This window comes from Martes martes, assembly GCF_963455335.1.
Source record: "Martes martes genome assembly, chromosome: 10".
NCBI lineage: Eukaryota > Metazoa > Chordata > Mammalia > Carnivora > Mustelidae > Martes > Martes martes.
Genome location: NC_137898.1, coordinates 5,302,295 through 5,431,449, shown reverse-complemented (window position 1 = coordinate 5,431,449; position 129,155 = coordinate 5,302,295). Strand labels below are relative to the sequence as shown.

The 129,155-nt window shown below is 42.8% G+C and overlaps 1 protein-coding gene across 2 annotated transcripts; it reads left to right on the top strand.

The window, feature by feature from the left end:
• Nucleotides 1-11,027: 11,027 nt before the first annotated feature.
• KDM2A (lysine demethylase 2A) lies at nt 11,028-126,009 on the top strand. Of its 2 annotated transcripts, XM_080815960.1 has the most exons (21): nt 11,028-11,096; nt 12,297-12,419; nt 76,049-76,187; nt 77,008-77,086; nt 77,509-77,555; nt 82,775-82,953; nt 90,513-90,619; nt 91,196-91,289; nt 92,458-92,611; nt 93,627-93,742; nt 100,263-100,389; nt 103,358-103,752; nt 112,905-112,988; nt 114,447-114,716; nt 115,223-115,354; nt 117,749-117,838; nt 119,767-120,479; nt 122,435-122,598; nt 123,158-123,316; nt 123,878-124,093; nt 124,511-126,009. In XM_080815960.1, exons 2-21 carry the CDS (start codon nt 12,378-12,380, stop codon nt 124,690-124,692), a joined length of 3,489 nt encoding a protein of 1,162 aa, XP_080672086.1. In that variant the 5' UTR covers nt 11,028-11,096; nt 12,297-12,377; the 3' UTR covers nt 124,693-126,009. The 2 variants fall into 2 exon arrangements, with proteins under 2 accessions (XP_080672086.1, XP_080672085.1); XM_080815959.1 differs by lacking the exon at nt 11,028-11,096 and having other exon boundaries at nt 11,843-12,419.
• The last annotated feature ends 3,146 nt before the right edge of the window (nt 126,010-129,155 follow it).

Genomic DNA, 129,155 nt, shown 5'->3' with positions numbered 1-129,155 from the left:
AGCAGTAACCGAGCATCTTCAAAGGGCTGGGTACGGTCCTCCTACCTGCTGCCCTATCCCTGCAGCTCTGGCCTCCTGCACTTTCAGCGGGCTATCTCGTGCCTCCCAGGGTCTGGGTGCAGACCGTTCTCCATTCCAGCGCCCCAGCGGAGTCCCAGTCTCATCCCATCCTCTTGGCCCTGCCCCTGCTTCTCCTGGATTCCCTCCTTGGTGGTGGTGGTGGGGGGAGCACAGCAAATATAGCTGAGAGGGCAGCAGCGCAGAGGAGCGGTTCGGCAGTCCCTCCCTCTGCCTCACTTCCCACACAGTCCCGTGTGTGACCAGACCCTGTGGAGGTTGTCCTCTACCTCTCCTCTCGCCTCTCCATACCAGATCTACAGCTGAGGCCATGCCCTCAAATTCTCCCAAAGCCATCCACGGAACACCCGAATTTTCTCTCCAGCATTCTGCTTTTGCATAAGAGTTCTTTCTGAAACATAAACTTGACCTTGTCATCCCCTTGCATCCACAACCACCGTGGGCTGCCCTGGCCCTAAGAGTACACTCCCAGCCTGTGGCAAGCTCTATGTGACCCAGCCTGGCCGCTCTGACTCCATCTCGCACCAGTCTCCACCTCGGCCCCTCTGGTCTGCGGCTTTCCCAGTACACGAACTCCTGCTCCCACTCAAGCAGTTCCCTTTCCCCAGAACGTTCCTTTCTGTTTTACGATCTCAACTCCAATGTCACTACCTCGGAGAAGCCTTCCTATTTTCTTTATACAATTTTGCTAATAATTAATTTGCTGTGGTTCTCCCGACTGTGAGCTCGGTTTTGTTTCACAAACTCGTAGAGCGCTTACTACGTTCCAGGGGACTGTTAACCTGTTTAGATCCTGTGACAGCCACCTTATGAGGACAGACTCGTCCCCATTTTGCAGATGAGGAAACCGAACCCCGAAGAGCTCTGTGGCTTGAGCGATGTGACATATTCACTGCACGATGCACCTGGACTGGGAATATGATCCGCGCATCTCCAGGGTCCCTGCCAGACCACACACCAGCCCCTGCCTATCATGTCCACAGTATTCCCAGGGCCTGCCTGTTACCTAGTGGATCCTCAGGAAATATTAGCTGTCTGGATGACCAAATACCTGCTGGGATCCAAGGGAGACTGGGGGTCACCGTGCCCCCATCTGCTGGCTGAATATGGTGGGAGAGGTCCTCTAGGATAGGAATTCCCTTCCCCCTTTTGTTGGCTGTCCTGCTGCGTCCAGGGCATACCAGAGGTAGGAAATGCTCTTCCCCCATTGTCTTCTTGGTTAACATCACAGCCCCAGTAACTTGCAAGCATCACCTCCTCCAAGAAGCCTTCTGGGACTGAGCACCCCTCCCCCCACAGTAGAATCCACCCCTCCCACCTTTGTGCCCTCACGGTATCCTGTACAGACTGCATATATCCTGCAGAGACCTGATGTCCATGATGGTACTCGTCCTAGTTTATACCTGACGTACATACAGCTATTAGACCATTTCGCTGTTTTTTTTTTTTAAAGATTTTATTTATTTATCCGCGCGCGCGTGAGAGAGAGATCACAAGCAGGGCGAGGGGTAGAGGAAGAAGCAGGCTCCCCACTGAACAAGGAGCCCGATGTGGGACTCGATCCCAAGACCCCGAGATCATGACCTGAGCCAAAGGCAGACCCTTAACTGATTGAGCCACCCAGGTGTCCACTTTCGCCGTTTCAAAGGGTCTCAGTTTAGAGGCTAATTTACATGGTCATTGGACCCCCCCCAGGCCCCCGCCCCCACACAATGTGGGTCTCGTGCACACCCACGTTGCAATCAACCCCAGTGCCAAGCACAGTGTCCTGCATAGGCTGGCGCCCTCTCTGGGGGAGGAACGAATGAATGAATGATGTTGGGTCCCACGATTAAAACTGCCATTTCTTTGAGTAGCAGCAGAAAAAGCAACTATCAGAAGACATGGTTTATAGTTCCAATTTCATTACTAAACTAGCTGCATGACCTTGGCCAAGCTGTTAAACATCTTGGGGTCTCAGATGGCCAGTTTTTAAAATGAGCGGGTGGGATTAGATGACCTCTAAGCTCCATGCCAGCTCTAAGATTTTGTGATTCAATGCTAACGTCCCCTCATAGATGAGGCTCTAACAGAGGGAGAAGTTAGTGCAGCACCAAGTAAATGCACCAGAAGTCCTAGGAAAGAGACAAGAACACGGCTGCAACTCCCGAAGTGTCTAGAAATACTACCCACTTTTCTCTTGCCCAGCCCTCTGTGCTGCTGACAGTTTTGACGTAGTTCATTTCTTCCCCCTTTCTTTTTTTTTTTTTAAAGATTTTTTATTTGTTTATTTGAAAGACAGAGATCGCAAGTAGGCAGAGAGGCAGGCAAAGAGAGAGGAAGGGAAGCAGGCTCCCTGCTGAGCAGAGAGCCCAATGCGGGGCGGGGGGGGGGGGGGGGCTCGATCCCAGGACCCTGGGATCATGACCTAAGCTGAAGGCAGAGGCTTTAACCCACTGAGCCACCCAGGCGCCCCCCCTCCCCTGCCCTTTTCTCTTTAAACTGGAAGCTCCTTGAGGGCAAGGTCCAAGTTTTAGACTTTAAAATCTTGAGGACCCAGCAGGGAGTTAAAAACTGGCCTGTATTTTGTGGTTGCTGACCCTAATGGTCATACAGAGATCCAATCAAATGTGAGACAGTGGGCAGCGGGGTTCATTAGAAGTGCTCTCGAGGGGCGCCTGGGTGGCTCAGTGGGTTAAAGCCTCTGCCTTCAGCTCGAGTCCTGGGATCGAGCCCCACATCGGGCTCTCTGCTCAGCGGGAAGCCTGCTTCCTCCTCTCTCTCTGCCTGCCTCTCTGCCTACTTGTGATCTCTCTCTCTCTGTCAAATAAAATAAAATCTTAAAAAAAAAAAAAAGAAGTGCTCTTGAGAATGAAGAGACGGTATTGGAAATGAGGGCATTGCTCTATCGATAGCGGCCAAATCACATGCCTGTGTATTAAGGAGCAACTTAAAGGCATATAGAAAGAAAGAAATACGGTCCCTTCAAGAGGAATAATGTGGATTCAGAAAAAAGAAGACATTGCAGATTCTATATTTATCTCCCAGCAAGCTGGACTTGAGAATTCTATTTGCCCACTTTTCTGAATTGGTTGACTACAATGCATGAAATATAGGAAATAGTAAATGGGGGCGCCTGGGTGGCTCAGTCAGTTAAGCATCTGCCTTTGGCTCAGGTCATGATCAGGAACCTGACTGAGCCCAGCCTGGGCTCCCTGCTCAGCAGGGAGTCTGCTTCTTCCTCTCCCACAACTCCTCCCCCCTACTCATTCTCTCTGGAGCATGCTCTCTCTCTCTCAAATAAATAAATGAAAAATCCTCTTTTAAAAGATTTTATTTATTTATTTGACAGACAGAGATCACAAGTAGGCAGAGAGGCAGGCGGGGGGTGGGGAGCAGGCTCCCTGCTGAGCAGAGAGCCTGATGCCGGGCTCGATCCCAGGACCCCGAGATCATCACCTGAGCCAAAGGCAGAGGCTTTAACCCACTGAGGCACCCAGGCGCCCCAATAAATGAAAAATCTTAAAAAAGGAAAAAGGAAATAGTAAATGAGTACTGAGGCTATGGAAAATACTAACATTTATGCAAAACATAAGCCTTCGCCATTATAAACATGTTTATTAAAAGCTTGGATATTGGTAAATCTTGCAATCAGTTTCAATAATAAAGACTAAGACATAGACATCTAGTGTCTCCCACTTTCCTCAAACCAATAAATTATACAGGAATAGAAAGTTTCTAAGGACACGCAACTTACCAACGAGACAATAACTAGATCAACGGTAGAAGCAGAACTAGTAATTATGACAAAATCAAAACATGAACCCCAAGCTGGGTGGCAAATCAAGTATAATTGCAAAAAATACAACATGAAAATCTCACCTTAAATGCAGTCAATATTTTCTTGTGGTTCCCCCAGGGAGTGTGAAAATAGATCTAGCCAGAAAGAAAAAGACAAGTGAATACATTTCAGAGTTTAAATATTTAGCAAGCATTTGGGGGGAGAAAAAGAAGATCGTCATTTGAAAATTACACATGTCCAATATTACGAACAAGGTAATTAGAGGCATTCAGGGGGGAAAAAAATTTGACTGGCGATATTAAGCTCATAATATCACATTGAAAGCTGCGCTTCTGATGTGGACTCTGAAGACGGCACCCAGAAACCGGAGGCGGTAGAGATCAGTGGAACAGAAGGACTAGATCACAAGAGAACCTGGAGTAAAGAGAGCGAAGCACTTGCCCTAATATCTGCATCCTTACCTCCTGGTAGGGGTTTTGGGTTCCATCAGCTCTATTCCGGCTGAAGTGACAACTGTAAGAACAGTTCACCTCCAACAAGTGCTGTCCCATCAACCCATTGCTTCCGGAACCTATGTGCCTCTCTGTCCAAACCAAACCTACCTGTGCAGAGGTTCAAAGCCCTCCTGCGTCTCAAAAGCACCAGCCCGCTACATTATTCATGGAGTCAATAAACACGGACAGACTAGTGCCAGCCAAGCCTGGCACTGTTTGAGGCACTGGGGATATATCAATGAACATGAACAAAAATGTGCAACTTTTCCTCTCCCCTGGGGCCCACATCCAAGTGGAATTCTCTCTCCAGTTCCTGCTGTCTACACGATCATCTGATGATTGACTGTAATGATGATTTTTCTCTAAGCATGTCAAGTCTTCCCAGTATGTCCTCCATGATATGGAGTGTCCAAGGGTAAAAGCCAAGCTTTCTAATTTTTCAAATCTACTGTCTCCATCTTAGCGCTCCATTTAGTGTTGGGCACAAGGGTACTCAGTGGCAAAACAAATTCCTCATGTAGGAAAAAAGAGAAATGAGAAAAAATAGGAGAACCAGCAATCCCATCTAAACGTGTTGTCTTCTAGCGTCCATAGGGTGTTCGTGTGCATTTGTCTGTTTGATTCCACAATAATCCCAGCAGGAAACAGGCAGGAGTTGTTATCTCTGTTTTATTAAAGAGAGAACGGGGTTCCTGATAGGTTAAGGGCCTGGGCTAATAACGTATAACTGGTAAGAACCTCTCATAAAGCGGCCGAAGAAGGACTAGACTTAGCCAAAGCTGATAAAAGGCAGTGGATGTTCTTATAGAAGATGGGCAAAGATCAGACCCACTAGGCGGATCCAGGAACAGGCCCAAGTGTTTAGGTAACTAGCCCCTTGGGGATGCGGCTGCAACACTATAAGCTCTCATCAGCTCAGCCAGTGAACAAGCATAAGGTTGCAAACAGACCTGGAAACCCCAGGGTGCCAGAAAGAGCCCCCGACGAACCCCAAGCGTGGTGAGGCACAGGGCTTGGCATCTTTGAAGACCCACACTTGGAAAACGCAGGGAGTCCTCCCTTTTAGAAGTGGAAGTGATGGTGGCCTCGCCCCAAGGGGGAAAGGAAGGCGGCTAAAAAGAGCAGGCAGGTCCCAGATGCTGCTGTAGCTGCCCTCTCAGTGGGAGTCAGCCCCTCACGTCAGGAGAGGCAGGTCCGCACAAAGGCAGGCTATACGCCCAGAAAAAATGGCAGCAAGGAGGCATTGGGCCAGGGAGAGCTGTGGTCCCATAGTCCTGCAGAAGGGATCAACAGCACTCCATGAAACTTACAAGAAACTCATGTGCTATTCATGTTCAATGCTAGGACAATCCTCAGGGCTTTTCTGGCTTCCATTTTTTCCTCCTGATCACTTCAGATTTTACTTCCATCCTCAAAAGAAAGCTTTCTATCCCTTAAAACCCACAATCACCCAGCACTTTTTTTCTTTTTTTTTAACCTCTCCTAAGGTTGACACCGTTAAGTATGTGATACTGGTTTTGGAAGGTTTTTTGACGGATACGAATGTGGCCTGACTCCTGTCTTGAAAGAACTTACAGTCTAGTGGAGGAGGTAGAGGGAGATGTTCAGGAAATGATTAGCAGAAGTACAGAGTATGTGCTTGAGGGCTCCAAATGGATGGGTAAAAGAGACCTCGGGAGGGACGTGATGATGAGAGAGACACAGACAGAATCCATGAAGAGAGGAAAATGGAGATCAGAGACATCAGGGGTGGGGAGGAAAGAAAGGCTAGGAGCTAGAAAGGGAAAGCGAAGCTCTAAGTGACTCCTTGCACTCCATGTCAATTTACCTAAACATTGAAGCATCTTTACTCAAAACTTTCCTTAAAACTAGAAGTCAGAAACATAGTAAAACTAGAAGTCAGAAACATAGTAAATGCTCATAATTGGAGACTATTATGTGCTAGACATTGAGCTTTAAAACATTACTCATTTGAGCGTTAGGCATTTTCCCACTTCATAGATGAAAAATGGAGGCTTTGAGGGGTTCATTAGGATCAAAGAGCTGGTAATTTAGTCTCTGACGTCAAAGCTTTTTAACCACTGGTTATGCTACCACAGGGGCATCTTCAAAATGAACTTCTCTATTTTGGTTTAGACTTCTACTGTTTGGGACATCCCTACTTCCTCCTTAACATTTAAGGGGTGCAGAGAAATTAGAAATAGTTTGATCTGGTTGAAGAGACTATACAGTTCTCCTTCCACCCACTAAAGTCTCCCAAAAGAAGTAGGTGATCTGGATTTTGACTCTTAGCGTTTGTTGGGTGTCAGCTTTGCTCAAAAAGGCAGAAATTTGTTAATATCTTATTAAGGTGCCAGTGTATTCCAGCCAGGGATCCTCTCCTCGGTGTTTCTAGAAGGCGCCTTTCTTTCCTTCTTCCCATCCACCACTCTGCCTCTCCCTGCAGCTACAGTTGAAGCCATACAGTTTCATAGCTCTCGTGCCCTTCTTGGGGAATCACCCAAGCTTTATTCTTTTTTTTTTTTTTAAAGATTTTATTTATTTATTTGACAGAGAGACAGTGAGAGAGAGCACGAGAGAGGAGAAGGTCAGAGGGAGAAGCAGACTCCCCATGGAGCGGGGAACCCGATGTGGGACTCCTTCCCAGGACTTTAGGATCATGACAGGAGCCAAATGCAGCTGCTTAACCAACTGAGCCACCCAGGCACCCCCAAGCTTTATTCTTGAAAATGTCTCCTTTAGGGCAAAGCAGTGAGCCTCAAAACACACCCTTGCCAATTGTGATTTTGGGGGCATCGTTGCTACCTATCTCTTAACTTACCCCGCACATCTGCTTTCAAATATTAATAAAGATTGCCTGTGGAAAACCCATTGTGTATGTATATATATTTTTAAAAGATTTTATTAATTTATTTGAGAGAGATAGCATGAGAGGGGAGAAGGTCAGAGGAAGAAGCAGACTCCCCATGGAGCAGGGACCCCCTATGCGGACTCTGGGATCGTGACCTGAGCCAAAGGCAGTCGCTTAACCAACTGAGCCACCCAGGCGCACGCCCATCGTGTATATCTTTTTAAATGCTATCACCTCCCCCACACTCCCCCCCCCCCATCCAGACTAGTTAACAAACGGCTTTCAACTGGAAAAGAGCTGGTTGCATTCTGACAAAACTTTACTTGCAGTTTTGTTCCAAGTTAAGTATGACGGTCCACTGCTCTTAGAGCTTTCTTAGGTTTCCTCCCAGCATACCTACCTGGGTTAAATCTATAGGAGGCATCGGCTGAAGGTGAGGAACTCACACTCAGTGTTGAGGGTTAACTACTTGAGAGGCTCGGGACCTTAAGGAAAAGGGCAAGACCAAGTTGAGCTACTTTGAGAACCTCCTCTCCTTCTCTTTGCCCCCAAGCATGGGTTATAAGGATAGGTGGGAAGTAAATAAAGCCATTTAGTTTGCAAATAGCAATGAGGCCTAACACTTGCTTAATCTGACAATGGCAAAAGTCTCTCTCTTCTACTTAAAACAAGCTGCTGCCTTTTTCTATACCTGCAGACATCCAGTTGCCTCTGCGGCTTTTAAAATATATTTTACTGTAGTCCGAAAGACTTAAAAAGGCTTTAGACCTGATAAGGTTTTGGTGAAGATTTTCTTCACAACAGCGCTTCTGAAAATCCATGAAGTTTGAACAAAAATGGTATCAGAATAAAGACCATTTCCCAGTGACTGGAAGGCAAGAAGTAAGACCATATCAACAAATCATTTTTTTTTTCAATTTTTTAATCTTAATTCTAGTTAACATACGGTGTAGATTAGTTGCAGGAGTACAGCACAGGGATCCTGGGGTTCCACACATCGCAGGGGGCACATCACCGCAAGTGCACTAACGAACCTGGTTTTGTTGTTGGGAGATGTTTTAGTGGGCTCTCGAAAACCGCTGGACTCCTCTCTGTTCCAGTAATTAGGCAAGCTGTTTAACCTTTCTGTACTTCGGTTGTCTATCTTTAAAATAAGTACAATACTATCAGGCGCATTAGCTTGACTCCCAAGGATGTTGTGAAACAGAGAACGTTTTTAAAACTCCCAACATGTGCATGTAGAAAAACACCCTGTGGTAATAAATACTACCACCTCGGGTGTACATAGTGCCTTTACCCTAGAGTTTAAACCCAGAGTTGTGATAGAAACAGAAGCGATCTTTACTTCAATTGTCTTTCTCCGTCGGTCTTCCTAAAAGAGCGGAAGGTTGTTTAAAGAAGTTACATGATTCACTCCATATTCTTTCCCCTCTCCTGCATTCCTGGCTCCCAGCATCAGAGGTTAAAGAGTAGGAACCCAAGTCAGGGAGAAAAAGATCTGGGTGACACCTCTCAGAAAGACCTTAGCGAAGCCGAGAGTGTCGATCCGGATGCGTAACGCCCAAGCCACGGTCCTTTATGGGATTTATAATTTAAACGGGCCCCAAAGCACGAGATTGGCTGGGGAAATGCCCTGATCGCGGTTGGGCTGCTCGCATGGCGTTGCTCAGATACCTCTGGCCGAGCTCCGTCGACGTCCCCAGCCTGCTAGCCCGTCGGGCAGCTGTCGAGCCGCGGGAGCCCGTTCGTGGGCAGGGCAGGCGCGGCTCGGGCGGCCGCTGCCCCGTCGCTGACCCTCGCGCGAAGCTGCGCGCACCGAGAGGAGACATCTTCCCAGCCGGGCCTCCCGCGCCCGCCGCGGCCCGGGGCGGCGGGGTCGGCCCGGGGACTGGGGGCGACCCGCGCACCCCTCCGTGGGGGGCGCCCCGACTCGCCGGGGGCGGGGTCACGTCCCACCCGGGGCGCCGGGGGCACCGGCGCTGCGGAAACCTGAGCGTGGCCGAGGAGCGGGGGCTTGCAGGGCCACCTCCCCGGGCGCCTCGGGCCCGCAGTGGGCGCGCCGGCCGCCGCCGCCCCCGGGCCGTCGCGGAGACCACTCCCGCGCCTGGTACCTGTGGACGCCCTTGTCAAGCGCCCGGAGCTCCCCCGGGGGAGCCGAGCCCAGGACAGACATGCTACTCCCGTTTCCTGCCCCTTCGGAGCGGCCAGGAGTGGGTGAGGCGGGGCCGAGCCGCTGCACCGAGGAGCCCCCCGAGCCGTGGGCGAACGGGCCCCGCGGCGGGGGGCGCTGGGGCCTGCCCGGGGATGGCGGGCAGGCCGCCCTCGGCCCAGCGGCCGGAGGGCGAGGGGAGGGCAACCAGGGGGAAGGGGCGCCCCCTCGCCCTGGGCAGGCCCGAACACGGCGCCGAGCTCGGACCGGCCCGGCCCAGCAGCCTGACCCCGGGAGACCCGGCTTTCAGGCGGGCAACGGCTGCTCTGGCCCAGGCCACCCGGCCTTCAGGTTGTGTGACTGTGACGGGCCGACTGGGGCAAAGGGCGGTTGAAGGGGAACGGGGCGCTTCTCCCTTCTGCTTGGGGGGGTTGTTGTGCTTTGTGGGGGGTCGGGGGGGGTCACCACCCTCCCGGGAGAGGTGGGGGAGGGCCGCCGGCGCAGCTGGCCGGCGAGGGGCGGGGTCACAGAGGCGAAGTGTGTGTGTGTTCGAGCGAGGGCGTGTGGGAGGGGAGGGCGCGCGGAGGAGGATCCTGGTCTGCGCGCAGGCGCGAGCAGCGGGTCGGGCCCGAGCCCAGGAAGAAGGCCCTGGGGGGAGCGGGGGCGGTGGGCCGGCGGGAGGGCGGGCAGGCTGACGCGAAGGGGGGCGGGGAGCCGCGTCGGCGTCGCCGGGCGCGGGCGATTCGAGGCCGACGCATCCGCGCGTGCGCGCGCCGCGGAGTGTCCGCGTTAGAGGGGAGTGACGCGTGCGCGTTCACGTGCGCCCGGGAGAGCGGTAAGAAACGAAGGGAGGCTTGAAGGGGGGTGGGGGTGGAGGCGAGCCGGAGGAGGGGTGGGGGGGCGGCGCCTGCGCAGTGCGCCGCGGAGAGCTGTGTGTATGTGAGAGTCTGACGGGTTCAAAATGGCGGCGGCTGCTTCAGCGGCTCCTCCTGTGTGAGGGAAACAACACCCCTCCCCGGCGGCAGCGGCGGCGGCGGCGGCGGCTGCGGCTCGCAGAGCACCTTCCCAGCGGCTGGGCCTGTCGCCGCTCCGTCTATCCTGGGCAGGGGGCGCTCCGGGAGGAGGGGCAACGCCAGGGGGCCCATCCCCCGGAATCCCTCCTCTGCGACTGGGGAGTAGCCGGGGGCTCGTCCCGCAGCGCGGAGCCCGGGCTGAGGGGGAGACGCGAGGGGAGTCCGGGCCCCCAGCCCGGCGCACCGCGCCGCTCCCGCCCTCTCCGCCCCCCGGGGCCGGGGCCCGCGTTCCGGGGGGCCGGGGCGGCGCGGGGAGCCTCGGGCCGGCCGGTCTCAGCTGATCGGCCGCCGCTCCTGGGATCCGGAGGCGGCCGGGCGGCTGCTCGCCGAGGGCACAGCGAAGAGGGCGCTCCCCGCGGCCGGGGCTGGCCCGGGGCTCGGGCTCGGGCTGCTGACCGCTGGCCCGGGGGAGGCGGGGGCGCCCCGGGCTCGGCGCCGAGGGGTCGCGCTCCCCTCTCCTGACGCCTCCGACTCCCGGTCTCCGAAGCTTGAAGAGGAGGTTTGATTCAGCAACTGTTTCCTCTTTTTCCGGGTCGCTCTGACCCTCTCTGGATACTGGGTTGATCCACGGGAAAAAAAACGAAGACGACGTTTGGGATTTAATTTTTCTTCTCAGTTTTTGGAATCTTTTACTTCTCACTTGGACAAGAACTCACGAGCAAAATCCCCGGTGAGATTCCCCCTCCTAGGCCTCCCCCCTGGAAGTTTGGTTCACCGTGTTACCTAAAGTCTTAATGTAAAGTTTCTATTTCTTTTTCCGATGGGTGAACGATTGAAACGCCTTTCCTTCGGGGAGCCCAACGAGATTTGCCATTTTTCCTCTCCGGCCCTGGCTGCTTTCAGTCCCCGGCGGTCCTCGCCCAGGGGTGCAAACACGGTTTCTTTTCCTCCCGACTTGGGACAAGGGCTTCCTCTAGGAGGGCTCTGCCACGAACTGCTCTTGCAAACTGTGTCATTGGGTCCTTTGGTCTCGTAGCAGTTTTGAAAGGATGCTATTAACGTGGCTGTAATGTAGTTGCAAAAAGGAAAAAAAATCTGCATTCCCTATGGAAGCCATTATCCTTGAGAATATTTAGAAAAAAAGAAAAAACCTTTCTTGGTATTACGGCTCGACCCTCGCGCAGTTCGGTCGTAATTTTTGGAAAGCTGTATTTTACTTATTTCTGTAGATGGATTCGGTCATTTTATTACTTTATTCAAAAAGATCTAATGTGATTTTTGTCCCTGATTTGCAACTCTCTTGAATTTGTTTCAGAGTTACACACATCTTGTGTTGGGGTGGAGTGTTGGTTTGGGAATGAAAAGATCCAGGGACTCTAGGAAGGAAGGCGACGATTGTGTGAGGCTCTCCTAGAGGGGTATGGGAAATTGTTTTGGAATCTTTCTTTATCCTGATTTTTTGTCCTTTTTAAAATTATAGTCTGCCCTTTTTTCCTTTTAGTTTCTAATTATCCGTGAGAGAGAGCTAATTTGGTTGGGATCTGGATTTGTTCAGTGCCCGCTTCACCTGGTCAGTTCTCTACAGATAAAAGTCCCCCCCCCCCTTTTCTTTTTTTGCCACTGCTGCCATCAAGGGGAGGCTGGCTTATTGTAATCCTGTGGGGAAGAAACAGTGGTGTGTGGCCCATCCACAAGGAACTGAAACCAACATCATCTCCTTTTGCCTAGGCCTCAGACAGTTGTAATGTGATTAACGTTGGTCATGGCAGGGGAACACTTGCCCCAGAGCAGGGGGGTCCCGAACTGACGAAGAGGAACCAGATTTGTCAGAGAGCCTTTAACTTATGCACATCTTAAATCCCCCTCCTGTGAAAAGAAAGCTTGAGTTTGGGGATGAGTTCTCATCTCTGCTCCTATCCTTATCCTTTAGCGTTGTAAACCTGGTTCCTAAGGAAGAGCAAGGCAGCCCTGGAGTGGTTTCTTCACAGTAATTTCAACAGAAGAGTGAGAGATGGAACCCGAAGAAGAAAGGATTCGTTACAGCCAGAGACTGGTTAGTATTTTATTCTCTCTCTCTCTCTTTTTTTTTTCAATTTTGTAGTACAATAACTGTTTTGTCTCCATTTGTGAACCTACTGTGATTAAAACTTTCCAGGTGGCTTTTCTGTATACCAGAGGAGAGATGGTGTATTAATATCTCATTTGGTTTTTAGGCCAAGTAGTTAGAGCCTTAATATTCATCCTGTTTGGAAATGGACTTTTATGTAGCCTTAACTTCTATAGAAACTATTGTAAATCAAAGGATTTTGTGGATTACATGGTGACAGGGATTACTAATTTTGCAGTACTGACACTGTAATAAATCTAAGTTAGATTAGAATGTAAATTTTAGGGACAAAACTGAGAAAGGATTGTTCTGTATCATTTTTATAGATTATGGTATGTCAGGATTTGTGGCTTTGAGCTGGGGGGTAGAACTATGGATTTTATTTTTATTTTTAACACAAGTAACACTGATAGGTTTAGAGGGTTGGTGGGGATTTATTGAGAAAGGGTAGAATACCAGAAGTTCTATATTTTGTATTTTGGGAAGGAAGTATGAGATACATCATGTTGAAAGAAATTTTTACTTAGTAATGGTTTGGAGGGAATTTGCTTGTATGTGCATATGAATATTTGCTTCTTTAAGCTCTACTTTCCTCTCAGTGTTTCCCTGTTGGAGTTTAAAAATTTGATTTTTGTCTCCCCTAGTCAAAGAGAACTTTATTAATATTCTCACCATATATTCATTTCAGAAATTTGCATTTGTGTCTTTAGAGTAAGGTATGGGGAAAGCCAAAGAATTGTATTACATGAAATTTGGTGAACTGAGAGACCTAAAAGATTACTGAAGGAATTTATGGTGGTTTTCTTTGGCTCTGCGTTTTAGACTGAGTTTGGAGGAAAACAGAGTGATTCTTAAATCATTTTCTGATGCTCTCCACTCTTTTTGAGAAAAGGCTACTTTGTTTAAACGTGACTGTTAGAAAGGTGTGGAGTGCAAGTATATCCAGCAGGCATGTATGTTCTGGCAAGCCTTATTCCAGAGATTTGCCTCGTCTCCTAAAGCATGTATTGAGAATATAGTTCTTTAACTTTTAGAAATAAACTCTTACTATTTAACTTTCAGAAATAAACTACGTATGTCAGTAGTGAAATTTTGTGTGCTTGTTTTGTTTTGTTTTGACATTCCTTAAACTTTTTTCTTTGGGACCGTAGGAGAAGAAAGGATGCTGCAGAGTTCTCTTCCCAGGTGGTTATTCCCAGCTATATGGGGAATCATTTTTATCATGTCAGGCTTGCAGAATTGTTGAGCTGTTATGTAAATATTTGAAGGATCTTGGATCTTGGGATCCAGTCTTTCAAAGGAAGAGCCTTTCATTCAGCCAGAAAAAGTTCACTTTTTTTTTTTTAAAGATTTTATTTATTTATTTGACAGACAGAGATTACAAGTAGACAGAGAGGCAGGCAGAGAGAGAGGGAAGCAGACTCCCTGCTGAGCAGAGAGCCCAATGCGGGACTCGATCCCAGGACCCTGAGATCATGACCTGAGCCGAAGGCAGCGGCTTAACCCACTGAGCCACCCAGGCGCCCAAAAGTTCACATTTTTTAACAAAATAGGAAGGTAGTGGTAGAAATCCAGGGAATCTATGATTTTTGTCGTGGTAAAATTTTTTTTTAAATTGTAAAGTGATTGCTACCTGTTGCACACATTAACCCTTTCCATGTCTAGCATATTTTGTTTTTGGTTCATGTGTTGTATGAGAGGGCATCAGATATTTGGGGGGGATCTTGGAATTTTGGGTAATAATTCTGAAGTTTAGGGTGACCGATGTCTGTTTTTCTAAGATTACATGACAAAATTATATCTGAAGTGTAAATTCCTCCTGTAACATAACTTTTTTTTTTTTTTTCAAGATTTCATTCGTTTATTTGGCAGAGATCACAGGTAGGCAGAGAGGCAGGCAGAGGGAGAGGGAGAAGCAGGCTCCCCTCCCCGCTGAGCAGAGAGCCCAATGTGGGGCTCCATCCCAGGACCCTGAGACCATGACCTGAGCTGAAGGCAGAGGCCCAATCCACTGAACCACCCAGGTGCCCCAGTAGCGTAACTTTTTTGATTTGAGAGCATAGTGGCAGTTTATTTGAGTGACAAGTTTGCCTACCAGACTTTTAGTGTTTGTCTCTGTGGTGAGTCCTCATGTTACATTGGTTAAGTTAGATCTCATTTGAGGAATTTTAAGACTACCATAATGGCTAATTTTTATAGTAGTTAGCTATTTGTTTATACACTGTGTTTGTCTGTAAAGTAGGTCAAAGTATAGACCTTACTTTGTTTTGTAGGTATTGGCCATAAAACATAAAGTTTGAAAGAGAGACAAACGACAGGTTTACTTACTTAGCTTAGTGATTAAAATTTGTGTGGCCTCATACAATATATATTTGTCAAATTGAAATGAGTTACTTGGTACATTGATTTTAGTGTTACTAAATGTTACTTCCATGCTGTTTTAAGGGACAAAACCTAAATGGTCATCCCTTGTGATACGCCTCTAAAATAGCCTCTCGAGAGAGAAAGTAGTATCAGTATTACAAGTCCTAGTCCAGGGGTGCCTCTGTGGCTCGGTGGGTTAAGCCTCTGCCTTGGGCTCAGGTCATGGTCTCAGGGTCCTGGGATCCAGCCCCACAGCATCCAGCATCGGGCTCTCTGCTCAGTGGGGAGCCTGCTTCCCCCTCCCTCTCTGCCTGCCTCTCTGCCTACTTGTGATCTCTCTCTCTGTCAAATAAATAAATAAAATCTAAAAAAAAAGAAGTCTGAGTCCAGACTCATTTCGGAATGATTTTATTGTATTTGGGACCTTTTACCTATCTTTAAGAAAAAGAAAAAGTTGTATTCTTACTAGTAAGAATACTATTAAAAATTGAGTAAGTCATTTTAATGCTTTTTACTGAGATAGCTATTTCAGGTGCACAGGCTGAAGTTGGTAAATTTTGATATGTTTATATCAATTTTGTGACAAGTCATTTCTTAAAGTCAGAAATAGCTAGTTTAAAAAAATGGCTTGCCTCTTGCTAAACTTTACTATTACATATAGAAGAGAATTGTACCTTTGAAGATGGTGTATATGTATAGATTTGGGGCATAAGCTCTACTTTCTGGAACTAGAATGCTTGTTTTGCAATGTGGGAAATGAATGATGTTTGACTCTTCTTAAGCAAGACATAGTTTTGTTCTTTAATGAAAAGATGAGTCATTTTGTGTATGGATTCCTAGAACAAAGCCAGACAGATCTCTAAGGCATGTTGATGTACCTGGAAAGGGTATTCAAGTGAGAGGGGTAGAAGCTTCAGCTTTGGTGATGGGTGGATGTTTGATTGTCCTGAGGTGAAGATTGTTTATTTCTGTATTTCTAGTAGATTTAGATGGAGGACTTTATTGAGAAATATTGACTAGTACTAAAGATGGAACTTCTTTTTTTCTTCATTTGATTTCAGCAGCCAAAGTGTTGGAGTAGTTTTAGTTGTTTTTTTCTGACCGTGTATATTAAGTATTGATTTGTAGGGAATATTCAGCATAATATCTTAGTTACTTTATCTAAAATGTTAGTTAGATCCTTAGCAATTATAATTGATGATCTTTTAGGTTTTTGAAATCATACCAATTCTGAGTAATCCTTAAGTGCATAGAAAATCAAGGGCAAAATAGCATGCATCTAAATACTATTTATATGCTACGTAGTATCATTTCAACTTGGGACTTTTTTCATTTTTATTGGAAAAGATGACCTTTGTTATTTATTTATTTATTTTTTAAAAGATTTTATTTATTTAACAGACAGAGATCACAAGTAGGCAGAGAGGCAGGGAGAGGGGGAAGCAGGCTCCCTTCTGAGCAGAGAGCCCGATGTGGGGCTCGATCCCAGGACCCTGAGATCATGACCCGAGCCGAAGGCAGAGGCTTAACCCACTGAGCCACCCAGGCGCCTTGTTATTTATTTTAATACACTGGACTATGTGTCCTCAACTTGTAAAATATATTATACATATCATTACATTTAGTATGGAAAAAATTCATTGGCTCCTGCCAAAGGCAATTGTAGAAACAAACGGACACCTGAATCAATGTAAAAGAAAGTGAAGACAATATACTTGAGGGTGAGAGAAGTTAAGGAACCTTATATGAAGGAGGAGATGTTGATTTTCTTGAGAATTCCTGATTGTCAATGTTGATGAGATTAAGAGATTTTCTAAAGGATGTTATTATGCTGTTAGATGTTCAGTGCTGTTTATTTCTTACATATGTTTTTCTTTGAAATAGCTAAATCATTTATCTTTTTTAAGAAACTGGGGGCATTGAAGCCCTAATGATATTCTCACCATTCTTTGGATTACCCTTAAAAATTGTCTTCCCAGATTCAGCAGCAGTTACCAGACTATCCCTTTTATAAACAGTCCCACTTTGAATGACCTCACTCTGAGTAAGGTCTTTCTGACCAGGAATGGACTTGGCAAAATAAAATCCTCCTTTTAAGCCATATTTTCCCTATCGTGAAAGTGTCATCTTATTAATAACTGGGAAAAAGTTATAGATGGTCTAAATTGTTGAATTTGCTTATTTATAATTATTTAATTAGACTTAACCTTCAGTCTGTGATGGTGCAGGAGTACATTGTTCTGAGTGTTGCAGCCTCCTTCCTGGAGATGTAGGAAAAACTTGTTGCCCGTTTTTGGGTGATTCAAAATGCAGATAATGAGGGAGCTAATTCTTTATTCTTATGCATCAGTCTTCCATAGTTAGCTGCATTTTGGGGACCCATAATGAGGACTGTATTTAAGCCCTATCACTTTCTCTTGTTTTATTTTGCTGAGCACTAGTCATTATCATACTTGTTTGTTTTGTTTGTGCATCTCTCTCCATTGGAGTGTAAGCTCCTTGAGAGTTGGGAGTTTGTTTTGTTTATGGTATATACTGGATGCTTCAAATAGTGCCTGACACATAGAAAGTGCTCAATAAGTAGCCTCAAAAAAAGAGAAAGTACTCCATCTACAACACAGAAAGTGCTTGATAAGTATCTGTTGATTTTGTTGAAAGTCCTGATAAATACTTTCCTTTGCTACCAGTTTTCTTGAGGCCCAGCGATAAGTCACTGGAATGAAGGAGAGTTTGGTGTGTAGGGATGAGCAGAATATCTGGATATTAGGGCTTGCAGTGTGCATAGAACCAGAAGCTTTAAGCTGTGACAGAAAAAATTGATACTTAGCACACATGCCAGATGAACACATTTATAGTATTTGCGCCATTAGAACAAATGAAAAAAAATGTCCAGTTAACTTTAAAAGCTCAGTCTGAATTTTAAGTTCTTCCCTTAATCCTGTAAAAATCTTCTGTTTCAAGGTTTTTGACCATCTTAAAGTTGTGAGATTGCAAGTGATTATATTTGTATTATTCTCAAGTCCTAGTTTTGGCCATTAAAAAAGTCAAAGAATTGATATGTTTATTCCATACAGAGATACATGCCATTATTTTATGTCCTTTAAAATTTTTCTTCTTGGGGTGCCTGGGTGGCTCATTTGGTTAAGCAGCTGACTCTTGGCTTCAGCTCAGGCTCAGGTCATGATTCCTAGGTCATGAGATTGAGCCCTACATCAGGCTCCACGTTCAGCAGGGAGTTGGCTTGTCCCTCTCTCTCCCCATCTGCTTCCCCCCACCTTTAAAATAAGTAAATAAAATCTTCAAGAAATTTTTTTCTTTCTTCTTGGTAAATGGACATCCTTGACCAGGTTTCATTAATTTGCTCTGTGTGATCTCATTTTTGGAATAATACTTTATTGTCCCATTGTGGTTTTACATCAACAAATTCAGTATTTATGTGCTGAGTACTGGGCTAGGTCTCTCATACACAGTACCTTATTTAATCCTCAAAACTGGCCTGTAAGGTAGATGGTATAGTTTTAAACTTTAATTTCTTTTTTATTATGGAAATAAGAATTTTAGTCTGTGACTTGCCCAAGATCACAGAGTTGGTGTGGGGGGGGCAGACCTTGAACCTCATGTTTCTTGTGTTATTTCATACAGAAAACCAATGATACCCATTCCTGTTAAAGGAAGTTGCAGCCTGAGTGCTTTCTCTTTTTTTGAGGCTACTTTTAAAATTTCTTCCCTCACAGGTATCTTAACATCCTAAATGAGATAGTTACAAATATTTGTCAGTGTTTCATCATGTTTAGAAAAAGGTGGCACATTCTTTTTGTGAACTTTGAACTTACTGCATTTGATCTAGTAAAGCAGCAGTATTTGTGCTGTTTGTGTAAATGTCAGACTTTTTATTTATGCATGTCACTCATGTCATTGTTTTCTGTTTTAAATTTTAGGTTCTTGGGGGTTTTCTCTATCTGTGAGTACTTGGTAAAAACTTAAGCCATAAAGATAAAAGGCAGCAGATAGTGACCAAGCGAGTGGTTTTGGCAAATAACAGTGGTGAAGGCCACCTTCAGGTAGGTAGAGAGGAGGAGGGAAGGGGGTGGCCTTGCAGGAGGCAAAGACAGCATAAGCTTTACTATGGAATGGGATGCTTAGAAGGCGTAGTCTGAGGACATTCATTAGATTCATAGGACTAACGTAGAAGATTTGTTTTGGAAGGCACTGTTGATAATATTGGGAGCACATTTTAAACAATTATGAAGGCCAGACATGGAAAATACAGAGTCATTGGAAGTTGTGGTTTGCTTTTAATCAGATGGTAATTTGATCAAAGTGGTGTTTTAGGAGTAATGTTTTTGTAGTTTCAGGTCAGGGACGTGTCCAAAAGAATATTGAAATAAGTTACCTTTTAAAGTATCAGGTACCTGATCTCTAGGGCAGGGGTTTTTGAAGTGTGGTTCCCTCATCAGCAGCATCAGCATTATCTGGGTATCTGGGAACATGTTAGAAGTACATTTAGGGGGCCCTGCCCTGTGTTTACTGAATTGGAAACTCTGGGATTAGGGCCCAGCAATCTGGGTTTTAACAAGCCAGGTCATTTCAATACATGCAGAAGTTTGAGAATCACTGTTCTGGGGGATAGTTAGTAGCAATGGAAAGGAAGAGAAAGTGGGTGCCTGGATGGCTCGATGGGTTAAGCCTCTGCCTTCAGCTCAGGTCATGATCTCAGGGTCCTGGGACCGAGTCCCGCATCGGGTGCTCTGCTTGGCAGGGAGCCTGCTTCCTCCTCTCTCTCTGCCTGCCTCTCTGCCTACTTGTGATCTCTCTCTGTCAAATAAATAAATAAAATCTTAAAAAAAAAAAAAAAAGAAACAGTTTCAAGAGCTGGTTGTGGCCCTCAGTGTGAATTCAATATGTAGCCTCAACCTTAATCTATTCGTTATATCCCTGGAATACACAACCCTCTCAGGGCAGTAATCTGGCCAACACACTCTTAAAGATTCTGACAGTCATCTCAAGAGATTGTAGATTCATAATAAATACAGTGATCATTTGTAGTACTTTTATAGTTTCCAAAGTACTTCTCTGTTTCTTGTGTCATTTGATCATCTTAATCTTCTGATCATCATCATGTTGGGGGGTTGCCAGAACTTGAGGATGGTGCCACCATATTTCACAATTCCAGCAGGTGCCATTCACATATCTTAATCTGTCTGAAAGATGCCCTTGGAGTTGTGTGGTGAACAACAAAAACAAAAAATCGTGAGCCTTTTTGGGCGGATAAGATAAAGGAAAAGTCACCCCATATATTTGAGACAAGGTAAGAAAAAGCCCAATCTGATGGATAATAGTACACATTAATTGAGTGTATACTAAGTGCCTCATACTGGCACTTTTCACATATTAACTAACTTAATTTTCAGCAGCCCTTTGAGATAGGATCTGTGATTCCCATTTTCTGGTTTGGAAATTGAGGCATATTACAATTAAGTAACTTGTCTGAGGTTATCCAGTTAAGAGAAAGAGTCAGGATTCAAAAGTGGGCAGTCTGGCTCCCAAGCCTTCTAATCTATATTGCCTCTTTTTCAACTTTGTTGGAAGATAGTTTGTTTATATTTTGTTGATGAACTTTGGATGTTCCCAGGTAATATTTTCTCATTCAGGAGATCCATTCACATAGATGTCTTTTTTAGGTGCTTACACTGTGACAGCTACTTTACTTGGGCCTTACTTTTTTGTAACTTCCAACTGCTGTGGTTTCAAGTAGTGCTGAATGTTTTGAAGAAATTAAGAGGGTGATGAAATACACTTAGCCCTTAAATAAGTGGGGATTAAGGGTCCTGACGCTCTGCACAGTTGAAAATCCACATGTAACTTTTGACTCCCCAAAAACTTAAATACTAATAGCCTATTTTGACCAGAAGCCTTTTGTAACATACACAGTCAACACATATTTTTGTACTCTGTGTTTTTATAATAAAGTAACAGGAAACTGTTGAGAAAATCATAAGGAAGAAAAAAAATACATTTAAAGTACTATACTGCATTTATCAAAAAATATCTGCATGTAAATGAACCCATGTGGTTCAAACCAATGTTGTTCAAGGGTCATCTGTACTTGGGTGAGGATCGTTCCTTGAGATTGATGATCCCTAAAGGCTCCCTGAGAAGATGGCATCTTGCGACTGAGACCTGAGTGATGAGGAGTCATTCTTGTGAAGTTCAAGGACTTAGGGACCAAGTCTAGGGCAGCAAAGCTCTGGATAGAGGGACCAGCTAATGCAAAGCCCTGTGGTATGAATGAGAAAATATTATAAGCACTTAGCTTTGCGTCAGACACCATGCAAAACTCTTGGGATACAGTGATGACCAAGACAGGCGTGGTCCCTCTGTTGTGAAGCTTCCAGTCTGGTGGGGAAGTCAGTAACTGAGTACTTCTGTTAGTAAAATCAGTTACAGTTACGCAGAGGACTACAAAGGTAAATAGAGGATGTAGTGAGACTATATAATAAGTGACCTAATCTAAATATCGGGAGTGGGAGGAGGCATCAGAGAACACTTTCTCTGAGAAAGGTTTTAAAAGGGAGACCTGAAGAATGAGTAAGAGGTAACCTGTCAGAAAGGAAGTGATTAGCATATGGAGAAACCCTGAGGTTGGAAGGAATCTGACCTGTTTGAAGAACATACCAACCACACAAAACCAAAAAAGCTAGTGTTAACTGCTGAGAAGTAAGTGGAGGAAAGAGTTAAAATCTTGACAAAGTAATCAGGGGTCAGTTCAAGTAGGGCTTTATTCTGAAGACAGTGGGAAGGCACAAGTTTAGCAGAGGAGTAATGTGCTTGAACTAATAACAGCTGCACTTTAGAGAAAGGATCAGGGAGGGAGTGAGAATGGATTTGGTGATGGCCAATTAGGAGGCTGCTGCAGTGGTTTAGGTGAGAAACAATGGAAGTATGGTTGAGAATAGGGATAGTGGAGGTAGGGAGGTTTTGAGAAATACTTAGAAAACAAAATCATAGGACTTTGATTCCTTGGATGTGTGGGAGAGTGACTGTAAGGGGGTATGTGTAAGCATGACTCTCAAGGTTTTCTCGTGTGAATAGTTTGTGGTAATAGTCCTTTTATTGAGATAGGGCACGCTGAATGAAGATCAGGTCTGGAGATTGAGGGGATGAGCATAAACTCAGTTTGGAGCAAGTTTGGACAGATTGAGTGTGAGTACCTGTGAAACATCTGGTAGAACTCTTGAGTAGGTAATGGACTGTGATTCTGGACCACAGGAAGGGTTTTTTTGGCACATACCTGTGTCTCATTGGCATATGTCTGGTAAATGAAGTTGGGGAGGCCTAGAGTAGCTTACAAAAGGGGTGAAGGGAGGCCAGAGAGGAAAATCAAGAGAGTAGTGGTGTCTTGGAAGCCAAGGCACTGTGGTACTTACTGTTTATCAAGCGCTATGTTAAGTGTTAGTATGTTTTTATTCATTTAATGCTTGTAACTATGAAGTAAGTGCTTTTATTATCTCAATTTTATAGATCAGGAAAATGACATAAGAAGGGGCTATATAATTTGTCCAAGACTACCAGATAATAACTAGAGAGATTACTGGTTTGTTTTGGTTTTTTTTGTTTTTTTATAATTTTTTATATTTTTATTAACATAGAATGTATTATTAGCCCCAGGGGTACAGTCTGTGAATCGCCAGGTTTACTCACTTCACAGCACTCACCATAGCACATACCTTCCCCAATGTCCATAACCCTGCCACCCTCTCCCTACCCCCCACCCCCTCTCCAGCACCCCTCAGTTTGTTTTGTGAGATTAAGAGTCTCTTATGGTTTGTGTCCCTCCTGATCCCATCTTGTTTCATTTATTCCTTTCCTACCCCCCAAACCCCCCACGTTGCCTCTCAACTTCCTCAGATCAGGGAGATCATATGATAATTGTCTTTCTCTGATTGACTTATTTCGTTAAGCTTAATACCCTCTAGTTCCATCCACGTCATCGCAAATGGCAAGATTTCATTTCTTTTGATGGCTGCATAGTATTGAGATTACTGGTTTTTGAACCCAGGTTTGTCTGGCTCCAGTTTGTATTCTTTTGTTTTTGTTTTTGTTTTTGCTTTTTTTTTTTTTTTTTTTAGGATTTTGTTTATTTATTTGACAGAGATCACAAGGAGGCAGAGAGGCAGGCAGAGAGGGGGGAAGCAGGCTCCCTGCTGTGTGGGGCTCTATCCCAGGACCCTGGGATCATGACCTGAGCCTAAGGCAGAGACTTTAACCCACTGAGCCACCCAGATGCCCCTCCAGTTTGTATTCTTAAACGACATTTCATACCGATGGTGCAAAAAGGAGGGGGGTAATCAACTGAGGTGGATGCCACCCAGAGGCTGAGTATATTAAAGATGGAGATTTTCATTGGATTTGGCAACATAGAAGTTAATGGTGATTTTAAACAGGAGTTTCAGTGGCATTTGGAGCAGAAGACATTCTTCAAAATAAGTGTGAGATTAAACAGACAGTGAATGAAAAGAAGTTTAGAGAAGTTTGGCTGTGAAGAGAAAAGGGGAGCAGGTCATAGCTGTAAGTTAAAGTGCAGGATCCAGAGAAGTTTCTCTCAGGTTTTTGTTTGTTACGTTTTGTTTTAAGATGCAAGAGACCACTGCATTTTTTTGTTAATAGAGCTGTCATCTATTATTCCTTCTTCTGTTGTCCTTCACATTTAATCAGGAGCTAAGACCTGATGGATTCTGCATATTCATCTCTATGTCGTTCTCACTACTACTCCAAATGTTTGGACTCTTAGTCTAGACTATTTTTTTTTTTTTAAGATTTTTATTTATTTATTTGACAGAGATCACAAGTAGGCAGAGAGGCAGGCAGAGAGAGAGGAGAAAGCAGGCTCTCCACGGAGCAGAGAGCCCGATGCGGGGCTCGATCCCAGGACCCTGGGATCATGACCTGAGCCGAAGGCAGAGGCTTTAACCCACTGAGCCACCCAGGCGCCCCTAGTCTAGACTATTGTAATAGCCTCTTCCTTGGATTTTTTTGGGGGAAGGGCATATGTTTACCATTCTTTCTTAATATTGTGCTTCCAGGGTTCTGATCATGTAGTTCCTATCCTCCGTAATATTCCCACTCTTTAAAGGCAGTGGTGGTATGGGGTGGACACTTGACTTCGGTTCACGGTACCTGGCTTTGAATTTCAGGTTATTAAACTTAACCTTGATTAACTTAAAAAATTTTTTAACTTTATTTTAAAATTTTTTAGTAAGTAAACTCTACCCCTAAGTTGGGGCTCGAACTTAAAACCCTGAGATCAGGAATCATATGTTCTGCTGACTAAGCCATCCAGTCGCCCCTATGAACTTTAACTTTTCATGTGTGGCTTAGTGAAAATAAAACGTACCTTTCGGAAATTTATTTTTTTTTTTTTAAGATTTTTATTTATCAGTCAGAGAGAGAGAGAACACAGGCAGGGGGAATGGCAGGCAGAGGGAGAAGCAGGCTCCCCGATGAGCAAGGAGCCCGATGTGAGGCTCAAACCCAGGTTCGTGGGATCATGACTTGAGCCGAAGGCAGATGCCGAGCCACCCAAGTGTCCCTGGAAATGGTTTATAAGTGCTTAGTTAACTTGAAGGGTTTTGCCATTGTAGGCACAAACTCCTTAGCCTGATATTCAGGCCCCAGTTGACTACTACGGTCTTATTAGCTACACTTACATTCATATATCTTCCAGCCAAACCAAACTACCTTCTTGGTTTTTATTTCCACACACTTGTGCTATCTTGTCTCCCTGTCCCTACCATAGTTTTCATGTTCTAAAGCCCATTTTGTAATACCGTTTCCTTAGTTCTGTGTATTGAAGGCAACTTTTTCTAAATCCTCGTGTTTTTTTCTCCCTACCTCTAACGGTATCTAACTGGATACAAGATAGAAAGTTTAATTACGTCTTTTTTATATGCTTTGTGAGGCCAAGGCATGACTTCCCTGGCTCACATAAGCATAATACCATTAACATCATTGAGACTCAAGTTGCTGGTTGGTTAACATTTCAAGAAGACAAAGTATAATGTAATAAAATTAATCTCCCTTCTGTGGTTGAGTGCTGACAGTTATCAGAAAGGTGGTGGTTAGAACAATCAAAGAGAAGGAGAGCCAAGGAACAAAAATTTGCCACATCTTGTTCTGGTCATTAGAGAAAGGAGGAATGGACTATTCATTTCTTTTTTTTTTTTTTTAATATTTTTTTTATTTATTTATTTGACAGACAGAGATCACAAGTAGGCAGAGAGGCAGGCAGAGAGAGGAGGAAGCAGGCTCCCCGCTGAGCAGAGAGCCCGATGCGGGGCTCGATCCCAGAACCCTGGGATCATGACCTGAGCCGAAGGCAGAGGCTTTAACCCACTGAGCCACCCAGGTGCCCCTGGACTATTCATTTCTTGAGACCATCTAGTTACCCTTGTTCTTATATTGTGTTCACCAGCCAATTTCATAATTAGTTTGGTTCTCCTGTTTGTTGATATCGGGAAATGGGTTTCCTGGATAATAGGCTCATAATATTCATAGTCTAGGCGAGGCATCTGAAGAAGTTAATCGGCAGTCCTTTTGTCTTGAAGAGTTGAGTAGTAGCCTACCAAGATACCTCCTTTGAACTTCAAAAGGGCACAAAATGTCTACTTAACAGTAATAGTGTCTACAAATACTCTTAATGTGCAAAGGTTTGAACATGGTGTATAGAATGCTAAGGTACCGTTCTCCAGACCCTTTTCTTAGGGAAGCATTTCTTTGAGTAGATCTTCTAGTTAAAAATTCTCATAGTATAGTCTAAAACATCTTTTATGCATGACACCTATCGCAGCTATATTTACTTGAGTTATTGTTTGATTGTCTGTTTCCCTTTTCAGATTGTAAGCATCATTAAAGGCTGCTATGATGCCTTTTCTCACCGTTTTATCCCCATGCTTGGTACAGTGTCTGGTCCACAGTAGGCATTAGAAGGGTTTTTTTCCGTGAATATGCATCTCTGAAATGCTCTCCCTCCAGCCCCATTCTGCCTTCTTGGTGAGCTCCTAATTACCCTCCAAAGCCCACAGATATTCTTCTCTTGAGTTCTCCTCAGTTAAATTCCTAAGGCACTTTATATGCATTTTTGTTGTGGGACCAGTCACTTTATGTTGTAATTATTTGACCATGAGCCTCTTTTCTTTTTAAAGATTTTATTTATCATTTATTTGACGAGAGAAAGAGAGAGAGCACAAGCAGGGGGAGAGGCAGGCAGAGGGAGAGGGAGAAGCAGGCTTCTCAAAGAGGCGGGAGCCCAATGTGGGACTCAATCCCAGGACTCTGGGATCATGACCTGAGCCAAAGGCAGATGCTTAAGCAACCGCCTGAGCCACCCAGGTGCCCTTGACCATGAGTCTGTTTTCATCCAGCTAGAGTAGACTTCTTTAAGGCAAGGATCATGTCTTAATGTAAGTGCTCAGAAAAATGTCTGTTGAATTGAACAAAATGTGTTGTGCACTTCCTAAAAATTGTATAAATTTGTATAAATTGTATAACATAATAACTGAACCCTAACAATGGAAAGAACCTAACAATGGAAAGAAGGCTATTATCCAAGCTTTATTTTATTCATCTGCAAGGTCCTTCTCAGTTCTGATAGTTTAAACTAGTTTTCAAAGTGTGCTCCTGACCACATCATCTGGGAACTTGTTAGAAATGCAGATAATCAGGTCCTACCCCAAACTTGCTGAATCAGAAACTCTGGGGATGGCTGAGTTCAACCAGCCCACCGGGTGATTCTGGTAGATGGTGAAGTTTGAGAACCACTGGAATTACTTTAGCAGTTTATCTGTTTTCTGTGTGTTCCAGAAAATCATAGTTAACCATCTTAATTTAAACTTTAGAGCTTAAAGTTATTTTTAAAGCTTTCTTCATGTTGTTTCCAACCAGTTGAATTTGTGGACCTTTTTTAAACTGATCATAACTGTATAGCTGGAGTGTCTGAATCAGGCAGTCAGTTCAGAAGTATTTGAAGACTGTGGCTTACAAACTATGTGCATGTGTATTTATATCTGTATGAATGCACCACACACACACGCACACACACACGCTTTTCTCTCTATCAGTGGAAACTCCTCTGTGAAGAGTGATTAAAGGAGGGGAAAGGTAAAGTACAGGCTTCACGAGGCGGACTTGAATGAGTGGTACAGCTGAACAAGACATCAAGTGGCAGAGGTTGCTTTTTTGCGGTAGCAGTTAGATATACTTATTCACCTCCTATACCAAGGAGCTTATTTAATTTTATTTCTTTTTAATTCTAGTGTAGTTAACATATAGTATTGAATGAGTTTCAGGTGTACAATATAGTGATTACCAAGGAGATTTCTTAGCAATAAATGTTTGCCTCAGTGTCACCTGCAACAGGTTGTTGCGGACTGAAAGTGCTGATTGTTGGTATTCGTTGACTTCCTGCAAAGGGAGTTGCACACTTTACTGATAGAAACCGTGTAATAATAGCTTATCTCAGATGTATATTTTGTGCTCAGCGCCATGCTAAGTGCTTCATATGTGGCCCACTTCCACCATTGTTTTGGCTTAATACCTTGAGTTTAAATTTACTCTCTCTTTAAATAAAGGGAATCTTTTAGAAATGGAATTCCTAAAAAGCACTGCTTTTAAGGTACAGTGTTGCTGCCTGGTTGAATGGTTCCAGGATTTAGAAAACAGTATCATTTGTTCCATTTACCTTTTGTACCTTTATTTATAACAGCGTCTCAGACTTTCTAAATTGAAGAAGCCTGTTTTCTTTAGTCTTTCCTTACTTTTCTTACTTTTCTTTTCTTACTTTTTCTTTTCTTCTTTTCTTACTTTTTCTTTCTTTCTTTCTTAAGATTTTATTTATTTATTTGACAGAGATCACAAGTAGGCAGAGAGGCAGGCGGAGGGCAGGGGGTGGGGGCGGGAAGCAGGCTCCCTGCTGAGCAGAGAGCCTGATGTGGGGCTCTGTCCCAGGACTCTGGGATCATGACCTGGGCCCAAGGCAGAGGCTTTAACCCACTGAGCCACCCAGGTGCCCTGCTTTTTTTTTTTTCTTTCTTCTTTTTTTCTTTAATTATAATTGCCTTTCTCCATGTCTTTTCTGCCTATTAACTATTTCTTTTTTTTTTTTTTTTAAGATTTTATTTATTTATTTGACAGACAGAGATCACAAGTAGAGAGGCAGGCAGAGAGAGAGGAGGAAGCAGGCTCCCTGCCGAGCAGAGAGCCCGATGCAGGGCTCCATCCCAGGACCCTGGGATCACGACCTGAGCCGAAGGCAGAGGCTTTAATCCACTGAGCCACCCAGGTGCCCCTATTAACTATTTCTTAGTGGGATTATCAAAACTGTAAGAATTATAATAAGTTCAGAAGTTTTGTTCTTTGGTTTTGTGCTCATTTATTCAACAGACGTCAGGCTTACTGTTGGTGTTTAATAAAATATTGGGTATACAGAAATAAATATCTTGTACCCTGTCCTTGTACTCTGATAAGAGCCACATAGACAAATAATTATACTATACTGTGATAAATGAAATTTAGAAAGTACAGGGTACAGAGGCAAAAAAAAGGAGGGAATGACTGAGGAAGAAATTTAGAGAGGAGGTAACTACTAAGTTGGGTATTAGAACATTAAGTATTGTCTAAGCAGGTCAGGAGGCAAGGAAGGAAATTCCAAGCAGAGGAACCAGCATATCCAGAAGCAAATACATATGAGACTGTTATAAGATCAAAACATCATTGCCAGTAGTTGAGGGTTACTGGAACGTAAGAATGGGAGGGAATCTGAGATGGGAAGAGTCACTCATGTAAAGTAATATGTACTTCTGCAGTTGGTAATGGGGAGACATTAGAGGAAGTGTAAACATGGGGGAGGCTCGATCATATTTCTTATTTATTTATTTATTTATTTTAGAGAAAGAATGAGTGAGTGAGATTTGGGGGGAGGGGCAGAGAGAAAGAGAGAGAGAGAGGCTTAAGCAGACTGCACTGAGTATAGAGCCCAACTCAGAGCTCAGTCTCATGACCGATCATGACCTGAGCCAAAATCAAGAGTTGGAGGCTCAACCGACTGTGCCATCTGGGCACCTCTAATTTTTATTTTTATTTTTTTAATATTTATTTATTTGAGCAAGCAAGAGAGAACGCATATGCACATGACGGGAGGGGCAGAGGGAGAGAGAGAATCCTTCAGCAGACTCCCCACTGAGTGTGGAGCCCAACATGGAACTCAAATCCCAGGACCCTGAGATCATGACCTAGGCCCAAACTAAGACTCAGCCCCTTAACTGACAGAGCCACCCAGATGCCCCTAATTTTTATTTTTTATGTTAATTTTTATGTCTATGGTAGTATATTTAATTTGCCATTTATTGAGTGTACTTTATGAAAAACCCTACCAGGGATTCTTGGCTAATGTCATGAGGTATCAGTATAGATTTGGATGGATTTTTATTGGGTAAAATTAGTTCAGAAACCATTTTATTTTAATTACTATATGAATTGCTTAATTTTTTTCTAGACTTTTTACCTTGCCCGAGTCAGAGCTAATCATATAACATTCATTCGCTTGGCTTGTGAGCTTTCTCAGTTTATCTCCCTCTGTTCACGGTGTTACCACCATGTTGTCTTCTGTTATTTATGAAAATATTAGGAACATCCCAAACATGTTATGGAGGACACAAACAGCTGGGGAGACCCATTTTCTTCTGTACTTCATTTCTTCATTTTTTACCAGTTCTTCATACGTGACACAAAATTATCCCAGATTCTATATTTTAAAAATTCTGGGGGGTGCCTGGTTTGTTTAGTTGGTAGAGCATGTGACTTGTGATCTCAGGATTATGTGTTTGAGCCCTACATTGGGTGTACAGTTTAATTTTTTAAAAAAGCATTATAAAAATTCTGTACAAAGCCTTATTAAAGGTTTTTATCATTTAATTTTTTTTTTTTTTTTGACAGACAGAGATCACAAGTAGGCAGAGAGGCAGGCAGAGAGAGAGGAGGAAGCAGGCTCCCCACTGAGCAGAGAGCCTGATGCAGGGCTCGATCCCAGGACCCTGGGATTATGACTTGAGCCGAAGGCAGAGGCTTTAACCCATTGAGCCACCCAGGCACCCCAAAGGTTTTTATCATTTAAATAAATTATATTTTTTGCATTTCTCCCTTTATGGAATCCATGTGGGCATTATAATAGCACATTCAAGAAAGGCTATCTTTTTTTTTTTTTTAAGATTTTATTTATTCATTTGACAGAGAGGGAACACAAGCAGGGGGAGTGGGTAAGGGAGAAGCAGGCTTCCTGCCGAGCAGAGAGCCCAATATGGGGCTCCATCCCAGGACCCTGGGATCATGACATGAGCCGAAGGCAGACGCTTAATGACTGAGCTACCCAGGCACCCCAAGAAAGCCTGCGTTGATATTTGTGCCATCTTAAGTCAGGTTGTGACTTTATACTAGTCGTGAGCCAAAGAACCCCACTGGGTAAAAGCAGAATGGGAATTTCTAATGCCATGGTCAAGTGTGTGTGGCGGTTTTAGATGAAGGAAGGCAGCACATCTCTGCCTCTCAGCCTTCCCTGTGTAAGAACAGCCTTCTCATTCTTCATAGGTTGAGAATTTTCTGATCACCTGATGTAGCTCCTTAATTTGGTGAGAGACTTAGTTTTAATACCCATCTGAAAAGAGAAAACTATTGGCTAAAATTTCTCAACCTTGTTCTGTTGTAATAATCATTTGAATGACTGTGTATACCTGCCCATTATTAGTAAACTTCATTGGCTTCTACTGAAGCTCTAATGGGAATTGAATGGCAAGCTGACACATGTCCATTTGAATCAAAATCTGTTCATTTCACAAGCCTCTGATAGGTTCATTGCCAGCAGACTTTAAACCAGAGCAGTGGCTTAGCTGTGAAATAGTTTCTCTTCAGTTTCTGAAAAGAAGTTCTTTTGGGTATAATGCTTTTTTTATATGCTATTAAATTCTAAAAATAGTTTATTGGCTAATTGTACTAAGGGATTAATTGATACTAAAAAGACTCCTAGAATTGTAATTAAATACAGGGATAATACAAAGGACTTGAGAAAAATTCAAATAGGATTTTCCCATGGGTGAAATTTTGTTTACCTTTTTCCATACTGATCAGTCTTTTAGAATGTAATAGTGATAACTCTTCCACAATTTATTAATGTTTTTGCTTTCTTCCCTCAACTTTGATAGAATCAATACTTTTAAGAGGACTCCCCCCACCCCCTCCAGTGATAGATGTTACATATGCTGGTTGTGAAAAATAAAAGAAAGTTAGTCATGATCCCAAACTTAACCAGCATCACCATTTTAGCATATCTTCCCCCCCCCTTTTTTTTTTTTTTACCATGCCTAAAAGTATTTTTATGGGGGTGCCTGGGTGGCTCAGTCATTAAGCATTTGCCTTTGGTTTGGGTTGTGATCCCAGGATCCTGGAATCAAGCCCTGAATCAGGCTCCCCACTCAGTGGGAAGCCTGCTTTTCCCTCTCCCATTCTCCCTGCTTGTGTTCCCTATCTCTCTCTCCTTTCTCTCTCTCTCTGTCAAATAAATAAATAAAATCTTTTTAAAAAAGTATTTTTATATACCTGAGATTATGCTTGATATAGAATTATATCTTGCTTCCCTAATTTATCACTATCATTTACATGTCCCTAAAAACTCTTGTGCAGGTTTACACTGTGGCCTCCTAATTTATTTGCTCATTTTTCTGTTATCGGGCATTATGTTGTATTCACTTGGGGGGCCATTCAAAATAAAAACACAATGAACTTAATTATGTATTTGCTTTTCTATGTTTCTGAGTATATGATTGTTCCCTAGAAGTGCAATAATTGAGGTTATAAGCATTAAAAAACTTACGGAAAGATTTAAACATGTGCAGAGTAAACAGCGGTGTAATTAACTATATACTTAATCACCAACTGCAAAAATTATTGATAGGAGGAACTCTTCTTTCATCTGTGTCCTCCACTCCCTCTCAGTTACTTTGAATTAAATCCTAGATGGGATTTATTTATTTAATCTATAAATACTTCAGTTTTATATATCTAAGTTTTTAGTAAATCAGTAGTAAAAGTTAAACTTAACAGTTTGTGAAGTATAATGCACGTAACAGAAAAGAGCATACAACATAGACGTCTTACAGTTCAGTGAATGATCACAAAATGAACACCCTTGTAACTACCATTCAGTCAAGATTTGGAATTGCCACCACCTCAGAAGCTTCCTCATGGGGTGCCTGGGTGGCTTAGTGGGTTAATAAGCCTCTGCTTTTGGTTCAGGTCATGATCCCGGGGTCCTGGGATTGAGCCCTGCATCAGGCTCTCTGCTCAGCAGGGAGCCTGCTTCTCCCTCTCTGCCTGCCTCTCTGCTGACTTGTGATCTCTCTCTCTCTCTCAAATAAATAAATAAAATCTTTAAAAACAAAACAAAACAAAAGAATAAAAAAGAAGCTTCCTCATCCCTCTCCCAATCACTAGTTTGTTGTTCTTCCCCAGTGGAGACTTCTAGCACTATAATTTAGTTTTACTTGATTTTGAGCTTTTAAGAAACGTAATAATATAGTGTGTATTCTTTTGTGTCTGGCTTGTTTTACCCCAAATTGTGAGATTCATTCATGATGCTCTGTAATACAAAGACTTTAAAAGCATAGCCACATTACCAGTACCAGAGTAAAACAGTGAATAATTTCCTTCTTATGGACCCTGACCATTTTATGGACTCAGGACCAGGACCCTGAGATCATGACCTGAGCCGAAGGCAGAGGCTTAACCCACTGAGCCACCCAGGTGCCCCAAGATTTTATTTTATTAATTTTTTTTCATTTTTATTTTATTTTTTTTAAAAGATTTTATTTATTTATTTGACAGAGATCACAAGTAGGCAGAGAGGCAGGCAGAGAGAGAGGAGGAAGCAGGCTCCCCGCTGAGCAGAGAGCCCGATGATGTGGGGCTCGACCCCAGGACTCTGAGATCATGACCTGAGCCGAAGGCAGATGCTCAACCCACTGAGCCACCCAGGCGCCCCCCCAAGATTTTATTTTTAAGTAGTCTGTACACCCAGTGTGGGGCTCAATGCTGGGATCAAGAGTCACATGCTCTACTGACTGAGCCAGCCAGGTGTCCCTGAACAATTTCTTAGTATCTTTATTGTTCACATTTCCCCAAATCATTTTTTTTTAAGTGGTTGGTTGTCTTGTTTTTCAGACAAGGTCCATCCATATGTTTTGTATGTTTCTGTGTGTCTGAAGTCTCTCTTAACCTGTTGGTTGTTTTTCCCCTTTTTTCCTTTTTCTTTTCTGGTGGAAAAAAGCAGTCACTTGTCTTACAGAATTTCCCACCTTCTGGATTTTGCTGTTGTATATCCATAGTGTCATTTTTTAAATAATTGAGATATATATATATATAACATACATTAGAATGCACAGGTTTTGTGTTCAGTTTGGTGAGTTTTGACAATGTGGTGACTATTCAAAATAGCATACAGAGAACGTTTCCGTCCCAGTGGAAAGTTCCCTTGTGCCTGTTTGCAGTTAGTTTCCCTTTCCATCCCTGTATCTGACTTGTATCACCGTAGATAGGTTTTCCCACTTGGTGTTCATATATATATGGAATGACAGCAAGTTCTCTTTTGTGAGGGGCTCCTTTCATGTAACATTATGTTTTTGAGATTTGTCCATGTGTTTTCATAGTTTGTTCTTTTTATTGCTGAATATATTCTTTATTGCTGAATATATATATACACAATGTATATACACAAATATATATTTGTGTATGTATACCACAGTTTGTTTATTCTCTTTTTGATGGACATTTGAGTTGTTTTCCATTTGACGTATTACGGATAAGGCTGTGATAAATACTCTTATGCAAGTTGGTATGGACGTGCTTTCGTATACGAAGCTGTACTTGCTAGATCTTATGATAAATGTATGTGTAACTTCGAAGATAGCTAAACTCCTGAAGTGCTGTTCCATTTAATACTCAACCCCACCAGTGATGTATGGGAACTGCCCCCCCCCTTTTTAAAAAGATTTTATTTATTTATTTGACAGAGTAGGCAGAGCAGCAGGCAGAGAGATAGGGGGAAGCAGGCTCCCTCCTGAGCAGAGAGCCCAGTGCAGGGCTCGATCCCAGGACCCTGAGATAATGACTTGAGCCGAAGGCAGAGGCTTAACCCACTGAACCACCCAGGCGCCCCAAGAACTGCCTTTGTTCCATATACCTGCAAGCATTTTTTTTTAAAAGATTTTATTTATTTGAGAGAGAGAGAGGAAGAGAGAAAGAGTGACCAAGCACAAGCAGGGGGAGGGACAGGAGGAGAAGCAGACTCCCTGCTGAGCGGTGAGCCTGATGTGGGACTCTGGGAACATGACCTTAGCTAAAGGCAGTTGCTTAACCAATTGAGCCACCCAGGCGCCCTCATTTGGTTTTTGAAATCGGCCATTCTAGCCAGTAGAAGTAGTATCTCATTATTTTAATTTTGTTTTTCTCTGATGGCTAATGATGTTGAATGCCTTTCCATGAGCTTATTGGCTATTTGTATATCTTCTTTGATGAAATGTCTGTTGAGATCTCCCCCCCCACCTTTTATTGGCTTGTTCATCTTTTAATTGTTGATTTGTAGATTCTTTATTATATTTGGATACAAGTTCTTTCTTAGACGTATGAGCCACAAATACTTTTTCCAGTCTGTGACTTGTCACTTTATGTATTCTTAATGGTTTATTTTGGTGAGTGAAATTCTTTTTTATCATTCTTTTGCTTTTATGGCTTGTTACATTCTTTTAAAAATTTGATCCTAGGGGCGCCTGGGTGGCTCAGTGAGTTAAAGCCTCTGCCTTCGGCTCAGGTCATGATCCCAGGGTCCTGGGATTGAGTCCCACATCAGGCTCTTTGCTCTGTGGGGAGCCTGCTTCCCCCTCTTTCTCTGCCTGCCTCTCTGCCTACTTGTGATCTCTGTCTGTCAAATAAAATCTTAAAAAAAATAAAAATAAAAAAATAAAAATTTGATCCTAGAGACAACCTTTTGAGGGAGAATAATATGGTAGTGTTCTCATTTTGCTCATTAGGAAATAAAGGCCCAAAGAGGGAAAGAGAATTGTCTTAAAGTTATGTAACTATTAACTTGTAGAGCAAAGCCTGGAAACCAGGTCTTTTCAGGTTGAATTTCTTTCCATTACACCATATTCTCCCTGTCTCTTTTCCCATTAACTGAAAATGATACTATGCTCAGCTATTTTTCTTAGAGTTCTATCCCCTCTTTTACTTTGGGCTTTTGCATATGCAGTTCTGTCCGAGTTGAACACTTTTCCTCCTCTCTTTAATTCTGTATATCGTTCAAATTTCAGCTTAGATGTTAGTTATATCCTTTAGGAATTTTTTTTTTAAAGATTTTATTTATTTATTTGACAGAGAGAGAGAGACAGTGAGAGAGGGAACACAAGCAGGGGAGCAGTAGAGGGAAAGGGGGAAGCAGGCTTCCCGCCAAGCAGGGAGCCTGATGTAGGGCTCGATCCAGGACTCTGGGATCATGACCTGAGCCGAAGGCAGACGCTTAATGACTGAGCCTCCCGGGCGCCCCTCTTTTAGGAAATTTTTGACATCTCCCTCCTTTCCTGCTAGATAAGGTGCCCCTTCTCCTCTTTTCTGCAGATAGCAGAATATATCCTGAATTCTTTCTACTTATTTTCTGTAGATTCTGAGGGCAGGAGCCATGCCACACTTAGTAACCAGAATATTAACAGTGTCTGGCATATGGCAGGTGCTAAAAAAAAAAAAAAAAAAAAAGTCATGAATTCAATTAAATACAATTCTTTCCTGGGGCACCTGGCTGGCTCAGTTGGTAGAGCATGGGACTCTTGATCTCAGAGTCCTGAGTTCAAGTCCCATGTTGGGGGTAGAGATTACTTAAAACAATAATAATAAACTATCTTAAAATACATACATACATACATACATAAATACAAATAAATTTCTGTCCCTGACTACTTGTGACAATTTTTTTTTTGTACTGTGTACTTAAACCCTGTCATGTATTTAATTTAGCATTTTTGTGTAGCATTATGAGGTTCCATTTGTGGTTGTTGAATTTCTGGAAGGATTACAACGTATTTTAAAGTAAGGGTTACAAAAATTATTTTTATTTCCTGTATACCGAGGAAGTGTTTAAAATTATTGAATATTTGACTAGTTTTAAGAAGTTTTCTTTACCCATTTACTTTTCTTTTTTTTTTTTTTTAAGAGAGATCAAGAGTGAGCAGAGCGGGAGAGAATGAGAGGGAGGTGCAGAGGGAGAGGGAGAGAGAGAATCTTAAGCAGGCATCTCGCCCATCATGAAGCATGATGTGGGGCTCCATCTCACAACCCTGAGATACAACCTGAGCTAAAATCAAGAGTTAATGCTTAACGAACTGAGCCACCCAGGTCCCCCCCCCCCCCCGCTTACTTTATTTTTATCCATTTACTTTTACTACTGATACTGTCAAAAAGAGTGAGCGAGCACACAGAAGCAGGGGGAGCAGCAAGCAGAGGGAGAAGCAGGCTGTCTACTGAACAAAGAGCCTAATGTGGGACTTGATCCCAGGACCCTGGGTTCATGACCTAAGTCCATTGCGATGCTTAACTGACTAAGCCACCCAGGTGTCCCAATTATTTTTTTTTTTTTAAGTGGGAGAGAGAATGTGTTCAAGTAGAGGGTAGGAGGGTAGGGGTATAATTGCCTGAATGATAACTACATCTGAAAAACCAATTTATAAATTTAATAGCTACTGTTTTTGTCTTTGAACAGCAGGCATTGATTCCATCTTTCATTTCTGAAGAATAGATTCTTAAAAAGTAACAAAGCATTTATCGAAGTTGACAACTGTTCCGTGGTTAGGTTAAAAAATATTCTTTTTTTTTTTTTTTAAGATTTTATTTATTTATTTGACACAGAGAGAGAGATCACAAGTATACAGAGAGGCAGGCAGAGGGGGAGGGGGAAGCAGGCTCCCCGCTGAGCAGAGAGCCCGATGCGGGGCTCAATCCCAGGACCCTGAAATCATGACCTGAGCCAAAGGCAGAGGCTCAACCCACCAAGTCACGCAGGCGCCCCCCCAAAATACTCTTATTCTTAGGAAATACACACTTAAGTATTTAGTGGTGAAAGAGCCATGGTATATGCAACTTACGACTCTTGGATGGTTTGGGACTAAGTGAGAAAAAAAAAAAATATATATATATATATAACCCCCCCCCGTATATATATATCCACATACATATGTACAGGCAGTCTTCACTTTGCATGGTAGCGTAGGACTATAAAAATGACCATGCAAGCTGAAACCACACAAGATGATCAATGGGAAAAATTATGAAGTGACTTTTTAACTCTTTCGTTAAAATACTAAAAAACTATTTCGTTGTTGACTATAAATACATGAAGAAATGAAAAATAGTAAAACTAATATTTGGTATGCTTATTTATTTAAGTACACTAATTTTAAAGCATTAGAAACATTGAATATTAAAGTGTTCTTGGGGTTGGTTAAGCATCTGCCTTTTTGACTCAGGTCGTGATCCGAGGGTCCTGGGATCAAGTCCCACATTAGGCTCTTTGTTCAGCAGAGAGCCTGCTTCTCCCTCTGTCTGCTGCATCCCCTGCTTGTGTGTGCTCGCTCACTCTCTCCCTCTGACAAATACATAAGTAAAATCTTTAAAAAATAATAATAATAAAAGACAAAAAAATCCCATGCTGTGTAGTTTAAGTAATGCTTGCCTGCTCTTGTCATTATAATTTATGATGTGGAGCAAATGTCTTTTGGATGCCATGGCTTCCATCATTAATCCTTTGCAGTTTCAGTGTCATGTAATATCTTTGAGAGTTCTTTAAGTTGTGGGGTTTTTTTTGTTTTTTGTTGGTTTTTTTTTTTTTTTTTTTTTTTTGCTGGTGTCACTTCTCTGGGACATCTTCATCCTTGTCGTCACAGTAAGTTTCCTTATTTATGTTGAAAAGTTTACCTGTACTAAGTTCCTCTGATGCATTTAGCTCCATTTATTTCCTGTTCAGATTTTACTTCCAGTTTTATCCCTTTTCATCCCTGCCCTGCCCTCCCTGCCCTTCCTTTTTTATATAGGCTCCTTGCCCAGCATGGAGCCCAATGGGGGGCTTGGCATGAAGACCCTGAGATCAAGACCTGAGCTGAGGTGAAGAGTCAGATGCTCAACTAACTGAGGCACCCAAGCACCCCTCATTTCTTTCCTTCATTTTCACCTTTGTAGGCCAGTTCCCTCTCTTGATTGTCCATTTTTGTAAATGGGCTTATCACTGGTAGAGTAGGAGGAACAGCTATACGCTTTGCTGTTTGTGTGTACGGAACTGAAAAATATGCCCAGTGACTCATCCCTAACAGACTTTGAAAGAAGTGGATGAGATTGGTTCCTGATCATGATGCAAACTTATTTACATAGTGATTTGTGGACTGAGAAACCTGCAGTAAAGTTTGTATTTTATGCAACTACTCATACTTCATATACACCATGGTAATTAAAATTTGAAGTATGTTGTTGGAGGACTGATGTTACTTAATTAAAATGTGGTAACTGAAATTTGTGTAAATTGGGAGTATGCAAAACCAGTACTACCAGTATAAAGAACATGTACAAATGAATATAAATGCTTTGATTTTTATAATATTCGAAAGATTAACTCCTTGTGGGAAGATTTATGTTACTGTATTCATTTTTACTGACTTGTAGTTATAGTTTACAGGGAGAATCAAATGATGAGACTGTATGTATATAAAAATCCTTTGCTAACCATGACACATGATAGAGAACAAATGTGTGTTATGGTAGGGCAACCGACATATACTGAATAGCTCTAATAAAGCCAGGGAGTATTTTAGACACTTTACGTTTATTAGGCATGTTATTTGATTTTTAAAGCAACCTCTGAGGTTGGCAGTATTTTATACAATCTCATTTTATAGGTGAGGAAATTGAGGTCCACACCAAATCCATACCTGTTCTACAACTCCATTCTTTACGAGTGTTGTTGGAGATCCTCCTAGAGAAACTTTGATAGGGCGAAATTGAGACTAAAACATGAGGAAAGGAGCATTTTAGTTTTAAGTTTATGAGGCTTTAGGTGGTTAGATTCAGGTTAAATATTTTGGCAAAAATACTGTACCATTTGTGTATATTTATTGGATCCTTCCATGAGACACAGTATCAGGTTGCCTCACTCTTGGTGATGCTAGGTTTGATAACTTTGTTACAGGTATGACTGTCAGGTCTTTCCTGTAAAAACATATTTTGTTCTTTGTAATTAGATATAATTTATGAAAAATTATTGTGGGCTGGTCCTCTTCAGCAACTTTTCACTGATCATCTCTTTATTGTCCTTGCTCTGATATGCTTTAATCTTTAAAAATTAATAGGGGTGCCTGGGTGGCTCAGTGGGTTAAAGCCTCTGCCTTTGGCTCAGGTCATGATCACAGGGTCCTGGGATTGAGCCCCGCATTGGGCTCTCTGCTCAGCAGAGAGCCTGCTTCCCCTCCTTCTCTCTCTGCCTGCCTCACTGCCTGCTTGTGATCTCTGTCAAATAAATAAATAAAAATCTTTTTTAAAAAATTAAGAAATAAGTTTTTTTTAAAAGATTGTATTTTTAAACAGTCTGTACAGCCATCGTTTGGCTCAAATGCACAACCACAAGATAAGGAGTCACCTACTCTACCAACTGAACCACCCAGGAGCCCCCACAATTACCAAAAATTTTAAAATTAGATAACATATCTTTTATCATAGGGAAGAGAATTAGATGATCTCAAGAGAAGAGAAAAGGTCCAAAGGCACCATTGAACTTTTTTATTTTTATAACTTTGTAATTCCTAAATTATTTTATTTTATTATTGTTTTTAAACATAAGGATCTTTTCTATTTTTTAAGAGTCTTAAAATTTTCTTAGGAGGGGAGGGGCAGAAAGAGAATTTTTTTTTTTTTTTTTTTGAAGATTTTATTTGAGAGAGAGCATGTGCAAGAGAGGAGAGCAAGAGCCGGGGGTGGAGTGGGGGTGGTGGTGGTGGTGGAGGGACAGAGGGAGAAGCAGACTCCCTGCTGAGCAGGGAGCTGCCGCCTCCTTGTTCCATCCCAGAACTCTGGGATCATGACCTGAGCTGAAGGCAGAGGCTTTAACCCACTGAGCCACCCAGGCGCCCTGGAAAGAGAGAATCTTAAGCAAGTTCTATACTCAGCACAGAGCCCAGTGTGGGGCTCGATTTCATGACCCTGAGATCATGACCCAAGCTGAAATTAAGAATCAAATACTCAACTGACTGAACCACGCAGGTGCCCCAGTAATTTCCTAAATTATTATTATTTTTTAAAAGATTTTATTTATTTATTTGACAGAGATCACAAGTAGGCAGAGAGGCAGGCAGAGAGAGGGGGGGAGGCAGGCACCCTGCCGAACAGAGCCGGATGCGGGGCTCAATCCCAGGATCCCGGGATCATGACCTGAGCCGAAGGCAGAGGCCTTAACCGACTGAGCCACCCAGGCGCCCCTCTAAATTATTTTAGAATTATGTATTCTGTGAAGTATGTCAAAGGCACTGTTCTGTATTTTAATTGTTACGGTCTAGTAGAACACAGCATAATATATACATACATATTTGGCCTATTAAAATTTTCTGAGTTTGTTTTTTTAAATTGTCATCAGTAAGCACAATATAACAATCAGTTGTAGAAACTTTAAAGAGAAGACAGAAGTTGAGCTTTACTTGGTTGGTCTCAGTGTAGTGGCAAAGAAAAGAGAAGAGTTATTTCATGGCTCTAAGTAGATAGAATTGGGTGGACTGTGGTGATAGAACTTCAGGAATCAGGATTAAATAATGGCTTCTCTGGAAAAGTTAAATCTTGAACGGGTGAGGGAAGAGAACCAAAGAAAGAATAAATTTTAAAATTAATTATTTTAAAAGATTTTATTTATTTGACAGAAACACAGCAAGGGAGAGAGAGAGCACAAGCAGTGGGAGTGGGAGAGGGAGAAGCAGCCTTCCCACTGAGGAGGGAGCCCTATGCAGAGCTTGATCCCAGGACCTTGGGATCATGAACTGAGCCGAAGGCAGACGCTTAAGGACTGAGCCATCCAGGCACCCCAAGAAATTATAATTTTAGATAGAAAGGTGGGAAAAGAACAACATAGAACTTGGTTGTCTTGGTGCGCTTGGGTGGCTCAGTTAAGTGTCTGCCTTTGGCTGAGGTTGTGATCCTGGGGTTCTGGGATCGAGCCCTGCATTGGCCTCCTGCCCAGTGGAGAGTCTGCTTCTCCCTCTGCCCATCCCCCTACCTGTGCGTGCGTGCGCGCTCTCCACCCCCCCCCAAATAAATAAAATCTTAAAAAAAAAAAAGAACTTAGTTGTTTTAGTATCTGAGTGAGATTATTGAGACCCACTGGGAGGGTGAAGAGGTAACTTAATGTTAGGGGCAAGATGAAAGAGGGCGGGATTGCCCCAGTGTGGTGGGAAAGGAAAACTATAATTGTTAGCTTTTAAGCTACTGATGTTCTTTAAAACGTCATGAGGTCATCATTTGTAAGGAAAGATGGTAGATGGGGGACTAGAGTTTGGGAAAGGAACTTGAAACAGCATGTGTACTATGAACTGATGCCGCTAGATGTAAATGAGCAGTACCAAACCTGTAGATGGAAAATAACTATTTAGTCTTCTTATTTATTTATTTGCTGTAGAAAACTTTTTAGTTTATTATTGGTTATAAACTATAATGCCATGTTTTTCCCATCATTTTAGTGGATTTTATCTCTCTATTCCTTCATTGGAGAATAAGTATTTTATAAAAATTTTCAAGGATATGTAGCTTTCTGATCTCATTTAGGATCATGTTAATGTTTGAAACTCTCTGAGAACCTGGCTGAGTACTAAAGTTAATTTGTAGCACTAGCAGAAAAGATTTCCTGAACTAGATGTAAATAACCGGAAAAACTATGCAAGATGGAAGTTGAAACAGGGCTAAGATTTATTAAAGTGTCTGCCATGTGAGTCCAGAGTATGTAACCAACTCAAAAACAATGCTGTTACGAAAGATTTGGTGTATAAGAGTAGAAATAAGCCTTGTGTGTATTTCATCCAGGCTTAACCACATCTCTTGTGCCATCCTGGGAAAGATCAGGTTAAAAAATAGGCTGTTCACTGGATTTCAGGAGTCATTGAATGTAGCTAAACCTTATTAAACTAAGAAGAAAAGAGAATTTCAGGGATCAAGGAACTGAGTAGTTCCCTTACATTAGAGATTCTTGTAGCAAGACTCCTAGCTGATCTTCTAGTGGTGATGTAAATCAAATTGGTACATACATATTGATTGAACGAAGTGTTTTTACTAGATCATATATAGTTGGTGTAAAGAAAATTATGGGGTTTCTTTGGTAGATAAAACTCAAATCATAGATTTTTTTCCCCTTTATTAGAAACAAATCCATACCATAAAGTGCAGTCCAGCTGAAACTGTCTGTTGTACTTCACCTAGAGTTAATGAAAATAGTTGAGATATGGGCCTGTGGTACCTGGCTCAGTACAGTTCTACTTAAATCTCTTAAAACTTTCATTAGGTTCAGGATGCTACCAACCATGTTCAGCATGGTTAATAAGCCAATCAAATACTTCAGAATGTTCATACTGCTTGCTTTATTGAGGCTGACAAATAAATAAGCAGATTTTCTTTTGGAGCTCTTTAACAAGGGCAAAAGTTAGAAAGTGTTTTCTTGGGTCGCTTGGGTGGCTCAGGGGGTTAAAGCCTCTGCCTTCGGCTCAGGTCATGGTCCTGGGGTCCTGGGATCGCGCCCCCCATCGGGCTCTGCTCAGCAGGGAGTCTGCTTCCTCCTATCTCTCTCTCTCTCTGCCTCTCTGCCTACTTGAGATCTCTGTCAAATAAATAAATAAAATCTTTTAAAAAAAAAAGTTTTTTCTTTACTCCTAAATTAACTCATTATTCTCTTAACAGGACTATAACCAATGTGTTAAATTTCCTGTGAGTTTGCTTTAGTGTGGTTTTGGAGTTCCTTCTGGGTCCCAGCATTTGTGTGACCTTGAACCGGGCACTTCCTAATTCTCTGAGTCTCAGTTTACTCATTTCTAAATGGGAAGGGGCAATAATGATATCTTCTTAGGGTTGTTTGAGGGTTTAATGGGATAATGAATGTAGACTGCTTTGTAAACAATGAACTTTCAATAAATGATATCTATTATAATTTTCAAAACTGAATAAGTTATATGTATTTCAGATCTGACTAGTTTTTAATTATGGAAATAAAATATGAACGCACTATTGAACAAAATTAAACTTTTACAGATAAGGTTAAAGAGGCTTTTGAACTCTCCAATCCTAATCCTTTCCCAGAAGTAACCATTTATCAGTTCATGTATCTTCCATGTCTTTTTCTGTACACACACAGTTTCTTTTTTTTTTTTTTTAAAGATTTTTATTTATTTATTTGACAGAGAGAAATCACAAGTAGACAGAGAGGCAGGCAGAGGGAGGGAGGGAAGCAGGCTCCCCGCTGAGCAGAGAGCCCGATGCGGGACTCGATCCCAGGACCCCGAGATCATGACCTGAGCCGAAGGCAGCGGCTTAATCCACTGAGCCACCCAGGCGCCCCCACACACAGTTTCTACTTTATATCAGGAATTAAAAAGATAGTGATTTAGTATTTTTATAAATATTTATAATTACTAGTTATTAGAATCTGTGTTTTGTAGGGTCAGTAACCAGAAGATAGCAAAATTCAACAGTGTGGTATGATCTTGAGTCAAATTACAGCTCTTTTTTTTTTTTTAAGATTTTATTTATTTATTTGACAGAGATCACAAGTAGGCAGAGAGGCAGGCAGACAGAGAGAGGGGGGAAGCAGGCTCCCTGCTGAGCAGAGAGTCCGATGCGGGACTCGATCCCAGGACCCTGAGATCATGACCTGAGCCGAAGGCAGAGGCTTAACCCACTGAGTCACCCAGGTGCCCTATAGCTCTTTTTTAATACACCTAGAAAGGTTTAATCAAAGGGAAGAAGCCAAGAGAAATAAACATAGCTTCAGCTATTTAACTCAAAGATGTATATTTGCTTTTCTGACCAATAAATAGATCAAAACTTAAGAAATTTACTGTCTCAGCTTATCCTGAATTCCACAACTAGGGGTCAAAGATATTGTTTGTAGTCTGACAAGTAAGAAATACTTCCCTTTCTCAAAACTGAAAATTTTGCCACTTTCTTTTGGGGGCAAGGAAAACATTTGGGGAAGGATAGTAAGAAAGAGTAATTGAACTATTAGCTTATCATCGATTGTCAAGTATATTTAAATTACTTTTGTAGTGACCTGTGGCATTTTTGTTTGTAATCTGTACACATTAGGAAGTAGATTCTAGGCCACTTATTGAAGAAGATTGATCTTGAAGCGTTGTTAGTTGTTCTCCTAAAGCCATTTGTTCTGACAGAATTTCCTTTATAAATAAGGGGATGTCAGGAGGAAGAGGCCGCAGTTGGGAGCAGCCATCTGAGTTGGAGAGTATGGATTTGATATGATCTCTCTTGCGGGAGTTGAAAGTCAGTTGGACAAAATTATGTGGAGAGGGGTTAGTGGACAAAGGAAAATGCCAAGTTAAAATGGTGTTATTTCTTACCACTTTGGGAGAGTGGTGGTAGAGGGTGGAACAAAAGACTCAGCTCCTCTTCATTCCAGTCTTCAGGCTGAACCTGGTGATGAAAGCCAAAGGGCAGAGCTCCCAGTTCAGTGTATTTGTGTGGGAATGTGTAGTAAAGTTCCTCTTAACCAGAATAGAGATGTAAGAACTTCCTTTGTTTGGATGATATCATGGAGGGTTCCAGAGCAGGATTGAGGTTAGTTTGTAAGTTTATGCCTTAGTGAAGTGTTGTTTACCTGGTTATCATATGAAAATATAGAATGATTTCAGTATATATTGCCTTGGGAGATTCATATACATACATTAAATCACTTCCTTGGTAGCTCATTTTCTAAGCTTTGCTTCTGTTGCTTCTTCCAAGAGCTAGACTGTCCTGTCCAGTATGGTAAGGCCAATGTCACATGCTACTGAGCATGTGAAGTGTGGCTCATCTAAATCGAGATGAGAGAGTAAAATACACACTGCGTCTGAAGACTTAGTATGGAATAAGAATCTAAATTATCCCCAAATGTTGTTATAATGATAATGCCCTGTGTGGGGGTGGGGGGGATGCAAAAAGGTGATTTTATTAAAGCACCCAGACAGGACCCATGGGCAGAAAGAGATGTCAACATATTGAAATGCTGTTATTAATTACATATGAATAGATCTATTAGATTAAAATATATTAAAAGTGAATTTCACCCTTAAAAAATAGAGATGCTAAGAAAAATTACACATGTAGCTGACATTATCTTTCTTTTGGGCCTTGCTGGTCTAGGACAACCTGCAGTAGGGATAAATAACTTCTTTTTTCTTGCTGTAAAATTTTATATGGGTCATTCCAGAGATGTTGAGTAATTTAAGTTGAATAAAAATGGTTAAGCGGTCGTTTAATTTCTACAGTCAGATTTTTTCCCCCCTTGGGAGGAAAAGTTTTTTTTTTTTTTCTCCAAGTTTGTATTTAAATTCCAGTTAGTTAACATACAGTGTAATATCACTTCAGGTATAGAACTTCAGGTTCTATACCTCACTTCAGGTATAGTGATGCATCACTTACATACAACATGTGGTGCTGATCAAAACAAGTGCCCTCCTTAATATGCATCACCCATTTAACCCCTCCCCCTGCCTGGGGGAAAGTTTTTTAAAATTTAATTTTATAAGTCAGTGGGAATACAAGATTATAGTGCCAAATTAGTGTGTTTTGTGCTGTGTGCATGCATGCATGCATGTGTTATTTTTCAGGAATTTCCCATATTGTAGTGATCATGATCCAACATATATCCATGTTCACAAGGCACAGGTCCTCAGTATTCCTACCTGATTGAGCCTGTCCATTGAAAAACATTACTTTTCCAGAAGAATCCTGGAACCAGGTTTATTCTTCAGCCCAGCTCTTATCAACTCTTATTGGGAGGAATGTGGAACATTAATCTTAACATGATGTCAGACTTCGTATTGGGCGATCCCAAGCCAGTTTTCTACATTCATGAAATACATTTTTCCCTAAACTTTCTTATTTTTGTTTATTTATTTTTAAAGATTTTATTCATTCATTTGACCGAGAGAGCACTAGCAGACAGAGGGAGGGGCGAAGCTGGCTCTCCCCGCCCAGCAGGGAGGCCAACCCGGTTTCAGTTCAGAAGTCAGTCCTGTTTAGTCATTGCATTTAATTATGACTCTTTAGTCTTTATCTAGAACAGAGGTCAGCATACTACAGTCCATGTGCCAAGTCTCTCTAGCCACTTGTTTTTGTACAGCTCACCAGACAAGAATAGCTTTTACGTTTTTTCCCTATATCAATAAAAAAAGGTAAAATTCACATAATGTAAAATTAACCATTAACCATTTTAAAATGTATAATTTATTGGCATTTAGTATATTCAGTACATCGTGTAACTGTCACCTCTGTCAGGTTCAAGACTTTTTAAGCACCCAAAAAAGAAACTCTGTATCAGTAAGCAGTTTCCCCATTCCCTCTCCTCCTGCTTCTGGTAAATACTAGTTGACTTTCTGTGTTTGTGGATTAACCTATTCTGGGTTTCATATAGATGAAATCATACTATATGTGACCTTTTATGTCTGGCTCTTTCCACTTAGTGTGTTTTTTAGATTCATTCACATTTGTAGCATTTATCAGTATTTCATTCCTTTTTACAACTGAATAATCATTGACATAGGTATACCACATTTTGTTTATCCATTCATCTATTGATGGATGTTGTCATTGTTTCTACCTTTTAGCTATTTTTTTTTTAAAGATTTTACTTATTTGAGAGAGAGAATGAGTGAGAGAAAGAGCATGAGTGGGGTGGGGGAAGGTAGGGAGAGAGGGAGAGGGAAAAGCAGATTCCCTCCTGAGCTGGGAGCCTGATGCAGGACTCGATCCCAGAACCCTGGGATCATGACCTCAGCTGAAGGCAGATGCTTAACTGACTGAGCCACTCAGGCGCCCCCTTTTAGCTATTTTGAATAGCGCTGCTATGAACATCTGTGTATAAGTATTTGTTTAGGTACCTGTTTTCAGTTCTTTGGTTTTAACATTTTTAAATGGTTGAAAAAAAAAAATCAAAAGAGGCATAGTATTTCATGACATATGAAAACTATATGAAATTCAAATCTCAGTGACCATAAGTAAAGGCATGCGTATTCATTTATGTGTTGTCTGTGGCTGCTTTCATGCCGCAGTGGCATAGTGGAGTAGTTGTGATAAGACCATATGTCCCACAAAGTTTAAAATATTTACTCTCTGGCCCTTTGTAGTAAAAGTTTGCTGACTCTGAACAGTCCCTCTATTTTTTTGTTTTTGCGACGTAAACTGGTGTTTTGTGGGTTTTTTTTTTTAACTAATAAGACTTTGTTTTTTTAAATATTTTATTTATTTTAGTGAGAGAGCACATGAGCAGGGTGAGGGGCAGAGGGAAAGGAAGAAAGAGAATCCTAAGCAGACTCCATGTAGAACCTGGTGTGGGGCATGATCCCATGACCCCGAGATCATCACCTAGGCCAAAATCAAGAATTGGATGCTCAATCAACTTGGAAACCCCAAGACTTTATTTTTACTTCTTATTTTTTAAGATTTTCTTTGCTTATTAGAGAGAGCAGGGGGAAGAAGGAGGGGGGAAGCGAATTCCCCACTGAGCAGAGACCCTGATGCAGGACTCATTTCCAAGATCCCAGAATCATGACCTGAGCCGAAGGCAGAAGCGTAACTGACTGAGCCATGCAGGGACCCTCAGGCTATTATTTATTTATTTATTTATTATTTTAAAATTTTATTTAAACAGGTGCCTCTGTTTTTTTTTTTTTTTTAAGGTTTTATCCATTTATTTGACACAGAGATAGAGAGCACAAGTAGGCAGAGTGGCAGGCAGAGGGAGAGGGTGAAGCAGGCTCTCTGCCGAGCAGGGAGCCTGGCGCGGGGCTCGATCCCAGGACCCTGGGATCATGACCCGAACCAAAGGCAGAAGCTTAACCGACTGAGCTACCCAGGTACCCCTCAAACTTTATTTTTATTTTATTTTTATTTTTTATTTTTACTTTTTAAAGATTTTATTTATTTATTTGACAGAGAGATCACAAGTAGGCAGAGAGGCAGGCAGAGAGAGGAGGAAGCAGGCTCCCCACTGAGCAGAGAGCCCGATGTGGGGCTCAATCCCAGGACCCTGAGACCATGACCCGAGCCGAAGGCAGAGGCTTTAACCCACTGAGCCACCCAGGCGCCCCTCAAACTTTATTTTTAAAGGAGTTTTAGATTTGCAGAAAAATTGAGCAGGAAGTAGAGTTCCCACATACCCCTTCCCAGCCCCCCCCCCCCAGTTCTCCTACACTAATTCTTGCATTGGTTGGCACATTTGTTAAAACTGATGAACCTACATTGACATGAGATTATCACACAAAGTCCATAGATTCCAGTAGAGTTGCACTCATGTGTTTATAATTCTTTGGGTTTTGACAAATGTGTATTGTCATGTATCTGCCATTAGAATAACATACAGAAGTCTCACAGCCCCCAAAAATCTGTGCTCCACCTCTGATGTCTCCCCATCTCCTTTCCCCTCACAGCAGCAGTTAGTGATTTTTTTTTTTTTAAAGATTGTATTTATTTATTTGACAGAGACCACAAGTAGGCAGAGAGGCAGGCAGAGAGAGAGGGGAAAGCAGGCTCCCCGCTGAGCAGAGAGCCCGATGTGGGGCTCAATCCCAGGACCCTAAGATCATGACCTGAGCCGAAGGCAGAGGCTTAACCCACTGAGCCACCCAGGCACCCCACTAGTGATGTTTTTATTGTCTCTGTAGTTTCACCTTTTCTAGCATGTTGTATGGTTGGAATCCAAATATAGTATGTAACCTTTTCAGGCTGGCTTCTTTCACTTGGCAGTATGCATGCAAGGTTGCTCCTTGTTTCTGTGTCTAGATAGTTCATTTCTTTTTATTGATGAGTAATATTTCATTGTATGGCTGTACCATAGTTTATCCATGTCCTTGTTATTACCAAGGATATCTTGGTTGCTTCCAAGTTTTGGCAATTATGAGTGAAACTCCTATAAACGTTTGTGTGCAGGTTTTACATGGACATACTTTAAAGATTTTATTTATTTATTTGAGAGAGAGAGGGAGAGAGCATGAGACGGGAAAAGATCAGAGGGAGAAACAAGACTCCCTGTGGAGCTGGGAGCCGGATGCAGGACTTGATCCCGGGACTCCGGGATCACGACCTGAGCTGAAGGCAGTGGCTTAACCAGCTGAGCCACCCAGGCGCCCCTATATGGACATAATTTAAAGAAAATAGGCTATTTTTCATTTTATTTTTATTTTATTTTTTAAGATTTTATTTATTTGAGAGAGAGAGACAGCACAAACGGGGAGCGCAGTGGGAGAGGGAGAAGCAGACCCCCTGCTGAGCTAGGAGCCTGACACGGGGCTTGATCCCAGGACCTGGTGATCATGACATGAGCCAAAGGCAGATGCTTAGCCATCTGAACCACCCAGGCGCCCCAAATAGGCTATTTTTTTAGAGCTGTGTTAGATTCATAGCAAAATTGAGTGGAAGGTACAGAGATTTCTCGTATATACCTTGTCCTGCTGTGTGCACATAGCTTCCTTCACTATTAGAATCTCACACCAGAGTGGTATATTTAATAACACTTAATGAACCTACATTGACATTACTCCCAAAGTCTACAGCTTACATTAGGGTTCACTTTTGGTGTACGTGCTGCTGGTCTTGACAAATGCATAATGATATGTATCTCCCATTCTAGTGTTTACACAAAATCGTTTTCACTGTCTTGAAATCTATGCCCTGCCTACATACATCTACGTCTCTTCTTCTCCATATCCTCTGGCAACCACTTAACCTTTTACTGTTCATAGTTTTGCGTTTTTCCAAAATGTCATGTACATGGAATCATGCAGTATGTATATAGCGTTTTCAGATTGGCTTCTTTCACTTAGTAATACACATTTTAAGTTTCTTCCATGTCTTTTCATGGCTTAATAGCTCATTTCTTTTTAGAGCTGAATAATATATCCCATTATCTGGAGGTACCACAGCTTGTTTATCCATTTACTTAAGACCGTGACCTGAGCTGAAACCCAAGAGTCAGATGCTTAACCTAAGACTGTGCCACCCACGTGTTTCTCTTCTAGAATTTTTTAGTTGTGTTTCACATTTAAGTCTCTGATCCATGATGCATTTTGCATTAGTTTTTGTGAAATGTAGTAGGTCAGTATTTGGATTTGGGGGGAATATAAGAATATCTAGTTGTTAGAGTACCAGTTGCCGAAAAAGACTGTTTTTTCCACACTGAAATGTTGAGTTGTCTTTGGTCCTTTGTCAAAAAGTATAGTTCTATGAGTGACATTATCATTTAAAATAAATTTGTTTCTAAACTGTATAGTTTGTTTTCCTAAAATGTATTGCTTGTAAACTGGAACCTGAGTCTAGAAGATTAGAGTCATATTAAACATTTTGGCAAGAATGGTTCCTGCATGATTGAGCACTTAAATCGTATCAAGTCAGGAGGTTCCCAGTGCTAGAATGTCCCACTGGTAGTGATAATTAAGATTGGCTAAGGTAGTAACCAACAGATCTCAGCATTGTAAATCTTTATTTTTCCTTTTACGGTAAGTATTTTGTGGGATCATACTTGGGCCATGTAGCAAATAAATATTTGAATCTATACTTGTCAGGCATGTGCTAGGTTCTGGGGAGATAGCAGTAAAAAGGAAGATTTCTACTCCCAGAATTTGCTTTTATCCCTCTAGGTTTCAAGACAATAGTGGGATTGTGTCTATTCTTAGAAGGAGATACATTTGCAACTTAGGGTATATTGATAGCAGAAAAAAATGAGATCATTGGAAAAGTATATGCCAGTAAGTATAGAGTTTAAGTATGGAATGATACAAAAGGTCTGGAGAACAGATAGTGTGTTGGTTGCATACCATTGTGAATGGACTTAATGCCACTGAACACTCAAAAATGGTTACCAAGATAAATCTTAAGTTATATGCATGTTACCCCACTTTTTAAAAGTATGTGCCATTACGATACATCACTGAGTTTAGGCCTGCCTCTGTCTTTGATAATTTTCATCACACTTCCTATTGGTCTGTTTGGACTAGTTGGGAGAAATGGTTTCTGAAATAAAATTCTGTAGTTCAGTTCTGGTAGAGAGGAACAGGCGGTGATTTTATATTTCACTCCCTGCATCCAGTAGAGTCGGTCTTTGTGGCTTCTCAGCGAAACCCTTGAGACTTCTGGGTGTCCTGGATTGCCAGGCTGTGGGTGGAGCTTCAGCTGTGGGTGCAGGCTGGCTCAGCCTTTCGCTGGGTGCTGTTTCCATTTGTTGCAGTTCACCAGATGCAAGCCCTATTTTGCCAGGATACCAAGAGAGATCTATAACTTGAACCATTGCTGGGTCAGAATGCTGCAGTTTTGACCCCTGAAATCTTAAAGATTCAGGATGAGAGCAGTAACCGTAATGCCGGTAACAGAGCAGTTGTTGACCAGTTTGCTGTGAAGGCAGGCCCTTCTTTTCGGAAGTGAATCCAGTGATTAAAAACAAGAGCTTGTTTAGAGGGAAGGAAAGAACACCTTTATTTGTGGCCAATGGAACTTGGATAACCTCTCTTGTCTTCCTTTTCCCTGAATTGACGGCAGAAGAGAAGGTGGTAGGAAAAGCTTTATTGGTGGCTCTGGCTAACAGCAGGATACGGTAAGGTGAACTGGGAACTTCCTTAAGTCTGTAGAAATTTTATCCATCTGAAACCTTTAATTCCATTCTTGTTGGAGAGTATCTGGTTGTCACAAATTCTCAGTTTTCAGTCTACAGATTGTAGGTTATGTGTGTGGCCTTTGCTTTGGCAGAATAGGGAAATTAGTTCTTGTTCTGCAGTGTTTTCCACAATTTTTGACTGACCTGCAGTAAGAAATATATTATTCTATGTTACCACCTAGTACTTTGCATACAAGTGGATGTACATAACTAACAAAAGTTTCAGAAAATGGAACTTACCCATACTACATTTTCTGACACTCTAAATTTCATCCTATTATTACTTCATTTTTCAAAAATGCATATATGACCAAAATTGATATATTTTTTAGTTTTTTTTTTAAGATTTTATTTATTTATTTGACAGACAAAAATCACAAGTAAGCAGAGAGGCGGCAGAGGACGGGGGGGAGCGGGAAGCAGGCTCCCCACTGAGCAGAGAGCCTGATGCTGGGCTCTATCCCAGGACGCTGGGATCATGACCTGAGCCAAAGGGAGAGGCTTAACCCACTGAGCCACCCAGGTGCCCCATAGTTTTTCATTTTTATTTTAAGTAATTGCTACACCCAAGGTGGAGCTCAAACTCATGACCCCAAGATCAACAGTTGGATGCTCTCCTGACTGAGCCAGCCAGGTGCTCCAGTAATCTGAATTGATTTTTGTAACTCGTGGTTTTTTGTTTTTTTTTTTTTAAAGATTTTATTTATTTATTTGACAGAGAGAGATCACAAGTAGGCAGAGAAGCAGGCAGAGAGAGAGGAGGAAGCAGGCTCCCTGCTGAGCAGAGAGCCCGATGCGGGGCTCGATCCCAGGACCCTGAGACCATGACCTGAGCTGAAGGCAGAGGCCTTAACCCACTGAGCCACCCAGGCGCCCCTGTAACTCGTGGTTTAAAGATGATTGATGTAGAACAGTGGTTCTCAAAGTATGATTTATACTCAGGATTCTTTTATAGGGATCTGCATAGTCAAAACTATTTCCATAGTAATAATTAAGATGTTGTTTGTCTTTTTCTCTCTCATTTCTTGATTGGAGATTTTCTAGAAACAGTAGTTTTCCAGAACTACATGATGTGTGATATCATTGCTTGCAGAGCTAATGGCATGTATATTTGTGTACTCTTGTATTTCCTATTATTTCCTAAGGTAGTAGGGTATACAAGTGCTTTTTCAGATATTAAAGTGCATTTTCAGTACTCCTGTTGTGCTCTTACTTTTGATTTATATGTACCCGCTATAATCTCTGTACTCTCATTGAGGTCCCGTGAATTATTACCCTGAAATCCTGAAATTTCCTTGAGCCTGTGTGGAAATGTGTTGCCTTGTTTTGCCATTTTACATTTAGAGAATTCCTTTGCTTTAATTTATAATCAGTAAATATATATAATCTATATAAATAACCTAAATGTGTTAGGTTGCACAATGTGTTGCCTTGTTTTGCCATTTTACATTTAGAGAATTCCTCTGCTTTAATTTATAATCAGTAAATATATATAATCTATATAAATAACCTAAATAAAACATAAATACGGGGCATCTGGTTGACTCAGTCGGTTAAGCATCTGCCTTTGGCCCAGGTCATGATCCCGGAGTCCTGGGATCAAGCCCCACATCGGGCTCCCTGCTCAGTGGGGAGTCTGCTTCTCCCTCACCCACTCCCCCTGCTTGTGTTCTCTCTCTCAAATAAATAAAATCTTTAAAAAACTATATAAAACATAAATAACCTATATAAACGAAAGCTGTCTGGGGTCCTCAGTAATTTTTAAGAGTGTAAGGGATTCCTGAGACTAAGAAGTTTGAGAGTTAAGAATGTCGACTTGGGGAGGGGAGGGTGTCACACTGTGTGTGTGTGTGTGTGTGTATTTAAAAAAGAAAAAAATATATGGCATGAAATCTCTACCCTTAACAAGTTTTTATGTATACAGTTTTGTTTACTGTAAGCACAGTGTTGTACAGCAGATCTAGAAATTTTCATCTTATGTAATTGAAACATTAAAAACTTTGAACAGCACCTCTGCACTTCCCCCACCCACTCCCAGCAGCCACAATTTTACTTTCTTTTTCTGTGAATTTGATTAGAATATAGACTTTTTTGTAACTTCTTTGTAACCAATCTTTTGGACCTGGATTGAATTCCCAACTTGGATACTTGTTAAATTATCCTGGCTCAAGTTACCCAACCTTTTTGATTCTTACTTTCTTTATAAGTAAAATTGATATTTTGCTGTTTTATTTCATAGGGCTATTTTGAGGATTACATGAGCTAGAAAAATGGCCTTGAAAATACTTAGCATATAGGAAGCATTCATATGTTAGCTTTTATTATTTTTGGATATGTAGTAATATCTAGCCACATTGATATTCAGCTGTTGCATTTCTTTCCTTTTTTTTAAGATTTTTTAAAACATTTATTTGAGAGAGAGAGAGCGAGAGAGCGGGCCCATGAGCACAAGCAGGTGGAGGGGCAGAGACAGAGGGAAAAACAAACTATTGAGCAGGGAGCCCAGTGTGGGGCTCCATCCCAGAACCCTGGGATCATGACCTGAGCCGAAAGCAGATGCTTAACTGACCGAACCGCCCAGGTACCTCCAGCTGTTGCATTTCTTAGCCACATTCACCTGTGTGAAGCTGGATCGTTTAAACTTTCTGTAGGATCTTGTTCTCATTCTGCTCTTTCCTGTGCCTTTAGACTTCTTTTTTTTTTTTTTTTAAGATTTTATTTATTTATTTGACAGAGAGAGAGAGATCACAAGTAGGCAGAGAGGTAGGCAGAGAGAGAGGAGGAAGCAGGCTCCCTGCTGAGCAGAGAGCCCGATGCAGGGCTTGATCCCAGGACCCTGAGATCATGACCTGAGCCGAAGGCAGTGGCTTAACCCACTGAGCCACCCAGGCACCCCGCCTTTAGACTTCTTAATTGGGTTTTGTTTTCCATATAAACTGTGAGATTCTTGAAAATAGTAGCTGTCTTCCATTTCTTTCTGTTGTGCCTTAGATACTACTCCGCCTGTAGTAAGCACTTAAGACGTGTACGTCCTTGGGCAAAGGCCATGGGAGACACAGGTTTAGAATTCCCATGAGGATAGGGGCGCCTGGGTGGCTCAGTGGGTTAAATAAAGCCTCTGCCTTCGGCTCAGGTCATGGTCTCAGAGTCCTGGGATCGAGCCCCACATCGGGCTCTCTGCTCGGCAGGGAGCCTGCTTCCTCTCTCTCTCTCTGCCTGTGTCTCTGCCTACTTGTGATCTCTGTCAAATAAATAAATACAATCTTTAATTTAAAAAAAAAAGAATTCCCATGAGGATAGTGGTGGGGAGAGAGCTTTTAGGGCCTTCTTCTGATTATTTACTGTCTATCTCAGGAACTTTCTTCCCACTACTGAACAGACTGCCTAAGAAGTATAGTGAAGGATAAATTAATATTTATTAAATAATATCAGTTTCTTTGGTTAATCCTGTTCTTCTTGGCAATATGAAATTCTAACATAATTGGCATACTTTTCACCAGGGTTTCTCTCATTACATTCCAACAATGTAAGAGAATCAGTTATTATACCAAATAATTCAGATTAGGATGTTTTAATTCTTATGGTCTATAACTTCTAAAGATTTAGAGCAACCTGGGCAAGAAGGTGTGGATTTTGTTTAAGCCTTTTATTTTTGTTGGTCAGCCCTCTTCTCTCCTTGAGTTTACTTTCAACCTTCTGCTCTAGTCTTCTTTTTTGGTAAATATACTTTTAAAATTTTTATTTATTTATTTGTCAGAGAGATAGAGAGAGAGCAAGCAAAAGGAGGGGGAGTGGCAGGCAGAGGTAGGGGCAGGGAGCCCAACGAAGGACTCGATCCTAGGACCCTGGGATCATGACCTGAGCTGAAGACAGACACTCAACTGACTGAGCCACCCAGGTGCGCCAGTCTGATTGTCTTAATGTTCATGAGTTTGTTCTAGTATAAGCTCATTGCTGCTATGTCTTCTGACTCTACACTTCCCCTGTTCAGATTTGACCATTCTTTCAAGCTCCCTCTACCTAGAAGTTAAGAATGATACCAACTCTGTTACTTAGAAAAGGGCCTTCTCCTAAATAACACCTTCCAGAAATTAAACCTTCATATTATTGGCAGTGAGGGGGTGGAGAGAAGGCAGTTGTTGGAGCTCATAAAATTTCATCCCTAGGATTAGACATTTGGTGTGAAGAGATTTAGAGATGGTGTAATCAGAAAAGAGCTCCATTCCAAAGGGGTGGACTTGGAAAATTTATTAAAAGCCTACTACTTGGGATGATAAAGAAGAAAATCTTGTCTGATGTTTAATGCTGTTTGAGAAGAGGCATTTGAAGTATGATTTATCTCTAGCCACATAGACCATTCTTTGGGGGCAAGATGGTTAGTTTCCCAGTCCCAATTTTGATTCATGTTCAAAACCACAATTGCTATTTTTTTTTTTTGACATGTGCTGGCTACCTTGTTTCTGTTTAATTTAATCCTTATACAGTCCTGGGTGATGGCTTCTATTAAGTTAAGTAGATCATATATAGTGAGAGGCTAAACCAGGATTTGAACCCTGGAAACGTGGTCCAAACCCTGACACTACTCTACATAGCCTCTCTTTTAATCTGTAAGGCACTTCACAGTTTGCAGAGTATTTGTACATATGTTCTCAAATATTTATTTATTTATTTTTAGATTTTATTTATTTGCGAGAGAGAGAGAGAGCTTGAGCAGGGGGAAGGGGCAGAGGGAGAGGGTGAAGAGAAAGAAGCAGACTCCCCACTGAGCAGGAAGCCCAACTCCGGACTCAGTCCCAGGATCTCAGGACCATGACCTGAGCTGAAGCAGATGTTCAACCAGCTGAACTGCCCAGGCACCCCATATGTTCTCATTTAAACCTCACAGCAATCCTGTGCGTTCGGTGAAATTCTTGACATTTTCAACCAAGAGAAAAATGTCTTAGGGAATTTGAAGCTCATCGAGGCAGTACTTAGACCCAGGCTCACACCCACTTCTTACTTTAGTTCCTTTGTTTTCATTACGTAGTATTGCTTAAGATAATAAATAATAAATAGAGTCATACCTGAAGGTGGGTTTTTTTTGTTTGTTTGTTTGTTTTTGAGGGAGAGGTGAAGGGAAGGGCAGAAGAAGAGGGAGAGAGAATCTTAAGTAGGCTCCATGCCTAGTGTGGAGCCCGACATGGGGCTCAATCTAACAGCCCTGAGATCATGACCGGAGCCCAAATCAAGAGTCAGACACTTAACTGACTGAGCCACCCAGGGGCCCCTGAAGGTGAATTTTCTAAGAATTTGAACTTGGCTGAAGGTGATTGGTAATACTGTAAGATGTGATGCTTAAGTCTAGAGAAATTTAGCAAAGATGTGTGGCCATTAAATTACACTGTTAGTTTCTCTTAGTAGCTTGAGTATAACTACTTTTTTTTTTAAAGGTTTTATTTATTTATTTATGTGAGAGAGAGAGCGCGCACACACAAGCAGGCAGAGTGGCAGGCAGAGGGGGAGAGAGAAGCAGGCTCCCTGTCGAGCTAGGAGCCCGATGGGGGAACTTGATCCCAGGACCATGGGATCGTGACCGGAGCCGAAGGCAGTGGCTTAACCGACTGAGCCATCCAAGAGTCCCGAGTAGAACTACTTTTATTAAATATTTTCTTCAGGGATGCCTGGTGGCTCAGTTGGTTAGTGTCTGCCTTAGGCTCAGGTCATGATCCTAGGGTCCTGGGATTGAGTCCCACATCAGACTCCTTGCTTAGTGAGGAGCCTGCTTCTCCTTCTGCCTACCATTCCCCCTGCTTGTGTTCTCTTTCTCTCTCTGACAAATAAATTAAAAAATACTCAAAAAAAAAAAAAAAAGTAAACTGACTCCGAGTATTAAACAGTCCAGCAACAAGAAGATATTTACCAGTCTTTTTTTTTTTTTTTTTTTTTAATTTATTTGACAGAGAGAGTGAGTGCAAGCATAAGCAGGGGGAGAGGGAGAAGCAGTCCCTGCCGTGGAGCGGGGAGACCAGTGCGGGGCTTAAAACCCAGGACCCTGGAATGGACCCAAGCTGAAGGCAGGCCCTTAATCAACTGAGCCACGCATGCGCCCCCAGTTTACCAGTCTTTAAACTAATGTTCCTAGGTAGTTACAGGAGTGAAGACATAATTTTTTCTGCTTTAACTTTAGTTGGCACAGATGGGTGACTGAAAGCTCAGAAGGAAAGAGGTCTTGCCAGGATTGTAATGTAGTCATGACAATAGGAGAGGGGAGGAGTTGTATGTGTTTGTGGGGGATAGTTTATAATATCAGCTCTTAACCTTTTGCCAGTTCCTTCTGGAGCTACTACTTCTACACATGAAATTTCACGACCCCTTTAAATCTCAAGTTTGACAGTTTGAAAAAAAAGGTCATATGTTGCTTAAGAGATTGACCTTTGTGAATCAAAACCTATCAGTTCTAGAGAGAAGGGAGGTAGAGGAAAGCATCCTGATGAGAGCAATGTAGCAAGACTGGAAGTAGGTGCATTTATATAATCTGGCTTCCAGGGACTACTTGCTGGCTCCCTAAACTTAACCGAAAGACTTCGGAGAAGATGCATGTGTGGCACATTTCATTGTGTTATTTACTGAGCAAATGTCTCAAGTCAGTGTTTTTCAGAACAAGCTGTCCTCTGAGGTCTGCAGTACCTTACTCAGTGACAGGCAGAAAGATCATTTACTTCTTTAAATTTGAGATAAACTTCTAGGTTGTTTTTTTTTTTTTTTCCCTCTTTTTCTGTAAATTGTTCTTGCCTAATAGGTACACTAATCTTTACCTTCCAGGAGCTGCAGTGGCATGGCTTGTACCATGTATTATACTAATGACTTAGAGTTGCATCAGTTGCATCAGTTACAGAAGATGGTGAAAAAAACTAGGCATTATCTTTGTATTCTGTGTTCTGGGTGTCTGTTGCTGTAGAAACAAATCAAGCAATAAACAGAAGTGTTCAGGGAGTATTTGGATCTCAGTGGATGTTCATTGGCTATTGAAAATAAAGTTAAGAAATTGGTTAGGTTGAGCGAGAAACTGAGTATTTCTGAGTTCATTATTGTTTCCATTTTTGGCAGGTGATTTTTTTTTGTTGTGTGTGGGTAATTTAAAGATTGTTTCCTAGTAATTAGGCTTTCTAAAATTCCCTTTTTTAAAAAAAATCTTTTTTTTTTTTAAGATTTATTTATTTGACAGACAGATCACAGGTAGGCAGAGAGGCAGGCAGAGAGAGAGGGAGGGAAGCAGGCTCCCTGCTGAGCAGAGAACCCAACGTGGGGCTCAGTCCCAGGATGCTGGAATCATGACCTGAACTGAAGGCAGAGGCTTTAACCCACTGAGCCACCCAGGCGCCCGTAAAATTCCCTTTTTTGGTCTAAGAGGTAAATAATTAGAAAAAGCAAACCTTTTACGTTTTGGGGGTGGATACAATTTCCTTTAGACTAATTTTTTTTTTTAAGATTTTATTTATTTATTTGACAGACAGAGATCACAAGCAGGCAGAGAGGCAGGCAGAGAGAGAGAGAGAGAGGGAGAGAGGGAAGCAGGCTCCCTGCTGAGCAGAGAGCCCGACGCGGAACTCGATCCCAGGACTCTGGGATCATGACCTGAGCCGAAGGCAGCGGCTTAACCCACTGAGCCACCCAGGCGCCCCTAGACTAATTTTTAAATGTCAGATAGTGAGTTCTGGGGCTACAAAAAGGAAGTGAAAATTTGAAAGAATGGGACAGAAGGTAGAGTGAGGAATTAACACATCTTTACCAGGCTGCTTGTGGGTAAACTAATTGAATAATTTGCATGTTGATAAAAAGTATAATATTATGGATACTTCTTTTGTCATTATCCAAGGAGAAGAGTAGGTATATTCGAATTTTTGTTCCTTTGAGGGAACAAAAATGTGCTTTTGGTATAACATCTGAACTCAGATTATTTTTCTTCAGGATGTTGATGAGGTGTCTTATCTTCATCCTGAATTTCAGAGGGTGATTTTGCTACTTAACAGCCACGGTTTTTTCCTTTGCAGAATTGTGATGATATCATGGTTAAATCTGCAGCAAGTGCACTGAACAGTTGATTATACTAAATGGTATGTAGAAAAGCAGGCAATGTTGGTGGAAGGGATCCAGCACTTTAACTCATTTCTCAGCTTGTTGGTTTTGTGGAGGGCATATTTGTGGTCAGGCTAAGTGTATGCTGACTCTTTCAGAGAATTTTAGGATCAGTCTGTATATATAGTAGGTATTTGACGCCAGTTCTGCAGGAACCTTGAGGAGAAAGTTCACATTGTGTTGTATATCCAACACAAAGTGAAGCTCACTATCTTTGAGCTTCTACCTTTTCAGATGCCCTTTTTCCTTCTAAATCAAGAGAGACTTAGTTGTGAATAAGCTTCTTGCCAAATTCTGTAGATATCTTCTTTTTATGGATTACTTTGTCTTTTTCTTGAAATTAACTGGTCTCATAAAGATTTCATATGTAGAAAGTGTTCTGTGTACTGTTGATCTCTGCAGAAGTTGATCTAAGTTGCCCAGAAAATACTTGAAGACTGACATAGCTGAACTTTCAAAAAGAAAGGCAAGCTTTTCTAGCCATGCCGCTTCATCAGTATGCCTTCTTTGTAATGTATTAAAGCAGTTATACATAAAAAAAACTAGGGGTGGGTTCTTCCTTAATCCTTGGGCTCAGGTCTCCTACTATTTTGGGGACAGAGTTACATGGATCAAAAGATAAAAACTGTAAGGCAGTGATTTCCACTATTTTTGTACTTCCTTAGGATGTTCCCATTAAAATCCCCCATTAGATAAAATGAAATTATACAGATTTTCTAAATAAAGATTATAACCTTTTTAAAAAAAGATTTTATTGATTTATTTGAGAGAGAGAATGAGCAGGGTGGGGTGGGGGAACAGAGGGACAAGCAGGCTCCCTGCTGAGCGTGGAGCCTGACCCTAGGACCCTGAGATCATCACCTGAGGCAAAGTCAGATGCTTAACCAACTGAGCCACGTAGGTGCCCCAAGATTATAATCTTTTATTTTTGAAAAATGCTTGTGCTCTGTCTACTTATATCTTATTAATGAGATACTGAGAAATCCGGTAGGGTGAGAGGGAAGCCCAAAAAAGTTTGAAGAGGTCACCTCTTCATAGAGGTGCAACATTAAGAGTCTGTATCCTTTGTCCTTGGAACTTAGTAGGTATTTAGTAAAGTTATACTTAATGAATAAATATTTCCTCTTGTATCAGTTCTTATGGTGGAGCCTTAGTCAACCCCTCTGTGCTAGTTGTTCTTCCGTCTGAGTTTTAATAACATTTGTATCTACTTGTCTTAATACATGTCACATTGAATTGCAATACTATAATTTAATTACATGTCTGTCTCCCCCTACTGGCCAGCAATCTTCTTGAGGGCTAGAACTGTGCCTTTTTCTTTGTATGGGGAGTATCTGGTTGTTACTCCATATTCAGTGTGTCCCTGTTTTATGAATGAGTTAAGTATTCAGATAATAATTTTTATAGTACTCACATGCACACAGTGGGGGGAGGGTATAGACAGCAGTCTGTCAGTGTGTGTGTGTGTGTGTGTGTGTGTGTGTATCTGCCTCTGTGTGACCTTGAGGTAGGTAATGTTAATTTCTCAAAACATGAAATAAGAGAAAATGAGAACAACACTTTAAAGTTCACTTGATTTGGGGGATATATATGTATTCGTATGTTTGTGAAGGGTGGGGGAGGATGAGAGCCTGAGCATTTTTCTTCTTTTGAAGTGTATATAAGTTCATATTAAGGGTAATCAAGTGGGGATTTGGTGTATGTTGCAAAAATCCAGATTTAATCCATCTAAATTTTTAAAAATGTGCCCTCAAACTATTTTTTCAATAGCAATATCATGATGTGGGACATTGAAAATCTAATTGTTTCTTGACTTCTTAAACCATCACTGGTAGAGGCTCTGTAATTAATTTTTTTTCCCCTTAGGCAGTGGAGTAAAATCAGAATCTTAGAGAAAATAGGAGATGAAGAATTAATCTTGGTAAAAAAAAAATTGGCAATTTCATCTTTACAGGTGTGTAAATAAATGTCAGTTTACTACAGATTTAGTGAATGAGAACAAATTTTACTAACATACATAATGTACTAAGTTCAAAGCACTCTGATATAAAATGGTTTCTGGTTAGGAATAGTACTATTTTTCAGTCAAAATAGCTGAATAACCAGTAACATAATTTGTCAGGTAAAAACTAGAATTAGAAATCAGGAATGGTAGGGGGCACCTGGCAGATTTAGTCTGTGGAGCATGTGACTCTTAATCTCGAGGCTGTAGGTTCAAGCCACACAGTAGGTATAGAGATTACTTAAAAAATTTAAAGATCTTTAAAAACCAGGAATGGTAGAATAAACAGCAGCAGATCTAGAAATGTAGTGTCCCTTAGCAAATACCAAAGATCTCCCACCCTGGGGAAGATTTTTGTTAACCTCCTATCTATGAAGCAGTTTTCTAATTTATAGGGTGTCATTTGTTTCCAAAAGATCCCACCACTTCCCCTCTCTTTGCCAGAGCCATTTAAGCTGTCTGGAGTCTCCTTCCTTTGCCAGTTTCTTCTAGCTGCCTCAAGCTGCTGGTGTGGTTAAAGTTTCATTCCAGACTAGTGTCAGCATAGACCTGCAGTTAAGACCATTGGTTCTAGAACCAAAGTGCCAGGATTCAAATTCCAAACCAATTTTACTAGCTTTGTAACTTGGGCAAATTACTTCTGTCCTTCATTTTTTTATAAAGTAGGGAAGATGATAATTTTTATTTTTTTTTAAGATATTTTGTTTGATGGGGCGCCTGTGTGGCTCAGTTGGTTAGGCGACTGCCCTTGGCTCAGGTCATGGGGCTCGAGTCCCAAATTGGGCTCCCGGCTCCATGGGGAGTCTGCTTCTCCCTCTGACCTTCTTCCCTCTCATGCTCTCACTCTTCCTCTCTTACTCTCTTGCAAATAAATAAAAATCTTCAAAAAATTTTAAAAAAAGATTTTATTTGAAAGAGAAATAACAAGAGAGAGCACAATCGGGGGTAGGGGATGGGTTGGGGAGAAGGAGAAGCAGACTCCGTGCCAAGCAGGGAGCCTGACATGGGGCTGGATCCCAGATCATGACCTGAGCCGAAGGCAGATGCTTAACTGACTGAGCCACCCAGGTGCCCTGAAAGGATGATAATCTTTTTTTTTTTTTAATTTTTTTTTTAAGATTTTGTTTATTCATTTGACAGAGATCACAAGCAGGCAGAGAGGCAGGCAGAGAGAGAGAGAGAGAGGAGGAAGCAGGCTCCTCGCCGAGCAGAGAGCCCGATGTGGGGGCTGGATCCCAGGATCCCGGGATCATGACCTGAGCCAAAGGCAGAGGCTTTAACCCACTGAGCCACCCAGGTGCCCCAAGGATGATAATTTTATAGGGCTGTTGTTTACCTTCAGAGCAGTAGCCTTTCTGGGTGTCGTTATAGTAACAGCCTTTTCCTACTTTATGCAACTTAATTCCTTCTCTGATTTCATTGTACCTTTGGGGATGAGAATTGCCTAAGTCTCCAGGAAGAACTACTTCTTCTTTTTTTTTTTTTTTTAATTTGACAGAGAGAGACACAGAGAGAGAGGGAACACAAGCAGGGGGAGTGGGAGAGAGAGAAGCAGGCCTCCCACCGAGCAGGGAGCCCAACGCAGGCCTTGATCCCAGGACCCCGGGATCATGACCTGAGCTGAAGGCAGACGCTCAACAACTGAGCCACCCAGGCGCCCCAGAAAGAACTTTTTTTTTTTTTAAGATTTTATTTATTTATTTGACAGAGATCACAAGTAGGCAGAGAGGCAGGCAGAGAGAGAGGGGGAAGCAGGCTCCCTGCTGAGCAGAGAGCCCAATGCGGGCTCAATCCCAGGACCGTGGGATCATGACCTGAGCTGAAGGCAGAGGCTTTAACCCACTGAGCCACCCAGGCACCCCCAAAGAACTACTTCTAACATCTGGTAGATTGAGATATGTGAAGGTTTGTTTAATAAGGGGGCAGGAGTTATGGAAGGACAGGAGGAAGACGTGGAAGTCCCTAGTAGGTTTACCCTGCCAACGTCTGCCAGGTCTCACCCTGGTTAGGACACAGGGAGCTGGGTCTAAAATTAGATATTCTTTGGATAAAGAGAAACGGACCTGTGGGTCTGGTACGTAGCAGATTTTCCATACACTATAGTTTATATAGGAGCAAGACTGAGATCTTAGTTGGAACCAGATTATAGAGGACTTTATTTTAGAACACAGAGGGACCTTAAATTACTTACCTCCAAGGGAAAATTAGGATCTAGAGAAGTTAAATGACTTACTTAGCTGCCTAACATCACACAGCATAGTAGTAATAGTAGAATTGACACTAGATACTTTTGCTTATAGATACTTTTGGTTTCTTGTTTTTCTGTTATCCAAAAAACTTAGGTCAATTTTACCTTTTTTTCCCCTCTTCATTTGTAGAATAATGCCATCCTATTTCCTGACTTTCATAGAGTGACTATCTTAGGTATAAAAAAAACCTATTTGATATAGAATTTAAAATGATAAAACTGTACATTGGTTCTCTAGGAATGGTTTTGGTATGTTGTGTGATTTTTAAAAATTGTGGCAAAATACATATAACATAAAATTTGCCATTTTCACTATTTTTAAGTGTACAGTTCAATAGCATTAATTAATTAATTCACAGCTTTGTGCAACCATTACCACTATTTATTTCTGAAACTTGCTGATTATCCCAAGTAGAAACTCTAACCACAAAGCAGTAATTCCCCATTCCTCCTCCTCACAGCCCCTGGTAACTTTTTTTTTTTTTTTTTTTAAATTTGAGAGAGAAAGAGAGAATGAGAGAAGAGAGAGCATGAGAAGGGGGAGGGTCAGAGGGAGAAGCAGACTCCCTGCCAAGCAGGGAGCCTGATGCAGGACTCGATCCCGGGACTCCAGGATCCTGACCTGAGCCGAAGGCAGTCGCTTAACCAACTGAGCCACCCAGCCACCCACCCCCATAACCTTTAATCAGTTTTCTGTCTCTGTGAATTTGCCTGTTCTAGGTTCCTCATATAACTGAAATCGCATAATATTTATCCTTTTGAATCTGACCTCTTCCCCTTAGCATGATGTCTTTAAGGTTCATCCAAGGTGCCCCATGTGTCAGAACTCCATTCCTTTTTATTGCTGAGTAAGATTCCATTGTATCACTATCCCACATTCTCTTTATGTGTTTATCTGTAAATGGACCTTTGGGGTTATTTCTACCTTTTGACTATTGTGAATAATGCTGTTATGAATATTGGTATGAAAGTACCTGTTTGAGTCCCTGCTTTCAATCTTTTGGGTATATACCTAAAAGTGGACTTATTGGATCATATGGTAATTCTATGTTTAATTTTTTGAGGAATTGCCCTGCTATGATGTTTCCACCAGCAGTGCATAAGGGGTCCAGTTTCTCCATTTCCTTGCTAACACTTGTCTTTTTTTTTTTTTAAATAATAGATATCCTAATGGATGTGAAGTATATCTCATTGTGGTTTTGATTTGCATTTCCCTGACGATTAGTGATACTGAGAATCTTTTCATATGTGTATTGGTCATTTGTGTTTTGTTTTTTGGGTTTTTTAAAAATTTTATTTGTTTGACAAATCACAAGTAGGCAGAGTGGCAGGCAGAGAGAGAGGGGGGAAGCAGGCCCCCCGCTGAACAGAGAGCCCGACTCGGGGCTCTATCCCAGGACCCTGGGATCATGACCTGAGCTGAAGGCAGAAGCTTTAACCCACTGAGCAACCCAGGCGCCCCCCCCCCCCACTTTTTAAAAAATTTTATTTATTTATTTGACAGAGACCATAAGTAGGCAGAGAGGCAAGCAGAGAGAGAAGGGGATTGTTTTGTTTTTTAAGATTTTATTTATCTGACAGAGAGTGAGCAAGCACAGCAGACAGAAGGAGAGAGAAAAGCCAGCTCCCTGCTGAGCAAGGACCCGATGTAGGACTCCATCCTAGGACCCTGGGACCATGACCTGAGCCAAAGTCAGTCACTTAACCAGCTGAGCCACACGGGTGCCCCTGGTTTGTTTTTTAAGATTTATTTATTTTAGAGAGAGAAAGCAAGCAAGCGCCTCTGCAGCTGGGGGAGGGCAAGAGGAGAGAGAGAGAGAGAGAAAATCTCAAGCAGACTCAATGCTGAGCAGGGAGCCTCACACGGGCTTGATCTCATGATCCTGAGGTTATGACCTGAGCTGAAACAAAGAGTTGAATGGACGCTCAACCAACTGAGACACACAGGCACCCTGTATTGGCTATTTGTAGATCTTCTTTGAAGAAATGTCTAAGTCCTTTGCCCATTTTTGAATTGGGTTATTTTGTTGTTGAGTTGTAAGAATTCTTTATGTAGTCTAGATATTAATTCCTTATCAGATACATGATTTGCAAATATTATCTCCCATTCTGTAGTTTGTCTTTTCACTTTGTTGATAGTATCCTTTGCATAAAAGTTTTCAATTTCAATGAAGTCCAGTATATCTTTTTTTTTTTCTTTTGCTTTTGCCTTTGGTGTCATGTCTAAGAAATACAATGTTGTGAAGATCTTCCTTGTGTTTTCTAAAAATGTTAAGAGTTTTAACTTTTTTGGTTAGGTCTTTGATCCATTTTGAGTTAATTTTTGTATATGGTGTGAGGTAAGGGCCTAGCATTATTCTTTTGCATGTAGATATCCAGTTTTCCCTGCATCATTTGTTGAAAATGTATTTAATCTTAATTTACGTCTTAGAGCCGCATGTGGCTAGTTTCTACCATATTGGACAGCACAGCTATAGATGATCATATCTTTTTAGTCCTTTAATCTGTTAATGTGGTGAATTACATCAAGTGATAGGAGTGGAAATTCTCAGAACTAACAAATAGCTTTTGCATTCCTGGTACATCATGGAGTTCATTAACTACTTAACTTTTTTAGTCACTTGTCTATTCATATAAAATCAATTAAAATGACTGCAGTTGTTTAGAAAAAAATAGTGCTTTATCAAAAATGTTATTTAAGCAGTGTGTCTTGAATTAGTCTACCTCAAACCCTATTCTGATATTATCAAACTACAGTGCTTTTTTTTTTTTAAGATTTTATTTATTTGAGAGAGCGATATAGAGAAAGCAGGGGGAGGGGTAGAGGGAGAGTGAGAAGCAGGCTCCTCGGTGAGCAGGGAGCCTAATGTGGGACTCCATCCCGGGACCTTTGAGGTCATGACCTGATCCAAAGGCAGATGCTTAACTGACTGAGCCATCCAGATGCTGCCCCTACATTGCTTTATTTAAACATATGTGTATTACCTTTTTTCTTTTACAGATTGCCAATCATTTTTTATTGAGATACGATTCCTGTACTATGCAATTTACCCTTTTAAGGTGTACAGTTCAGTGGTTTTTAATATATTCACAAAGTTGTGCAGACATTACCACTGTCTAATTCCAGAACATTTTTAGTACCTCGAAGAAACCCAGAAGACATTGGCAGTGGTTCCCTATCTCTTTTCCCTCCAGCTCCTGGTAACCACTAATCTAGTTTCTGTCTCTGTAGACGTGTTTATTTTGGATATTTCATATAAATGTTATAATATGTAGTCATTTGTGACTGGTTTTCTTCACTGAGTAGTATGTTTTCAAAGTTCATCTGTGGTGTAGCATATATCAGGATTTCACTCCTTTTTATTGCTAAACAGTATTCCATTTTGTGGATATACTGTTTTTTTTTTTAAGATTTTGTTTGTTTATTTGACAGAGACTGCGCGAGAGAGGGAACACAAGCAGGGGGAGTGGGAGAGGGAGAAGCAGGCTTCCCGCTGAGCTGGGAGCCTGATATCGGGCTCAGTCCCAGGAATTACGACCTAGGCTGTACACAGATGCTTAATGACTGAGCCAGCCACCCAGGCACCCCTGGATATACTTTTATCCACTTATATCTAGTAGATATATTTTTATCTACTCCTCACTTGATGGACCTTTGGGTTGTTTTCTGCGTTTTGGCTGTAATGAATAATGTTACGAATTTTTGTGGGTATATGTGTGTACGTACCTAGGAATGAAATTGCTGTGTCATATGATAACTCTGTTTAACGAGGACCTACCTGCCAGACTTTTCCCAGAGGGGTTGTTGTACTCTTCTGCATTTCCACCAACTGTGTATGAGGGTCTCACTTTCTTCACACCCTCGCCAGCGCTTATTATCTGACTAATGGGTATGAAGTGGTGTCTCCTTAACGGCTTTCATGTGCGTTTCCTTAATGACTAATGATGAGCTCATGACTGATAGTGTTTCATGTGCTTTTGGAGCCGGTTATATATCCTTGAGAAATAATTATTCAAGGTCTTTGCCCTTTGCCTGTTTCTTAAAAAATTTTTGTCATTTCATTATTAAGTTGTAGGAGTTTTTATATATTCTATATGTCTATCTAGATATAAATATATATTCTGGATACTTGTGAGATGCACGATTTGCAAATATCTTCTCCCATTCTGTAGTTTGACTTTTATTTTTCTTGATTGTGTTTTTTGAAGCATAAGAAATGTTAATTTTGAGGAAGTTCAGTTCATTTATTTTGTTATTGTTAGACTGTTTTGATGTCATATCTAAGAATCCATTACCTAATCTAAATTCATGAATATTTACACCACATTTTGTTAAGAACTACAGTTTCAGCCTTTACATTTAAGTCTTTGATCCATTTTTAATGTGCTTTTTTGTGTGTGTGTGGTATATGATACGGGTTAGAGGTCCAACTTCATTCTATCACATGTGGATACTGTTGTTCCAGCACAGTTGCTTAAAAGGACTCTCATCCTGGGGTGCCTGGGTGGCTCAGTCAGTTAAGTGTCCAACTCTTGATCTCTGCTCAGGTCTTTATCTCAGGCTCCTGATTTTGGCCCCCTGCATTGGGCTCCTTTCCCCATTGCATTATTTAGGCATCCCTGTTGAAAATCAGTTGACTATAGGGGCGCCTGGGTGACTCAGTCGTTCAGCATCTGCCTTTGGCTCAGGTCATGATCCCAGGGTCCTGGGATTGAGCCCCACATCGGGCTCCTTGTTCAGGGGAACCTGCTTCTCCCTCTCCCAGTCCCCCTGCTTGTGTTCCCTCTCTCACTGTGTCTCTGTCAAATAAAATCTTTTAAATAAAAAATAAAAAATAATTTTAAAAAAAGAAAATCAGTTGACTATAAATGTAAAGGTTTATTTCTGGGTTCTCAGTTCTGTTCTGCTGATCTATATGTCTGTCCTCATGCCCAAACCACACAGTCCTGATTATTATATAGCCTTCTTAGTAAGTTTTGAAAGCAGGCAGTGTGAGTCCTCCAATATTACTCTTTTTTCAAGATTGTTTTGGCTATTCTGGTTCCCTTCGTTTCCATAGGAATTTTAAGATGATTTTGCTAATTTCTGCAGAAAAAAAGGCACCTGGGATTTCATTAGATACTGTGTTGAATCTGTACATCAATTTGAGGAGTACTGCCATTATCATAATAAATCTTGCAGTCCATGAACACAGGATGTCTTTCCATTTATTTAGATCTTCAGTTTCTTTCGACAATGTTTTGTATTTTTTTTTCCAGTGTACAAGTCTTGGCTTTTTGGTTAAATTTATTTCTTCGTATTTTTTGATGCTATTATAAATAGAATTGTTTTCTTAATTTCATTTTTGGATTTTTCATTGTTAATATATAAATATACAACTGATTTTGTTAACTCAAATTTTTGTGTGTGTGGATTCCATAAAGTTTTCTATGTACAAGATCCTGCCATTTGTGAATAAAGATGGTTCTACTTTTCTTTTCAAACTTGTATGTCTTTTTTTGCCTAATTGCCTTCACTAGAACTTGTAATACGGTGTTGACTAGAAGTGATGAGAGCAGACATCCATGTCTTACTCCTCATCTCAGAGAGAAAGCTTTCAGTCTTTCACCAGTAAGTGTGATGTTAGCTGTGGGTTTGTGGTAGATGCCCTTTATTAGCTGGAGGAAGTTACCTTCTATTCCTAATTTGTTCAGTGTCTTTTATCATGAAAGGATGTCAGATTTTCCCAAATGTCCTTTCTGCATTTATTGAGAGGATCATTATCATTTTTGTCCTTTTTTTTTTTTTTAAGATTTCATTTATTTGAGAGAGTGAGTGAGCACGAATGGGGGGAGGGGCAGAGGGAGAGGGAGGAGCAGGCACCCCACAGAGCAGGGAGCCCAATGTGGGGCACAGTCCTGGGACTCCAGGATCATGATCTGAGCCAAAGGCAGACACTTAACCAACTGAACCATCCAGGCACCTCTCATGTGCTGATTTTTAAATTTAATATTTCACAAGCACTTTTCAGTGTTACTTGTTGTAATAAATATGTTGATGGTCACATTATATTCACTAGAATATATGTTAGCCTTGGATGGCTTAGCCGTTTTACTATAGGACAAGTCTAGTTTTATGTGACCTTTAGAAAATGATTTCTCTTTCTCACCTCATTCCACTCCCCCAAATATCTAAGAGAGGCAGATGGTTGCTGGCATCAAGGAATATTCCCTGCTCAAAATTCCTGATTTCTTCGCTCTGCTCTGTTCTTTTACTTTTTAGGTGTATAATGTAAAGGCATCTTAAGACGATGCCCTTTCCATCATTCTTTTTTACTACATGTTTATAAAAGGGAATGCCAAAAGTTTCTATATAATGATTGATAACCTATTTGCATCTAACCTTGCCTCACTGTCTTTTCTTCATCATCTAGGAGAGATATTAGGGTATTAGTATTTACTAGTATATTAGTATATTAGATATTACTATTTTAGTAACTAATATTAGTATAACTAATAATTAGTATAACTAATATCTAATATCTGTATCCCTTGAGCTTGACCTACCTGTCAGTACTAAGTGTTCATTTACATGGCCATTTTTACCATTTAATACAGTTACTCACCACTTGACTAAGGGTGGTGAATTTTTTTAAGGCAGTTTTAAAATTCTTTTCATTGTTTGGATGCTGGAAAATACAAGTTTGCTTATATAGTTTGGTTATCTAAACAGAATAAACCATTATTGATTATAAACTCACTGTGGGCCCTGCAAAGTACAAATTGGTTTTGAGGGAAAATGTGGTTGGAATAGATTTCAGTGTTCACTTTGGGCCTGGTATTTTCTGTGACACTTGGTTCAGTGAGGGCTGGGATCTATGGGAGACCGTTAACTTCCTCTGGGCTGCCTAAAATGGCCTGTATGGAAATCACCTAGAATGAAAAAGCACAGCACGCTGGTAAGCCATTTTGAATTATTTGACAGTGTTGGTGGGCTGAAGGAGATTGATGGTTGCTTTCCTTAGTATTAAAGTAGCCTTGCCTTTTGGGTTTTATCTGTAGCAGATTGTGTTATTGCCTACTGATTTCCAAGCTTATTGCAAGGATTGAAAATGTTCTTGTGCTTTTTAAAAAGATTTATTTATTTATTTTTAGAGGGAGGACAGAGGGGCAGAGGGAGAGGGAGCAAATCCTCAAGCATACTCCCTTGCTGAATGGTAGCCTGACTCAGGGCTCAATCCCAGGACCGTGAGGTCATGACCTGAGCTGAAACCAAGGGTTGCACGTTTAAACAGCTGAGCCACCTGGGTGCCCCAGGATTGAATATATATTTAAAGCGCTTAGAGGTTTGCTATAGATACTGGTTTACTTTCGCTAGGGTTTATGTAAAGATGAGGATAGGCAAAAAAACAACATTCTTACAGTATTAAAACTGATACAGATAGTTTTCACATTATTGCTGATTTATCAGTTGCAGCAATCAAAAAGAAAACAATCCAGATTCATTTTTCTGTTGTCTTTAAGTGCCTTCCCCATATCCTTATACTCTGTATATTGGAAATGTAAATGGAAGAAGGAATTCTTGAATATAGGAAGAAGAAAAGCATATAAAAAAGAAGGATGGGGGAACTTCTGGTTACCATGTTAGAAATGTTGGGCTAGTCGGTGATTATGTCCTCCTTACTGAAGAAGAATCAGTAATGGTAGACCTAGGAAAGGTTAAAGTTTGAAAATGTGACTGGGATTTTTTTTTGACAAGTGTATTAGAAGTTACAGTGCATGTGAGGGGAGGGGGCATCTACATTTATTTTAATGGTGTTGCCCTTGCTCTGTGGAATTCATCTTTTGGAGTTCTCTTCAGAAACATATAAATGAAGTATAGTAAGGAGGGGAACTAAGGATATCTTTTTTCTTTACTTTTTTAAGATTTTATTAGGGGTGCCTGGGTGGCTCAGTGGGTTAAAGCCTCTGTCTTCGGCTAAGGTCATGGTCTCAGGGTCCTGGGATCGAGCCCCCTGCATTGGGCTCTCCGTTCAGCAGGGAGCCTGCTTCCACCTCTCTCTACCTGCCTCTCTGCCTCCTTGTGCTGTCTCTCTCTCTGTCAAATAAATAAATAAAATCTTTTAAATAAATAAATAAATAAAATATTTTATTAATTTGAGAGAGAGCATGAATGGTGGGGAGGGGCAGAGGGAAAGGGAGAAGCAGACTCCCTGCTGAGCAGGGAGCCCGATGTGGGGCTCAGTCCCAGGACCCTGAAATCATGACCTGAGCCAAAGGCACACACTTAACTGACTGAGCCACCTGATGATGTCTTTTATAAAAACAAATTCGCTCAGCTGTGGTACCCCTGAGGCTAGTGATGGTAGCTGGTATTGATGACTGCCATACCTCAGCCCAGGGGCTGCTCGGTTGCACCCCCGCCATCCCCCGTGGGCAACTTCACCAGGGCCACTTTGGATACCATTTCCAAGACCTCCAGCTACTTCACCCCCGACCTCTGGAAAGAGACTGTGTTCCCAGGTCTCCCTATCAGGAATGCACTGACCGTCTTGTAAAAACCCAAACCAGAGTCTCTATACAGAGGATCTAGGCTCCCACTATGGCCACCACATAGTTTTATACAAGAAAAATAAAGTGAATTAAAACTTGTTTAAAAAAACAAACAGACTCGTTAGAAATTGTCAGTGAAAATACCCTCACCCCAAATCTATCTAAAAATATTTTGACCAGTGATGGCATTATTGGAATAAGTGAAAAGTTTACCAAAATTAGGTCTTCTTTTGGTCTTTGAGCTGGGACTTCAGGCAGCAAAGGTGTTAGGTAAGGGTGTTAGGAGTTTTGGGGACATATGGAAAAGATATCAGGTATCCCTCAGTGTTTTCAACCCAAACGTAACCTGGCATGTTAAATCTAGCTCTCTGCTGTTAACAGTCATTTTTGTTTCCTTTAATTTTTATTTTTTATGACTCATTCCTGCCCCTTTCTTGACCCCCATTCCCAAAAGACCTTTCCCCAATATCTAATTTTAAATTCCAGGTTTGATTGTTCATAGCACATCCTAGGGTAGGGCTACTATGTTTACCCTTGCCTCTACCGTGCCCACACTGATTGTCCTTTGTGTACGTATTCAAGAAATTTCAGCAAAATTTGACACTGGCTAAAGTAAATACACTAGAAGGTAAATTTGCAGCAGGAGCAACATGTTATCTTTAAAAAAAAAAAAAAAGCTTGTGGTCACCTGGGTGGATCAGTGGGTTAATAAGCCTCTGCCTTCGGCTCAGGTGATGATCTCAGGATCCTGGGATCAAGGCCCCACATTGGGCTCTCTGCTCAGCGGGGAGCCTGCTTCCCTGTCTCTCTCTGCCTGCCTCTCTGCCTGCTGGTGATTTCTGCCTGTCAAATAGATAAATAAAATCTTAAAAAAATTAGCTTGTGAAATATTCATATGCTGTAAAACTCACCCATAAATGTATATTATTAATTGGCTTTTTAGTATATTCACAGTTGTACAAATATCACCATTCTTTAATTCCAGAATATTTTCATCGCTCCTGAAAGAAACCCAGACCATTAACCGTCACTTCCTATTCCTATTCCTTTCCCCAGCTCCTGGCAACTACTAATCTACTTTCTATCTCTATGGATTTGTCTTTCTGGACATTTCTCTCTCTTTTTTTTTTTTTTTGGTTTTGTTTTGTTTTTTTAAAGATTTATTTATTTATTTATTTGTTTTATAGAGAGAGAGAGATCACAAGTAGGGAGAGAGGCAGGCAGAGGGAGAGGGGGAAGCAGGCTCCCCGCCGAGCAGAGAACCGGATGTGGGCCTTCATCCCAGGACCCTGAGACCATGACCCAAGCTGAAGGAGGCTTAACTCACTGAGCCACCCAGGCGCCCTATTCTTGAGATTTCATGTAAATAAAATTACATCATCTGTGGTACCTGGTCTGTTGTATTTGGCTTCTTTCACTTAGCATAAGTTTTCAAGATCCTTCCATGTTGTAGTTAACATGTCAGTATTTCATTCCTTTTTATGGCCAAATAATATTCCTCTGTGTAAATATACAACGTCAGTCAGTTGACATTTGGGTTAATGCTGCTATGAACATCTGTGTACCAAGTTTTTGTGTGGACATAAGTTTTAAATTCTTTTAGATATGTACTTAGGAGTAGAATTGCTGGTCATAAGATAACTCTATGTTTAATATTTTTAGGAACTTCTGAGCTGTTTCCCAGAGTGGTTGTACCATTTTACATTCCTGCCAACAGTATACAGGGGTTCTAGTTTCTCTACATTCTCACTCTCACTTGTTATTGTCCACCTTTTTAAATTTTTTTTTTTTTTTAAGATTTCATTTATGTGAGAGAGAAAGAGTGAGCAAGATAGAGCATGAGCAGGGGGAGAGGCAGAGGGAGAGGGAGAAGCAAACTCCCTGCTGAGCAGGGAGCCCGAGGCTGGGCTCCATCTCAGGACTCTGGGATCATGACTGACTGAGCAACCCAGACACTGCCCCTATGGTCCACCTTTTGATAATGGCCATCCTAGTGCTTGTGAAGTGATGTCTCATTGTAGTTTTAATTTCCATTTCCCCTAATGACTGATATTGAATATCTTTTCATGTGTTCATTGGCCATTTGTATATTTTCTTTTCTTTTCAAGTTTTATTTGAGAAATCTTTATACCCAGCCTGGGGCTCAAACTTAATAATCAAGAGTCCCATCCCCCCTCCTTTTCTTTAAGATTTTATTTATTTATCTGTCAGAGAGAGCACAGGTGGGAGGAGCGGCAGGCAGGGGGAAAAGCAGACTTCTCTGTGAACAAGGAGCCAGATGCAGGACTCCATCCCAGGACCCTGGGATCATGACCTGGGCCATAGGCAGACACTTAACCAATATGCCACCCAGGCATCCTGAGCCATATCCTCTTCTGACTGAGCCAGCCCAGCACCCCTGTATATTTTCTTTAGGGAGATGTTCTAAAGCCCAATATTGATGGTCTGCTATTTGGAATGCTATTACTTAGGTTAACGTTCTTATCTGATGTAAAGGAGTTTTTGCTTCATTAATTCAAATTAATTCATTAATTCAAATGTCCTTAAAGATGGTTTTATTTTTTTTTAAAGATTTTATTCATTTATTTGACAGACAGAGGTCACAAGTAGGCAGAGAGGCAGGCAGAGAGAGAGAGGAGGAAGCAGGCTCCCCGCTGAGCAGAGAGCCCGATGCGGGGCTCGATCCCAGGACCCTGAGATCATGACCTGAGCCGAAGGCAGAGGCACCTGAGTGGCTCAGTTGGTTAAGCGTCTTCCTTCAGCTCAGGGTCCTAGGGTTGAGCCCTGCATCTGGCTCCCTGCTCAGTGGGGAGCCTACTTCTCCCTCTGCCTCTACTCCCCCCCGACTTGTGCTCTCTCTTTAGCTCTCTCTCTCTCAAATAAATAAACCTTAAAAAAAAAAAAAAAGGAAAGAAAACTAATGTAGATACTGCTCTTTCCCCTATGAAAATACTGTATTTTGTATCCTGACCTGAAATTGTCTATAAAGACAGTTGTTCCCCAATCTTTAGTGGACCCTGTTTGGTTATATTTCTATTGTAAATTTATATCTCTAGGGTCAAAGAGTTATCAGAGGTAAAATTCACAAGTAGGAAACCAGTGACTCCTCAAAATTTTGTTATGTTCTGTACATTCTGAGGACATTAGCTGACCTTTAGTTGAGAGAAAGATCTATAAGACAAGGAAAATTGATGTTTGACATAACAACTGAAGTTGAAAGTACAGGACATTGAAGTGTGCACGTGTTTATGGGCTCTTTTAGATAGGCATGAAAAGTACATGATTTGATCCTTATGTCCCTCTCTCCACAGCGTGGTACCATGCGACGACGCTATGAAGATGATGGCATCTCAGATGACGAAATTGAAGGGAAAAGAACTTTTGACTTGGAAGAGAAACTCCACACCAATAAATATAATGCAAATTTTGTTACTTTTATGGAGGGAAAAGGTCAGTATCATTTTGGTTCAGGAGACCTATAGTCCCTTGATGTAGGAGGTTGTAGATTCTGGGAACTGTGGGCTCGGAATCTATGCAGCTAAATATTGCCCATTGATGTTGTGATGCTGTTTATTTTCTCTTATTCTACAGTGCCATTCAGTACACACACACACACACACACACACACACACACACACAAACACACACAACCCCATCCCCTAATCCTCCCACCCTGTGAGTCATTCCCTGCTATATGAGAAGAAACAAGCCTTTATTAGGGCCAGAAGCACTGTTGGAGTTTTTCCCTGAAGTCCTTTCCCTTCTTCCATCCCTTGCTTTGGGTTTAATTAAAAGTAGTACAGTAAAAATTCATTTATGCATGCATCCCCTCTCCCCAAACAAAACAGAGGTGGGATTCCGTGTGTACCATGAGGCTTTTTTGCTCCTTGGCAAAGTGACAAGGATGTTACGGTATGTATTATAGTGGACAGAATTAAATTTTTTGGCTTTTAAGAGACCGGGTGATGATAATTTCTGCTTAGGATTTAGAAGGTAACTCAATTATAGTACTACCCCCCGTTGGTTAAATTCTGTTTACTATGTAAATATAGACTTAGCAAACCCCTTGAACCCTGCCTGTCAGGATGCTTTTCCTGTATCCTGAGAGATGCTTTTTATAACAAGCATGTATCTAACAGAGCGAAACTATATACACAGAAACAGCAAACACTATCTCTACCTTATTACTTAGGATCTTTTTTTATGGTCCTTTCATCTTTTTCCAGCTGTACCTCTTGCCTTTCTAATAATTGTTTTCTTATGGTGACAGATTTTAATGTAGAGTATATCCAGCGGGGTGGCTTAAGAGACCCTCTGATTTTCAAGAATTCTGATGGACTTGGAATAAAGTAAGTATTGTCAGCCTGATTTGTTAGGTTGCAAAATGATCATATTATACCAGGGCTATAGACAATGCCATATTGATAACCCAAAGCAGTAGATAATTGAAAATAATCCCCCATTTAGATTTTAAAAGTGTGTATTTTTCTTCTTTTGTTACAAAAACAGTTCATGGCTGTTCTAGTTAAGTGAGAAAATACAGGTGAGCTAAAAAGAAATAATTTTAAATCTCTTAAAATCTGTTACCCTGAGATATTTTTTCTTATATTTAAAATATATTGTTTTTTATATATTTAAAATATATTGTTTTTAAACCTAAATACAAGATTTTTGTGTCTCAGCTTAGGAGTTTTTAGTACTCTAAGAAGAAACTCACACTGACTAGAGAAGGTGTGCTTCCTGTTTACACTTACTGGTGTTTGTTTCATAGGATGCCAGATCCAGACTTCACTGTGAATGATGTCAAAATGTGTGTGGGTAAGTATTGAGCTTTATGGCCTTTGTGTCTTTTAGGCAAAGATTTAAGACTTGGGACTGAATTCTAAATTTCTGACTGAGGTTTAAGGCTTAGGAACATGGAACATGGAAGTACATGTTCCTTGATTGAAGTACCCCATTTGAAGTAGTTTTTTAATAGAACACTGCTCTTAGCAACTTAGCGAATTTTCTCAAAGGGAGTTACAAAGTTGCTTCATTTAGTACTCATTAGGCATAGAACTCTATTTCTCTCCTTTATCACTCTCTGTCCCTCCCTCTCTCCATGAAGAGCCTGTTCGAGGATATTTTATATCTCTGAACCGAGAATGAAACTCATTCATATCTGTGATTCTCTTCTGTTCCCTAAAAACAGTAGAGAAATTTCCTGGTAATTTTCACCAATGCTACATTTGGCAACTTGGTCAACATTTAAAACTTTTTAAGCTGAAGCATGGAACTCTTGATCTGGGGGTTGTAGGTTCGAGCCCCGTGTTGGGTGGAGAGATTTCTTAAAATCGATCAGTCAATTAGTGTAAGCTAAGAAATAGAAATATATTAAAGTTTCTCTTTATCAGTGACTGGCTAACTTGTCTTTCGTCTGATTTATATTTTATTCAAAATTGAGGAAAAGAAAGGAAATTGGATCAATCTAATTAAAGAAAAAAAACTTCCTGTGTCGGTAAAAATTCAGGTCAATTTTGTGCAGACCATTTGGTGTTCAGTGCAGCCCTGAGACCCACCAGGAAGGATCCTTAGGAATTCAGGCATGGTCACTCTCCTATACACATTAAAGCAGTAAAATGGTTTAAAACCTTTTGGAAATGTTTCAAACAGGTCATGAAACAGAAGGAGGTTTTTGTAATGCTTTCCTCCCCACATTACTTTTGTTAAGTTTTGTCCTCTATGTTGAAGCTCCAGTACAAACTCTTGCTTTGGAAATTAAGTATTGCAGTACTATCTCTTAGCCACTTGAGGGCCCTTTTTAGATAGTTGGATAACTTCTTTTTTTCTAAGAGGCGAAAGTCACAGATAACCCAGCTAGAGGAAGGTTCTCTAATTCCCTCTATTTTTTATTCCCTTACTATTTCTTTGTTAGATTCCAGCTATCTGCCTGTCACTGTGTATTTCCTAGTTTCTAGCACAATCTCTGGAGTATAGTAGGTACTCAGTAAATCTGTTGAGTAATTAAAAAGCTTTCCCACTCTTCATAAAGCAGGGGCTTTCTCAGGGGACCTCCTGAAAATCTTCTTGAGTATATAAGATCTGTCAGTAGACTTCTTTTCCTAACAGACCTCCAGGACAGTAATAACTTAATAGACCGCAGTAGCATTTCTCTGTTGGTCAGGCATTCTTACGGTTTGTGATCCACAGTGCATTGCATCAGAATCCTCTGTGGTACTTGTTAAAAAATAAAGACTTCTGGATCCCATCATAGACTTAATGGTATCCAAATTTTCCAAGCTATACAAATATAAGGACTTAAACTCAGTCCTTATTCAATTGAATACTCCTTATTCAATCACTGGTCTCTTTTTGGATTTTTTCCCACTTCCTTCCCACTTTCCTATTTCTCCAGTAATATGTTCACTGCTAATAATGATCTTTGGAACCCCGTCATAACCTTGTATTTTACGGATAGACCTTTGGGTGGTCATAAATATCTTTGCCATGATTTAAAATACAGCAGCGGGGCACCTGGGTGGCTGGCTTAGTTGGTTAAGTGTCTGACTCTTGGATTCAGCTCAGGTCATGATCTCATGGATTGTGAGATCGAACCCTGTATCAGGCTCCATGCTCAGTGGGGTACCTGCTTAAAGAAGGATTCTCTCCCTTTGCCTGTCCCTTCCCCTCCCCACCCCGCTCACCTGCACTCGTGCTGTCTGTCTCTCAAATAAATAAATAAGTCTTTAAAATAGAGCAGTGAGGGTGCCTGGGTGCTCAGTGGGTTAAAGCTTCTGCCTTCAGCTCAGGTCATGGTCTTAGGGTCCTGGGATCGAGCCCCGCATCAGGCTCTCTGCTCGGTAGGGAGCCTGCTTCCCCCCTCTCTCTGCCTACTTGTGATCTCTGTCTGTCAAATAAATAAAATCTTTAAAAAGAATAAAATAAAATAGAGCAGTGATTGTATCTAACCTAACAGATTTAGCATAAATTTCAGCTGATGCCTAACTTTATATTCATCCAAGTTGTTTGAAGTCCAGATTTTTTTTTTCTCGGATAACTAATGATTGTCAAAAGGTAGTCAACAAAATATTGGTGATTGTAATAATCCATTATCACTACATGTACTTTGGCTAATCCAGTCTTCTTTTCTACCTAAAGTAAAATGCTACATTTCCAGTGTTAGTTCATGTCCCATAAAGAAGAAAACCAGGGGCACCTGGGTGGCTCAGTGGGTTAAAGCCTCTGCCTTCAGCTCAGGTCATGATCCCAGGGTCCTGGGATCGAGCCCCGCATCTGGCTCTCTGCTCAGCGGGGGGCCTGCTTCCTCCTCTCTCTCTGCCTGCCTCTCTGGCTACTTGTGATTTCTGTCTGTCAAATAAATAAATAAAATCTTAAAAAAAAAAAAAAAAAAAGAAGAAGAAGAAAACCAGACTATTGTGTAAACTTTAGGTGATGGGGTATATTGGTTGAGAGTATAGACTCAAAACTGCCTGGTTTCATACTTCAACTCTATTAATTACTAGCTGTGTAACCTTGGACAATTTACTTAAATATAAGATGTTCAGAATAGTGTCTAATACAAAGTACATGCTCAATAAATGTTAGCTATTACTATGATTCATTATTTTATCTAAGTACTCTGGTACATACAGAGTCTTGGGTGCTCTGGTACCATTGGCAGAATGGAATTGCTTTTGCTTTGATCTGCCTTATTGAAGGAAAAAATTCACTTACTTTTTAAAAATTGTGGTAAAATACAAACAACATAAAACTTATTGTTATCATAGTTTTAAAGTATGCAGTTCAGGGGTGCCTCGGTGGCTCGGTCGTTAAGTGTCTGCCTTCAGCTCAGGTCATGATCCCAGGGTCCTGGGATCGAGCCCCACATCCGGCTCCTTGCTCAGTGGGAAGCCTGCTTCTCCCTCTCACACTCCCCTTGCTTGTATTCCCTCTCTCACTGTGTCTCTCTCTGTCAAATAAATAAAATCTTTAAAAAAATAATAAAGTATACAGTTTAGTGACATTAATTATATCACAACTTGCAGCCATCACCGGTATCTAGTTTCAGAACTTTTTCATCACCTGAAATGCAAACTCCATATATAGGAAGTAGTCACTCCCTATTCCCTCCTATGCATAGTCCTGGCAGCCACTTTGTACTTTTTATATGGATTTGCCTGTTGTGGATATTTCATATAAATAGAACAGTAAAATATGTAGCTTTTTGTGTCTGTTATATTTGTATTATATTATGTTCCAGCATGTAATAACACTTTATCCCTTTTTAGTGTTGGATAATAGTCACCCGTGGATAAACCACATTTTGTTAATGCATTCATTTATTAATGGACATTTGAGTTGTTTCCATCCTTTAGCTATTGTGACTAAAGCTGCTGTGAACATTCACGTACAAGTTCTTGTTTGAACATCTGATTTTGACTCTGTAGATTCATACCTAGGAGTGGAAATTGCTGGGTCATACGGTCATTCTCTTTTTAACTTCTTGAGGAACCACCTCCCTGTTGTCTGTCGCAGCTGCACCACTTTACATTGTTAGCAGCAAAGTCTTGACGGTTCCAGTTTTGGCCAGCTTATGGCTGTCATAGTGAGTGTGAAATGGTATTTCAATGCAGTTTTGATTTAGGCATTCACATTTTCTTCCAAAATACGAAGGGTACGTGTGATTCATTGCCTTATATTATCAGTTGTATTTTCCTGTGTTCTGCCACGTCTGCTTGATTGCGGCTGTGTTCTGCCATGTCTGTTGATTGCGGCTGTGTTCGGCCACATCTACTGATTGCTGCTGTGTTCTTGTGGTGTTCTTGTCCTCCTTTTATCTCTGATCTGTGACGAGATTCCATACTTCTTGGAGGCAGGGGACCAGGTCTTGTACTACCTGTTAAACCCATGAAGTCCAGGTATATAGTAGGTGTTTGTTAGTTTCTTACAAATTGAACAGTATTCTTAACATTACACAGCAGCCTTTTATTCTCTCTCTCTCTCTCCCGACCACTATGATCTTAACTTTTTAAAGCTGTCCTGCCTCTCCATATCTTCTCTTAAGCTGCTGCCTCTGCTCGCAATTCTCTGTTGACTCTTTCTTGTTTAGAGTCTGTTTATTCTAAGGCCCAGCCTAAATGTCTCTTCTTTTCCTAAAAGGCTTCTCTAGTCAGTCCAGTGTTATTTAAGGAAAAAAAAGTATTATCCTTTTATTTTTACTACTGTTTAATTGACACCTACTTTGTGTTAAACAATTTATTTCATTGACTAAATCCACATAGCAGCTTACAAGGTGGTATTATTCCCAAGTTACAGAAGATATTGAGGCGCACAGAAGTTAAATAACTTTCCCAACTGTTACTAGAGATGAGATTTAAATTTAGGTATCGTTGGCTTTGAAGCTGTTGTTTTTTCCCCCATACTGTTTTGTGCATTCTGCCTTTTGTTGTAGTTGTTACAGTTGGTTGAGAATCTGATACCAGTCTTTATGTCCATCATGGTGTCTTTATCATTCAGTGAATATTTGTTAAATGAATGAAAAGGGGGGTTTATATTAAAAATGCTTAACAGGTTTGGGAAATAACTCTTTTAAACAAAAGAATATATCACTATTTTGGATCCTTTATTCAAATTGTAAGATGGATCTAGGTCCCCAAACTGCTTCAAAACAATGTAGCTTGGTGGATAAGAGCATTGACTATAGAGTTGGTCCAGGATTTTTGTCCTGGAGGTTACCTACTACCTATTTTCTCACCTATGAAATCAAAATTTAGTACTTAACATTTAGAATTGATGGAATTGAGTGAGATATTGAATATAAGATTTCTTTCTTGACCATATAGAGATATGCCATAGGGAATTGCTTTTAATATTACCTGTTGTCTTTTCCACTCTCCCTGGTTTTATTTTCTATTGATTATCCTTTTGCGTGACAATTCTTTATTCCTGAATATCCTAAATAAAGGATAGCTTGTTTTCTTCCACTTTTGTTTTATATTCTTAATATATTAAGGATAATAGTGGCTCAGTGGAGATGATTGATACATCTTTCGTGGCAGGGAGTCGTCGCATGGTGGATGTCATGGATGTGAACACACAGAAAGGCATTGAAATGACCATGGCTCAGTGGACACGCTACTATGAGACCCCAGAGGAGGAACGAGAAAAACTCTATAATGTCATCAGTCTAGAGTTCAGCCACACCAGGCTGGAGAACATGGTGCAGAGGCCCTCCACGGTTAGTCGTAATAATTTTTTCCACGTTTTCATTGTCACCAAGAGAGTTGTTTATACAATGGGAGAATGGGAGAATCTGTAACTTCTTATACATACCAAGATGAAATTGATAAACAAGACAATTTGATAATAACCTTCATTTGTAAGAAGTTCATCATTTTTTAAAATCACTTAATTTTATATGGGAGGGGCCATTTAGTTCTGATCACCAGTAACCTGATTTAAGAATAACATTGGTCTTTGCATGGAGTGGAGAAGTGTCTTAAAATTCACTCTTAAAAGACTTGCTGAAAAGCTTGAGGGAAAATTAGTTTAGAGACAAGTGATCATTTTTATGAGATGGTTTCTGGAGCAGATTCCACTGGATGGCTAGTAAACAGACAAACCATTCTAAGGGAAAGTTGTTTGGTTTTGATCCTTCACTCTCCTGAAGGTAGATGCTGATTTAGCTCATCTCTTTGCAAAGTAGTAGCTATCTACAGAATGTTGAAACACTTACTTCACTTTGAAATATGCCTAGTCATTTTTGGACCATTTTTATTCATTTAATTCCTATCTCAGAACTCACTTGAGTTATATATTAGGTATGGAATAGCAGAACTAGCAATATTCTAATCATTTCTTTTGTTTTGTTTTTTTTAAATTTTATTTATTTGACAGAGCGAGAGAGTGAGAGAGAGAGAACAAGCAGGGGGAGTGGCAGGGAGAGGGAGAAGCAGGTTCCTGCAGAGCAGGAAGCCTGACGTGGGGCTCAGTCCCAGTACCTTGGGACCATGACCTGAGTAGAAGGCAGACGCTTAACGACTGAGCCAACAAGGCGCCCCTAATTATTTGTTTTGGAGTCAAGATCTTGGGTGCCTGAGTGGCTCAGTCAGTTGGGCATGTGCCTTCAGGTCAGGTCATGGTCTCAGGGTCTTAGGATCAAGCCCTACACTGGGCTCCCTGCTCAGTGGGGAATCTGCTTCTCCCTCTTTCTCTGCCCCTCCCCACTGCTTGTCCCCCCTCCCCCAACTAAATAAATAAATCTTTAAAAAATAACAATAAAAAAGTCAAGATCTTGGTGGATTTTTTTTTTTCTTAAGATTTTATTTGTTTATTTGACAGAGAGAGATCACAAATAGGCAGGTAGGCAGGCAGGCAGAGAGAGGGGGGGAAGCAGGCTCCCTGCTGAGCAGAGAGCCCAACGCGGGGCTCGATCCCAGGATTCTGAGATCATGACCTGAGCCGAAGGCAGAGGCTTAACCCACTTAGCCACCCAGGTGCCCCAAGATGTCGGTGTTTTATTCTATTCTTTTAAATTATCCCGGTCACACCTTTTGACTTTCGAAGTTAAAATATAATTGCTTTTAATAGTTATTTTATATATACACCTATATTCAGCTTACTAGTAATGTTATTATCATAAGACATTGATAATGTACAGACCAACAGGAAAATGTTCTCAGTATTTCACTATTATCTGAAGAGACAGTATATAATTTTTTGTCACTGCTTCTTGTTACTGGAGCTGCTACAGCTACATAGAGATTTTCTTGGGGTGCCTGGGGGCTCAGTCACTTAAATGTCCTACTCTTTTTTTTTTTTTTTTCAAGGTTTTATCTATTTGTTTGAGAGAGGAAGAGTGAGAGTGAGAAGCAGACTCCCCGCCCTGCAGAGTCCCCATGGGGGGCTCAGTCCCAGGAACCTGAGATCATGACCTGAGCTGAAGGCAGATACTTAACCAACTAAGCCACCCAGGCGCCCCTTGTGTCCTGCTCTTGATCTCTTGACCCCAAGGTTGTGAGTTCAAGCCCGAGGTTGGGCTCCACATTAGGGTCCATGTCCAGCCCCATATTTTAAAAAATAAAAAACCGGGGTGCTAGGTGGCTCCATTGGTTAGCCATCTGAGTCTTGATTTTTTTTTTTTTAAGATTTTATTTATTTATTCGACAGAGATCACAAGTAGGCAGAGAGGCAGGCAGAGAGAGAGAGGGAAGCAGGCTCCCTGCTGAGCAGCGAGCCCAGTGCAGGGCTCGATCCCACAACCCTGGGATCATGACTGGAGCCAAAGGCAGAGGCTTTAAGCCACTGAGCCAAGCAGACGCCTCTGAGTCTTGATTTTAGCTTGGGTCATGATCTCAGGGTTGTGAGATCAGGTCCTGCATTGGGCTCCTTGTTGAGCTTGGAGCTTGCTTAAAATTCTCTCCCGAGGCAGCTGGGTGGCTCATTCGGTGAAGCAACTGCCTTCGGCTCGGGTCATGATCCCTGGATCCTGGGATCGAGCCCCTCATTGGGCTCCCTGCTCAGTGGAGAGCCGCCTTCTCCCTCTGCCTCTGCCTCTCTTCCTGCTCATGTTCCCTCTTTGCCTTCTCTCTCCAATAAATAAATAAAATCTTAAAAAAAAAAAAAAAAAGTTTCTCTTCCCCTCTGCCCCTCCCCACTGGTTCTCTCAAAAAAAAAAAAAAAAAGAAGAAAAAGAAAATAGAATAAATGAAAAATAAATACAGAATTTCCCATTAGGAAAACTTTATCTCCCTAGGATGATAAAAATTCTTTTTACAGGGGTGCCTGGGCGGCTCAGTGGGCTAAGCCTCTGCCTTCGGCTCAGGTCGCGATCCCAGGGTCCTGGGATCGAGCCCCACATCAGGCTCTTGGCGCAGCAGGGAGCCTGCTTCCCCCTCTCTCTGCCTGCCTCTCTGCCTACTTGGGATCTCTCTCTCTCTCTCTGTCAAATAAATAAATAAAATCTTAAAAAAAAAAGAATATTAAAAAAAGTTCTTTTTACATTAATTATCATCTGGTTATGTGGAAATACAAGAAGACAGGTGGTTAGAATCTAGCCTTGTTAGGGGCACGTAGGTGGGACAGTTGGTTAAGCATCTGGCTCTTGGTTTTGGCTCGGGTTGGGATGTCAGGGTCTTGAGATCAAGCCCCTTCTTGGGCCCTGGGTGTGGAGTCTGCTTAAAAGATTCTCTCTCCCTCTTCCCCCCAGTGCATTGTCCCTCTCTCAAATAAATAAATCTTCAAAAAAAAAAAAAAGAAACGATTTAATCTTATTAGTCAGACATGGTCCACATAATAAAGAATAAAGGGCGCCTGGCTGGCTCAGTAGGTAGAACATGCAGCTCTTGGGGAGCCTGGGTGGCTCAGTGGGTTAAAGCCTCTGCCTTCAGCTCAGGTCATGATCCCAGGGTCCTGGGATTGAGCCCCGCATCAGGCTCTCTGTCTGCCTGCCTCTCTGCCTACTTGTGATCTCTGTCTGTCAAATAAATAAATAAAATCTTTAAAAAAACAAACAAACATGCAGCTCTTGATCTCAGGGTCATACGTTCAAGCCCCATGTTGAGCATAGAGCTTGCTTTAAAAAAAAATTATTTTTTAATGTACAATTCATTGGTTTAAAATAGAGAGGGATGTAAGAATCACTGTAACATTGTTTATAATATTTACAAATGAACATTGTTAATACTTTTTAAATTTCAATTTAAAAGTGATTGTAGCGGGTGCCTGGGTGGCTCAGTGGGTTAAAGCCTCTGCCTTCGGCTCAGGTAATGATCCCAGGGTCCTGGGATCGAGCCTCACATCAGGCTCTCTGCTCAGCAGGGAGCCTGCTTCTTCCTCTCTCTCTCTGCCTGCCTCTCTGCCTGCTTGTGATCTCTTGTCTGTCAAATAAATAAATAAATAATTTTTTTTTTTTTTTAAGTGATTGTAGCTATGAAAGTAAAACCTATGGGGCGCCTGGGTGGCTCATTTGGTTAAGGTTTTGGCTTAATGGTAATCTCAGGTTGTAGTATGAGGCCCCACGTCAGAGCTCTGTGCTTGGCAGGGAATCTCCTGTCCCTCTCCCTCTGCTTCTCCCTCTACTTGCATGGGTGGGCTCTCTCTCTCTCTCTCTCGGATTTTTAAATAAAATCTTTTTTAAAAAAAGAAAAGTAAAATTCATGCATACTTTTCCATTCTTAAAATTTAGAAATGTGTCATTACATAGGAAGCCTTTTTTGTAACATTCTTGATTTATTCATTTTGTCCTTTTAATGATAAAAATGCTGCATCATTGAACAGAAAAATAATGAACCATTAAATGAAGGAGTAGAACTGTGGAAGGACTCAAAAATAGAAAATTCTTTAGAGAGCAGAAACAATGCTTCGGTATTTTTGAGGGACCCAAATCATATTCAGGAAGATTGAGTGAGCTATTACCAAGGTGACCTCCTGAAAGCAGAAAAGCTTTTGATGACCTTACCGTGTAGGCAGTAATACGCTTATTCTGCTGGGGTATTGTTTATTTATTTACTAGAGTATTTTTTTTCCCCCACAGTGTGTCTCCATTTATCTAGGTCTTTTCTAATATATCTCAATAATGCTTTTTCAGAAATCAACTTTATTGAGGTACAGTTGACATACAATAAAGTATACTCATTTTAAGTGTACATTTCAGTGCGTTTGAGTAAATCTCATTCATGTAATAATCTTTCACATAAAGTACATAATCTCTTGTTCTCTATGTCATTCACACCTTCAGAGTTAGCTTATTATTAGCTCAAGTGCCTGCCACATGCTGAGCACTATGCTAGGTGCTAGAGGACCTGTGGAAAATAAGGTCATTCTCATTCTCAAAGAGCTTAAAGTCTCACCAGGAAGAAAAACCAGAGGATGGACATTTCTGCAAACCACGATAATGATGAGTGCCTCAGAAGTGAATAAATACAGTGTTGTGGGGACAATAGGAAGGACCCCCCTAACAAACTGGAGGAGAATTAGGGAGGGGAAGCTCTTTGGAAGAAGTGATAGCTAAGCTTGATAGGAAGAAAATAAGGAGACACAGAGAACGAAAACCAAAATTCCAAACAGAAGGAGTCATCTGTGTAAAAGTAGGCACAGGGAGAGAAAGGTGGGCAGCCCTTAGGTGCCTTTTATGGGATGTTAGCATAAAGTGGGATTCTCTGGTGAGAAGAGAGAGATTGTTTTCTGCTGTCATTCCAGCAGTACCTGAGAGGTAGATGAAAAGCAACATATAAAATATGCAGATTGGTAGTAGGGAAATTAGTTCATGGAAGGCCGTGAGTTTTGTGTGTGTGCATGTGTGTGTGTGCACGCGCGTGCAGCATATGAATAGACGAATTCCTAGGTATTGGACTTCTTACCAGTTTGGCCCTAATATTGATGCAGAACAGGTAGAACTGGTGATTACCTTTATGGGAGACTTGCTCTCACATGGAACCGGCCGTTTAGTAAAAGGCCTATCCAGAGCCTAAAGATTAATCTAAGGAGAAAAGTATGAGTACCTTAACACAATATTTTCTTGGTAGTCAGATGATACCTAATAATACTAGTTAAAGAGAGGCCAGAAAGTGTAACTTATTGCAGCAGGTGGGAAATTCTGGCCAAAGAAATTCAGGTTTCTCTGAATGAACAATTGATTAAAAAAAAAAAAAAATACCCATGTGTTCTTAACCCTTCCTTTCCCCCACCCATCCAGACATAAGAATTTGTGGTGTCTTGAGCAAGTAAGATCTTCATTCTTCTTTAAAGACTTTCCAAAGGAGGCACCTGGGTGGCTCAGTGGGTTAAGCCTCTGCCTTCGGCTCAGGTCAGGACCTCAGGGTCCTGGGATCGAGCCCCACATCGGGTTCTCTGCTCAGCAGGGAGCCTGCTTCCCTCTCTCTCTCTGCCTGCCTCTCTGCCTACTTGTGATCTGTCTCTCTGTCAAATAAATAAATGAAATCTTTAAAAAAAAAAAAAAAAGACTTTCCAAAGGAGAATACCGGGAGTTGGGAGATGCTGACCACTACATGAAGAGAACAGAAAGTAGATTTTTTTGAGGGAAAGAAAGGAGCTAGAGTTCATTCAGTGTTCTAGGGCCAGTGGGTGTTAGGTTAAAACTCTTGGCTCCCTGAACAGAAATCCTTTAAAGTAAAGTAGCAAGTTAACCTTTAACTTGTTGCTCTTCAATTTGCATGTCATTGATGATCCCTTCTGGCCACTCTCCCACAGTTTACATCTGAGTGTTCCCCTAGACACCTGCCTCATGTCATTATGCACAGATTGTATGCATTTGTCCAGGTTTGTGTTATAAGGGAAGTAAATGATCAAATGTAGATTTTGTTGGAAAGCTTACCAGATACATGTGTTTTATAGCATTAAGCTAGATATTTACTGTGTCAATACTGTACTGGATTCATGGTTTGGCTCACATTTTAGCCACCTGAGACTGTCTTAGAGGTCAGTGGTGGGGTGGTATGCACATTTGGAGGTACACGACATGCTACAATTCATTATAAAGTGCAAGTAAGTTCATACTATTTTCACTTCTTCTTTCAACACGTATTTAAAATAGATTCCAGGGCGCCTGGATGTCTCAGTTGGCTAAAGTCTGCCTTTGGCTCACTCAGGTCATGATTCCGGGGTCCTGGGATTGGGATCCTGGGATCCAGCCCCACACTGGGCTCCCTGCTCAGCAGGGAGTCTGCTTTTACCTCTCCCTTTGCCCCTCTCCCCACCTTGTGTGTTCTCTCTCATGCTTTCTCTCTTTCAGATAAATCCTATAAATGAATGAATGAATACATGCATGAATGAATGAATTAGATTCCTAAATTCTGGTAACATTATTTTTGAAAATTTTAATATGTATTTACATGTAATCATTATAATAGCACTTTGAGTTAATTATCCTCATTTTACAAACGAGTTCCAGGGACTTGCACGTGATCCTGAGAAAATGTGACAGACCTGGAAGTTCTGATTCCTAACCTGATAGATTCTATAGCACACTATTGGATTTCTTTCCTTTTTCAAAAAAATTATTTATTTTGGGACGCCTGGGTGGCTCAGTTGGTTAAGCCGCTGCCTTCGTCTCAGGTCATGATCCCAGGGTCCTGGGATCGAGTCCCGCATCGGGCTCCTTGCTCGGCGGGGAGCCTGCTTCTCTCGCTGCCTCTGCCTGCCTCTCTGCCTGCTTGTGTGTACTCTCTCTCTCTCTCTCACTAGCAAATAAATAAAATCTTAAAAAAAAAAAATTACTTATTTTTATTTTTGATATTTGAGCTGCTCTAACAATGTTATGTCTTCTGATAAATTTATTAATACATTCCAGACAGTGCCTTTTATTGAATCAGAAAAAGACAGCTGATTATACCAGTACTGACACAGAAGAGATACTGTTGTGTTCTTCAGTGACTTCATTTTGCTTAGATCTATCTTTATGATCATGTTGATGGAACCATTAATCTTTGTTCACACTGAATAATGATTTCTAGAATGTTTGCTGCTGACCCTATGATTCACCAACAGATTGTTTGTTCATAATTAAATTATAGTCTTTCAGGGGTCCCTGGGTGGCTCAGTTGGTAAAGTGTCAGACTTGATCTCAGCTCAGGTCTTGATCTGAGGGTCTTGAGTTCAGGCCCTGCGTTGGGCTCCACGTTTGATGTGGATCCTACTTAAAGGAAAAAAAGTAAGTGAAATAAATAAATTGTAGTCTTTCAGTGTATATTTTAAGGAATTCTGTTTTCCTGACTTTAAAATTCTCTTTAATTCCAATCCTCCCATTGAATCCTAAATGTTTCCTCCTCCTTTTTAAAGGTGGATTTCATTGACTGGGTAGACAACATGTGGCCAAGGCATCTGAAGGAGAGTCAGACTGAATCGACAAATGCCATCTTGGAGATGCAGTACCCCAAAGTGCAGAAGTAAGTGGCTTTTCCTGCGTTTCCTCAGGTGCATTGGGAAGTCAAAGTGATAGCAAGGACTGGTTCCTCCATCACAGCCTTGCTCTATGTCCTAAATGATCAAAAAGATGAATTTTGGGGCGCCTGGGTGGCTCAGTTGGTTAAGAGACTGCTTCCAGCTCAGGTTCTGATCCTGGAGTCCCAAGATCAAGTCCTACATCAGACTCTGCCCAGCGGGAAGTGTGCTTCTCCCTCTGACCCTCTCCCATCTCATGCTTGCTCTCTCTCTCTCTCTCTCTCACTTTGTCTCCCAAATAAATAAATAAATAAATAACCCCCCCCACACACAAAAGGATGAATTTTTTAAGCAGTAGGCTTTACAGTTCCAAAGGGGAGAGTGTATGTAACAGTGTCATAACCATAGGTTAAAGAAAATGTATGGTCTGATAATACAATGATTTGAAACTGCATTCCTCTCACTGGGAATTGATTAGGCAGAAAGTGGGATAGTGTGTGAAAGGGGAGAGTGTGGCATTGGGGTAGAGCAGGCTCTCTTTTTTAATCAGTGCACTAATGCTGCTGCTTTTTTTGGGTCAGGTACTGTCTAATGAGTGTTCGAGGCTGCTATACTGACTTCCATGTGGACTTTGGTGGTACCTCTGTTTGGTATCACATCCATCAAGGGGGAAAGGTACGGTCATAGTCATGATGGGGGTTGGAATCTGAAGCTGGTTTTATGACTCTGCTTCAGTTCATGCATGCTTAATATACCCTGGAAATGAATCTTTTAGAGAATTGTCCCCTATTCTAGAGAGAATCATAGATTAAGTTGACCTTCTTGGCTAGACTTCAGTAGGAATTAGTATTTATCTGGTCTGCTATCATTACACCAATATTGGCACAGTACTCAGTAAACCTCAACAGTCCTGTTTTTAGATTCCCAGGGCGAATTCTCCACATGAAGGCAAGGGAGTGGTTTTAGGAAGACAAGATCATTTCTCTACCTGGAAGTGTAATAACGAAATAGAAGGCAACAGAAATTTTGTATAGATTCACAACGATATCAGAAACTAGAATTCAGACCCCCTTTTCCTATAGGAAGGCATTGATCTGAAATTTGGTCAAAGGAAGCCTTTAAGTCCTCTCTTTGGGTATGAATAGATTTTGAAATACTATTCTCATTCAGAAAGAACTATATTCCATCTTACCAGATTGTTTCTAAATGCTGTGTGAGAACAGAAATCTGCGATTAATGTCAGGTTTATAGTATTGTACTCCTATGGTTACCCTTATTTCCCCTTGCTGGAAGTGGATGCTTTTGTCAGAGAAAAAGTAGAACTAGAATGAAGACCGATGCTTTTAAAATATGAAGTCTTAATTTAGAACAACTGTACCTCCAAGTCCAAAGTCATTTTGTTTACTTTGGATCCATTTCACTGATACCTTAACTTTTGTCGTTTTGATCTTGGTTACTACCCTAGAACAAAGCAACCTAGGCCTGTCTCTTCAAGACACTGTACCTAACTGTACTTCTTAGGACTATAGAGGCCAGATAGCTAGGGGCAAGTAAGGGACTATCTAGGTAACAAACTGAATACACCTCTTCTCTCTCAGTCCTGGATCGGTTCTGGACTCTCCAGTCAAACCCCCAAGAAGCTCTAATGCCATTTCAACAAGTCAAAAAAAGACCGACTTCTGTAGGGCCTCTAGAATTTCCCAGATGGTCAGGTTCTGTAAGCTAAGGGAATTGCTTGTTGCTCTTCTACCTCTTGACCTTAACTTGTACCCATTTATCAGTTGAGGGAGACGACTGGGTCATGTCAATAGCTGTTAACAGACTGAAGTTTTTTAACTCACAGGTCTTCTGGCTCATCCCCCCTACAGCCCACAACCTGGAGCTGTACGAGAATTGGCTGCTGTCAGGGAAACAGGGAGACATCTTTCTGGGTGACCGGGTGTCAGATTGCCAGCGCATTGAGCTCAAGCAGGGCTATACCTTCGTCATTCCCTCAGGTAAGCAGGATGGGAAAAAATGGGTTGTTTAGCCACTTTCTTGTCTTTAAGAAAAAGAATTGATGGATTACCACCAGGAGCGGTTACGACTGCGTGGGCAGAAAACAATAGTGTCCTTTCCGGTCAGTATGGAGTGTCAGATGCTAAGAATTTGGATTTTTTTAAAAAGCACTGATTTTCCACTAAAATCAGAATTGCCAGTGGTGGGGCGCCTGGGTGGCTCAGTCGGTGAAGTGTCTGCCTTCAGCTCAGGTCAGAATCCCAGGGTCCTGGGATTGAGACCCACATTGGGCTCGCTGCCCAGAGGGGAGCCTGCTTCTCCCTCTCCCCACTCATGCTCTCTCTCTTGCTCTGTGCATTCTCTCTCAAGTCAGCACAATTTAAAAAAAAAAAAAAAGAATTGCCAATGGTGGCTTTTCAGATTTACATGTTTGGGCCCCACATTAGCTCTAGGTCATCAGAGTCTGTTAAGGTTAAGACCTGGTCAGCATGCAGTATCTAACGTCCAGATAAGAGCTCCCTGTTCTAAGGGATGGCTGCAAGTGGTGTAGAAATTAGTGATATTTTTATTGGGTCACTAGTCCTAAAATAAATAGAACACAGATTTTGGAATCACAGATGTGTATTTAATTCTGTGTATTTACCTGCTAATACCACGTTGGTCAAATATTTAAATCTGTCACATTTTGTTGTGAGGGGTAAACGGAAATACATGTGTAATCTCTCTCGTACTGCACCTTCACAGTAGGTGCTCCCGTAAGTAGAAACAGCATTTGTTAAACTTGCTGTATGCTAAACACTTTACATGCATTTTCTGATTTAATGCTTGCTAACAACCATATAAAGTTTAATTTTTATAGAGGATATTGAGGCTGCAAGAGATTAAATAATTTGACCAACCACTAAGTGGCAGAATCAGAGTAAAATGTGTGATCTAGGAGTCTTTTACTAGGTCTCTGAGAAAGCTGTTTTATAACATGTGCTAAAGCCATTGCCCTCCACTCCTTTCTTCTAGGCTGGATTCATGCTGTGTACACTCCTACAGACACATTAGTCTTTGGAGGCAATTTTTTGCATAGCTTCAATATCCCCATGCAGTTAAAAATATACAACATTGAAGATCGGACACGGGTGAGTAATTCTGCATAGCAACTGGATGTGGAAGAGATGACCGCCATTTAAGAGATGTTATAAGAGATTCATTGGTAGTTATCTCAAAACTTCAATTTTTCCTGAGTTAAAATGCATTGTTTACATTTTGGGGACACTGAGAGGAAAGCTTTAACAAGATTTTACATGCTTGATTTGGAGGACTCTAATTCTTTGAGGTTCTTGATATCTTGGATTTTTATAGGGCTAGAAATGGACATTTGATAATTGATGTTTTTAAATTTTATGTTCTTAGAATAATTCGATGTAATGAGATATATCAACTCGGGAGTCACAGCGTGAATTCATGTATCTTTACTCCAATTACTATCACCCACCCAAACCGTTGTACTTGAATAAATCAGGGTACATACTGCTTTTCCCAGCTGGGGTTCCTTGAGAGAATGAAGTCCTTCAGGAAATGATTGCTGCATCTTATTTTCTAGGTTTTCCCTGGGAGGATACGTAGCTAATACCATTCTAGATATAAAGGAAAAAAGTTAGGTACTTACAACGTAGTGGATGCCCTGGCGAGAGTTGTGCAAAACTTTTTCTGTAAAGAATCAGATAGTGAATTTTTAGGCTCTGTGGGCCATACAGGATCTGCTGCAAGTACTTAACTGCCTTGTAGAATGAAATACTTAAACGAATGAGAATGGCTCAAATAAAATAAAAATTTTATTTATGGACACTGAGATTTGAATTTCATATAGTTTTCCCATATAACAAAATGCTCTAATTTTAGTTGTTGGGTTTTTTTTTCAGTCATTTAAAAATGTAAAAAACCCTCTTAGCTCACAGGGCTTGCAAAAATAGGCAGCAGACCAAATCCACTCGCTGCTGTTTGCTGGCCAACCCATGTCTTCGGAAAATAGGGCTTAATTCTTTAGTAGAACCCAAGTCTGTAAGGGCTGAATTACATATGATTAATGTATAGATGGTATTGACCTTAAAGACCAATTAGAGCATAGAGTCTTTAGAGGGTGTGATGTTCCCATCTTGCTCTCAAGTAGTTCAGCAGAATAATAACAGGGTGTATGAATAGAGATTAGCAGATGTGGGGAAATATTGATAGGGGGTGAATCTCGAATAATGCTGTAGGCAGTGTTCTGCACTGCTCTTAAAACTTTTTGGTGGATTTGAGGGGCACCTGGGTGGCTCAGTGGGTTAAGCCTCTGCCTTCAGCTCAGCTCATGATCTCAGGGTCCTGGGATCAAGCCCCACATCGGGCTCTCTGCTCGGTGGGGAGCCTGGTTCCCCCTCTCTCTCTGCCTGGCTCTCTGCCTACTTTTGATCTTTCTCTCTCTCTCTCTCTCTCTCTCTCTCTCTCTCTCTGTCAAATGAATAAATAAAATCTTAAAAAAGAAAAAAAAACTTTTTGGTGGATTTGAAAGTTTTCAAAGTTAAATTTAAAAAATCGCAGTTAGGGGGTGCCTAAGTCGCTCAGTCAGTTGAGCGTCTGCCTTCAACTCTGGTCATGATTTCAGGATCCTGGGATCGAGCCCCGTGTCATGCTCCCTGCTCATCAGGGGAGTCTGCTTCTCCCTTTGTTCCTTCCCTGTGCTCATGTGCTCGCACATGCTCCCTCTTTCTCTCTCTCTTGCTCTCAGATAAGTAAATAAAATCATTTTTAAAAATCACGGTTGGGGCACCTGTGTGGCTCAGTTGGTTAAGCAACTGCCTCCGGCTGACGTCGCAATCCCAAGAGTGCTGGGATCAAGCCTGGTGTGGGGCTCCCTGCTCACTGGAGAGCCTGCGTCTCCTTCTCCCTCTGCCCCTCTCCCACGCTCATGCTCGCTCGCTGTCTCTCTATCTCAAATAAATAAAATCTCTAAAAAGTAATTAAAAAACAATAAAATATCACAATTAGTGAAGAATTTACAGTTTTTAGAAGGAACGGTCATTGACCTATTTACTGTGAACATGCTCAAATATTTTGGTTCCTATTTTGAAACCTGTGTTACGGGGCATCTGAGTGACTCAGTCGTTAAGCATCTGTGTTCAGTGCATGTCATGATCCCAGGGTCCTGGGATCGTGCCCTGTGTGTCAGGGTCCCTGCTCAGGAGGAAACCTGCTTCTCCCTCTGCCTGCTGCTCTCCCAGCTTGTCTCTCTTTCTTTCAAATAAATTTTAAAAATCTTTAAAAGAAGAGACCTGTATTTTGGTTAACAGCTACCTATTACCTTACTTACACACAAGAGTAGTAGTGTTGGAGTTACAGGGATTCCCTGTTAGAATTACGAAGAGGCAGTTCTGGCGCCTGGGTGGCTCAGTTGAGCATCTGCCATCGTCTTAGGTCATGATCCTGGGGTCTTGGGATCAATCCCCACCTTGGGCTCCCTGCTCAGCTGAGAGCCAGCATCTTCCTCTCCCGCTCCCGCTCCCCCTGCTTGTGTTCTTTCTGTCAAATAAATAAATAAAATTCAAAAAAAAAAAAGATGATAATGATGATCCAGTGCCCTTATTTATTGGGGTGCCTGCGTGGCTCAGTCGGTTAAGCAGCTCAGGTTGTCATCCCAGGGTCTTGGGATTGAGCTCCGTGTCACAGAGGGAGAGAATCTTTTTTTTTTTAAATTAATTTATTTATTTTAATAAACATATAATGTATTTTTATCCCCAGGGGTACAGGTCTGTGAATTGGCAGGTTTACACCTTTCACAGCACTCATCATAACCCATACCCTCCCCAATGTCTATATCCCCACCACCCTCTCCCGTCCCCCCTCCCCCCAGCATCCCTCAGTCTGTTTTTTGAGATTGAGTCTTTTATGGTTTGTCTCCCTCCCGATCCCATCTTCTTTCATTTTTTCTTTTCCTACCTCCCCCCAACCCCCCCACATTGCATCTCCACTTCCTCATATCAAAGAGATCATATGATAGTTGTCTTTCTCCTATTGACTTATTTCGCTAAGCATAATACCCTCTAGTTCCATCCACGTCGTCGCAAATGGCAAGATTTCATTTCTTTTGATGGCTGCATAGTATTCCATTGTGTATATATACCACATCTTCTTTATCCATTCATCTGTTGATGGACATCTAGGTTCTTTTCATCGTTTGGCTATTGTGGACATTGCTGCTGTAAATATTCGGGAGAGGGAGAGAATCTTAAGCAGGATCCCTGTTGAGTGTGGAGCCCCACACCGGGCTTGACCTCATGACCCTGAGATCATGACCTGAGCGGGAACCAAGAGTTGAACACGTAACCAGCTGTACCACCCAGATGCCCCTGCAGTGCTTTTAAAATAAATTTTAGGGGCGCCTGGTTGGCTCAGTGGGTTAAAGCCTCTGCCTTCAGCTCAGGTCATGATCCCAGGGTCCTGGGATCAAGCCCCACATCGGGCTCTCTGCTCAGTGGGGAGCCTGCTTCTCTCTCTCCCTCTCTGCCTGCCTCTCTGCCTACTTGTGATCTCTGTCTGTCAAATAAAATAAGAATCTTTAAAAAAATAAATTTTTAGGGATGCCTGGGTGGCTCAGTTGGTAAAGCGGCTGCCTTTGGCTCAGGTCATGATCCCAGCGTCCTGGGATCGAGTCCCACATCGGGCTCCTTGCTCGGCGGGGAGCCTTCTTCTCCCTCTGCCTCTGCCTGCCACTCTGTCTGCCTGTGCTTGCTCGCTCTCTCTCTAACAAATAAATAAATTTAAATTTAAAAAAAAATTTTTTAATAAATAAATAAATAAATAAATAAATAAATAAATTTTTATAAGCGTGCCTGGGTGGCTTGGTTGAGTGTGTGCCTTCAGCTCAGGTCACGATCTCGGGGTCCTGGGATCGACCCCCCTGTAGGGAGTCTCCTGCTCCCTCTCACGCACACCCTTGCTCTCTCTCTCAAATTAATAAGTTCTTTTTTTTAACAAAACGTTTATATGTGTTTGTTTTTTAAGAGTAATGAAACTACAAGAAAATAGTTAAGTTTGAAATTTCAATAATAAAAAGATAGTTGATTTTTCAAAAGAGGAAATTTATGTAATTTCATAATAAAGTACTCTTATTTAACTAAGAATCATTCTGAGGTAATACCACCTATCTACTCTAAGATTCAATCTGAAAATTAGGTTTTAGAAACTGTTCCCCTTTTTTTGGATAAAATTACTATTATTATGCCTTTGAGTTACTGACTTAATTGATAAGTTGCTCCGTTTGAGGGAGGAAAAGGAGAATGTGTATTTAGTGGCATAGGTGAAGTGAGTTACCTTATCTCTGCTAGAAGTTTCTTGGCAGACTGTTAAACTTGTAATAACTGATCTTGATTTAACTAATATTCCTAGATTTTGTTTATCAGAAAATGTCAAATTTCAGTCCGACCACATTATTCCATTTTCCCTAAATATAGTTTAATTCTTTCATTCTAAATAAGGAACTCCTTGGTGTTTCTGTAAAATTTCATTGAGTCCCCTGCATATGTACACACAGTGATATTATCATTATTATTATTACTGCTTTCTACACCAACCTTTTATGTGCCAAAACCAGTCTGACATTCATTTAGTATGTTACTTTACAAAAATAAAGTGTGTTATAAATTAAGACAATGGTTGGTTTCTTTTGCCATGCCAGTGTGGAAATACCAACTATTTAAACTTGAGTGTTGGTGATTATTCTACTGATAGCACTTAAAAGCTCCATAATTTGTAAAGAGGATTTAAAAAAATTTCCCCCACCAAAAAATTCTAACCCAGTCTTAGAAATTTATATGTTCTGTGGTGTATGGCAACAAAGATAAAATATAATGAGGCAGGTTGGGTGGGTGTGTGGTATCTTGGGTGTTACTAATGCAGTCTGATGAGTTCCAAGTAAAAAATCAAAAGTTTAATGTCTTTTTTTTTTTTAACTGTCAATACTTAGCTCTCAACAGAGTACCAGAGGGCTTTAGAATTTTGGGTTGTCCTGAACTTTTCATAAAAACCCTTCCACAGGGCACCGGAGTGGCTCAGTTGGTGAAACGTCTGCTTTCGGTGTGGGTCATGATCCTGGGTCCTGGGGTCCAGCCCTGCATTGGGCTCTCTGCTCAGCAGGGACCCTACTTTTCCCTTTCCCTCTGCCTGCTGCTCCCCCTGCTTGTCTCTCTTTCTCTCAGTAAATAAATAAAATCTTTAAAAAGAAAAAAAAAAAGACCCTTCCAGAAAAGTGTTAATATGTGTAAAAGGTGAGCAGAGAGGCCCGTGTGTTATATTTAATTTGGGGGAACCTAGTATCTATTAATTGTTGTGGTTCCCCCACACACTTTATCAAAAGTAAATTAATTTGATCTTTGTAAAAACAAATTTAATTTATGTATTTTTAAGTAGACTCTAGGCCCAGTGTGGGGCTTGAACTCATGACCCCGAGATCAAGAATTGCATGCTTTATCGACTGAGCCAGCTAGGCGCCCCTAACTTGACTTGAAAATAAAAGAGGAAACACTGCTTTTAGTTGTTAAAACTGTAATCACTTAAGATACCCAGACTCAGAGCCCAGCTTGTCTGAATTGGAAACCTAATGAATAGTACCTGCCTCTCCTGCCTTGCCGTGAGGAAAGTGGTCTCATCTCACAGTCATGCTCTGTGACCTGGTGAAGGATTTTGAACAGGGCCTTCCATCCAGATCTCCTTAATTCAGGAATACTACCTGACATGAAGCTTCGAAAAGGAGATGAAAACGTTCTCAGTTGCATATTCAAAACAATCTTAAAAGTATTGTTGGGCTTCTCCTTTTGAAAGCTATCCTCTAAGCTTTCAAGACAGCAAAATATATATAGGTTAGTCCCCATCGTTGGTCTTCCTCGCTGATTAATCCATGCTGATTTGCCTTTGTTTCGACTATGCTAGAGCTGAAGGGCAGTTCTTTTTGTTATTATTCAGCTGGAATGATTTCATGCTGCTTCTGGAGGGAATGAAAGGAGCTAAAGGCAGTGGCTGATTAGGCCGTGTGGAGCAGCAGTCTCATTTGTGGACCTGCCATTGGGCAAACTGCGAAGTACTGTACAGACCAGCTAAGAGCTGATGGTGGGAAATACACAGTCTTGTGTCCTAGGCTAGGCATAGCTTGAGAACGGGTCTCTCTAATCATACTGTCCTATAGGTAAGGACATAATAAAAGCATATAGCTTCATCTTGTGTCCTCTTGTCCATTAGATTCTTTATCTCGTGGTCTTCTAATTCAGGTTAGAGCTGTCGTAAAGGTAGGACTGTTTGGCAGGCCTTTGTATCCTAAGAACACTGAAACAGTTTTCTCAAGTGTATTGTGTTGTACTCTAACACTTTATTCTCTGTCCCAAAACTTACTTTTGATGCTTTCCCAAGACACCTTCTTAGTGGTGCTGAAACTTGATTTTGGTGATCATTTCCCAAGACCAACAATTTTTAGGTTGACAGATCCACTTAGGTTCTTGTTCCAAATGCCACCCTAGGTGTTGACAAGAATGTTTTTCCTGGGTTAATTTTTGCAGTGATACAGTGTGTCTTACTCTCTTTACTTGAAAATTGTTATCAGCTTGTTTTTCCCATTATTTTGTTCCCACGTAGGTTCCAAATAAGTTCCGTTATCCATTCTACTACGAGATGTGTTGGTACGTGTTGGAGCGCTACGTGTATTGCATAACAAACCGCTCCCACCTAACTAAGGAATTTCAAAAAGAGTCCCTCAGTATGGGTAAGTGTCCTGCGTGAACATGCATTTACCTGCTTGGAACTACCAAGTTCATTCATTGGAGTTGAACATTGGTTACAGCTGAGCTCCTACCCAGACATGAATTACTAGGCAACATGAAGTATCTGGATCTTCTCTTTGTCTGAATTGTTGATACTTAGCTCCTTAAGAAAGATGGTCACTTCTCTACTATATTATCTAAAGAATGGTCTTTGGTATAATAAAAACTAAATGTCGTCATGCTAACTCTTAACTGTACTCCAGGCACATTACTAAGGAGTAAATTCTGTTATTACCTGTGAGGTGTAGGTATTACCCTCATTTTACAAATGGTGACATTAAGTTTCAAAGAAACTAAAAAACCTGTCCATGATCCTATAGTTTATAAGTGTGCAAGCTACAGTTTTAGTCAAGTTGGTAAGTTTCTAAAATCTGTACCCTTAACCTCTATGCTTTAATGTTTCCTCAACTTATATCAAGAGAAGTATTTTATTGGATGGCAAGATACTTTGTTAGTTATACATTTTTAGGTTGTTTCATGCCCTGAGGTGTGGAGGAGTCAACACTGTAATGTCCTGTGGTCATGTCTTTCACAGAATCTTTGATCTAAGCCAGATAATTTTTTTTTGCTTCAGCATTTTCCTTTGAGGATAGTTATATTCTTGTTTGAAAATAAAAAATGAGTGGGGCTCCTGGGTGGCTCAGTGGGTTAAAGCCTCTGCCTTCGGCTCAGGTCATGATCCCAGGGTCCTGGGATCGAGCCCTGCATCGGGCTCTCTGCTCAACGGGGAGCCTGCTTCCCTTCCTCTCTCTCTCTCTGCCTACTTGTGATCTCTGTCAAATAAATGAATAAAATCTTAAAAAAAAAAGAAAGAAAGAAAGAAAATAAAAAATGATCACCTAGTACATGAAAGCAGGATACAGAATTTAATTGTATATGCCACATATCCCAAGGCAATCATAGTCATACACATATGCAATGAAAAGGATTCAGGGGCACCTGGGAGGCTCAGTAAGTTAAGCATCTGCCTTCGGATCAGGTTGTGATCTCAGGGTCCTGGGATCTAATCTCAGGGTCGTGGTGTCCAGCCCTGCAGTGGGCTCCCCGCTCAGCGGGGAGTCTGCTTCTCTCTCTCTCTCTCTCTCTCTCTCTGCCCCTCATCCTACTCATGCCCTCTTTCTCTCAAATAAGTACATAGACGCTATAAAAAAAAAAAAAGAAAAAAGGATGGAAAGAAAATACCAGCTGTTGAGTTGTTATCCAAGGTTAGAGGGATAAGGGATGACTAATATTTACTTCTTTGCACCATCTTACATTTTCTAAATTATTACTAATAAACATATTAGTTGTTTTCCCATTTGGATTGGCTAATTAATTTTTATACTTTTTTTTAAGTTTTTATTCAAATCCCAGTTAGTTAGCAGGCAGTGTAATATTAGTTTCGGGTGGACAGTATAGTGATTCAGCTTTTCCATAGAGCACCTGGTGCTCCTCACAGCAAGAACGCTCCTTAATTCCCATCACCTGTTTCACCCACACCCCCACCCACCACCCCTCTGGTGATCCTCGGTTTGTTCTGTATAGTGAAGAGTCTGTTTCTAATATTACTTTCATCATAAAGGACCAGTGAACATTTAACAGTTTTTCTTTCATTAGCTCTTCATTTTGACTATCAAAATCTTCTTTCTTAAAAAAAAGATTTTATTTATTTATTTGACAGATAGAGATTACAAGTAGGCAAAGAAGCAGGCAGAGAGAGAGGAGGAAACAGGCTCCCTGGCGAGCAGAGAGCCAGACGTGGGGCTTGATTCCAGGACCCTGGGATCATGACCTGAGCCGAAGGCAGAGGCTTTAACCTACTGAGCCACCCAGGCGTCCCTATCAAAATCTTTTTAAAAATACTTGCTTTGTTTTGTTAGCCATGTTGATGAGATTTCAATTCCATAGTTTAGTTTTATGACCAAAACTTGTAACAAAACTATATGTGCAGGCACCTGGGTGGCTCAGTGGGTTGGGCCTCTGCCTTCGGCTCGGGTCATGATCTCAGGGTCCTGGGATCGAGTCCCGCCTGCATCGGGCTCTCTGCTCAGCAGGGAGCGTGCTTCCTTCTCTCTCTCTGCCTGCCTCTCTGCCTACTTGTGATCTCTCTCTGTCAAATAAATAAATTTAAAAACAAAACAAGAAAACTGTATGTGCTTCGTACTGTCTGCTTTTTAAAAAGTTAATGAAGGGGCACCTGGGTGGCTCGGTTAAGTGTCTACATTTGGCTCAGATCATGATCCCAGGGTCCTGGGACTGAGCCCCACGTCTGGCTCTCTACTCAGCGGAGAGCTTGCTACTCCCTCTGCCTGCTGCTCCCCCTGCTTGTGCTCTCTCTCTTTGTGTCAAATAAATAAATAAAATGAAATAAAAAGTTAATGAAATTATAACCCCAAATTTCAGTTTGGACTTGGAATTAACTTGTAGCCATTGTCAGCTGACTTATTTCTAGCACACAGTTCATGGACTCTTCAATCTTTTGAAAAATCCGTTGATCATTACCTTAGCTCTCCTACTAACTCAGGATCCTCTTCTTACCTGTAACTACGATTTTCAACAAGTGGCCATAGCTGGGATAAGGAGAGACCATTTTAAAATGTCCCAGCTTTGGGCGCCTGGGTGGCTCAGTGGATTAAGCCGCTGCCTTTGGCTCAGGTCATGATCTCAGGGTCCTGGGATCGAGCCCCGCATCGGGCTCTCTGCTCAGCAGGGAGCCTGCTTCCCCCCCTCTCTCTGCCTGCCTCTCTGCCACTTGTGGTCTCTCTCTCTCTGTCAAATAAATAAATAAAATCTTAAAAAAAAAAAGAGTCCCAGCTTTGTCATTTTTAACCCCATTTATAACCCCTCCCATGCTGCCTGTTTCTCTCGTTGATCACATGGTCAAGTGGCATGTTCTTACTATATATATATATATTTTTTTTTTACTGGCAGATTTGGAGTTAAATGGGTTGGAATCTGGAAATGGGGATGAAGAAGCAGTGGATCGAGAACCGAGGCGCCTGAGCAGTAGGCGTTCTGTCCTCACGAGCCCTGTAGCCAATGGGGTCAACCTGGATTACGATGGACTGGGCAAAACCTGCCGAAGTCTTCCAAGTCTGAAGAAAACCTTGTCAGGGGACTCGTCCTCTGACTCTAGCCGGGGCTCCCATAATGGCCAAGTGTGGGATCCCCAGTGTAGTCCTCGAAAGGACAGGCAGGTGCATCTGACCCATTTTGAGCTTGAAGGCCTCCGCTGTCTGGTAGATAAGTTGGAGTCTCTGCCACTGCACAAGAAATGTGTCCCCACAGGGATAGAAGATGAAGATGCTCTTATTGCTGACGTGAAGGTAAGGATTGGTCATGTGGCATGGCAGCCACTCATCTGGCTCGGGCAAGCAGTTCCGCATTTCTTAGAAAGTACAGGAATTCTGGATAATCTGGTTCATTCAGAAAGAAGTTAGTATTTACTGGTGTGTGTGTGCTGTACAGTGTTAGAATTCCTAAAGTGAGGTTAGGTCCCTGCTGTGAAAATACTAACATTTATTTGCTCAATTAGGACTTAAATTTAGTCCTAAAAACACAGATTACAGATTCATTCTAAAAATAAAGGAGACTCTTTATTTTTAATACTAAGTAATAGTATTAGGAAATACTATTAAAACAAGTTACCTGCAGATAAAGAGGCCTGTTTCAGAATAAAAGTGGCCAATAACAATCTCTAGCAGTCTCACCCCAAGCAGATAAGGAAGAAGCTCTTTTCCACTGGTTGATGTTGAGTAGCTTTCATATACTTAGTTTTATTTTTATCTACTTTTAAGATTTAAATTTTAAAAAAACCATTGGACAGCTTCTGAGGAAGTGTCATTGTAAATAAACATAATCTGTCCCGTGGCGCCTGGCTGGCTCTCTCAGTGGAGCATGCACCTCTTGATCTCTGGGTAGTGAGGTCAGTCCCCACATTGAGCATAGAGGTTTTTAAAAAAAAAAAAAAAAAAAAGACAGACAGACATAACCTATCTGATTGCTAGATCAGGTTTCTTCATGTTATGTATTTTTCTACTTTTTCAAGAGATCTCCCAGTATTAGTGATTTTTCAGAGCTGTCCCACCCTTCATGTATTAGTCTCAAAGAAATAAGCTTCGCAGGGGTCCAGGTATCAACTGTCTAAACTGGAGGAGGTTCTTTTAAGTCCTTCCTCACAAGTAACCATTACCGTAAACACCAAAACTGTAAAGCTGGGAATATCAATTTTCTTTGTAAGTCATCATTTGGAGCTACAGTTTGGATGCAGGGCATGGATATGTGATTTAGAAAGCTGGTTTGCTATTGGTAAATAAGTGTTTATTTTCAAAATTTGTCATACAGATTATTTTAAGCCACAGAAGTATTTATATTGAATAATTTTATGTGGCCCTAAGGAAGATGGGCTTAATATCTCAGTATGTGTGTTTCATTTCTGATTTCCTGATTCACATTATTCCTTGGCCACTTCTGCCAGCCACCTCAGGAAAGAATTCCGATATCTGGGATAGGACTGAACTTTTCTTTCCCCTGCTTTTTCTTTTTATGATAAACTTTTTAATTGTATCTTAATGTTCAGGCATCAGTGAAAGGGTAAAAGACTAGAGGCAGAAAAGAGTGGTAACCTGGTGAGGTTGGTCCTCTCCAGTAGTGACAGAAGTGGGACAGTTGGTTTTATAGTTTGGTTTTATAAGGTTTGTTCTAGAAGAGACAGGTGGTATGATTGTGGCTTATATTTAGGGGAGGAAATGGCAGAGGTCCAGGTAGGTGTGGTCTTGTTTCTATAATGATTAATATGCTGCAAAACAAACTTAACCATACTTTTTCAGACTCACAAACTGATTCTAAATTCACTTTCCACCCTAGAGTGAGCAACAGACATTTAAATTTTTTCTTTTCCATTGTGATAGGACATGTATTTTTATACTTTCCTGAGAGTTTGATTATAGCATCTTTACCTTTTTCCCTCAGAAGTTTCTTTTGTATGTAGCTATTCCATCATAGGTACCTGTAGGAAACATTAAATTAATTAACTTGCCTATAGGGTCCCTAAAAAGAAAGATTTCTAAGTTTATATCTCACTGACATTCTCTTGGTCTGGATATCTATATTTCTGAATCATGAAAAAGAATAGGGGATTTGACTCCATTGAATCCAGTTGTAGGAAGCCATATTATAATCCACTGGTCAGTTGTACAGGGTCAAGTGTCATGATAGAAATACAGATGCTCCCTTAACTAAAGTAGTTAAGTAAAGATATTTGAGGAGGCAGAGTAGTAGGGGAAAATGTAGAAAAATTTGTGTCAAATATCTAAGCAGAATGAAAGGAGGCAGGAAGAAAGGGAATGAGTCAAAAAGATCTCTAAAGAGGGCTCTGAGCATTATGGAAAGAGTCTAGGGAGAGCTTCCTTCTGTTTGTCAGGAATCATGAAAAACATGGTTGCCATCACTGGCTAAGGTAGAGTGGCCTAGAGACCAGAGCATGAGGAGGGAGTGGCCACCAGGACGACCGCGGGGTGACAGTGTTTGATTATTCCTGCAGGGGCTTGTCCACACCTTGTCTTGTTTGCCCTGATACCGTAGTTAAAGTAAAGCTGATCACAGACAACGACAGATTTAGGTCCCAGCTCTGCAGGTAGTTTTCCCTTAAGATCATATGGATAATTATGCCTGCATTTGACCGTTTATGTTTAGTCTGAACTTCAGACAATAGTGAATTTAGAGCTTGAATACTTTGAGAATCTGAACATCACCAAAAAGAAAAGAAGCACTGGATTGGGTAGGTGCCACTCCCGCACAGCTGGAGACTGCAGTGCTCAGAACTTGGAGCCGGTAGCATAGAGGCCTGTGCTGCAGTGGAGGACGACAGCAAGCCCGGAGTTTACTCTTCCTGCAGAGAGAGGAATTGCTTCTCGGTGCAGCCTGTGTGGCTCTCACAAAGAACTAGCAGTGGAGGTGAGAGTAGAAGTGATAAGATGGAAGATCCGTAATTCCGTATCCCTGAAAGAAAAGTCCATTCTCATGATGGTGGGAAAGGGCTTTGAAGATTCCAAGTGTTAAATTCCACGTTGTTGAAGAAAGATCGTAGAATATAAAATTGGAAGGGGATTTGATTAAAAAAGGGCCATTAAAAAGTGTTGACTTATTGGTAAAAGATCAGGGGAAAGTAGTCAGTAGTGTGTCTGTCTGGGAGGGATGGTAACTTGGACTCCTAAAAGTAGGATGGAGTCCTCTCGCACTGTGAGATACTTTCGCGTCTCTGAAACCGGGGAGTCTTGTGCTTGCTAGATGTTGATTAGAGACAGAACCTGGTGCAGCGTGTATAGCACACTCCCACTAATGTGAGAAAAGGTCTCTTTGGCATGTGCATTGCAGGGGTGCTGCAAAGAGGGACATGCCAACTGCTGCCAGTGGGTCACAGCAATATGGTGGGCGTCAGCTGGAAGACTAAATTTTTAATCGGACTTTATTGTGTTGTTTGTATTTACTTTGCTCATGAAGGAGCTCTTAATATACGTAAATAAATAAAAGGAGATTTTTAGTGTATCAGTGTATTTGGCTGCCAACTCAGTGAAACAAATTCAGTGTTGTATATTTACTTTCTTGGTTTCTCTAAGCTTTTTGATAAGCTTAGCAAACATGTGACTTTCGGTCAAGATACTAGATATATATATGAAAGCCTATTTTCTGTAAAATAACATCTACCTCAGTGGAGCTATTCTGAAAATTAATAATATTAGTAGAGTACTTAATAAGCCATATCACTGTTACAGAAAACAAAATTAGATGTTACAAATCTATGAAATTCATTTATTCCACTTCTCTGAATAATGCCTGCCTACTCTGTGCCAGGAAGCAGGCTGAGTGTTGGAGTAAATACGCAGACGTGCTATGGATCAAGCCGTCAAGGGGCGTACAGGTCAGTGTTGGAGCAGCCCTTTAAATGGGCTGAGAAAGTCAGTGCGTTCTAGGTTTTACAGGCACCGTGCGTGGTGTAGGGTGCCGAGTGAGCACTGGGTGTGGTGGGTGGATTCTGTTGCGAGGGAAGGAGGTGCCAGTCATACTAATTCAAGAGTTAAGGGGCACCTGGCTGGCTCAGGTGAAGGAACATGTGACTCTTGATCTTGGGGTCGTGAGTTTGTGCCTCACGTTGGGTAGGGAGATTACTTAAAAATAAATAAATAAGGGGCCCAGGTGGTTCAGTCAGTGAAGCATCCTGACTCTTTGATCTCAGGGTCATGAGTTCAGGCCCCACATTGAACTCCATGCTGGGCATGGAGCCCACTTCAAGAAATAAATAAATAAAAATAAAAAGTTAGCCTCGCCTGAGTGCCTCACTTGGTTAAACATCTGCTTTCTGCTCAGTTCATGATCTCAGGGTCCTGGGATTGAGCCGCTGTCAGGCTCCATGCTCAGCAGAGAGCCTGCCTCTCCCGCTCCCGCTCCCGCTCCCCTTGCTTATATGCATGCTCTCTCTGTGAAATGAATAAATTAAATCTTTAAATAAAATAAAAATTTCAGGTGAGCTCTTAAATAAAAAATAGAAAGTTAATAAACTTTCCTGTTAGATGATACAGATTCATTGCCAACATTATATAAATGGCTCTCAACTTATAAATTCCAGAGTTGTTCTTTGTGGTGCATAGACTACTACTGCTGCTCTGATCTGAGATGCTAACGTTTTGCAACCATGATCTAAAAATTTACAGTCGGCTCCATCTCAGGAGTATGCTGGAACTGAAAGCAGAGAGTCATGGTTTCAGATAAGTATAGACACTAATCACAAGTTTGCTTCATCTGACACTTTGGGGGTGACGCTGATGCTAGTTAAAGAGAACTGGTAGAGGACCCTGTATTGGATCTTAATCTTTAATAAAACTAGATGAAAGGGGGGAGAAGGCAGCCTCTATAAATAAAACTTCATTTGCAGTTTTTACTGTTATTTGTAATAATTCACACATTGTTAATAAGTGAAAAGTTTTATTTTGTTTACTTATACTTACTATTTTTTTTAAGTAAACTCTCCACCCGCTATGGGGCTCGAACTCACTACCCTAAGATTGAGTCTCATGCTCTACTGACTGAGCAGCCAGGCACCCTTAAATAGAAGTTTTAGATAATTTAACAGCTACAAGGCATATAAGATTAGATTAAAATGCATATAATTCTTCAAAGTGTTTTTATTACATTCTTGTATTACATGTCAAGTTCTTACTAATTCTGATCTTTATTGCCTATCTTATTCTAAATTAATAGAAAAAAATCAGCCTTGTTTAATTAGTGATTTGGAAACTTACTTGGAGTGAGTTCCCCAGTATCGTATCTGGTTTTTGTCCTTTCCTGGTGACCTTTAGGGTTTTCACTTGCTACAACTTGACAATATGTTTTCCTAAGTATTCGTTCTTTATCATCCCTCTAGGTTAGATAGGACCAAGACCAAACAAGGATTTTCTAAGAAGACCTCCCACACGATCAAGGAAAGTTTGTCAAGCATAATAGGCCGATGGCACTTGGTCTTTGAGTCTTAAAATAAAGTGCAGACTAGAGGTTCAGGATTGGGATGATCATAGAACCTTTTCCAGGAAGAGCTCTACCAAAAAGCACAGAACTCCCACCTTTCCTTGGTAAACTACTGTGAAAATTAAAATATGTAGCCCCTGGCAGCAAGGCCTAGGCCCCGTAAAGCCCATTAGCCACTGACTCTGCACCAGAAACTCACTGAAACAACTGTCCTGAAAATAAATAAGAATGTTTCCTAGCAAGGTTCTTAATGGCCTGAGGTCTTTCAAAGCAGCGTCTGTAATTCCTGAAAAAGCCAAGTTACATTTATGAGAGTCTAAAAATTACATAAATCTGGATCCAAAAGATACACTGTAGCCTGAGAGAGTGTGTGTTCAGTCTGAGCTTCTCCCTAACGGTGATCAGTGCATGGAGAGCGTGTGACACACATCACTCAAGGGGCTGTCAGAAGTGGCGTGGTTGAGGTGTCTGACAAGATGCAGGGTCGCCTGCTTCATTCAGGGGACATCAAGAATGGGGCAGGCAAAACAAATGACTAGAGTAGGAAATGTGCAGGAGTGCTGGTGTCCTGGAGAGTCCGAGGAGACTGGTGGGTTTGGAGTTGGCAGACACAGATTCAGTGGCTCCTTGTGCGGGTTCCGAGGCAGGAGAGTAAAGCACCTGGACCTGAGATTGAGCCTCAGCTCGCTGGACTTGGTCGTGATGGAACTGCTAGAAGCACTGGCTGCCTAGGCATTGCTGTTCCGGTGGTGGAGTGCCCAGTCGCAACCAGAGGCAGGCATCTGTTGTAGAAATAGTTGATATTAAACAGACATATGTATTGAATATCTCAATATTGGTTGAAATGTGTTGTTCCTGAAGGTTTTTCTGGAAACACGTATGTTCGTTGTGAATTCTGGACTTGGGAGAGCAGCACTGAGGGCAGGTGAAGCAGGCGGTGTGCCGGGAGAAAGGGGGCTCAGAGGAGCTCAGCCCGGGTGCCTGGCTCTTGCACAGGCTGAACTTCGGGCGACTTGCTGTCTGCCTGAAGAGCAGGGGGGACGGTCGTGTGTGTTTGCTCCCCGGGAAAGAGTGCTGCTGTAACAGTAAGAGGTGACCCTGTGTTGAAGGGTGTGGACGGAGGCAAGGACACTCACGGGCGCAGATGCAGAACGGGTTAAAGCCTTTCCTTTCGCTGGCGCCTTCCGAAGTCGGCCGTAGGGAGCCCTCTGGGGCCGGCCTTGGGCTCTCCTATTGCAGTGGTGGTGGGAGGGAGGAGGCGGGGGCGCGGCCCAGCTCGCCTCCTGGGCGGCCTTTCCTCCAATCACGGGGCCGACAGCCCTCACCGAGCACACCCCCTCCCGACTCTGCAGCAGGACGGCTGGGCCCTCTGCCTGGCTCGCTCACTCGAGCTCAGCTCCCCCTCCTGCCATCTTCCGTTGCAAAGCATTTCTGGGAGCTGCATGTGGGTGACGCAGCAGCATTGTTCGCAGGCACAGGAAGCCGCGGCTGAGCTGAAGGGCTCGAGAAGGAGCTCAGAACACGACACGCTGCTCGCTCTGGGTAGCCTGAAGGGTTATAACCGGACTGCCCTGCCTGATGTACTTTGGGAGATTCCAGAATTTTCAAGTAAATTGGTATTTTCCTAGAGGGAGAAAACCTAACTCCTTCAGCACAACTTCCAATACAGAAAACAAAACAAAGACGCTGGGAAAACTTCAACCGAGAGCCTCGGCAGCTCCAGAGCGACGAGAAACGCAAGGTCAGGCGGGCGGGCGGCAAACCCTTTCTGACTCGGGGTGTGTGTAACTGTAGGGACTTTGTCTCAGCGGAGAGGCAGAAGACCAGCCTGCCGGGCGAGTCCAGGACAATGCTCAGGTTACTTAGTGTTGCGTGAGCCGTCGTTGCACTTGTTCCCTGTCCTGGTGGGCTCTGCTTTTGAATTGGGTCGCTTGGCTTTCGGGAGTCCTTTTCCCTTCTCTGCCCAGACGCCCGCTGTTCTCTTCCCCTTCCTGTGATGTGTGGGGTGTGGGCTTGTGTTTGAATGTTCTCCCGAATGCCAGGAGCCTAGATAGGCGTCAGCCTTTCCGCACTCCACCCCCGCTCTCCGCTCCCCCGTCCCAAACCCCCTCTGGTGAAGGGTGGTGGCTTCTTTATATGGTTTCTTAGAGGGCCTCATCTGGAGTCTGCCTTTTTTGATGAAGCAGGGTGAGCTTGGTTGTATGGCCCCAGCAAAATAAGGCTTGGAAGGAAATCTGCATTTCCCTCCACACCCACACGGACCCCAGCAAGTGAGCGGTCTATGCGTGAACAGCTGCCCCCCTATACCCCCACGCAGAGGCAGTTTCTCCACCTACCTTTCCCTGTCCCCCACACAAAAAATCGTGCAGGTAGAAGTAGACTGCTTTTGGGGAGCAGTTAGGTTCCTTTCCTCCTCAGACAATCGCAGATCTTTCTGTGCGGTCTGTTTTGCTGAAAGTGGAAAGTCCCTGTTTGTGGACAGCTCAGTGCTCTCCGGCAGAGGAAATGGGCAGAGTCCTACTCCTCGGCAGTATGACGTGGGGGAGGGGAACTGTGCACTCCCTAGCACACACGTTGAATGGACCTGAATTTTTCACCCTAGGGAGATTAGGAGCCCATACCAGAGCCTAGTCCCACGTGGCACCGCACCCCGCCTCTTCACCCCCACGCTGGGCGGTGTTAAACAGGAGGCTTCAGAATAGGACGCCATAGCAACTTGAAGTAAATAAAACGTCTGCAAATGAAATCAGTTTGGGGGAGGGTGAGAGGCATCTGGAGACTTGGCAAAGGGGATCTTCGTGGGGGAGCTTCCTGGGTGTGAGTTTTAAAGAGTCTTTCTGAGTCCCAACTCTGGGATTTGGATCATGATCTTAGGTTAGGATGAAAATGCTTGGTAGAGAAGTGCTTCATGCCTCAAAAAGTCCTGGTCTTCTAGGCAGACCCTGCAGGAATTTGGAAATGATTATTAAAGATGGCCCAGGCATGCTCACGGTCCAGGATCAAAGTTTAGTTGTTGAAACAGTTAATATACTAGGGCAACCTGAAAGGAATCTTGTAACTTGTCTTCTGGATTTGTGGGGTTTTTGCTGTTACCTTTGCATTGGGGCTCATGAGGTCAGGGAAAGAGGGATTTCATTCTGCTAGAAGGTCTGGGATTCAGAAGTTTCTGTCCAAAACATAAAGACTTGTTTCCAAATAACAGTCAGCCAGTATGAATCACTTACGCGACAGTTTCTTACTGTAGCGTTGTCTTCAAGTCATTCAGACTAGATTGGTTAAAGCCATCAAAACTGTTGCCCCTAAGATTGTTCCTGCTCCATTTATAAGAATAAAGCCAAATACTTGACTTTGTGTGTGTGTGAGAGAGAGAGAGAGAGATTGATGAATTGATTGGTTGATTTGAAGTTGAGATTTCTGTAATCAGCTTTAGAAGAACAGAGCTCTGGGTTGAATCAAGACATTAAGACTCTGCGTTTCATATTAATTAATTCAGTATTAGCCGTCTTTTTTGCTACTTTGCTGAGATCTACAAAATGAAGGCAGTACTTACTTTTGATAACATTCATTGACTGGTATTGAGAAGTAAAGGGGCAGTATAAAGTTGTACTGCCGTATATAGAACTGCATGACAAGTAACACTTGTTGCCATGTAGCTGGCTACTTCAGTGTACATACCAACAGTACAGTGAGTATGCGAGTATGGGGTTGGGAGCAAAGGTGAATTCAAAGTCTTGATAGTACTACTTGATAGTACTACACTAGTCGCAGTTTTCTCTTTCATCTTCAGTTTGTTTTACAGTGAGTCTCTATAAACGAAGGGAAAACACAGTTGCCAGCCTGCCCTTCCCATGTTGGTTTTAGGGACTGGGGCTAAGTCTTGATGCTGCTGGGAGTCATTGGCTCTTTGTTCACTGTGTCCTGCTTTTCTTCCCCCTCTTCTATCCTATCCTATCCTCAGATTTTGCTGGAGGAACTTGCCAACAGCGATCCCAAGTTAGCCCTCACTGGAGTCCCTATAGTGCAGTGGCCCAAAAGGGATAAGGTAAGAAACTATTACTCTTGATCTTCAGGCTGCTGAAGCATTTTGCTGGCGGATCATCACCATTCCAGGAAGAAAAAGCACAACTAGAGGCATACAGCTTTTGGCGCATTAAAATAAATTGACAGAAAATCATTACTCTGTTCTGTTTTAACTCTTGGGTCAGGATAATTGGCTATCTTTGGAGGTGACTCTTAACAGAACTATCAAACTAGGAACCTGCCTCCAGGTCTAGATCCAAAAGTGTGCATTTATTCCCCAGAATGGATTTGTTCCTATCGTTCTGGCCCGGTGATTCAGTTATTTTCACGGATATTTTTTAAAACTGTCAAAATAATTATATATATTTAAATGGCCGGAATATTTCAATGATGGAGTGAGTGCACACTCAGGAAACCCCTTAGTTTGGATTTTTCGGTATCAAATTGAAAAAAGGAGGAAAGGAATGACCTCTTAGCTAATAAATTGTCATTTATGAGTTTTCATTAGGTTCTGTGTGATTTTTTCCTATATTGTCCTTTGTCACGGTTATTAATTAAATAAAAGTAAGAGCTAGCATTCTGATCTTTGCCATGAGTTTGGCAAATATGTAGGCCCTTCTTTAGTGTCCCCACTTGAAATTTGCAGAGCTGTCACGTTCTAGGAATGTTTAGGTGTATAGCTGTGAAAGATGTCTTAAAAGAACCACTTCCTAGGTGGAGAAGTCCCACCTAGCCGATGCTTGACCACATGAAACTGCCTCACAACAGTTTAGTCATTTCTCGCTGTTGCATGTTTTGTGTCAGAAATATGTTTAAGGTACCCTGGAAATTTGAAGAACTAAAAGACCCAGTCCTTGTTCTCGAAAAGATCACCAGGACAAAGACAAGTAATAAGATTATAAACGTATACCTAAGAGATATATTCTACACCTAAGGGCTGCTGGAGTGTGTGTTATGTACCAGATGGAGAATAATAACGAAATGAGCAAGATCCGTCTCACCCTCAAGTAGTTTACGGTCTTCTTTATGAGTATCTTCTGAGTAGGAATGTTCAGGACAGGGAAATATCAGAGGGCCCCTGGGTGACTTTGGCACATAGAAAGCTTCAGGGAGCAGGGAAGGTCACAGCTCAGCAGAGTGAGACGAATGTGGGTGAGGTAAAAAGACTGACAAGATTGGCAAACCTTTTCTATAGAGGTAATACACAGATGACAGATATAATAAAGGCAATAAATATTTTTGGTTTTGCAGGCCATACAGTCTCTGTGGCAACTCTCAACTCTGCAGTTGCACGTGAAAGCAGCCATAGACAATACGTAAACAGATGAGCGTCACTATGTTCTGGTCACATTTCATTTACAAAAACGGGCAGTGGGCAGATTTGCTCATGGGCCGTAGTTTGCCAAGCTGCGTTACCTTCTACCTTCTCCAGTCCTCAAAGTTACTTGATATATTTGACCTTGCTGCTTTCTCTTTCCAGCTTAAATTCCCCGCCCGGCCAAAGGTGCGGGTTCCTACCATCCCCATCACAAAGCCTCACACCATGAAACCGGCTCCTCGGTTAACACCTGTGAGGCCAGCTGCCGCCTCCCCCATAGTGTCAGGAGCCAGGCGGAGACGAGTGCGCTGTCGGAAGTGCAAAGCATGTGTGCAAGGAGAGTGTGGTGTTTGCCACTACTGCAGGGACATGAAGAAGTTTGGGGGGCCTGGTCGCATGAAGCAGTCCTGTGTTCTTCGGCAGTGCTTGGCAGTAAGTGGCCTGCTGGGTAAAGAACTTGGGGGAGGGAGAAGACAGGTGGTGCCAAAAGGACTGAAGTACAGGTAGTGAGAGTTCTAGAGACTTCAGAGATGGAAAGAAGTTTCTGTCTCTTTTTGGCTTGCTTTGTTTGTCCGTTTTCTCTCTGGGCTCAGAAATGATCCTGTTTAATTTTTCGTCCTTGCTTGCCCAGTTTTCAACTAAGAAAGCAGTATTGTAAGGACGAGTCACTGCCGTCGGTCCCTCTTTACCTGCATTAGGAGGGAGGGCCTATGAGGCCTGGGACTGACTGGTGAGAGTGAACTGGTCTTTGTTTCCAGTTTCCAGCTGGTTTGTTCTCCCTGTCTTCCTCCGCCCGTTGCCCTACCAGAAACCGCTCTGCCCAGTTTCCATGCTCCCTGAGAATTACAGGAAGCAAATCACCCGTCTTGAGTTAAAGGGAAGCTGAACTGATAAGCATCTAAGTCTGCTTTTTTCTTGGTTTCTTCATCCTCTTGTAGCCCAGACTGCCTCACTCCGTCACATGTTCCCTCTGTGGAGAGGTGGATCAAAATGAGGAGACACAGGACTTCGAGAAGAAACTCATGGAATGCTGTATCTGCAATGAGATTGTTCATCCTGGCTGCCTCCAGGTGAGGAGAGGCCTCAGGGGCCCCTGAGGCCTCAGCTGCTAGAATGTCTGAAGGCACTGGGTGGAGCAGGGAGTGGGAATCTGTCACAAGAAGCCACTAGCATCCCTAATATGGACCGTCAGCTGTGGGTCCTGTCATAGTCTAACATCTGTCGTTGATTCAGATGCCTGGTTTGTGTGTCAGCCACTGTGTTAGACCCTGAGGATAGCCCAGGACAAAATAATAGTTCAGTTCCTGCCCTCCTGGAGCTTGCAGTCTGGCCTCCAAAGAGTATATATTTGGAGTCCCCAGGCCATTGCAGTACTGCCTGGTCTATTTTGGAATGCCTTGTGCCTTTAAGCATCTATGCTATGTACTTCAGTGTATCTCTGGATATGAGTTCCTGAAAGATGGTGAGAGTGATGGTATCAGCTAATGTTTAATGAGTGCTTATGCTCTATCACGCTTTGTATGCACTTGAGGGCCTCTAAGAAGGTAATAGGGAGGTTGATGCAGTCTTAAGAGGTCATGTCCTTGGGGCGCCTGGATGGCTCAGTGGGTTAAAGCTTCTGCTCCGGCTCGGGTCATGATCCCAGGGTCCTGGGATCAAGCCCCACATCGGGCTCTCCGCTCAGCAGGGAGCTTGCTTCCTCCTCTCTCTCTGCCTGCCTGTCTGCCTACTTGTGATCTCTAGCTATCAAATAAATAAATAAAATCTTTAAAAAAAAAAAAAAAAGAGGTCATGTCCACTCTTCAAGCAGGGACCCTGGGCCTAAGTGTGTGCAGAAGCTCCTTAAATGATACTAATGTGTAGCTGGAGCAGAGAACCACTGATTGATTGATTGATTGACTGTTGATTCTGAGAGGGAGGAGGGGAAGGGCAGAGGGAAAGCAGGCTCCACTACCAGGGCAGAGGGAAATGCAGGGCTCCGTCTCACAGCCCTGTGATCCTGACCCAAGCCAGAATCAAGAGTTGACCCTTAACCAGCTGACCCACCCAGGCACCTGGGGAGCCACTGTTTTACACGCATTCTCTTGTTTACATCGTCTTCTAATTTTTTTTTTTTTTTAAGATTTATTTATTTGAGAGCGAGAACACATGAGTAGAGGAAGGGGGGGGGAGAGAATCTCGAGCAGACTCCCGCTGAGCACGGAGCCCAATGTGAGGCTCGATCCCACGACCCTGAGATCATGACCTGAGCTGAAACCAAGAGTCACACACTTAACTGACTAAGCCACTCAGGCACCCCTCTTGTTTATGTCTTGAAGACAGCCCTGTGAAGTCAGGTCTACCCTATTACTTCATATTTCTTTCAATCTAAAGGGCATTGGTACTGGTATTTTGTTGATTTCTCCAAGGGTGACAACTATATCATGACTGCCACCTGGCTGACAGTGATTGTAAGATACTGTTAATTGTGGAGCGCCTGGGTGGCTCAGTGGGTTAAAGACTCTGCCTTTGGCTCTGGTCCTGATCTCGGGGTCCTGGGATCGAGCCCCGCATCTGGCTCTCCGCTCAGCGGGGAGCCTGCTTCCTCTTCTCTCTCTGCCTGCCTTTCTGCCTACTTGTGATCTCTATCAAATACATTTAAAAAATTAAAAAAAAAAAGATACTGTTAATTGTGAGACGCAGCCCAATTTTAGAAATAGTCAGATGTGAAAAAATATGCATCTTAGGATCAGTAAGATAGGGTATCATCTCCATGTCGATAAACAAAGTATTTACTATACGCTAAGCATTTTCCTAAACACTTAACAGGTAATTCATTTACTCCTCACTACAACCCAATAAGATAGGAGTTGTTATTTATCCCCACTTTATAGTTGAGAGCACAGTGTCACAGAGACTAGGCCACTGGTGTCGGAACCCAAGCAGTCATAATTATTGTGCCCCACTATCAAGATAAGGTCTGGCACCTTCTGAATTGTGTGGTCAGTTCCTTCCGCAGAGTGGCAGGAAACTTTCAAGAAAATGAATGTATCAGGAGAGATGAATATATACATGTGTATGTCAGGAGAGAGACCCCACATTGACCCAGACTCTTGGGAATCTCCACAAACACCGACGTATTTACAAATAGGTAACTTCCACGTTCTTCCCAACCATGTGGCTGTTACTGTATGACACAGGAGCCTTAAGAAACAGGCTGGGGTGGGGGTGCCTGGGTGGCTCAGTGGGTTAAGCCTCTGCCTTCAGCTCAGGTCATGATCCCAGAGTCCTGGGATCGAGCCCCGCATCGGGCTCCCCCTACTTGTACTCTCTTCCTCTTTCTCTCTCTCAATAAATAAAAATCTTTAAAAAAAAAAAAAAAGAAAGAAAGAAAGAAAGAAAAGAGGCTGGGGTTTCTTATATTTTGGTTTTTTGTTTGTTTGCTTCTAATGTGCTAGATTTTTAACATCCCTGTCTTACTCTAGATGGATGGAGAAGGGCTGCTTAATGAGGAATTGCCAAATTGCTGGGAGTGTCCAAAGTGCTATCAGGAGGACAGCTCGGAGAAAGCCCAGGTAGGGGAGCTTTTTCCAGACTGTACTGGAGAAGAAAGGAAACGCCAGGCTTGGAGAATGGCTAGAATACATTTGCCTTTGCAACTTTATTCACATGGTTTTTCTGACCCACAGAGATTATTTTGTATTGTGTCTATCTTTTTTTTCACCTTTGTTAATTATTTTTTCTTCTTTCGTTTTGAATTTTTAATGTTTGGGTTTTTTGTATTACTGAATACTGTTCCACTTGGGGTCTGCAAATTGCTGAGGTCTTTTTACACTCGGGGACCCTAGGCAGCACAGACAGCTGAGTTATTTGAGGAGGGCGGTGAGGCGAGCACGGTTGCTCCTGAAACTAAAGGGAAGGCAGTGACCTGAGGCAGTGGGTAAGTACAGTGGTGTGCTGGAGTTTCCAGTTAAGCAGGCTCACATTTTTGTCCTCTTCACCTTTGTGGCCTTGCAGAAAGCCCTGCCCTTGTGCCCAAACATGTCCCACAGAGGTAGCCCCTCCTTGCAGGGGGACCAGTGCCATGACCTTGGCCCTGAGTAGTGGAGGTTGCTGGCCCGGTGGGTAATGCTAAAGGGCCAGAAGGACTCTGGTTACTCAGACCAGCAAGAACAAGACCTGTTGGGGGCACACCCAGAGGAGGCAGCTGGCCTGGTGGCAGCCATCCAGCCCCCAGTGGTCCCCTCTGGGTCCGTTGCACAGGAGCAGAGACAAATTTCCTTGTCTTCTCTCTGTTTCTTCCCACTTGGGCACTGAGGTAGTTGAATTTTCAACTATCTTGGGAGTAGCGGGGATGTAGAGTTGACTAGTACTAAAGTTCTCCTTACCTCAGGTTCTTACACTGGAAGCTTCTCCATTTTTTGTCCTTGGTGGCAGCAGCGTAGTGGTGGGCGTTTGCCTCCCTTCTATAACAGGTGGGCTGACAGATTCTGTGTTCTAGTGTTACCTTCCTGCATTGTCAAAGCCAGCAGCCAGAAGGTGGTCGTTCTCTTCCAACCACAGTGCTCTAAGAAAGTACAGAGCAAAGGGAGCAGGGCTTGTTGCTGAGGGACAGAAGCGGTCTCCTTGAGGAAAATAGGAACACTGCTCTCTGATCCCTAGTGGAACGCTGGTGCGGCGTCATCACAGCAGAGTCACGGTGGGCGCCAGGAAGAGACAGGTGCCCTGGGATGAGGTGGTTGGCCTCGGTGGAGCACTGTCTTCACTGAACCCCAGTTCCTCCTCTTCATCTGGCGCACATGCCTCAGAGCACTGCAGTTCCTCACAGAGGTTCTCGCGCTCTGCTTTATCTTCCGTGGGGTTGGTCTCTAGGGAGAGGGTGGGGTGTGGAGGGGAGGAAGCAGCCTGGTGGAGTCTGGCTCAGACGCTGGAGCTAAACGTGGTGTTTACCACTGTGAGATCTGTGTCCTAGTTCAGACGGTTCCTGTAGGCTGCTTTTCTTCTACCACAAGCATCAACCATCAGACGCCTCTCCAGGGTGAAGGAGCTAAATTAGAGACAGAATTAAAAATGGTCAGATTGCATAGGGGTAAAGTTGTGGCCTCTTTAAAGGATATCTTTATCCAGGGAATTATAATCCCAAAATTTGGGGCAAGAGATGCATAAGGTGGGCTATGGAATCATGCAGCCCAGATTTGGATCTCACTCCTCTATACTTGGACACAAACCTTTGTGTCACAGGTAGATTTCCCAAGTGACCTATTTTAAGGGTTTGTCCTGTAATCAGCTCTCTCCAGCACAGGCTCGGGCCCGGTTGCTGATGTGGTAGATTGCGGACTCTGAGGAGGTGACCCCCCTGTAGCCTGCAGCCACCCCTTTCCCCGTAGAAGAGCAGTGATCTGTCTTCTTTCTAGTCTCCTGAGAGCAGCAGTGAGGCTCACTGCAAATTTAGAGGGTTTTGGAGGAAGGTTCTGACAGGACTTTTTGGGGGCGTGTTTTGCAGAAGCGGAAAATGGAAGAGAGTGACGACGAAGCCGTGCAAGCCAAAGTCCTGCGGCCCCTGCGGAGCTGCGACGAGCCCCTCACGCCCCCGCCTCACTCACCCACCTCCATGCTGCAGCTCATCCATGACCCGGTCTCCCCCCGGGGTATGGTGACTCGGTCATCCCCTGGGGCTGGCCCCAGCGACCACCACAGTGCCAGCCGCGATGAGCGCTTCAAACGGCGGCAGTTGCTGCGGCTACAGGCCACAGAGCGCACCATGGTACGGGAAAAGGAGAACAATCCCAGCGGCAAAAAGGAGCTGTCTGAAGTTGAGAAAGCCAAGATCCGGGGATCGTACCTCACTGTCACGCTGCAGAGGCCCACCAAAGAGCTCCACGGGACATCCATTGTGCCCAAGCTGCAGGCCATCACGGCCTCCTCTGCCAACCTTCGCCATTCCCCCCGTGTGCTAGTGCAGCACTGCCCAGCCCGAACCCCCCAGCGTGGGGATGAGGAGGGGCTGGGGGGAGAGGAGGAGGAAGAGGAGGAGGAGGAGGAGGAAGATGACAGTGCAGAGGAGGGGGGTGCAGCCAGGCTGAATGGCCGGGGCAGTTGGGCTCAGGATGGAGACGAAAGCTGGATGCAGCGGGAGGTCTGGATGTCTGTCTTCCGCTACCTCAGCCGCAGAGAACTTTGTGAATGTATGCGAGTGTGCAAGACGTGGTATAAATGGTGAGCAGGGATACAGGGATCAGGAATAGGGGTATGGGAGTAGGTGGCAGATTTTCCATATGAGAACTGCATGCGTCTTGGCATCTGGAGGCTTGCTGGGTCCCCAAGGATTGAATCAACTCAGTCCATTCCCTAGACAGTGGGTCCTGTTAAAGATGCGGCTATTTGTGCCTACAGGTGTCCTCGGGGAAATTTGGCCCTTTGCTTCCTCTCCCTGCTCTGTACTTTCCCGTTTCTCTCTACTGGGTGTACGAAACTGATTTGGGGGATGGATTTGTACGGTTTGTTCAAAACCCTTAGTCATCCGTTTTCCCCCCTCAAGTAACCTGTACTCGGCACACATGTGTTGAGAGCCTGTGCTGTGTCCGTCACTCCTGCTGCTGACACAGGTGGCTGCTCTCAAGCCCCTGCCTCAGTTTCCGCTCCATCTACTCAAAGAGGTGGACGTGCTTTTCAAAAAATGTGAATGTTTTCACAGTGTTCCAGTTTTTGTTCTTATCCCCCAAGTCTGGGCCATAATTCCTTTCTTCAGGAAGCAGAGTCCAGTTTTGAGCTTCCTGAGACCTACTCATCCTTCCTGATGAGACCTGCCGTTTCTTCTCAAGCTCAGCAGTGAGATACTTAAGGGGGGGAAAAGTCCCTCGAGATGATGAACAGACGTTTCCATAGGGCATTATTTTTCCTTTTGCTCCTAGACCCTAGGACGTAACATACCCTTTGTATCTGGGCCAGACCCAGTTACAGTAGTTTTCAAAATGTGATGCTCAGACTACTGGTGGGCCGCTGGCATTGCCCGGGATCATGTTAGAAATGCAGATTCTCATTGCCTGTTTCAGTACTTCTGAGTCAGAACCTTTGGGGCTGGGGCCAGGCCATCTGTTTTTAACACGTTTTCCAGGGGCTTCTGATACACGTTCAAGTTTGAGACTCACTGCTCTATCATAAGCAGCTTGTTTTTACCATACAAGCAAGTCTCATGTGCCATTGGTGAAATATTTTCAGTCTTTAAATAAAGACCTTGTTCTTTGCAAATGCGAGTTTATTTCCCAAATCTGAATTAATATGTGATCTACCCAAATTGTCCTAATATTTTCTCTTCGTAGGGCTAGGGGGCCTGCCTGGCTCTATCCCTCAGTTTCCAGACCAAGTCACATGAGACTCATCCTATGTGCTGTCTCCCCGTCCCCTGCTGACCAGACTCTGAGCCAGGCTTGGAGGCGGGGGCCTGCATGTTGCAGTGCGCTGTATGGCCTGTGGGCTGCAGACGGCAGTGGGAGGGCAGGCCTTTCCCCTCCAGTTCTGGTCTGGACTGGAGCAGAAAATAAAAAGACGGCACTGAAGCAGAACCCAAGACAGGGAGAAGACTGGCCTGGCCTGATGATAAAGACCGTCTTTCGGCCTGATACAGGGATGGGCTCTTTGTAGGGCTTAAGGCAGGATGGATTGTAGCTGTGCTGAGGAACACCCTGCAGCCCGGGCAACTGGGTGTGACTGACAAGGGAGAGAATTGGAGGCAAGTCTAAGGCTTCGGGCAGTAAGAAGTCAAATTTTTTAATATGTCCTTCTACAAGCTTTGGTGGGAGCCATATTGTTTTAATGCGATTGAGGGGTTATAGTATTGTCTGCTGTGTGTTCCTAACAATTGTGTTCTCAGCCCTTCCAGAGTCAATTGGTGAACCGGGTCAAGTTCACTGCTTAACCTGTATGGTTGCCGTAAAGGACAAGTCCTTTTCTCTGAAGCAAAAAAAAAAAAAAAAAAAGACCAAAAACAAAATTAAAAAAACAAAAACAAAAGCAGGGTGTGGTACCTGTCTGCGTATAGAAGAGCCTAGCCGGGCAGGGTGGCTCTCCACGTGCTCTGCTTCTCCCAGAAGCCCGCAGCACGCTTTGATGGGAGCTCCTCCGACAAGGGGTATTGGGTTGTTGACGGCCAGTTCTCTCTCTTTCTATCACAGGTGCTGCGACAAGAGACTTTGGACAAAAATTGACTTGAGTAGGTGTAAGGCTATTGTACCCCAGGCTCTCAGTGGCATCATCAAGAGGCAGCCAGTCAGCCTTGACCTCAGTTGGACCAACATCTCCAAGAAACAACTGACGTGGCTCGTCAACAGGCTGCCGGGTGAGCAGGCGGGGAAGGCTGGCTGTAGGCAGTGCTGCTTCCGATTGCTTTGGGGCGGGGCACCTGGTGGCTCAGTCAGTTGAGCATCTGCCTTCGGCTCAGGTCGTGATCCTGGGGTCCTGGGATCAAGTCCCGCATTGGGCTCCCTGCTTAGGGGAGGGCCTGCTTCTCCCTCTCTCTCTGCTTGTGCTGTCTCTCTCTCTCTCTTTCTCTAACAAATAAGTAAAATCTTAAAAATAAATAAAATAAAATTGCTTTAGAGCAATATTGGGCAGCAGTCCCATGCCATTGTCATTTTCCTGCTTATTAGCAGGGGTTTCACCCAGGGCCCCCTAACTGCCAGTCCCCAAGGCACTGCTCCAGCCTAGTTGGACTTGTCAGTCATCACCCCGGATGGCAAAGACGTGCCTTCTCTCTCCAGCATTTTGAGGTCTTAGAAGACAGGAAGTCACTCACACTCACTACATTACTGTGGTAGGAACGAAGCAATTGGTTTTACCACCAAAGCTAGGAAATGTAACAGAGTATACGGGTGCATGTCTGTCTGTTCCCGTTGTAGGACTGAAAGACCTCCTCCTAGCAGGCTGCTCCTGGTCTGCAGTGTCTGCCCTCAGCACCTCCAGCTGCCCCCTTCTCAGGACCCTCGATCTTCGGTGGGCAGTAGGAATCAAGGACCCTCAAATTCGGGACTTGCTGACTCCACCGGCTGATAAACCAGGTATGCTCTGGGCCTGACTTCTCTGTGTTCCTCTTAGGGTAGCTTTGTCTTTCGACAGACTTTGTCTCAGAAACTAAGGAAGTGTCCAGAATGATGCTGTGGATGAGTATGATGGAGGGCAGAGTGCCGGGCGGTGTGGAAGTGCAGGTGAGCTGTTCACAGCCGGCTGCCTGCCTGCGGGCAGAGGAGGGACTCCGCCTGGGGCGCAGATGGTGTAATCCTGAGGAAGTCTGGGAAGTCTTCATGGTCGAGGTGGGACGTTCGAAGCCGTTTGCATCATGGTCTAGAAAAGTGTGGGAGTGTGGAGAGGGGTGGAGCGTTCCACTCGTCCCCTTTTGCTGTGTGAGGCATAATCTAGCAGCTGGGAAGAAAGAAAACGTGTCTGGTTTCCTAGAAACTGCCCCCACAGCCCGCTCACTCCCTGCAGGCAGGGCTGGGTGTGGGCAGTTCTGCTTCACCCCTGCGAGGAGGCCTGGCTCGGAAGGAGCCGAGGCTGCCCGCAGCTCTGGAGCCAGACTGGAGGGAAGAGTTCTGACGTGGGCGCTGCCCTTGCCTGTGCAGGTCAGGACAATCGCAGCAAGCTCCGGAACATGACTGACTTCCGGCTGGCGGGCCTCGACATCACGGATGCCACGCTTCGCCTCATCATTCGCCACATGCCCCTCCTCTCTCGACTAGACCTCAGTCACTGCAGCCACCTGACAGACCAGTCCTCCAATCTGCTCACCGCCGTCGGCTCTTCCACTCGCTACTCCCTCACAGAGCTCAACATGGCAGGTGCGCCGCGGCCGCGTTTCCGCACGGGCAGGGCCGCTCGCCTCCGGGAGGGCTCAGCCCTCCCTGGAGCTTGCCCAGTGAAACAGAGGACCTGGGTTTGTTTGAAGGGAATTGAGTTGTTTCCTCGTACCTGGACGAGGACACGGATTTCCCTCTCTTTAAACTGATGGGGGGATGGAGGCCTCAGGTAGTCAGGTGCTTAAGGGCGTGGCCATTGCCGCCTGCAGTTCGGTGGGCCTTGGCCTTGCGGTGTAGGGGGCGTAGGGGGCGCACTTCTCTCTCTGAGCCCGGTCGCTTACGAGACACAGAGGGCTCTCGCTTAGCATTTGAAGGGAAAGCGCTGGGGAGCTGAGCGGCAGAGCGGGCGCCTGTGGCTGTGCGGACAGGGCATTGCCCTCATGGTCCCTTTCCTCACAGGTTGCAATAAATTGACAGACCAGACCCTGATCTACCTACGGCGAATTGCCAACGTCACCTTGATCGACCTTCGAGGATGCAAGCAGATCACTCGAAAAGCCTGCGAGCACTTCATCTCAGACTTGTCCATCAACAGTCTCTACTGCCTGTCTGACGAGAAGCTGATACAGAAGATCAGCTAAAACACGCGCAGCCCAGACTGAGCAGGAAACCGATCTTCCCCTGACTCCCCAGCCAGGAGAGCCTCTCTCCCCGACCCTGCACGGGCTCTGAGGCCGGCGTCACACTCCCTCTCTGCTCTCCTGTCCCTTGAGCCCTTCCCCTACAGGCGGGGCAGCGAGGGGGGTAGACACCAGGCTTACCTGCCCGCTCCTCTCCTCCCGAGGAGAAAGGAGTAGCAGACTGATCCGAATCCGAGGGGAAAGCACAGGCCGTGTGCTGTCAAGGTGCCTGCTCGCTCGCTCACCTGCCCGCCTGCCTGCTTGCTCACCGGCCGGGAGGCCGGGCTCTCAGTTTGGGGTGTCTGTGCAACCGTCATCCGTGCTGGGCCCTGGGGCCCTTCTCCCCATTCATGGTTCCCAGCCGTGCCTGGTTCTGAGCAGATTTCCAGGGAAGAAAGCGGCCCTGTCTCCGTGGCCAGGTTCTCCTCGTGGTGTCCAGTGCGTGTCTCTCCTCCACCACACTCTCCCGGCTTACGCAGGAGGGGCCAGCAGCCCCAGGAAGCCAGACCCGTGCCGATCACACTGGTGCTGTTGAGGTGTCTAAAACCTCTCATCCGTGTCCACGCTCTGCCCCTTCCTTTAGCTTGATCCTGTCCGATGCTCGTGGTAGTTCGCGTAATGAGGTCACCCCCCGCCCCCGACTTGCCCGCTAGAGTCTCTGAGGTCCTTGTTGCACTTACTGGGGTTGAAGCTCTTCAGAGGAGCTGGAACTGTGTACCCCAGGGACACCCCCATTTTATTGCTTCCTAGGCAGATTCTGAGACAGGCGCCATCTCCTTGTTCCCCTCCCTCTTTAGCCTCCCACTGCTCTTTCCACACGTTCCTCCTTCCTGCCTGGACAGGGCTTTCCCAGGATGTGTGTCCTCAGAGGGAGCAGCCTATCTCCCCAAGCCGGGGAGAGCAGAGAGCTTGGCTGGGTCCCCACCTGCCTCCCAGCAGGCTCTGGGCCTCCGCTATGGTGTAGCCCCCAGAGCCCAGGCCTGTGTTTAGCCCCAGTGGCTCACTGATCCGGCACCTTGTGGCAGGGTGGGGGGGGGTCCTGCTTTGAAGCCAGTCACCTGCCCTCTGCCTGTAGCCGTGGAAGGGGGTGTGCATGTGCCTCTGTGTGTGTGGCTGAGTGTATTACACGTGTGTGTGGAGGGAGGGAGGGAGGGGAGCATGGTGTCTCCCCCTCCACCGCCCTGTGTCGAGCCCCATCAGCTGCCCCCTTTTACTTTGCATTGAACGGCCTGTCCAAAGATCCTCTCTCTAGGGCAGCAGAGAGCTTTTTGCACTTTAAAAAAAAAGAAGAAAAAAAAAAGGAAAGAAAGGTCGGAATTTCTTTTGGGTCAATATTTAAGTGTGTGAGGAGATGCTCAGTAGCAGCAGCCTGTGGCAGGAGCTTGTACGTGACAGACGCGGATTTGCACTCTGCTCCCCATCTGTGAGGATAGCGATAGCACAACCTTGCCCCGCCTTCTCGTCCTCCAGCCCCCTCCTTCCTGGCCCCTTCCCTGCAGCCCAGTCTCAGGCTCTCCTCCTCCTGGAACCCCGTGGGGGAGGGGAAGGAGCCCAGGCACCAGGGGTCTGAAGCGTGAGCCACCCCGAGGAGAGACGCCAACTGCACACTTGCCACTTCCAAAGCAATAGAGGCAGAGGGGCCCCCTCTTTGCCACCTAGCCCAGCTTTGACCCTGGCATTGACTGGCCTCCTAAGAGAAAACTGGGTCCCGGTAAGGGGTGGCATTGTGTCTGTTTCTTCCAATCTGCTGATTCTCTTGGCTGCACCTTAAAAGCAGCAGTCTGCTCCCGTGACCCTCTGCCCCTTCCGTTGGTCTCCAGGCCCCAGTGACCTGGGGCTGAAACTTCGAGGAAATGCCAGTGACTTATTCCAGAGTGCCTCAGTTAGGGGGACTTCTCTGTAAAGAACCCTGGGTATTGAGCAAAAACCTTATTAATATTATTGTTAATGACCTATAATTGGAAGCTTCCTGCCTTTTTCTGGTTGCTCCTGTGGAAAGTACTGAAAAGATTGTTTCGTTTTGTTGTCTTTTTATAAAAGGGGAGGTGGAGAGACCCCTTCAGAGCAGGGATTGTGCCGGGAGAGTGCCTCTGACTTTGGGACATTTCATCCACAGAAATTTCCAAGCTGATGGTTTGGTTGGGGGTGGGGGGCGTTGGTTTTTATTTTTGTTTGTTTTTGGTTTGGAAAAACAAGCATTTTTACCGCGCACGTAAATCGGTCAGCAGGAAAGGGAGCCCAGGAGTGGCGGCAGATGGACCTATGCCCTTGCTGGGTCGCCTTTTTCTCTAGGACTGTGAGGGGGGAAATGGTTTGTAGAGGTGAGGGTTGGTCTGCGTGGAGGAAAGAAATGTCTCTGGGGACAGAGGCTCCCGGGAGTCCCATCGCATTTCCTGCAATCTGCTCTGAGATGTGGCCTTGCCAGGAGAGCCCGCCCGCCTCAGACCGCAGGGCCAGACACCCCGCCTCCGTCTTTCCAAGCACCGGGGCGAAAAACCACAAAGGAAAGGAAGAAAATTTATATATATATAATATAAAATCACTTGGTGATTAAAAAAATAACTGCTCCATAAATAAAACTCCTAAAGTCACTATGTTTAAAGGGTTTGGTTGTGTTTTTTTGTTTGTTTTTCGGAGAAATACTGTAAATATATATTTTTTGTTGCTGATTTAGAGTCAATCTCCAATGTTGTGCTAAAAATTTTAAATTAAATGTTAAGCATTAAGGGGGCAAGTCCTGCTATCTCAATTGACACATGGGGGTTGTTTTGGGCCAGGGAAGGAGGAAAGCTAGTTGGACTTTGGTTTTCTAAACGTTCTCCACTATTGGTTTTAGAAAGAGCAAGGACATCTTTCCTCTGACACATGAATGGGAGATATTTGTGTAATAAAATTTTTAAAAGACAAAAAAAGAAATAGCCTCCAATGGGAAATATTTTGATTTGGGTTTTTTGGGTTTTGGGTGTTTTTCTTTTCTTTTTTTCTTTTTTCTTTCTTTTCTTCTTTTCTCTTCTTTTCTTTCTTTCTTTTTTTTTTTTTTAAATAAAAAGGCTTTAAAAACTAAAGAACAAAACCTTTTCTGTGTTGATGTGTGTGTGTGCCTGAGTGTCGGAAGGTCATGGAGGCTCTGGTGCTAGAGACCAAGGTCAAGGGTTGCCTGTTTCATCCTTGGAGGAGAAGCAGCAGAACCATCTCAGGCCTGTACTACTTGCCTTTCCTTTTTTTTTTTTTTTTTTTAAATGTCAAAAAACATTACTTGTTTTTAGAAACACCATGCTATTTTACTTCATCACGGCAAACATTTTAATGAATGTGCAAATGTGATTACCTGATTCCCTGTAGTCCCCGGCCCCCTCCCATGGTGCTGTGCTGAGAAGGCCTGGGAATTTCTAATCTTGCCATCCCTGGAGATCCAAAGCCAACCAGCCTCCACCCGCCAGAGCTGCAGAGCAGGCCCGTTGATCGTACCCGCTCAAGGTCGCTGAGCAAGGTCTGGACCAGACAGGCTCCACTCAGCATTGGTCCCACCACATCTTGCTGCTTCTCGTCACTTGGCTTGTTGAGCACAAGCCTGCAGCCTTTAGATCGGTGTGCTAGGTGCCGCCAGCCGACTACCAGCCCGCCCTGATGGCAGCATATCCAGAGAGCCGCACTCACATCTGGGGGGTCCTGAGTAGGCTTCCGCCACTGCCGTCAAACGAGTGGGGAATCCCTGCCCATCCTACTCCCCAAGCTCCAGCTCTGCATGTTCTAGAAAAGGACAGGGTCTTGGAAAGGAGTTAGTTGACTTCATGTTGGTTTCTTGAGGATGGATATGGATGTGGTGGTGGTCGGATGTTGCCAGGAAAGGAAAGAAGGGTGTCAGGTTTGCAGCTTAACTATCTCAGAAACCCATCTGCCTCTGGGTGACTCCATCTCTGCCACCCTACTCAAAGCCACCATTGTCTGGAACTCTGATCACAGCAAGAGCCCTGAGTGCCTCCCAGCCTCCAGTCCAACGCCTGCGCTCCATGTTGGCAGCCAGAACATTTTTCTTAGATTTGACTCCTTTGCTTAAAACCTATTGCTGTGCTTCTCGGGACAAAGGCCTCAAGCTTCCTCACTCACCATTTGCCCCTCGGACTCCCCTCCACCCATACCTACCTTTTTCCAGTCCCACCCTCTCTGGGCCTTTGCTATCTCCTCTGCTGGTACACCTGCCTCAATTTATCTGTTACCTTCCTCTGGGAAGGCACCTCCCGCCCTGTTCTAGACTAGTCCTGTGCTCCACAGTACCCTACTAGTTTTTAAAGATTTTATTTATTTATTTGACAGACAGATCACAAGTAGGCATAGAGGCAGGCAGAGAGAGAAGGCAGGAAGCAGGCTCCCCGCTGAGCAGAAAGCCCGACGCGGGGCTCAATCCCAGGACGCTGGGATCATGA

Excerpts from the sequence above, each read along its gene's own strand:
- KDM2A (XM_080815960.1), top strand. The coding sequence starts at position 12,378 with ATGGAACCCGAAGAAGAAAGGATTCGTTACAGCCAGAGACTG. Across the intron at positions 76,188-77,007 it reads TACTTTTATGGAGGGAAAAG|ATTTTAATGTAGAGTATATC; the intron begins GTCAGTATCATT and ends TTATGGTGACAG. Across the intron at positions 82,954-90,512 it reads TGGTGCAGAGGCCCTCCACG|GTGGATTTCATTGACTGGGT; the intron begins GTTAGTCGTAAT and ends TCCTTTTTAAAG.